Source organism: Melopsittacus undulatus, chromosome 6, assembly GCF_012275295.1.
Source record: "Melopsittacus undulatus isolate bMelUnd1 chromosome 6, bMelUnd1.mat.Z, whole genome shotgun sequence".
Classification (NCBI taxonomy): domain Eukaryota; kingdom Metazoa; phylum Chordata; class Aves; order Psittaciformes; family Psittaculidae; genus Melopsittacus; species Melopsittacus undulatus.
Genome location: NC_047532.1, coordinates 16,049,391 through 16,176,894, shown reverse-complemented (window position 1 = coordinate 16,176,894; position 127,504 = coordinate 16,049,391). Strand labels below are relative to the sequence as shown.

The following is a 127,504-nucleotide window of genomic DNA, read 5'->3' as shown; positions in this document are numbered from 1 at the left end:
AGAGTGTCTCAAAACTATTGACAAAATATGCCTGTCATAGAAAGTTTTATCTCTCTAGTATTTTCTTCACTATTTCTCAGTTTTTGAAGAATTTGGGTGGAAGGATCCTGTGTTTTGAACAGCAAAGGTGTGCAGACACGATGTAGGATTAAAGAGCAAGCTAGAAAATCATGACTAAACTTAGTAACAGTGACAGAATAATTGTGGTCACTTCCAATTAGCCTGTTTACTTCACAGTAGCAATTCAGATTTTTCTAAGAAAGTATATATGCTGGTGGGTTTTAATTAGCTCTCCTTGATTTTTCATACATATCTTAATTAAAAGTTTGGTTGTAGTTGTTAATTATGATGTACTTGTTTAGCCTTTTGTTTAGCCTTTGTTCTGTTCATGAATGCTGCCTTCAAACAGCATTGCTCTTACTCAAACATCTTGCATGATAGTTTTCCTTGGGGGTTACGGGAATGATAATCAACCTTATGCTTGCTCTGTTTCCAGGTGCCAGTAAGAGAAACTCTTTGGAAACGAGAGCTCAACAAAAAGGCATTTCATGTTCTACCGTGACCCAGTCCAGTTTGTCATTTAAAGCATTAAATTGCTTATCAGTAGCCTGAGCTGGTGGTGAGATTTTTGTGTTTCCCCTTTGGTTGGAGTTCAGAGTTCTGTTTTCAGTGTGTTTTTTGGTGTGGAAAGAGGCTTATAGTGGAGGATCTAAATGTATGTTTTACTTCTTGCAGTCTTCTGTTTTGTCAGTTTGAATTTTCTCCCCAAACTGCAGTTAGTATAGCATAGAAGCATGGAAAACTCTTAACCTCTAACAAAAAGGAATAACATGTCAAGTATAACAGTATATTACTGGATTCAAAAAGCAATTGACTTGTGAACCAGGCTTGGTGAACCATTTTATTCACAATGTCTTTTCATTACTTATTCGGATAATTGATGCAATGTTTGAAGTCCCTGAAGTGCACAGAAGCATCTGCAATTTCATTGACATAGCAAACTTTTTTTAAGGTAATGCATTTCTGTATCCTCACAATAGAGGAAATATGCAGCCTTTTTTCCATAATGACTTAATGCATGGAAGATTGGGTTTGGGATTTCCATAAATTAAGGATTTTTCCCACCTTTCAACAGTTGGGTTTTAGTGCTGGAGTAGTGTTTCTATGTGGATTTTGTATGAGTTCACTAAGTGTTCTGGTGCTTCCCCCCGATTCTAAAAAGTAGTAGTATTTGTAAAGCTGCTGATTCTTCTCCAGTTTAAGAATACATTGAACAGATGCCTCCTATTACCATCCACTTCAGTGTGTTTACTAGTGCTTCATACAGCCTAGGTTATATTCTTGTTTTCATGTTTCTAAGTGCTCCTATAGCCTCTTCCTCCTGAATGCAGTCAGCTGCTCCCTGATTTGGTTTACGTGCTCTTAGTGTCTCCCTCGGGTTCTCTCCATTCACCCAGCTTTCACAACAGTCTCTGCAAGCTTTGTTAATCAGCTCATCCATTTGCATTAGAAGGTGTTTTCTTTTCAGGGCAAGAAAAATTGTTTGCACCCCTCACTGCTTGCCATCATCCCTTAGTTTGAGGTGAATCTGTCCCTGCTTCTTAGTTTGTTACCGAATTTAACTAGAAGTACAGCAAGTGATAAAGCCACACTTTTCTGTGCCTTGTCTTTTTGCATGTGTGTCCATCTTATGTTGTCTGGCCCCTTGCCTGCCTTTATAGAAAAAAACCCTTGCTTTTTCTTCTTGATTGATTTCTTCCACTTGGCTCCTTTCATCTTCTTCACTGACTAGTAGTTTTGTCACTTCTGGGATTTCATGCACTATTTCCAGCACAGCTGACTTTATTTGAACCATTGTCCTCCATACTTCTGTGCGATGTATGGCTGAAGAATCTTTGCATCTTGCTGCTGTTCAAGCTTGCCCATGTTTTTTAGGTCTTTTTTGTATCTTAGGCACGCTGGCTTGCTATGAAATAAATATCTACGTGCTGATGTTTTCTTATGGGTAATATGTAGACAGTGGGTTTCCTGACCTTCCCAGCAAGCATGTTCACTGTATATCCATTTGTGTTTGCTTTCTTTTGTGAATACATAATTTCAGTTTTGTTTTAGTGTTTTACACACCAGTTCATGCATTTTGATATCCTTGCCTGTTTCTTTAGCTCTGGTAACCCCTGTGAAGCTACCTTTGGCTGAGCTGTTGCTCATTGATTATGCAGAACCCCACATTCTTAAAGGTGTACAGAAATGGTTATTGCTTAATAGAAGTAATTCTATTGGAGGAACTTTCTGGGTCAAAAGAGAAGGCTTGGCACCCGTGGGGCAAAGAAAACTGGATCTGGTGAGTTACCTGGTGGTTGGCCTTGTGTGCTTTCCTGGGGGTTTGCAGCAGGGTGCCTGCTACACAGCTTAGGGGTGTGGATGTGCAAAGAGAGTTGTTGCAGCTGTGCTATAGAGCTGTATTAAGCACCCATAGCTTTGCTAGAGAGGCTATTACTGTTTCTAGAGCTGAGATTAGCAAGTTTCATTTACTGAAGTTTTGATATAAAACTGATATGATACAAAGCCAGTCTGATACTCAGACTCCTGTTTCCAAGTCTGTCACTTGCCAACAGTTCTTAATTGTTGCTCCTCATTCAAGAAGTAGTGTTTTTTAAATAGCTTTTGTTTGGTGGTGTTCCTGGTTTTCTAATAACAGTCGTTATCCTATCCTGCTTGTCTATTGGTCATGTATTTATTCCCTGCTTAATAGCGTTGTAACCCACTGGCATGTCGTGAATGGATGACAGAAAGGTGGAAGTTTCAAAGATGCTAAACTACCACAAGCTTTGCAAAATCAAGCATCCAAGAAAAGCCTTAATTTATGCTCATCCCTTAGGTAGAAGGGAATTGCACAGCAGCAAAACTGAACACTGAAACTTCAGAGAAAGCATTGTTTCCACGGCACAAGGCTCCCGCTAGCAGCTTTGATATGTGGGAGATTTTCTACCATGCTGCGATGAGAAGGCATAAAGCACTTTGTATACACTTACTGACATCCTAGGTAGCATCTCATAATCCAGGCAATTTACTTTTTGGTTGAATCGAGATGCCTGTTTTCTGTTGGTGTTTGCAGTGCTAGCCTTTCTGCTAATGTACTCACTGCTGAATTTAACTGCTTTAAGGAAAACATCAACTTTAATTACGTCTTGGAAGAGTAATTCAAATCCCTCTCCTTGTGAGTTAGCTCTCGCTCACTGCTCCAGAATATGGTTTGTACTTGGCTCGCTGAAGCTTGTCTCAGGCTCTCACATAAAGCCAAGCTTGTGGCAGCACTGGGACTGCTCTTTGCATGTGTACTTTGACATGGTGGCACAAGCAGATGGAAGTGGTCATGGAATCAAAAATGAAAAGATACTGGTAGAAAGAGGGGGGAAAATGGTATTTCCTGAGGTTAGTAGCATATTGAGCAGGTTGGTTTGGGTAGCTTGTTTTGCTTTTTTTAATTCTTAGGAGGCAGTGTGGTATTTCACCAGAAAAGCAGATTCTAGAAGAAAACAGTGCCTAGAAAAAGAGGACTAAACCTGAACATCTGAACTTCCAGAGACATGTCTTGAACATGACTGCATGATTCACTCTGTGCTGGGATGTATCCTTATTGTGTTGTAGTCCCCCTGACCTGCATACATGTGATGTGTAGGTTTCTCGTGCAGCAGTCAGTGAAGAGGTAAGAGTCCTGAGTAGGACCTGTGTGTAGGTAGGTGGAAAGAACCTGCAGAATGTCTAACAGGTGGTATATAGTAGCTTGTCTTTTCAGATATGTGATACAGAGGAAGGAGCCAGAAGATCAAAACCAACAAATACAGTATATTTGCAGTGCAATTCCATGTCATGCTGGGCACTTTCCAGTCCATCAGGTAATTCATACTGGCTGTGAGTAATGTCAGGAGGTTCTATTCTTTTATGTGATTTGTGAAACCTTTCTTCTTCCCAGTAAGTCAGAGTCCTGTAATACCTTAATACTAGCAGGACAGCCAAATTTCCTTCTTTATCAGTGAGACCTTAGGAAGAAAAGAAGCTGCCATTCCATGTTTTCCACAGCTGACATTGTGACTGGAGGGGTTAGAAATTTGCTTTCCAGCCCAGATATCTTCCTCTGGCAGCAGAAAGGAGAGAAACTGATGCCAGACATCTCTCTTCTTGTCCTCTGCTGGTACATTGGGAAAGAGATACTAAGTTCAACCCCAGGCTCCATGTGCTGTGACATTTCTTCCATTTACACAGATGGTATAGCTAATTAAGAGTTCACTGTTGAGCAGAGTTTGGAGACACCCAAAACTAAGTAACCTTTATGGACCCATATAGTTAAAAGAAATCATCTGTACTACTAGGATACTGCACGTAGTATGGACACACACTATTTGAATGTGTGTACAATATCAGTGCATCTAATCAGTCTTACCCTACAAATGTTTAACTCAAAAATACCAACTTTGTACTTAAGAGGTGTATTGCTAGAGATTATACTGGAGTTATGCAGCCTACTGCCTGCTGCTTTGTCCACTTACGGGTAAAGTGCTCTTCTTCCAAAGTGAGAAGCTTGGGGTTTTGCCCTTTCTGCTTCAGCCCTGGGCTGAAATGGAGGACATGGACCAGGGATGGAAGCTGCAGGTGGGACTGAGCAGGGCACTGAAGACGCAGAAGCACATATGACAGTGGCATGGCCCCAGGTATTCCTTCTTGCTTGGCTCCCTGAATCTGATGCTGCTCTCTGCAGATGATTCTGCTGAAAACCTGTTTGAAATTGTGCCAGGTTATGTTGCTTATGTAGTGTTCAACGATGCATTTGGGATCCTCTTGTGGCATGGGACTGTCATCAGCTGATGTGCTTTTTTCTCCTGTCTGTTAACCTGTCAGCTGTGATGCTCAGCAGTCCTGCTTTAACAGAATGGTGATGATGAGCTTCTGGACAGGATAGGAAAGTGCTGATGAGCAAATTGGGTACAGCAGAGCATCTGGCCTGCCCATCTTAATCTGAACCTTACAAGCACTCTCTTGTGTAGAAATAATTTTAAAAACACTGCAGTCAAGCTTAATGAAGGCTTTACTCTTTTCAGCTATTTGAGAAACCAGAAAAAAAAACTTCACAGTTTCTGTCACAGAATCAACTAGGTTGAAAAAGACCTTTAAGATCACCAAGTTCCACTGTTGTCCCAGGACTGCCAAGACCACCACTAAACCATATCACTGAGGGTCTCATCAGTGTCAGGTGGAAGCACTTAGAGCAAGATTACTGTGTATGCCTGGATGATGTTTTTTCCTCAACAGTCACTTTTAGTATTGGTCTTGGTTTGGATAGTTGATAGGACTATCTGTGACATGGCCTTTTCCTTCCTTCATTACTTAAAAAGCTTTTGAAACTGCAATAGTGTCTAGTTTTAACAGAATTCTTCAATGAATTACTGTTAGGATCTTAGGATACAGAAGGAAAGGTTGGCCCTGCTTTCCACATGGAACAGCAAGTGATGAGATTCAGGGAGTTATTACTCAATGAAGTTTTGCATCTGTCAGCAGCATGTGCAGAGTTGCAGTCTTTATCGTGAAGGCTTTCGTAGTCTGTGTCGTGGGCACAGGCCATGTGTGTGAAGGCTGGAGTCTTGAACTTACTAAATCTTGACTGATGCCAGTGGAAAGAGCAAAAGAAAACGTTTGGTGTGTGTAAAGCAATCTGGGTTGCCGAGGAGCATTCTGTGCTAGTAGGTGTTTCTTAAGCATCAAAGTCTTCGTGCCCTAGCATATGGCAACTGAGAAGTGACAAAGGCAGGAATAGATAAAGCCATGTCATCATCCACCAGCCTGGGATAGTCTCCAAGAGGGTGGTTTCCTGAACGGATGATAGCACCTAAATAATTGGCCTCTTTCACAGTGTTGACCATCTTCCAGTTACCAGTGAGGTCACTGGGAGTAATCAGTTGATACTTTAATTGTGTCTTAAATTTGAATAGTGCCATTAACCTAAAAGGTCAGGAGCTGAAATTTACACTACCAAGCCACATCATTTTGTGATGTGCACCTGTAATATCTGATCTTTTGGCAGGAAACAAAAGATCATCCAGGAAATAGAAACTGAAGGAAGTAATACGGGGAGAGAGACTATACAGGCACGATGTAGGAATTTCTGCCAGTTGTTGCCAGCAGTTGAAATTTTCTATGTAAAATGATCTGCAGCATCACTGATCTCTGGTTTTCCACAGGAGCAGGACCTCTACCACAGCAGCACAATATCTAATCTTTCATTTGACACCATTTAAAGAAGTCGATATGTTCCTTGCTCACTAGATGTATGTTGGTTACCCATGCTCTCTTGAAACTCTTTTTTACTTGTTACAGTCTCTTGTAGGCATTGGGGGGCTATGGAAAATGTTAAAAATAGAGGCCTGTTTGGTTTATTAGGTGAGTTTAAAGTTCCGTCATTGCTCGATGTCAGAAGAACAATTAAGTTTTATCTGAGCAGAGCAGAGTGTCCCTAGATGCAGGTTACAGTGCATCCAGTGATACTATTAAAAGAAAGATTGTTTGTTGTTGCATTGGGGAGTCCTTATAAAACATCAGGAAAACTGCCTGGAAGAATATAAATGTGTTCAGACATTGGAGTGAAATATTCTGAAACGGCAGGGTGATGGCCTGTAGCTGGATAGATTTCAGAGTAGCTGTTCTGACGTGATTGTTGCTTTTCCCAACAGTTAATAAATTGGATGTATTGGAACCCTTCTTTTTTCCCCCTTGAAGCTTCTGCTGGTTGGAGTTACAGTCCTGAATCAAAGCTTTTGTAACAAAAGAGAGAACATCTAGCCTTGAGTTCATGAAATAAACCTTGTTGGGTTTTCTCTTTTGATAAGATGCATAAGTCCTGTCCATGTTACTGGGCTTTTCCTGTGTACAGACCAACACAGTCCTGCAAGATCTGCTTTATGTAGTTGTATCCCATGCGTTCAGCATTGGCATTCTCTGAGTCTGGGATCCGATTCCCTGGACTATCTGAAGCTCACCTTCCTTGAATTGCTGCTTGTACTTAAGAACAGCTGAAGGTCACATAGTGGTGGTAAGAGCCCCCAGGGTGCAGAAGTTCAGGTGAACTTGCATCTAGGTAAGCATCAGCTGGAGACCATCTGCCTTGGTCACCATGGTGGGATTGGTCTGACCAAAGATGGACTTTCTACCTGAGCTAGACTCCTTCTTGGTCACTGGAGAGCTGCTTTATGCATAGCCAGTGGAATTAAGAGCATTAGTTATCTTGCTCTAGAGGAGATTTGTAGAGCAGGACAGATGAATTATGCCTTGGAGGTGACCATTTCCCCTGACTGCCTGAACAAATAGGGTTGGAGAGACTACCTCCTCAGCCACTTAGTTGTGGCAAATTCCTCCATGCTATAGAGCTTGTCCAGTCACATACGGTTATTGTCCACAGACTGGAAAAGACGGAAGCATCCTGCTACTGCTTCACCCCTCTTTTACCTGCCTGATGAGTTAAAAATCAGTCTGTAGTTGCGAAGAAAATACATTCCCTGTGCCAGTGGAACAGGCAGTTCAGAGTAGAAGTAAACTCACTCTTGGTTGCTAACCTGCCAGCTTCTCCAGCTCAGCTGTACAGATCCCTTGAATCCCAAGCAGCAGACATTGGTTCCAGTACTGATCAAGACGTTTAGCTTTCAGACAATTTTTATAGCTACTACCATAATTTGAATGAGTTTCTTTTACGAAAAGTGCTAAAAGTACCCATTGTTCTTCATCTGCCCTACTTCAAAGGAAGCTAAAAGTCATCAGCTAAGGTGTGTCTGACACTTCTCAAAGAGGAGTTTAAAGAAAACCATAAACACATATGGAAATCTGTGAGAATCAGTTAGCAAGAGGTTAGGGCTTTCTGACCAGCATCATCCAGATCCATGACACTAGCTCCATGGAACTGTAGAGAGGAAGAAGAAGAGCCACAGATGATTTCTTTATTATTTGCCTTTCTACTTGTGTGTCAGTATGGAGGGTTCAGAGGTAGCACTGACCTTTTTCTTAAATACTGCAACTGCTCTGTGTGTTTTACCTTTTACCTTATTTGTATTTTGTTGTCTGTGTTCTCCTTACTGTTGTAAGATTGTGACCTCTGTGATTTAAGTTATACACTAAAGAGCTGCATGAGTCATGTTCATGAGGGAGCTGTTTACCCTTGAGTTTTGGGGTATCTTATTGGGGCAGCTTATTTAACCCTTATTTCTTAAGGAGTAAAATGAAACGGATATACACAGGAAGCTTCTCATAAGTACTTACACTTGCAAATACAGGTGTAAGCTTTGGAGCATGAGGCAAGCTTGATTTATCTAGATAAGCCATTTTAAACTTTCTTTCTCATTTTAAGCCCCACGGGTTTGGGGATATGTCACATGATAGGCTTTACCCAGATGTGATTGTGAGTTTTGGGTTTGTTTGTTTATGAAACTGTGATACTTAAGTTCTGTCTAGTGTTACTGAAATACTGTGTGGAAGTTCCAGCTGTTCTAACGAGAAGTAATTGGGACAATTAATAGCTCTTGACGCTTTTTATTGTCTTTATTCTCTTTTTATCATCCCTGGTTCTCCATCCTTCCTGTGTAATTGCATGTTGTAGGAGACGTAACCCTTCTGTGTGCTGCTCGTAGGTCTCCTTTTATTCCTCCTGTACCTCTTTTCTGATCCAGCCACCTCACATTCTTCCCCAGATCTTTTTCTGATCGCTGTCTCAAAGCTTGGAAACATCAGCACATTAATCACCCTTTCAGGTTTTTATCGTTGTTCTTGTTATTGATATTATTTGGCCCGAATGCAAGGTGTATGGCATGCTGTATTACAGATTGGTTTAAAACAAATCCATCAACTGTTCTAAAATTAGGCAGTGCTGGTTGAAAGACCCTGCTCACATCTTTTATGCGGGTTTTTGTGCTCATACATAGGCACATTAAAAATGGCTGAACTCATGTAAATCTCCCTCGTAAGTCTAGAATTCTTCAGTGTCTAGGTCCTTTCATTATTTACAAGTAAATACATTTTAAAAATGCGGTCATAAATCTTTGAAAACGTCTTCATTTGTGCTCAGTTGAAACTTTGCTAACTGCATTATACAAAATTGACAGTGATGTAGGAATGTTTTAACTCTCTATGTAGGTAGGGTTGAATTCTGCTTGCGGTGATAGGAAAACAAGCTGTAGGATTTAGGATGTCTGTTGAATACAGGTTATGCTATCTCTGAATTTGAAAGGAAGAAAATTAGGGGATTGAAAGCATTGAAATGTATATTCCTGAGCCAAAAGTAAAAGACTTTGGAAAGGGGGAAAAGAATTGCTGGTATATCTTACTATTGTATTACATGTGTACCCTAGAATATATGCTACCTTTTGCTTTCAGTCTCGCAGCACTGACTGTGGGTTCTTTAAAATGTACTGAAAATTGGCCAGACAAGATGTGCTCTGTGACCAAGTGGATGCTGTTTTGCAAGGCATCAGTTAGGAGCCGGGAGAGGAGCATGGAACCAAGGTCCCAAGGATATTGCTGGCCTTCAGATGTGCTGGGAAGGTGCTGAATCATCTTCTCCAAACCCTTCTTGCATTGTAGATGCTGGACCATCTCCCTTGTTGTCCTGTACCCTGACATTCAGAGAGTACACCTTTACTGTGGTTATTTACCTGAATCTGTGTGGATGCCCAGCTTTCAGGTTTGAAGATGAGGATGCAGTTCCTATCACTAAGATTTCTCTTGTCATCAGAGCTATTTACATGTACTCATTTTGTTACCTCTGTGCTCTGGTGTGCCCTGGAGAGTTTTGTTCCACTCTCCCAGTGTTCAAACATAAGTATCCACAGTGGGATTTGCAAACACACACATCTTCTGAAATGGGTGTGTGATACTTAGAGCAGCTACACAGCATCCAAATTACACATCTCACAAGGCATGAAAAAGAAAGTGGGCAAGCAACATTAAATAGCATATTTGTGCAAAAGCAGCTGAAGTGTGATTTCTGTGGGAACTGTGACTACTTGCCTAAGCTTCCTATCTAAATTCCTCATTTAGTTGTAAGTATATGGGAGGATTTTTTTTTCTGCCCGGTTTTGCATCTCAGTGTCTTTTCATTCCAGACATCTCTAAGGAGCTGGGTCTCCTAACTACTCTTGCTGGATTTTGTAATTCTTTTCTTTCTGGGCACAGATCAAAAAGGTGATAATTTTTCCAGGTATATCTATGGCATATTTAATCTCCCCAGCATCAGGAGGAATCTCAGTGCACCAGATAGTACATGGCATCAGCAGCAGAGCTTGTACAGCTTGTCAGTGGGGTCCACAGCAGGGACAGAAAATGAGGCAGGGACAGGTTACTGTGTTCCCAAGAGGATCATCAAATAAAAGAAACTAATAAAAGCTCTAAGCCATGTCAGTCATCTTTTTCACCTACCATTTCCTAAAAAATTGTATAGTATTTCAGCCCTTTTGAGGGTAGTGTAAGGCTATCATGACTGTTACGTATTTTGTAGTGAAACCTTAAAAATCTGATTCTCCCTCAAATATATGAATTCACTAACCTTAAAGAGCAGTCGCCTGAAGAACATTTTCAGTGTCATGCAATGTTACAGTTTCGATCGTCTACTCCTGCTTGATTTCCACAGGGCAGTGGGCAGGGTGGTTTATTTTGCTGGTTGTTTTTAAGCTATTCAGTAGCTAAACAAATGGGTTTTATTTCTTTCTTTCTTTCTTTATACACTTGATTGTAATCTGTTCAAATAACAGTAGGAAAAAACTTACTGTAAGGTAAATAACCTAATTAACCATTGTTTTTCTCTCTGTGCCCCCAGTCCATCCCATCTCCTGCACACACATACAGAGAATGACAGTCTGACTAACTTGACTGTTTATTGTTTTGTACCTGTTTTCTTTCTTGAAGCCTGACTTTGGGTTAGGTGCCATGAACAGTTTGGTCCTGGCTTTTCCATCCAAGTTCGTGACTTTCAGCATCACCAAATTAAATGTGAAGCTTTTCATATTCCATTGTCATTTCGTGGTTGGTTTTAAAATAGTTCGTTCCACCTCTGTGTACTTTCTTGAGGGGTTTGCAGACCTATATGTTCCCTTTTTCTCACCCTTTTGTGTTCCCTTTTTCTTCTGTTGCTCTTTTTTAGTCAGTCACGCAGTGAATTTGCCAGGGGTATAGGTGGTGGAGGGTATTTATAGTTATTAAAAGATCTGCTGATGGAAAGGCTATTCGTGAGCTCAGTGTTGTTGATGTGATATCTTGAACTGGAGACTGTTTCCGCAGAGGTTCTTGAATTACTGCGTAGGGCAAACCCTAGTGCTTGCCTTGTGTAATGTCCTTTCCCAGCCCATTGTCTTCTATTAAATCATTTTGTAGTTCAAATCCATCTTGTACTCTGGCATGTGTCTCCTTTGTTCCTCATCCACCTGCACCTTCCTATCTGTCAAACAACAAAATACTCTTTGATCAGAATTAAATATTAACTTCACGATAGGAATGCCTTGGAAAAGAATAACGCAGTTCTAGGCACGAATGTTTAGTCCTCTGGAAGAGTGGAAAATGAGGTGATGGAAAATGCCAGGTTGTAGTTTGCAGGCAGCAGTATTTAAATGGTTTGCTGTAATCATATTAGAATAGAATTAAACAGTTCTTTATTTCGTACTGCAGTGAAATAGGGCTGTTACTGACCGTTTTCTCCTCCCTCTTGCTTTGGTGATTAGCGTGAAAACTCAGGCAGCAAAAATTAGAGGAGTTCTGCAGCAGTGCACAGAGAAACTGGTGTGAGAAGGTCTGAGTTGGAGTTTTGTGTCCTTGCACATGAGAGCTCTGGTGCTTCCCTAATAGACTGAAAATGAGACCACTGCTGCTTTATAAGAGGTCTGTTCCAGCCACATTGCTCTACAGCTTGGCAGATGGTGGCATGTGAATGGTTTCATATTGATTGGATGGATTTGCCTCCGGGTAAGAGGAGTGTGGGTCCTTAAAGATGCACTTCTAGATTTATTTTTTTCTTTTTTATTTAAAGAAGAAAAAAGAGTGTATTTATCAAACACTTCTCTTTAAGTCAGAGGAGTGTGTGGTAATCAAAACACTGAGGTTACCTGGAAATAAAAAAGTCCTTAAAAAGATTATCACAAAGACTAAAAAGCTAAGAATACTTATTTACTGAATGATTACGTTTTTACATTAGAAGAAAGTGACACTTTTAATTAGTGTTCAAGGCATATGGTGAATGAGAAAATAAGCTTATTTCATGCAAACAGAAATCGATGCAAATAACCTTTCTCCTCATATAAAAAGGGATGACTTGAAACTCAATACATATTCAAGAAGGTTAAGTCATTACTGCATCACTTTACTATTAGTTTAAGGCCAACAAAGGAAATCACTACTCTGCATATACTTACTCAGTAAGGATTGCTGTAAACGAAAAAAGTAGGTGATGGTACTTTATGGGTGATAGATCTGAAGAAGCCTTTGTCCCTATGATGCATATGTTGTTTAATCTCAGTAAGGGTTCTGCCTTAGCACAGGTAGTTGCAGGAGATGCCTCAGTTTTTCAGCAATTCCTCCCAGCTGGGAAAAGACATTTTGTGGTGCTCTTTGTGTATTGTTCTTTATGGCGCCTCTGTTTTGGGCTTCAGTCTTGTAAATGTTGTTTGTAAATCCTTCGGTATGAAATGACTTTTCAAATGTGTGTGTACAGCACCTAACACAAAGATCCCAATCTCATTCAGGCCTCTGGGTGTTGCTGTACAGTGTTGAGTGAATGTGTGTATGTATATATATATATATAATTTTTTAATAGTAATGGAAGTATTCCTTGAGGTATTTGACTTTACAAAGAGAAGAAAAAATATTTAAATAGCTTGCAGACACATAGGGATGGGGACAGTTTGATAACTTCGGAGACTTGGGTGCTATAGAAAAGTGGATCCTTTCTGTGTATTTCAGTCGTGCGCTCTCATGTGTGCAGCAGTGGTTTCATAAGTGAATTTAAGCCAAAATACGTCATAGCAGTATGTTATCAAGTGGTCTTCATATTTGCTTGAAAGTGTAAGTTCGTATATTCTACAAGGCTCTACCCACATGTGAATTATTTACATGCTGGATTTGGTGTTCTCATGAAAGAACACTGTTGTGCTGAACTTAAAGGCTGATTTTGTGTCTTGTGCAGTACACACCATTTCTATGGGCGTGCTTTCCCTTTTAATTACACTTTGTTCTCAGAACTGATTGGATTTTATCGTCTAGTTCGTATTTGCTGAAGGAAACCCTCCTGTATAAATTTTAAGGTCCCTTTAAAAAGAAGAACGGTAAAAGTTAAGTGATTTTAGGGATTTAGCGTGTGGGCTTGCTTCTGAGTATGAAAAGGCATAAACCAGTGCAGAAATCCATATCTTTTATTTCCCCCCCCCTCCTGCTTGGTAAGTGTAGAGGGGGATTTATACTGTATATCACAACCAGCAGCTATTCCAAGAAAAATCTTTTAAGATGGTTACTTGAATCTGTGTACACTGCCCACCTGGTGGTTATGGAGTGAACTGTTACTTTAAAGAATAGTTTAAACAACAGCCATGTTTGGGGCAGGCTAATCTTGCAAAGAGAGCAGTACATATAACAGGAGTCTACAGTGTGATAAGGGGAAAATTCAGCTCACTGACTAGATGTTTTAATGTGCGAACTCTAGGGAAATAACATATTGACTATTCTGTTGTGCGCAAGAAAATTGAAGAACCCTTTGCAGACAGAGGGCTTGCAAAGGATTCTTCCTGTTTCTCTTAACCAAAATCTGTGGCAAGATGTTTGAAATCAGCAGGACGCTTAATGCTGCTTTGTTAAATAATGAGGTAATATTTTGTCACTTTTTTTCTGGGCAGCATCTGGTTTTATTTCTCTCCTTTTTCATATGTTTGTTTGAAGGATTCAGTTTAATCTTATGAAAGTAAGAGATTTGGGGGGGAAAAATCATTCTTCAATTTATTATTTTTTTTCCTTTTGATGCTTTTGGAGAATTGGGTTGTCTTTTATTTGCTGTTTCAATCGGCTGCTGTTGCCTAGGACATTATGCCACGTAAGGCTTCTAAACTGCACAGAGTAGGTAGTTATTAACGCTGAATTGGCTTCTGGTATAGTCCATCTGGGCTCTGTATGAGAGAGCTTGCTAGCGGCTACTGATGCTAAGATACCCGCAACCTTTGGGATGTATGCGTGGTGGAGAGGGGCTCAGTGATATGAGATCACTTCTTTTAAGGGAAACTGTCATTAATGAGTCAAGAAACTGCTCATTTATGGTAAGGAGAGGGGGGTGGGTGGGGGGGGCTGGGAAACAACCCTGTGATTTCATTTTGATATTGGATTAGCTGTTTAAGACAAGTTTCTTTTTGTGGGGATGGAAGATTGCATTAAAAATATGCTTTGCTCAGGGGCTTTGCTGGCTGATGCTGGAGAGGCTGTATAGAGAATGTGATGCTTTACAAATGTCACGACCGTGATGTGGTGGTCAGTCCCTTACCCTGAAAGATAAATGGTACTATTGGAAACACAAGAATAAGGTTGACTTTTTCAACAATAGGATTCTGCCTTTGTCTTTACGGAGGGAGGCCTCTGAGGATGTTTGAGTATTTGTTTCAGTGTTCCCCAGAAAGGCTGTGTATGTGGGGTGCTTTTGGGGAAAGTGGTCAGTGTGCAGAGTACCTGGGTTTCCAGGCGGATAAGATAGCTGGTGTTTTAGAGGAGCAGCGTGCAATTATTCTTTCAGAAAAATGGCTGAATCTTTTGATGTGCATAACGAATTTAGAGTAACAAAGTCGGCTGAAGTTGAAAAGACTTACAAATAATTTCTGGATGCCTTTTTCGGTGTTATTAACCCCCGAAGAGACCTGGAGTAAAAATTTGCATTACAAATCTAACTTTAATATTCGGTGTATTTTTGCACAAGCATGTATGGTAATACACTAGCTCTGTAGCATTTTGATGCCTGTCTGTTCAGTCTAACTGGACACTTAAATTTGAGTTAGGAAACCTTATCTTACGAGCTAGTTTAATCTTTACTATTTTTTTTACCAAGCTACAAATATACTCCAAAAGATGCATGGATAAATCCTCTCTGCAGCCTTTTACATTGTTCATATTTTAATTGAATTCAGTGCTCTTTCCACAGATAGATTGTCTGATGTCTTTTAAATGCCATTTTTCTCCTTGCTTGGTCTGTTTGTAGCTGGATTTTTATAAGCTTACTATATTTCATATATTTTATTGGGTGTGTTTAGTCTTTCTGTGTGTTTGAGTGTGTCTACAGTTTTCAAGACATTTAAAATGTGCAGAATGTCAGTTCAGAGCTGAGCAGTTTGAGGGCATATTTATGCTTTAAAAAATACATAAAACTTCTAAAACAAAGATTATCTGATCGCATATTTTTGCAAATGGTTTTGGTGGTTTGTAGCCAGGTTTTCTTTCTCCAGGAAAGAACTAAGTGAGCTGATAACATGGCCCATCCCAGCTTTCTCCATTTACAGCTCTTCTGTTTAAAAACGCTTGCAATGATACTGAGTTTTAAAAAATGTTTGACTGATGAAATGAATGCATGGATGGTGAAATTGAATGATTCTTACATACATTAACCAAGAATACTCGCTCACTTTAGTTGAGGTGAACGTGAATTCAGGGGTAGTTGCAATTACAGGGTGCCATGCCTTGTTACTTTGGCCAAAACATGCTTCAGGAAAATAACTCCCAAGTAAGAGAAGGGCATGAATGCTTCCTAACTTGTGAGAACTGGTAATAAACTGGCCATGGTCCTGAGAGGGTAAAATACTGCTGTTTGGAAGTGAAGTTTTGTTAGTTTGTCAGTGGCAGTGAGCGGAGGATTAATGAGTGTGCATTGTTAAATTAAGCATGTTCCTCTCTAAGGCTGATGATGGGGGGGGGGAGGGGGGGAGAGTGGGGGGGGGGGGATGCTTTTAAACACCCAAAGTTTGCCTATGTTTTATTTCTTGTAGAGCTGAAGACAGATGAAGCGGGGTGGGGAAATGATTCTGAAATACTACTGTTGTTCAGGGGGAGCTCTGATAAATAGGTGTCTGCTGTGCCTTAGACGGCATCAAGTGGCAGCGCTATCAAATCCACTTGTATAAATATGTATTTTTAAAACCTCGCTAGGCAGAAGGAAGGGGAGAGATGGTTTATTATTAAAATCAATAGTACCTGAAAATAAATGCAGCTTTAAACGCACGTCGGGAGTGCTTTTGTTGTGCCTTTAAGCCTAGAGGCAGGTCATTAAATATGCATTTCTCCGGAAAGCAACTGTCGAAAAAGATAAGGTGGTTAAAATACGCCGGACCTGGGAGACGGGCGGGCAGGAGGTAAGAAGATGTAGGCACTGAAGCATGGCCGAGGGACGACATTGCCGCTGCCGAGGGCTCCGGCGGGGTGGGTTGGGTGGGAAATAAATAAATAAATAAATACAAAATCATCATAAAAATAATAAAAAATATAAGGAAAAATAGAGGGATGCGTGTTGTTTCTTCAACCGGGCCTTAATTACTAGACACAAGCAGCAGTTCAGAAATCTGGTCTCTGTTGTTGCAGAGGTCACCCCATCATTAACACTGTCAATCTGGCCGCGGCTAATTTCAATAGCACCTGATGTCGCAACGCCCTCCCCGCGCGGCGGCGGCCAATCAGCGCCCGCCCGCCGCTGACAGATGGTCCCATAAATGGCTGTAACGGGGGGACGCCGGCAGCCAGTTCCAGCAGGGCCCGCGCCGCTCCGCCCGCTGCCGCCGCCGGGGGCCGCCGCTCGGGGACCGCGGTACCTGCGGGGAGGAACAGCCAACAAAAGACCACAAAACAGCAGATTTGTGCTTATTATTATTATTTATTATTCTTATTATTTATTACTATTATTATTATTCTCGCTGCACAAACGTCTAGCACTGTGCTTTGTGGATTTTTTTTAAAGAAAAAAAATATAATAATAAAAAATAATTCCCCGAAAACCTTAGCAAATCTGTAGAAGAGTTGAAGCCTTTCAAGACCCAATATTTGCCATTAAGAATGGTTATGGTAGGTATTAGTAGATTTAAAGATGGGATCGTAGCGGGTTTATATAGAGGTAGATCTAGAAGCTAACATATCCAGATTTTCCCCGAATCTGCATCATTCTCAGTCTGTGTTTTCACATGCATTTAGTTTTTCTGCTACTGATGTGTTTGTACATTATCTCTCCCTTTCTCCCCCCCTTTCTCCCTTTCTCTCTCCCTCTCCCTCACTCCCTCTCTTTCATATTTAATGTGTGCGTATCCTTTAATAAAGGATGTACTTTGTCGTTTTAAGGTAATCGCGATTTCTCTCAGAATAAAGAGAAAAGAGCTCATTTCTAATGCAAGGCTGGTATGTGGCTAACTGAAATGCAAAAGGAAGAAGAGGCTTTTTTTTAAGCAGTGGAGGGGGGGGGGAGGGAGTTAATTTCCACATTGACATTTTGGAGATACAAATGCCGAGCAAAATCCTGGGGGGGGGGGGGGGGGGAGGAATGGGGGGATGGTGGATGGAAAGGGGGGGGGGTGGGAAAAAGAAAGGCTTGAGATTGGTAATTTTCTTTTGGTGGACTGCGCAATAGGTATGGTAATTTTAAAAGAGGGTGATTTATATGAGCTTCAGTAAATGCTGCATATTGTATTTCAAAGAGTTTCCTGTCGTGACCTCATAAAAAGAGGAGGAGGCTTGTATGTGTTGCAGTGCCTAGTATATGTCGATTTTGTTGCATCGTTGGGCAGCAGCGCTGTAAGAAGGAATGTCAGCTTTTACATAACGCTCTTTTTGCTTTCGACTCTGTGAGGGGCTGTAAGGGTCCATCTTTGTGATCACAGATGGAGTGGAATGGCTTGAAAATGGTAAGTGAACGGGGAGAGCCTGCTCGTGGGGGTTTTGTCTCGCTTCTCGTGTGCCTCGCGGATTTCTTTTGTTCGGGGCGGTGGATCGTGAGTCATAAAATAAAATTAGAGAGCCTCGTTTGGGGGGTATTATTTTTTCTTATAGGGGGATATGCCTGCTTGTGTGTGTGTGTATATATCTATATATCTATTTAACGTATCTAACGACGATGGCACTCCGCTGCGTTCCCATTGAACGCTGCATTTCAGTGGAGCGAGGATGGTCTCTGCTGACAGTCGCGGTGTCATTGTACCGCATGTGCCTGGCGGATCAGGCAGCCGGTGATGCCTTTTAATCTCCGTTTGTATTACACCAGCCTTAAATACAAACCTAATAATCGCCTCTCACATCCAGGTATTGCGTTTCCCATGGAGCCGGTGCTGTGGAAGATGGATGGATGGGTGGATGGATGGATGGATGGATGGATGGAAGGATGGAAGGAAGGGTGTGTGGGGTGGGTTTTTTTGTGTCGGGGTGTGGGGGCTGGGGGGGGTGGGAGCCGTGTTGTTCTGTGCTGTTTTAAATGCCGGGAGAAGTCAAAGCCATTTATGTGAAAAATAGTATTTCTATTTTTAGCCTATATTCTCCTGGTGGAGGAGCCCGGACGCGCTCGCCTCGTCCCTTCTTTTGTGCTTTCCTTACAGATTGTGCAAAATGGCATGATCAGAACCAAGTGCCGGGGACTTGGGGATGGGGGACCCAGAGAGGAGGGGGGCTGGGGCCCGTCCCTCCTGCCAGCACTGTGGGGTGATGCTTGAGGGGCATGGGGTGTCCCCCCCGTTTTCCCCTTCAATTTTAACGTTTTTCAGACTTTTGCCACAGATATTTATTATAACGGGGAAGGGAGTGGGGGGGCGGGGGGGGGAACAAAGCGACGGTCTTTTCCTATTCTTACAGGATTGTCTTTGTCTAGCTGCTTGTTTTGATGGGTGTAAAACAAATAAGATTAGACTGAGCAGCCGAACTGAAAGCGATAGCTGGGAGGAAAAGCCAATGAAAGGTTGCCGGGGAAACGAGCATAGGGGAAGCTGAGTGGGGGAGCAGGTGGCAATCATGTGGGAATACTGCAAACAGTGTAAAAAAAAAAAAAAAAGGAAAAAAATTCCAAAAAAGAAAAGCAGGGGCTACCTCGATTATCTCTGCTGTTCTTTGTGGCAGTCACAACTTTAATTATTCTTTATAAATAGGTGTTAATTACATTTCTGGCTCAGGCTTGCAGTGATTTCTAGAAATCTGGTTTTAAGCATCTGTTCTTTCTCCTCTGCAAAAGAAGGTTATCTCCTCTTCTTTTTTTTTTCCCTCTTTTTCCCCCCCTCCCTGCTGTGAAATTGTGTGTGCAAAAAAAAAAAAAAGATTGGAAGGAATCCTTGGAGGCAGCATATATAAAAAAATAAAATAAATGTAAATTCTATTGAATGAAGTTGACAGAGGTATAATAGTGAACTCCCACAGCTGATAGCTTCTGCAAATCATTTCTTAGAATTTTCCAGCAAATGTCCCTATGAGAACAGTAGGTAGAATGAATTTACCCTAAGCAGTGATTTTGTGTTAAGTGATAGTGGTATTTTTGCAAAATCAGATGGTTATATGGCAGAATAATCAGTTCAGGGGAGTTCACCATATGGGAAGGTTTAGGTGCTGACCGGAATTTACAGAAATAATGAGATTATTCTTCTCTTCGTCTCCAGCCCCACCTTTAGCCACAGTCTATTATATAGATCTGCTGGAGAAATACCCACTTTCAATGTCAGGCTCCTTGTGGCAACTTTACTTTTTAAACCGTGGCTCAGTGTTTTGCTAACTGTGGTGTATTGTAGTGGCAAACAATAATGGGAAATAGCTGTTGGTGCTAGAAGTGTTAAAAAAGCGTAGTAGACTAGTGAGTGATAGACAGTAGCGTAAAAGATATAAAAAATGTGGTTGCCCAGAAAATGCTCATCTATCACACATCAGGAGGCACAAGAGAAGCAAAGCGAGAATATAGAACACGCCTTTCTCTCTGTCTTCAGATTTTCAAACATTTTTTACTTCCTTCCTTCCTCTGGTGCAGGGTTACGCTGAATGCAAATTCCGGCAGGAATGGCAGTGCTTGGTTGAAAGAGGAATTAAAAGAAATGAAATCGCCCCCTTTTAATTTGCTTTGTTTTAAGTATTGCTTCTGCTGCAGTCCTTTCTGTGAAGAAGTAATTGAATGGCCCTCTGAAAACTGCACTGCTTTACAATGTGGAGGGGGGAAGAAATCTTGAGGGTGTGTGTGCGTGTATAAAATTGTGCGGTTTACAGGCTGTGCATGTGCAGAGATGCATTCTGACATGCATTGTAGTTGTACGTGAGAGTAAAATAATTTTTCTTGTGTCCAAAACAGAGGTGCTGTGTTCTAAACCCGTTAACTTAGTCATGACAATAAATAAGGGTGCCTTTTATTATACACAGCTGCATTGTTTGCTTTAAGAGTCATCAGCTAGTAGTTACATTTTCATTTTCTGTGCAATTTGGTGTTTCTACGAAGATTTAAAAAGAATGTCATCCTTGTTTTATGGTGCACGTGTTCCTGCCCCGATCTTCCTCTTTTCTTTGTTTTAAGATTATATTAATGAATACAGCCTGCATGTACATAGGGACATTTTCTTTTGGCATGTAAAAGATCGCATTGTAAATCCTTGTATAGAAACCCAGCTATTAAGTTAGTAAAATTGAATTAAGATTGCGACCAATACTAAAAGCTTAAAACGTGAAACCTCTTTATTTACAGACAGAAAGGTAGAAAAAATGTAGTTATCTGTAGACATGTCATTTCTTCTTTCCTTTTAAATTGTCTTGGTGAACTACTAGTCAGAAAGGATGAAATTTTACAATTGGATATTGATGCAACGTGAATACCAGCCATCAGTTTAAAATCTCATCCCCATGTACTCCAGTGATCAAGTTCCCATGTTAGATACAGGGATGTCTCTCCACTGTTGATGGCTTGGTTGCCTCCTTTGCTTTCTTCCTCTTTATTAATTTTACCTTTTTGAGCTCTCTCAAAGTGAGCCCGAGCTGTTGTGACAAAGGATGGTTACAACGAGCTGGAAGGGCTATACTTAAAAATCCAATTTGAATGGGTTTGGAATAGTCTTCATCATCTTTATTTGGTCCTGTTAAATATTGTGACTCTATTGAAAGAAAATCCGGTTGCGTTAATCTTACATATATTTAATGTATTAATTTTTTTAGAAATAGTATCTTCTAGGTTACAGTGAATTTTTTTTCCTCAACCTTCCTACTTGGTATGCTGGGAGTGTGCTAATTAAACACAGGTTATTTTCTGTGTGTAATTGTCATGCTGTTGGTACATAACCTAGAGCCACTCCACACCCCAAGGTTTTTCCAAAGAGATAAAGAGCGATTGGGTTCCGTGTTCTGGCAGGGGAATTTAATGTTTTCTTTGGGAACTTGCACTTCCAAAACAATTTCAGCAAACACCCCAGGCAAGAAATGGGCAGTGGCAGAGAATAAGATAGCGAGAGGGAGAGAGATGCAGATAACTTGACAAATCCACTTGTCTGTTTTGGCAATCTGTGTCCACTAGACCACTCATTTACATGCCTGGACACACTAACATGTACATTTGTTTGTCTGTGGGACAGCTAACTGGATACACTCCGGTGCACTGGCAAATACTGCAATGCAGTATTTTTTCAATGTCATTGGGGTTTTGGGGGAGAAGTGGGCGCAAACAGTTTTCTTGCAAGTGAGGTGATGTTAAAAAACCATGGTACCCCTGAAAAAGATAGGCCAGATGTAGCAAAATATGCTAATCTGTGATGGAAAGTCACCCCTCCTCCATTGCACTCCTCTTCTCTTGCTCTTTCTCCTCTCCTTTTCATAGTAGGATGGATGAAGAGATGCATATGTACGTATTTTTGTGTGTGTTCATGCATGTGTATCTTCCCGTCTTGTTTGAATGGACCTTAAGGAAAATACTGGGGTTTGTACAAGAAGGGAAAGGGTGTTTGCGGAATGTAGTGCTCTCCAGTTGTTTGTGTAAATGTCCAGTTACCAGCAGTGTGGGACTCCCAAGTAACTTTAAGACCAAGACACATTTTGCATTTTCTGAAGAATTTTGCAGATAGGAGTCTAACATCTCAACTCAACAGGTACAATACATTTAACCCTAATGAAAGTAGTGTTTAATGGGGTCCTATACCTTGCCTTAGCCTTTGCGTTTGAGTGTGTTTAACCATTTGAGTTAATGTAAAGTGAAGATGTTGTAGAGACGGAGATTCAAAGACACTTTGCTTGCACGCTGTTTCCCCTCAAACGATCCATCTTTGCTTTCTAAAATGCTGGAATATTTTAGGTGCAAGGGGCTTTTGTAGGTCAGTAGCTTTACAACAAGAAGAAGAAAGGAGGAAGAAAAAGGTCTCGATGTGTCAGAGGCAGTAATTGTTTAAAATTAGCCATCTAGAAAAGGCAGGGAAGGCTTGGAGGAAAGAGAAGGAGGCACTAATATGTGAAACAGCACTGTGCTAGTCAGGGAGATAATGAGTGGTAAATTTGAACTGGTGCAGTGGTGCGATGCCCATTAATTTCTCAGAACCTTGACTTTGCAGGTTTGTTACTCTGTTGTTCACACCTTTAATTATAACCAGTTTTGGATGATAGCTTGGGGGCACTGAAGATGAGACCTTTTGTTTGTTGTTTACTTATTTAAATATTCAGACAGAGTTTGCAATAGCATTGGAACATCAGTGTTAGGAATTAAATGCTTTCAGATGAGATTATATGGAGAACGCAATTCTTGCAACTACGTAACATTGTCTTATTTGTGGCATTTATGTTGCTTGCCTAAATTCATTAAGAATTAGAGCCCTTGTTGGGTTGATCTGTATTTTCTGTCACTGTAATCTCTTTCTGTTAACCATTTTAGAGCTCCTAATTCATTATCGCTGCTCTAGGGCCCCAAAAAGTAGGGAGGAAGCTCCGAGTTCGTCTTAGCTATTGTTCTACCCTTGACTGTCTTATGTGAGGACTCTTACCTCAGTGAAGAGAATCTGTAACAGTGAGGAAGTGCTGCGAACCAGTTAGAAATTGTTAATTAAATGGGATGAAAAGACAGAATATTAAGTAAAAAAATAATTAAAAAATAGCTAAACCTCTGTGTGTCCTCTCTGGAAATGGTTTAGTTGCACCGTAAAATACAAGCCTGCCTTTGACAGTATTTAAAGTCATGATGTATATAAAATTCTGTAGTACGCCTTTGTTGCTAAGGCACACGGAATTGCGTCAGCGATGCTGTTGTGATGGGAAATTATTTGTCCTTGAGTTCTGGAACTAAAAACCCAACTAAATTTAATTTATTCTTTAAATACTTAAACTTTATATTTTTAATGGCTTCAAAACCTCTTATACATTACGGTTAGGGTGGTCAGCGTCTTTCCCAGCCTAGGGTTGTGTGCCTGTATATTTCAGAATTGGGGTGGTGGTGTGTGTGATGGCTTTGGAGAACTCTTGGAGGTAAAGGCGATATGGTAATGTGTGTTTGTTTCAAAACAGACACAAATGACTATTGGAGGTGGCTCTGTCATTCGCAGTGCTTCGAGAAGGTTCTACACGTAATGCGTCTCTGGCCATGTAAGTGATTTTCAGTGTTGGCACAGGGCAGCAATGCCACTGGAGCCTTTCCAGTAGTGCAAGTCCTCAAGATCCAGCCACTCTGCTGTGTACCCAGGTGCGTTCACTGAGCTGTGGAAGGAAAACCAAACAGCTTCCTCTGGTTTTCCCTTCCTGAGGGATGCTTGGTGGGAATGTCCCATCTGACCATCCATGTAGGGACCAGAAAGATTGCTGCTGGAGCAGGTAACGGCACTGCGCTTAGGCCCTATGTGTGGCCCTGTAAATGCGCTTATTTGGGGTAGCCAGTTGTGTTTTGAGCACTGCAACCTAGTTACTCCCAGGTTGGACGCAGTTGAAGAGCTTTTGTAAGGACATTAGGGATGAAGGAAGCTTGTCCTTAATATTTTTCCTTCCATTATGAATATCTTGTTATCGCATACTGGAAAACTAGCCAAGACAGCAGTGCTCACAGTTTATAATAGAAGATAGATCTGACTTTTCTTGTAACATTACGTCTAATTGCCCAGCAAGGACAAAATATTCCAGGAACCAGCTTAGTCCCCTTGTCTCTCCTGCTGTACGTCAGGATAGTTGTCAGAAGTCCACATTTCTCTACTGCTATTAAAAGCGAAACTGATATTCGTGACTTAGGGAATTACTATTGCTAGACTAAACTTCCTTAGAAAATTTTGCGTTCGGCATAGTTTTTGTTTAATATATGGTTTAATTTAAATCTGGATGTCTGTGATGTATTTAAGGTGTGTGGAAATCAACCTGTTTATAGTAGTTCTGGTTTGAGAGGGTTGTAGTAAATTACACAGGCAAAGTACTAACAAACCTTTCTACAGAGTTGAATGGTAATCTGGGGAGAAGGTGGCCATGCCTGTTCTCAGTTCTAAGCTAACATGTAGACTCCCATAGCAGTCAGCAGCTAATACAAAATTCATGACTAAATGGCATGAAATAACCCATGTTTAAGTCACTACACTGTGGTGAAGTGTTAATGCATTTGCATTTGGGATAAGAGATATTTGTGGGTATTTGTCTTCTTTCGCTCAACTGAAGGGTTTACAAGTGTGATTGTTAATTGCTGGGCTTGTATCCATCTTCTACTCGTCATCCTTGATCTTCAAATGGTGGTCAGTGACTTCTTGCTGTCCTATGTGCTGCAGAACTTGTGGGCTAAGACTCAATCCTGTTATTCCTGTAGAGCAGAAGGCAGTGTCACAACACCATAAGTAATAATGCATGTAAACAAATGTTTCTTACATAAAAATAGGTCTAATACCATTCCCTGTGTATCTTTGTTCCAAATGAAGTTACTGGCAGTAGATGAGTAGGGGGAAGTTGATTTTTAGCGGAAAGCATGAATGCTGGAAATTCTTCCTAATATGTGTGTGCCAGCTATACTGTGGCAGTGTTGCTGTCGATTCCCTTCCTGTGAGAGCAGCTGTTCAGGGAATTAGTCTCATTGCTTGATGCAGAGGGTCCTGAAGAAAATCACTGCGCATCTACGGGTGGTGGCTGTGGCCATTTTTAGTGTGACCATGGATGGGAGCTAACTCCATGATCTAGCACAGTAGCATATTGTTCTTCAGACTAACTGGGCCAGGACAAAATTATCATTCTGTATTTCGTGTGCTCTGTGAGAGATTCCGGAGTGCACTTCAGAATTTGACATTGTGTTTGATAATTTATAGAGCACAGTTTATATTTAACTGTAGACACACTAATCCCGGGAAAAAGAGTAGTATATTTTTAGAATCCTTCTTTTATTGTCTGTGCTTGTCATTACCCAAGTACTGAAAGAAGTGTTCACAAATGTAGATGCTCACTGGGGTAGAAATTGAGTTTAATTTCCATCGTTAATCTTTGCTATATGCAAAAGGGAATGTTACTTGTGTGGTCATCAAGAAGCCTTGTAGCCATACGTAGCCATTGTGGCCATGGCAGAAGCCATGTTCTCCTCCAGTGTTTTGACAACACCAGGCTGGACCAGGACACCTAGGCTAAATGCCTTGATGGTCACGGAAGCTTAGGTGATGTACTAGTTTGAATAATGAGACAATGTCATTTCTGTCACTGAGCTCTCCTCCTTTGAGATGAAACTCACAGAGGGGGTGAATCCAGCTCTGAGTTCGAAGCATATGTATGACTGCTGTCTTGTAGGGAAAGGTAGCCAACAGGAAGGACATTAACTTGGTTACTTGGGCTTATTAAATACCCAAGCTGTTCTTACATGTTTAGGCTGTTAAGATATTCCTTGCTTAGTAACATCTTACTACGTTGATGTTCTTCCAGTTGCCTGTTGACACCCAAGCAAAATGTAATGTATGGGTTTTGAGTTGGGACAGCTGGCATGGCCTGGATCCCCAATGCCCACAAGTGCCCATATCCGGGGACTGGGTTGCTGTTGGGTGCATTACAACAACTGGGTTTTAACCAGGAGTATGTTACCCATGAGATCTGCGCACTTTTTTTGAAGAGAGTCTTGAAAGGGTTTTAATTTCTTGATATTGAGGGTATGGTTTTTTTATTCTGAGTAAGAAATTGGTGAATTCAAATACAACTTTGGCAATTTTAGGAGGCATCTTAATTATTGGAATAAGGAGGTTGTTTGATTTGGCCTGGGGCATGTTTCCCTTCCTTAGTACAGAGATTAATAGAGTTTATGTCCAGGATAAGCCATTAAGATCTGTTATTCTGACCTGTGACAGATACATGCATATATACTTGGTATTTTGCCCTTTATTGATGAATAATATATTATTAATCTATGGTAATGGCTCTGTGAGCTTAGCATAGATGCTTTTATACATGAGATCATTTAAGTATTACTGAGATATTTATCGCATATAGTACATTAAACCTTACTCTCATTTAAAAGCCATTGTGTAGATATTTCTGTGAGACTATCAGAGTAAACAGCTGCCTCTGCATACTGGAAGGTCATTCCTGATCATTTTTCCACCAGAGATTTCTCAGGTCGTCTTCCTTCTCCTGTTACCTGTTCATGACCTTTTAAGATATTTCCATAAGCAATGTTAGTGTGGTACAGGGCTGTAGGGTTACTGGTTAATTGTAGAAGAGATGTAATTTTATGTTTATTGGTAGTTTAGTTCTAAGAGAAATATACTGTTCCTTTGCAATAAGCTAACATTTGTATTGATGGAAATAAATTACGATGTTCAGCTAAGTCCTATTTTGGGGTCTGTCTTGCTTAGTCCTGCAAGCAGCAGTATCCATAGAGATGCGGTTGCCAGCGGTCGAGATGTACACATGTTGATAGTGTTCCCTAATTGCATTTACCAGTGTGTCTTCATTAAGGTCCTGTTGAGGACAGAGCCTTAAAGCATCTTGGTTGTGGCATGTGTTTTCCTAAACCATCCATTCCTGCCTAATATAAGCCTGTCTTTGCATGAAAAATGTATTGGCAACATTTTCAGAAGAACTTGCAGCTCAGCTTAGGAGCTGAAATCCTATTGCAGTGAACATTAATGAATCTTAAATTGCTTAAGGGCTGCTGAAAATCATAGCTTTTGTTTCTAGAACTTCAGTAGAAATAACAGCAGTGGGGGGTTGGGTGTTCCTAGGCTTCACGGAGAGCTCTGCTCTGTCCTTGCTTTGCTGTGCCTTCTGGTAAGTAGACGTTTTTAGGTTTCAGTATGGCTTGTAACACAGCTTTCACTGTCTAAACTCTTGGGTTGCAAATGATTCTAGATTATTTTCTTAAAGGGAAAAACAAAGTGGAATTGTGACAGGTCTACAGCAGCTGAAGACTTGCAGCTGTCTCCTTCTTACATGAACATGTACGTACCCGTGGGAATCTGTGCGTCAGCATGCAGTGCAGTATATATATTCCCAAGTCAGTAATATAATTCAGTTACAGATTAGTAATATATAGCTCAGTAATGTACTCAGTAAACTAAACAAGTAGGTAGTGATTAGGAAACAAACTCGGAACTAAAAATAAAATTCAGAAAGTAACCAAAAATATAAAAAGACTTTCTCAATTTCCTTTGCTTTCATTTCGATGTATTTTTAGGCTGTATGTCCTTTAGACTGGGGATCTTAGCTGTTGATCTCTGCCATGTTTTTGTATTATTATTATTATTATCTAGTATCCAGGCTTTTGAGAAACCCTCTCCAGTCTTTCAGGGTTTGCCACGTACTTAATGTTTTCAGTGGCAGTTCTGGTTTTCTGTCACCCTGCTGGCACAGATTTTACTTGTTTTGTTTAGTCACTGTCCCTCTTTTTCAAGAAGGACAGGGCAGTCTCTGGAAGACCACTTGTCTCTGTGGTATCTGCCTAATAAAATGCTGCCCATAGAGGATGTTTGCATCGCATTTTGGCTTGTCACACCAATCAAAAAAAAGATCTTAACTTCTTGAGATTGGTTATTTCCAGACTCCTGTAGTCTTCATATACATCTTGAAAGAACAAGTAGTAGGTCCAGGTGAAAATCCAGGAGTGAATAAGGAGCAATCCAGAATAGTGAAATAAATGTCATAAAGCCCTTGTAAAATTGTAGGTACAGAGTTGCATGGTATGAATTTGGCAGAAGTAGAGGGGCTATTGAAGAGGAAATAGATGTTCCTTCAGAAGGCAGAGCCTGACCGTGTTGCCTTTGTTCCAGTACAGACCTTTGAGCGGAGGTGGCCGGTGACCCCTGGGGATGCGGGTAGGTGGGAGCCATTGATGGCCATGTCCCAATGCAGAAGTAGGACACCTCCCTGCCAACAGCCTTTGTTACTGTCCATGCATGTGGGACAGAACAGATTCTAAGAGGATTTAACCAGAGCTAGTTGCGTAACCTATGCAATAAAGTGGGAATGTATCCGTTTTCCTCTCCAGGTGTTTTTGAAAATTGCTTTCTCCAAACCTGTGTCCGAGTGGTGTTTGAATGCTGGGAAATCAAGGCTGTGTTCTCCCATATCTTCATATGTAAATTATGTTTAGTGGCAGAAATTATAACAGGCACATTGTGGTAAAACCAGTGTAAGTAAAGCGCAGGACAGCATGCTACCTTTCTAGAAGTCAGTTTGTCTTAGTGAAAAGGATAACACTTATACAGGGATAGCAGGATGCTTCTGCAACCATCACTTATTATACTGTTTTTTCTCACTGTGCTGTTGAGCACATTTGGTGTAGACTTCTGTAAGATGTTTGGAGAGCATTGAATAGCCAAAACAACTCTGAGGTTTCAGACGTGTAGTTTCTCCATGGTCTTCACAAGAGGTGGTGAAGCTGGAAACAGTGATTGAAAATGAAGTCCAGTAGAAGTTCATAAAGAACCTCAGATACTGTGAGTTGGGGTTATACATATGGTAGAGCTGTAACCATATTCTGCTTCTGGAAGAGTGTATTTGTCCTTGGAAATGTGCAGTGTAGCACTCCTAGTGTGCTTCCCAGAAATTGCTGTGCATGGAGTGCTTGTCCATGCATCTGCTCCCCAGCCCTGTGTGTTTCCTCTGGGCTTTGGGGAGTGCTGAGCTCTATGTTTGGTAATTGTAGTTCTCCTCCTTCCATTTCTTGTCCCCAGAGTTCGTGCAGGAAGAGTAAGAGACCATTTGAAGTGTGTGATGCGATGCCTTTGTTCCTATCTTGTGTGTGGTTATTGGACTTGTAGTTCAAAGAATGGTTTCCTCTGTTGATACCTTAGTAGTCATTGATGTTGAAAGGGTTGTGACTGATTTTGGCGTCTCCTATTTTTTTTTCACCACTCATTCCCTTTTGTCCTTGAAATCAAATGCAGAACTGCAGAGTCCATACTTCATGGAAACAGGAGACACATTTATCTGAAACTCTCTCTCAAAAGAAAATGCGGTTTGGTGCATCGTTATGCTGTTTTGCTTTTTGAAGAAGTTGTTAGAGTGGTGACCTTAATCTCTGGGCCAGGTTTGAGGATATGGTGTTGTGTTATGGAGCTGTCACAGCTTACTGTGTAGCTTCAGCAGTTTGCCTAGATGCTTTCCTCTGGTTTGATTTTTCCCTTCTGCAAAACTTGAAATAAAAATAACAGGTTTTGCCTTTCTATTTTTTGTCACTGTGTTTGGTACAGTGGCAGTCCCTGCCCTTACTACCCATTTGTACAGCATCTAGCACACTTGGTGCTGGTATCAGTTATATCCTTCAGGCACTGCTGTGATAACAAGTAATATTGCCAATAAACTTTGCATTCATTTTGCTGCAGATTGGGGACAGATATTTTGTTTCAGCATATTCACGCAAAAGCCTCTAATGGTCTAGATCTGGATAAATGTAGCTATTGAAGAAAATAATTTTCCTCCTTTATTTCAACTGGAGCTTGCCTCTTAAAATGAATGCATTTGTTGTCTTCTCCATTTGGATCACTTGTGTGCTCTGTACAGTTATTGTGGCACCCATAAATGTGAACTTGTTGACACTGAACACCCTTTCAACCTGAGTGCAGTGGTGTCTGAAACCAGGATTTTGTAAGAATCTATCCCAGGGACTTCTAGCTTTCTGAGCTGTATCTGTATTTGAAATACTAAATACGACTTCTACTCAAAGTAAGGTAAAGATGGAGCATGTACAAGGGCATATGAGTGGGGAGCATGCCAAAATATGGAAGGTTAGATAATTATTTCATTCCTGGGATATTGGATTTGCCTCCAGGCAGATTGACTCAAAAGTTTAATTTTCCTCCTTTATTTCATGTTCATGATGTATTTATTAGGTAAATAATAGCAAAGTGTAGTTATGCAGTACATAAGCTTTAATAGAAATGTAATTGACAGTGAAATCTGATGGTTTTGTTACAGAAAAGGGAATGTGTACTGGAGCTGCACACTGAGCATTATTTATTTCTCCTAAGGTCACTTTAGAAAGAAGCCCATGTAACGTCTGTGAGGTTCAGGTGCACCTACTTCTCCCTCTGGCTGGAGTTACATTTTTGAGCTGATGAATACTTAAAATCACTGTATTTTTAACACCCCTGTGGGAAGACAACATGATCTCTCCTGAAGATCTTACAATCCAGTACCTCATTCTGCAGAACTGTAGAGGTGTTGCTTAGTCCCCCCCTCCAAGTGAGAAGCAGTGACTGCACCTGAAAGTGAAGCAGGGGCATGCAGTGGCTGGCCCAGGGCTGAGGGACCTGAGCTTGGATATGTTTGTGGGTTCCACACCTATGGACCAACCTTCTGCCTTTGGCATGGCTGTGCATGTACAGATCAGCAGATGGAGTCAAACAGCGCCTGCAAATGGGGTTTTCTTCACCTGAAGAGTTCTTGTGGGACAGACTTGTGCTGTGCTGACTTCCATTCAAAAGAGCAGATAAGCTGGGAGTTAAAGGCTGTTTTCGCATTATAGAAGGAAAACCTTTGTGAATCTAGGTTCATTTTCTTTGAGAGGTTTTGTTTGTTTCTCCTTTTGTCATCATTGTTGAGGAGATGGCTGTGGGACCTCTGCCATGGCACCATTTGTTTTCACTTGTAAAAGCAAACAACTTGCAATGCTAATTAAAGAGCTTTTTTTAGATAAAGTAAGAGCTTTGCATTATTTATCTAAATTCTTTTTTATGGGAGAATGTTCTGAGTTTGTTCGTTAATGAACACTTAGAAATAATATAAAATTAGACCTCATGAATTCTTCATGAGGTGTAATTTACCATGATCATTTTTCTTGGCATTTTAGGTGCTGTGAACAGTTCATCATTCATAGATAACTTTTTTTAACTTCTAAGTCCTCAAAATGGGGATGTCTGCATGAGCCCTCCAGTTTTTATAATGTTATTCAGACTTTCAGTTTTAGGAAAAGATTGCTTGTGGTATGTTTAAAACCACTTCAGTGCTTATAAATAATACCCTTATGATTTTTAATTGTTACTGGTTTTTTCCCCATACATTTCAAATTCATTTCTGTTTGTTGTAGAATATGGGCAGTGATGTATACGTCATGAGGATAACGAGAATGGGTGTTCATTTGCTGCATACAAACTCCTTTCAGTGTATGTATGTGACAGTCTCTCAGTTCAACATGCAGACGTTCTTTTAGATTCCTGAGAACAAATTTTGCAGATACAAAGCATGAATATTTACATTTATCAAGCCATTGGCTATTGCTTATGCATGCAATAGGGAGATAACACTGTCTTTGGTCTGTGGGTAGTTTTCTAAATGATTCATTAGCTGTGCTTTGTAATGGTAGATGGATGTCACATATTTACTGTAATAACTGAAGATTAATGTCAGTTACTCCAGCTTGTTTAAGCATTGTAATAGTTGTGTTTATAGATACAGGTATTCTTTGCATTACTGTTGAAGCTAATATTTCAGCAGGAATAAATTGGAATTAATTGAATTAATTGTAAAAAAAATAGTAATGAAGATAAAACAGAACTATTTCTGAAACATTATTTGTAATGTTGGAGTTGCTATAATGGATACTTGTAGCTGATATTTTGTAGGAGGGGTTATACCAAGCCTTTTGTTAAGCAGTGTTTTGCAGAAACTGGCAAAGCTTATGCTGTCTTCCCAAGCAACAAAGCATTTCTTTGTGAAATCTGTCAAACTAAAATACCTCGTACTTTGCTGATACATTACCATAGTGAGAAAAGTAGTACACCAAGAAGTCATTTTTAAAAGCAGCAGTCTGATGAAATACATCCAGAAATTGAAATATGGGTTGCCTTTAACTTACAGAATCGCAGTCTTTAAGTTCTGTCACAGACAGTATTTTTTTTTAATGTTCTAAAGATAGAATATTCAAATTATCGGTGGCTAAATTATCAGTGTCTATCAACAGTAACTGCAGCTTATTCTTCTTCAGAGATCCTGCTATCCTCTATATAGAACATGGTGATGCAGTATTGAGAGTCTGGCAGGTTGTTGCCAAAAAATGAAAAACAAAACCCCAAACCCAAAACAAAGTCCCTCTTTATCTCAGTAGCATGTGAATGTCATCACACATGACGTTTGCACTGGTATATTTCGAGACCAGTAGTAGCTGCCTAAATTGGGTCAGAGAAGATATGCAAAAGCAGAGGGATGTTGCTAATTTTAAGTGGCATCTATAGAGGTGTAATATTAATCTTCAAGGGATAAGAGTATATTTTGTTTTTTAAAAAATTAATTTTGGGTTTAAGTCACTGTTGGATTTTCCACCTTTGTTTTGCCCGCATCCAGAGAAACCCTTGATGAGTTAGACAGACTTACAGCCTCCTTAAATATTTTTGTAGAATTGAATTACAACCCAGTACTTTCATTTGTTAGAAATGTTATTACCAGTAATAAAAGCATAATGAAAGTTAACTGCATGCCCAGGTAACTAGAGCATCTATTTCAGAGGTGCTCATATTGTGATACAGATATTGAATTAAAAAAATCTAAATCTTAGGGTTGTGGATAGAAAAAAGACAGCGAAATGTCATGTTGAAATTTAGTCTTTGAATAAATAATGCTGCTCTTATGTAATCTGCTGCCTGACGTGGGATCAACAACTACTTAATATTAAAACCAGTCATCGACAATAAATGTCCCAGTGCATGCACACTGAACTCTTAACAGTGGATACGAGCTTCAGATGTGTAGGGGAGAGAGCAGAATGTTTGGAAAGGAGAGCTAGGGCTTACCTTTTTGTTACCATCAATAATTCCAGTGTTTACTAATGATGTGGATCAGTATGTACATCTAAAATAAGTGTTATTCCTTTGTGCCCATAAGAACTTTGAATGCAAGCTCTTGTGCATATCTGCTTTGCACAAAAATCACTCTGTAAATGGATGCTTAAAAATTTGCAGTAAAAAAAGAAATTACATCTAAAATACCTTATTGGAAACATATTTAGTAATTCTTCAGTATTTGGGTCTATCCATTGTATCTTAATGGATATATAGATATGCATAGCAAATCGACTTTCAGTACCCTACAACTTTGCAATAATTTGAAGGGCATATAAATGCCTTGATTTTCCTTTCCAATATTGAAAAAATCAGGAAAACCTAATTGGAGTTGAGTGAGAATAGCTAGGAGAAGACCTGGCACCTGGTGCAGCATTAGTTTGTGCCAAGATATTTTGATGAAGTATTATAGGAGGAAATCTATTTGTTCAAGAACAGATTTTTACAGAGCAGCTTAATGTTCTGAATGTGCTAAATTATCTGAGTTGAATTCTGTTTGTTTGCTTGGTGTGGAAGGTAAGCATGCTGAAAATGTAACTGAAAAGCATTTGCAAAATGCGTAAGTAGGACACCAGCCAGTTCCAAATTTTGTTTTCTTTCACAGATTTTAAAAGATCCAGTGTTATTGTTTATTGTGAGGGACTATAGATAGCTTCTGTGTCTGTGGCTAATAATAGGCGATGTACCTTCCTCAGTGCGCTGTGCTGAAGTCCTGCTTCTGCTGTAACTGAAACCAGTGGTGTGGTATTCATGTCGGCTTGAAGAGGGGCAGGATCAACCCCTAAAATTGTGGTTTGCCTTGTGGGGTATTTATGTTGGAAAGGATATGGTCAGATGATTTTAAATGTAAATGGGAAGCTGCAGTTAACTGTATCAGCTGCTTCAGTCATCTTCTGGCTACATCTTATTATCAGAACTGGAATTTTCCCCCCAGTTTTAATCAAGTGGATGCCAATACAGCATACACAAGCACACAGTGCTCCGCTGAAGCACATTAGCCTTGGGGTGCAGAACCCCAGCCCTGCAGCGGGCTGTTGGCAAAGCTCAGAGTTGGCATCAGTGTCTGTGGTGGGGTCACGGAGGTGCTGAGATCAAAGGATGCTCTTCCAGCTGGAATCCCGAGCTAACCAGATTTAGCAGCATCTGAACCGTTTAGTAGTACGTGTGAATAAATACATGTATGAAATCAGACTGAGAAAAGAAGGGATGGCTGATACTGGGTAAAAGGGAAAGTCTTGAAGGAAGGGTGTATGGGGCTGGTACAGCATGACAGAGATGTCAGCAGTGCTGAGTGCCATGTGGCTGGTAAAATTGGCAGGGGGATTCTGGTTTTGATGTGCTGATTTCTCTCAAGAAGTTGCTATTCCTGCAGCATTTCTTTTCACAATGATTTTGCTGTGTCGATTAAGGCCTTTCTATTAAGCACGTGGAAAGGTTTCTTTTTGTTTAAAACCAAGTTGGCTATTCCTGGGTTCAGTAAGAAAAAGAAAGGTAATTCAAAACTTACTTCCATTGATGAAAAAGGGTGTTGTTTCATAAATGTGGCATTAAACTAACACTGGAGCATTACAATTAAGAAAAATAAGTAAATAAATACAGGATTGACCAGAATATGACCTATTCTGGGTGAGCCTCCCTCATGCAGTTGAATATAGACACCCCTTTTTTGGTGTGTGTCCCCCCTTATCCTCCTGAATTATAGGTCTAATTTGTCACAACATGTACCTCCCTGGATTTAAAAAAGAAAGCAAATTAAGTCTTGGGTAATTACAATAATTACAGGATCGGATGAACACAAGGTTCAGTGTGTATGGTGTCTTAGCCCTCAGTTCTCCCTGTTTGTCCCTGTCCCTGGGCAGTGTAGTCTCTTGCCCGGAGCAGCAGTTTGCATTATTGACTCTCAGAGTCTTTGATGGAGAGAGGGTGAGCCCATCCGAGGGATGCTCTTTGATACGAAACACCAGTGAAGCTGCACATCGCACACTCCACAGTAGACAGCAAAAGCCACCGTTTGCATTGCTTTAATTTACTGAGATTTGAGGCCAAGATGATGTCTGAGGCTAAGATGATGTCCTTCCCTTGTCATAGCTGGTGACAGAAGGCAGGCTGGAAGCCACAGTAGAGGCATATACCTCCTACAGAAAAGACTTGAAGTACCCATGTTGTTTCTGTTTCCTTTGTCTGTCTGTGCAGTTTTCGGATTTAAACTTGTATTCTGCAGATAAACATGCAGGCAGCTTTACTCACGTGACTAGTGGCAGTGGTGACAATGGGGCTACTGTCTTGCACGCACTTTGCTAAGCTGGGTTTCTTTTTTGTCATTTTTTTTGGAAAGGCCTATTTGAGTCTGTTCCGTGAAAATTGGGAGTTTCACATTTCCAGATAGACGTGCTTGTTTAAATCCCAGCCTGCACCTGTGCCTGATAAGCCTGTCTCTGATTAAACCTGTTTGATTCCAGTAAATATCTGAAGACCTTTGTATCTCTGAAGATTGCACATCCAGGGCTTTATTATTTAAAGAGGTGTCAGTTCGTTAGTGAAAAATATAACTGGAGAATATAGGTCATCACTGGAACTGGTAAATGGTATGTCTTGGGACACTGGGTTTATTAATTGAAAGCAGTCTGAATGACAACACGTTGCAGATTGACTGTGCCTGGTTAATGTTGTTGTCATTGCACTCTGTGATACAGTTATTAAATAGGTAAAATATTTTACCTTTTCATATGGAGCCATACACTTACTTCATCTGATTTAATGGAACTATAATTTTAATTATGATTATTACCTTAAATTATAATTAAATTTATGTGGTTTAAATTTACATTTGTGAAAATGGCTGTGTGATGAAAGCAGAAATCAGCTTCGCATTAACAGAAAAAGAAGGGTTTTTTAACTGCATCTTAGTATATGCTCACAGCCAAAGACTAGCATGACCTACTTTGCAACAATAACAGAGGAATCAAGCCGGGTTTTTTTGTTGAAGTATCTAAATTGGCCATGAATGCTACCTACTCATTCGTTTGTAAGTATCTTTAAAAATAGCTATTGTATCTATGAAACTTAAGGGGTTTTTTTCTCTTTTCCTTTTATTTTCATGTAGATAATTAGCACCATGGAGCCTCAGGTGTCGAATGGCCCTACTTCCAATACAACCAATGGACCCTCCAGCAACAGTAGAAACTGCCCTTCCCCCATGCAGACAGGGGCTGCTACAGATGACAGCAAAACCAACCTCATAGTCAACTATTTACCCCAGAACATGACCCAGGAGGAGTTCAGGAGTCTCTTTGGGAGCATTGGTGAAATTGAATCCTGCAAGCTCGTGAGAGACAAAATTACAGGTAAGCGCTTCACGATGTTATCTTCATGTGCATCAGGGTCAGTTTACATCTGGGGTCAGCAGAACCTTGGTGCTTACATTGCAAGTGCTTAGCACAGGGAACGCTGCAGATACTGGGGTAAACCTTTAGTTTTTAGTGGTACAGAACAACTGCAAGAGAAGTCCCTTGTCTTTCAGCCTCCATACAGATCTGAGGGGAGGGAGGTATGAACATCGCCGGTCTTCATGTAACACGTTGTGCAGCTTCTTGGTGCAGAGCTCAGATGGTGGCATTGCCTTCCTGATCCTTCTGGGTTTTATTTAACATTGACTTGAATTGTAAAAGGGTAGTCTAAAGGGCTTGAGCCAGCTGACCATTCCTAATTCTGACTACTGCCTTTGAACCTCACCATGCCTTCATCAGGATTTTGCTTATTAGCGCTGTGAAGTCAGGATGGTTCTGCATGCCCATCATGGCTTGTTTACCACAGTACTCTGCACAGCAGGGCTCTGTAGTTGGGTACCACTGCTCTGGTTTTCATTCTTGACATTTGTGGGTATTTTTTAATGGACTCTGTTCCCTGAAAACATTTCAGTTTGCCATGATAGTTTCCCACATGAAACAACACCCATTGATAAGGTGCCTTCAGAGTAAGAAAAACCTCTCAAAGAGGAGAGATGTCTGGACTACCACTAGAGGTGTGGACAGGTGTAGCCTGCTCTGTATCCTTGCTCTCTCAGCCAGGGATTCACTGATGCACAAGAAGATGATAGGATGAACAGTCAGCTTTTATAGATTGCTTTATAGGTTAGTTTTATAGGTTGTGTGTCTGCTCACACCGTAGGTGGGGAACAGCTGAAATTTCCCTGCTGTTCAGTGCATCACCAGTGCTGTTATGTTTAGCACAGAGAGCAGCAGCCTTGGGAGGGAAAGGGTTCCAGAAAAGGAGCTGTCTCCTCTCAGATGCACTCCTGGCCACTTGGGTGTGCACTCTGGAAAGAGGCGCCCTGTAAAGATGAGGAATTCAAATGCAAATCTTCATACCTACTTCCATAACAGCCTGGCAGCTGTTGTTATTGGCAGCATTAGGAGGATCTGCTTAATGCTTTTAAACATGCAATGCTTCTTTTTTATTTACTTCCTGACATACAGCAGTGTTCTGGTGAACACAAGGCACATAACAAATGGCAATAGCTGCAGGGCAGCTCAAGTTCTCAGAGCTGTAGTCCGGCACAGCTTTCTTCAGCACATTGACCATGATGTATCTATTTCAGTATCTCTTCTGATTTGGCCACAGCTTCAGGGGTATTAAAAGGAAGATTGAAAAATGGAATTGACTTTTATTTATTCTTTGGTTTTAAGTAGGAAAAAAACTTAAATTGCTTAAGCTCCCACTCCGAAATTTGCCATGCAAATAACTGAAGTCCTATTCTAAGTATAGCTGGCCCAATATCCCAATGTGACATAGCGACCTTGATATCTGCCACCAGACCAGTTTAGCTCCCTACCATTGTTCTTCTTTTAGACTGAAAATAATCTGAGGAATTAAGCTGCAGGTTACTTCAGTTCTTTCAGACAAAAGTGAGTATCTAACCCTAATCTGCAGGAGGCTAGTGTGCCCAGCTTGAATTTTGACCATGGCAGGTACAGTGTTTCGTGAGCTTTATTGCTTTTCACTCAAATTCATGGTGGTTCCCTTGCAATATAGTTTCAAGACTTTAAATATCATGTTGTTTTCAGGGAATTGGCTGTCTTTGGACAGAGAGCCATTACTTCATCAGCTAGGAACAGTATTCTTTTTGTTCCATTCCATCTCCAGGCTTTTGTTTCTGTATTTGAAGATGTGAGAAGTTCGCTATATGATTTTTGGACGTTTCTTGGGTGGTTTTTTGCCTGTGCTTTTTCTTTCCATAGAAAGTGCGTAAATCTTCACGATCAGTGAAATACTTTAAAAGGAATCATTCTTTATAGTAATTGGGTGCTTTGAGGACAAAAGAACCATATTCACAAAGAAAATTCGCCCTTCAAAGTCTCAGTGCCATTTCTGAAAACAGAATTTAATCTGCCAAGGTTTTCAGGCCTGTTATCAAGGCATTGTGCAACATTGCTAAATTTTAGGATGTGTGTTCATTCCTCATATTGAATTCCAAGTTAGCAAATCGAATGTGGTCCTCTGCCAGATGCAGTCCGTGTTTTTAAAGGTTCTTAGAACATTGAGAGTAACAAAATGGAAATGCACTGAGGTCATACCCAGCTCATCTTTCCGGATCATCATGTAAGTGTGTTCTTCATTAGGCTCTCTGAGATTGTATTGGTTTTATTGGGAGGGGAGGGGTGGAAGTATGCCAGTAGCCTGTTACAGGGATGACTGGCTTCTCAGGGGTGTTCTGTTTTTTCATCCTTACTAAAAATCAGTGTAGATTTTCTGACAGAGAAAGCTGTATTACAGAAGAAACGGCAAATTCTTACACTGTTCTTGCTGAACTGGTGGAAGTCTGAAACAGTTTAGGTTTCTTCTGAAACAATTTAGGTTTTGTCTGCTTTGGGGTTTTTCATTGTTTCTGTTCAAAACTTTGGTTTTTATACATCTCAGCTAAGTGTGCACTGTTGCTGTGTGCCTCTAGACGAACACTGGAACCGTTCCCATTAAAAATGCGGGTTGTCTTCATAGATAGTAAATTTGTCTCCTCCTTGCTAAGGTAAAATACCAGGTAAATCAAGGAAAGCCAGAATAAAAAGATTCCTTCCAGGAAAATAGAGAAGGTCATAAACCAAAAGAAGTCATTAAACAGTTACTCTGGCAAAAGCGTATTAGAGAATCTCAAATGTATTTCTGGGGCTAGATAGGATTGAATTGCTTCATGGAAAAGATTAGATTTCTCCTGTCCTGTTAAAGAATTGTACAGATTTTTGTGAAATAATGCTTTGGCTCCCAAAACACTGTTTTTTATCCAAGGAGTTCAAAGCTAAACAAGATCTTCTAAACATAGAGAGGATCCCTTTGAGAGATTTTGATCTGAACTTTTGTATTTATTTAAAAATCGATTAAACAATATGTGTCAGGAATAATCTGCCCTGAGTCTTTCTGCAGGCTTAGAACAGTAGTAGGGTTTTTTAAGAAAATGGATTTGTGATGTTACCCCTCGCTTTGGAAAGACACATATTTAAACAGGCATATTCCTTTACTAAAAAACTATGCTAATTTGGTAGTACACCGTACTGAGTTGAATAGGAGTGACAGCTTCTAAGACAGCCTTTAATTTGGTATTCAAAACCAAAATGGTAAACTTCGGTTTTGTTTGGTAGCTTCTGAGAACAGGCAGGATATACAGTAGCATTTTTAAAAGATGCTAATGACTTGAAAGAGGAGATGGAAGTCAGGCATACATTTTAATTATGGGGGAGGGGTTGCAATAGGAAAACGGGTTTTTTTTCACTGCAGAGATTTTAAGGGAATGAGACAAGGAAAAACAGACTGAAGATAGTTGCCTTCATTTGGCAGGGGTGTTTAATAAAAGCAGAACTTGTGGTTGTAAAGTGTGCTTATTAAATTCTTCATTTACACTACCTAATTAATTCTAGCATTTTAAATTAACAGTGAAACTGGTCCCTGCTGTACCATTTCATAGCTACAGCATATTTCGTCCAACAACCCAGTTGTTCAGGTTTAATCAGCTGCTCTCAAAAAATGAGAAGGAACTTGAATTAAAAAAACCTAAATGGCATAAACATTTTAGAGCGGTGTTAGATGGAGAGAGGTGACTTCACAGAGGAATGCTACAACTGCAGATGGATGTGAGGCTCAGCCCTTACAAGCGATGCTAAGCTCTGTAGTTTTGTCCAAAGAAAGACAGTGATAAATATCTTCCTGACTTGGGGAAGGAGAGGGGTTGAATGCTTCAGAAAACTTTGAGAGAAGAAATGCTGAACTTGTTTTGTCCTGTGTTTGAAAACAAAAGATCCAGTCATCATAGTGTCTGTCAGAGACCCTGTACTTGCTACTGGCCAAGCAAGTTGTCCTTGTTGACATAGACTGTGTGTGGGAGATGGGGATGTTTGTTACTATCTTTTTAATTGATTTGGAGGCCTTAGCTGAGATCTAAAGGATTATATTTTTGTTTCTCTGTAATCTGCTCAGGAATTCACTCCTTGGAATCTTCACATGATTGGTATCTAAAAATCTTTGGATCTCAAGTAATCTTTAGTATCTAACAGCGATCCAGGCGCACTGTAAAGCTGAATGCTTATTGATACAGGGTTTCTGTGCATCACTTAACTTATGACAGAGTTTGCATATTCCTGCTGTGTGGTACAATTTGATGTTCTCTGCATGCATAATCAGGAACTTCATTGCTCCTCTGTCCAATATGCAACTCTGTTTTTAAATCATTCCTTTTGAATTTGCAATTCTTTTAAGATTATGCACGAAGATTTACATCTTTCATTTTAATTTTAGGTATTTATAGTAAGACTGATGCAGACTTAGATTAAAACTACAGTTGAGAAATAATCATGGCATTGTAAGTGTAGTATAAATATTGGTGATCCCTGTGAAAATCCAGGACAGGAAAGCTATTGACTCAAAGCAGTAGCATTTGTGTGTTATCACATGTTAGGAGAGGAAGAAATACTGACCGTTTTACATACAGTCCTCTCCAGCAGTTATGGATTGTCCATTGCTCATCTTCAGATGTTCAAACACATTGTCCAAGATCCAAAAGCTAACAAAAGGGCAGAGTGAGAAATAATGCAATACTATGAGAGAGTACAGGAAAATACCTTCCAGGTGAGCAGGGTCCACTGCTTATTTCTCCATAAAGACCAGTAAATTCCTGCCTGGGGAGGATGCACTCTGTATGCTCTGAGCAAGCCACCAGGAACCCTTTCTGGTCCAGAAGTATGTCCACACTGTTAAGTTGGTGTCATCTGCCCACTCTGAAATTACTTTCCTCTATCTCCCAGTATAATGAACAGCTTACCAGCATGTACCAAAAAAGTGCTGCTGTAAATACAAAGATCTAGATTTTGTTCAACTAAGCATGTGTAGTGAATGATGGCACTCAACTGGTGTTTCTGTATGGAATGTGCTGTTCAGAGACTGCGTGCTTGGAGTTCCCTGAAACTGGGGGGGCCTCATTAAGCAAGCTTAGTTTCAGCAGCTGGTATCACTAGGTGTTTTGAAAGCAGTGGATGGAGATGTTCTGCATCCTCAGGAGCAGAAGCCATTAACTGCACACTAATGGTGACCCTGGAAGCAGGAGGGAAGGAAGCCAGGTATGGTTGTGTTTCCCAACAGTCTGATTGTCCAGGAGGGAAGCTCTTGAATCTGATGGCAGGTGTGCACTAACAGGAAAACAATGCTTAAGCTTTTCTTAGTCAACAGGAAACTTCTAGTATTGGCCCAGTGTTAGCAGCAGGCAGCCACTAAGTTTTGCCTATTTTAATGGGAGGTTTTGATGCCTATTAGAGGACCTAAGCCAGTGGTCATGATGTCCACCTTGGAATAGAGATGAGACTCTGAAAGCCCATCATGGAAAAAGGCACAGTGAAAACAGGGTTAATGGTTAAATTGAATTAAGGTAAAAGGCCTTTGGTAGTACGATTCATGACAATAGGTAACAATGCCATACATACGTTTTCTCTAGGAATTTTGTGAAAGGGCATACCTAAAGTATTTCTGATTAGAAGAAAAAAACATGACCCATATGGAGATAAATACAGCTTACCAAAAACCAGTGTTGCTGCCTGATCCTAAATGATTGAAAATCTAATCTGAGCATAAACTGCTTTTACATTTGATGTCCAATTCACTGATTGTGCTTTGAAAGTGCCTTCCATTTTGAGATATTACTGGTTCCAGCGGTTTTCCCCACTTCAAATACATTAAACAGATAGGATTATAGAATGTAGGGATTATGTTAGATAAGACTTATAAACTCTTTAGAAAGTATGTAAACACTCATGCCTCATGGCATAAGCCCACCTAATAACAGGGTTTAGGAGAAAAATACCTTGTAGAGGTGGTTTATTCCCTTGCTGACTTGGAAGGGGTTTTTAGTAATTCTCCATAAAGCAGTGGTAACTAGTCACTGATCTCTGATCATTTATTTGATACAGATCTTGCCAGACTAGACTGTGTTAGCAGCAGTTGCTTTGCTCTGGTAGTAGATGAGAATTAACAGAATCCTTCAGAACAGGGAAAATAAAAGCAAACTTACTGTGGTGTTCACCATTTCAAAGTGAATATAATTTGGCATTTGGTTTGATTGCATTTGAAGGCAGTATTTAGTAGTGTCCCTCGAGGTGGCTGTATAGGGAAATCCTGTAAGAAGCAGCGCAGGTTTTTTTGCATTTTACTTCCTTGCAAGCAAAAGACTTAATATTTGCTGAAATAGAAGAAGTATTTATGCAGCAGAGTACTCTGCTAGAGTTCTTTTGTCTGAAAAATAATACCAGGTTAAGTGAATTGTAGATTGACCTCCCTGTATTTTAGTAGGTAGAGGAGACTTGTATGGTAATTGTTCCTTTGTGTTGAGTGCATGGTCAAAATGCAGGGAGAAAAGAGTGGTCAGGTATAGAAGTACAACTGCAATTGAAAGTGAAGAGCCCAGAAAAGCAGAAGTCTAAAATAATGTGGTTTAGAGCTCAAAAAAGAAAATGCTTTTTGTGAATCAGATAGGTTTTGGTCATAATCTTTGTCAGATACTTCAGATCATGTGCAGAAAATATAGTATTAGAAGATACAGAAAAAACCCAGACATGCATCAGTCTTTTAAACCTAAAATTTAGATTTTTTTGAGACTAAATATATAACTCTGAAAGTCATTAATACCTTTAAATTGATCTTAATTTGGTAGCCTAGTTGCTTCGTTTTCGTAGCTCCTTATTTCCTGAAGTGTATTCTGTTCTTCAGCAGAGATAAACTTAATTTCAGTATTGCATGCCCTATTCTAAGGGCTGCACGTTCAAGACAACCCCCAAATATTGATTATCTAAATGAAGATTTGTAGTATCTGAACTAAATTTATTAGCACTGGGAGGGAAGGAGCACAGAACCAGAAGCGAGGGTCTTAGTGCTGGATTTCTGAACCGTGTTTGGCATGGTTTGATGTCTGTTCTGAATGCTGAGGAAAATGGTCAGATTTGCATCCGTCATTTTCTTTATCGCCTCTCTGCAGTTGTCTGGTGCATACTCTGTGCCGGCGAACAAAAGAATTTTGATTTCTTGATTATTGGAAAAAAGCAATTGAAATGAGTGGTGAGGCAAATAGGCAGAAAGCAGGGAGGCATGACCCTTGTGCTGTGAAAGAGCTTTCTAATTAACTCCAGCAGTTTCGATCCCGAGCTTGTTCTGAAGGATATTAAATGTCTTCAATGCGTATTTAGTTATTCTTCACCGTTTTTGACGGCTTGGTTTGTGTAAATAACATCACCTTTCCATCAAGTCTAGTGAGGCGGGATTAGCAGGATGGTTTTCCTCAACAGCACAAGCACACCTACACCTCCAAAATCGTGACTTCCAGAGAAGGTTATTTATGAGGCTTCTCAGTGTGTCTGCTGACTTTCTAGTCTGAGACTGTTTTGCATCCTGCATATCATCTGCATTGAAGATTAACTGTTTACCAGGGAACAGCCAGGTGAAATGGTGGAACTCTGATGACAGTCCATCCTTAATCTCCTGTGTTGTCTGTCCTTTTTTCCTTTTTCTGTCTATCCCTCTAGAAGCACAGATGGTGTGCTTCAGAACTCAAGCACAGGTCTTTGGTCCCTAACCCTTTCTCTTTTATTTCCTTTTAGTCCCAGGACAACAAGGAGAAGGGGGGTGAAAGGAACGAGAGAGTTCCAGGAAAGCTCAAGGAGATTGGCAGCAGTGTCCACTAATGATGCACTGTGTTCCAGCTGAGGCAGGGTCTTTCAGGGCAGCGGTAGACAGTACACCGAGAGATACCTGTCAGGGCTCTGAGACTGATTTACCCACCAGTTCATCTGTTCCCTGCTATTCAAGACGTTCTGCCCTTCAGCCATGCGAACAAGCATCACGGCTGTGCTGTGGCTGTCACCTCTGCCCATCTCCCCAAGTGCTCTTGCTAGGCAGCTTGTCCGAGAGCACAAGTGACTTGTGTAAAACCAGTCTAAATGGTTTTGTAAGTTGCTTACTTCCTGCTCTCCCTTTTCACAGGACTGCTTTTCATCAGTGCTGCATTATGAGTTTCTTCCTGGCTTTAAGATGGTGTTTAGTAATCTTATGACCAGGATAATTTGACTTGCCTTGCAGTAGCTGTTTTTCAGTGAGTCAGGAAGTTCTTGCCCCTTCTCTGCTGCAGAGCTGATCCATCGTCACTTGACTTCCTAGCGTGCAGGTGCTTTTCTTTACAGCCAGAAGAGCCGTGCAAGATGATCTTCACCTTGACTTCTGGGAGTGGCTAGCCTCATACCTTCAGATCGGTATTGGGATCTGCTACCCATGGGAGTGTATGCCCTTAACACTCCTATATTTTTTCCTCTCTGTTTTTTGCTAGCTCAGTTGGTGTGTGGTCCCTATACTGGTAAAAGAAAATAGCTCATCAGACTCCATCCACTCGTACCCCATCCTTCAGATCTTCTTTGCTACTGGGATTATTCTAACTGACTTGATCAAGGAGCCATTTGTACGATTGAGCCAGCTTGTTTTCTTTCTACTTGTCAACTGAGATGCCATCTGTAGAGGGCAAAGATCTTTTTGGAGTATCTGCTGCATGGAGGTCTTGATGGGCCTTAAATCCTTTCCTTCTCCTTTGCTTCCAGAAAACTTAATCAGTTCAATCCCATGAAACTTGGGGTATCATCTTAATTTGATTCATGGTTAAGAGGTGTTAATTTCTAGTTACGTTACCTTGTTACGCACAAGAACACGCAGAGAAAAGGACTTGGCACTGTTTTCTACCCCTGTGTATCCTTAATGCTGATCACCATCTATTGATTTCTCCTGTTTAAAGGAGTTTCTTTTGCTGCCTTAATTAGGAGTCCAGCAACCTTTGTATGCAGTTCGCTGGTAATTGTGTGCCTAGTCAGCACTGATAACCTTCTTTGTAGTCTTGTTGGCTGTTGGAAGTTGTTCTGATGCTGAGTGTTTGCCAACAGACAAGCATATATCTTTGTATTTCAGCAGCATTCTTCATGTCCTATGCTTTGTTCCTGCAGTGGTCATTGATAAAGTAGTGCAGCCACTGACTTTTTAAATCATCTGTGGTACAGCCTGAGTCTTATTCAGGCCCTTTGGCATCTCTGCATGCCTGTTAAGACAGGTTTTGCCCAGGTGTCAGGTTTTCCATTTCTGTGATGTTTTGGATATTTCTCATCCTTGTGAGATTTTGATTCCAGAAACAGTATAGAAGGAGGGGAGGAAAGTATCATGCCACTCAAGTCAAAATGCATTTCTTTGACTTTGTTCACTGTCTCTGCCTTGGTGACTCCCTGATGGGGTTTGTTGGACATAGCTGCTGTTCTCCATTCTTCTTGAGCAGAGTCCATCAGTGACTTTGCAGGTGTTACTACTTCTCCCTGCTAGGAATTTCAGTGCAAGTTACTGACTTCCAGGATATTGGATTAGGCAGACTTGTGTTCTGACCTAGCGTTGCTGTTCTTATGACTCTCACAGTGTCCCTTTAATCAGTGGAATATATCAGCTTGAGGGGAAAAAACCTGAATGCTTCTATTATTTTTATTCACAAGGGCCCAGACTGTTGTTGGTTTGTTGGTGGTGTTTTTTTTTGTTTTGTTGTGTTGGGTTTTTCTTTCACAGTTAACGGATTTAAGGGGTGTTGCAAAAGCAGATGGACAAAAAGCTGTGTCATACTCACCTGCAAGCAAACAAATGGCAGCACTGCCAGTATGATTAATTGCTACTGTACTAGAGGGGCTGCTGTTCCTGTGGTAGAAGGTCTAATGTGCCTACTGCCTACACCGATAATGGTGTTCACATACATTTTAAAGTACCTTAAACTAGATATCAATAGGTTTCCTCTTACAGCATTCTAGAACCTGCAGAATGAAGCCACCCTCCTCAGGTGCTGTTGGTTAGATGTGGGAGATGTTTTGACTTTCCCCTTTGTGATGATGGGTAGGTAGGGGCAGGAGAATATAGAACACGTAACAAGAAAGTTTTCTCCAGCAGTTCCTTTTTTAGACTGTTACATGCTATACCTGTGACATTTCTATTTACCAGTGCATCTTTCTCCCATTTCTCTGCTTTTCCTTTAAATATTTTCCTGCTCTGTAAGCCACTTTGTCTAAAACAAAAACAGCCAACCAACCACAAACCAACATTAACAGCTTGGGAACTTGACTGATAACATTTGTCCTCCTTATGCTGTCTACTACATTGGAATAGCTGCTTCGTTACCTTGGTTTTGTTCATTGGTGGTAGGATTGTTGTACTTAATTGCTCCAGGTTAGGTATGTTTAATTAGTCAAGCTGGAAACGAGAGGAAAAATGTGTATGTTTTCCTTCTTTGTTTACAATCTACGTGTTTAATACCATGAAAAGGTTTCTTACAGGAGTTGTGTGTCATAAAACCTGCACCGCTTTCAGTGGTGGTCATCCAGCAAGAAGGCTTGTAATCATTACTTCAATACATGGTATTTCCAGTGCCATACAGTAGATAGTGTCACAGGAGAAGTTGTTGGCTGATACAGATGAAATCTGCCACCTTTAAAAAGAAAAGATTTGTACACAACAAGTCATGATAATTTGTCTTTTAAGCAGTTTTCGTTTTCATTACTTCTGTTACCTGCAAGTACCTAAAAGGAATATTGTAAACGTTTGAAACATAATTCGGTTTCTGCTCTTTGTTTTACGATTTGAAAGGTCTGTCTCAAAGCCAAAGTAAATTTGTTAAATAGACTCACTGCAATCTTAAGTATTGATGGATAGCAAAATTCTTGTAGGTAGCACATTTTGGACTACGATAAAGTGGCTTTACTTCTCTCAGCATCTTTCCAGATGCTGTGTAAAGTAATCTATGTAAATCTAACTATTACAGATTAACCTTCATAGCTGTTAGGTTGCAGCTTTTATTTATGGCTTTGCTGATCACATTAAAAAGGCTGTACTCACAGGTTGTGTGGCTAATATTAAATTTGGCATTCTGGTCTGGAATAAATCACTTTCCTCTGTGCATTGGAAAAACTGGTTAGTAGAGCTCAAAGAGTTTAATTAGTAGGCTGTTTATGAGACAGAATAGGTGTTCTGAGTCACTCTTCAGAATTACTGTGAAATTTTAGTGTTGTGTTGGCTTTTGTTTTTTGTTGTTTGACAGAGGCAGAGGTAGAAAACCTTAAATGTTGCTGATTTAAATCATTTAATGACAAAATTACCAGGGCTTTTTGAATTTGCAGTCACTGGGTTTCAGATATCGCTGCTGCGATATATTGTTATGTCCTACTTAGTATTCTTGTTTTGCAAAACAGTCTTGTTTTCTTCCAGTTTTACGTGCCTCTGCCATTTCCAGTAGACTGGAAGTGTTACTGCCACTGTCTCCATATAAAATGTTTCCAAGTTTGAGGATGCGCTGGATTTTCTTGTCTTAGCTATATTTTTCCTTTCCAAATTCCTCTGTTTGCATACCTCTTTTCAGTGGGAGAGCATATTCTGTTTTATCCAGATAACAAAAATCTCTCCTATAAACCAAATTGCATGTCACTTTGTTAAGCCACAACTGACTTTTGAGTTCTTACCCATCATGGAAACCTTGGGCAGTACACAGGCTTTGTTGAGGTTTCTGTTCTGCCTTTCCTGTCCCCATCACTCCACCACTCACTGCTATAACCTTCCCATGAGCTTTCACTCTGTGTGCCTGGCATCACTTTTTTTTGTGCAAATCTTGATACATTTGTACCAAAATTGCGCACATTTTACCTTATGGGATCACTGTCATCTGAATGTAGTGTCCCTTTAGTTGAAGCCTGACCAGTGGAAAAAATCATTGTGTCTTTTGGTTTGCTTTCAGTTTGTGCTTCATTGTTCAGTGTTAATTTTTTTTAGTTGCCTTCCACTTTCATCTAAATCTCAAATACCAGCATTTGGGATGGGATGCAGGAAGGGAAGGTAAGTCTGCTGTGATGAAGCAGGTACCTCTTCCATGACCTACTGATTCACACAGCTGGAATGCATTTTCTGTTTGGTTTCAGACTATGTAAATTTTACTCTCTCTTTAATTTCATCTTCTGAGTAACAGTGTTAAATAGTGTGCTCTTAGTATTTCATCTCCAGTCACAGTCTTTACACATTTGAATTATCTATAGCATTTTGCATCTCCTTTTGTTCACAAGTTAGCCAAAGGACTGTGTATTTTAATGATATAACACTGGGCACTCTAATCTGAGTTGCTCTTAAGCCTTAAGTCATGCTTGATTTTAAAACTTGGTGGTTGCTGAAGCTTTGGTTCCCTTCAGTTTGTTGCTTTCCAAATCCCCAGTACATACACTTCTTGTTATATTTGAGTGCATCTTTACCATTCTCTATGTACCACTGGTCAAGTGATGCTGTGTCCCATCCCCGTGATGGGACATTGTCTACTTGGGATGTGAAAGGCTTCCTATCACATATTGTATGCTTTATTTAGTGCAGTAACTTCTTTAATTCCTGATGCAGTTATCTTTCCACACCACTGCTTACCATTTTTAAAGTGCTGCTATGTGTCTCTTTTTTTTTTTCTAGGTCTGTTTGCTTTCACTTTTTCTTACTGAATATTGTTTTAACTTAACGTTTTGTTTCTAATGTCTGCATTCTTGTGTTTAGTTTGTCTCTCCTTCAGCATAGAATTTACTGTTTGGGATAGACAAGTCATGGCTGTTTCTTGTCCATTCATGCCTGTCCCCAGAACACTGGATTTTTATAGTACAGTCCCTGTTCTGTTCTGGGACAAAGCGGGGAGGAGTGCAGCCTTGCTCTTCTCGGAACAGCTGCTAATTCAGAGGCTGTGTGCTCCTTGAAGGAAGGGGGAGGAGAAGATGAAAAGAAGGCGAAGCAAGAGATGTAAACCGTGGGGCTGGGGGAGATCCAAATATTTGCTCAGAAAAGGAACTTGGTTGTCTTACGTCAGGAGCAGTAGCTTCTGAAAACGTACTTAATCAGTTGCTTGCACTAGTATGAGCACATCCATGCTTAAAATCCAGTTTTACACTTAAGCCTCATAAAAGCAGGAAAGCAAAAAGGAGAATAATATATTCTACACCATGACATGTGCTTGTTGTTTACATGCTCACAGTGGTCCAATGATAAGGTTGCTGTCTTAGGGTGGGGGAGATGCAGTTTGAGATCCCTGTTTTAATGACTGTGTTTCTCTGTTCAAGCTCATCCTGGAAATCTTGATGCCTTTCAGTTTTTGTTCTCCAAAGCAGGAGTAAAACTGCTTTCCTCCTGATGTTTGTGAGGAAAGGTGCGTTACAGAGATAAAATGCTTCCGTGCTATGGTAATGGGAACTGCAGAAGACTCCAGCCAAGTCAGCAGCATCTGTCTCAAACTGCCACTTAAGCTTTGCATGCAGATTAGTCCATGTCGTCAAGTACAGTAATTACACAGCTGACTTTGTTAAAACTCTGTGTAGTATGCATTTAAGAGTGAAGTCTTGTTTCAGGTGAGATGCAGAACATCTGACGTGCTAGAAGCCTTTAAGAGATTATAAGGCACTATTTGCAAAAGTAGGCATTTTATTGCTGGTAGGGTCAAGTTTAAAACAGAGTAATTGCATGTTTTTGAAAGTCCTCTTAATTTCTGTGGAAGTAGGATTTTTTGGGAGGACCTGGTGGTGCAGAACAGCAGCAGGCTCAGTCAAAGCATGCTTCATCTTGTTCTGTTTTCCAGGTGGGTGAGGGGGGCTATTCCAGACTCAGAATTGTTCCTGTGTCTCATTTTGAGGGGTAGCAGCTCCTGTCAATTGGCATTTAATTTACATGACAGCTACTCCTGCTTCAGCATCTCTGCAAACCAGGACATTAAATTACACCATCTTGCATTAAGGGATTTGTCGAAACTATGCAGGAGGACAAAACTTGTGTAATCTTCTTTGGCACTGCCTGGTGAAGTCAAGCTTTCTGACTCACAAGGTGCTGGTTGAATGACACTGCTTTCTGTTGTGGGGAGCTTGCAATTGGGTCTTCAGGGTCTGGCGTCATTTTGGAGGTCACGGTGTTCAGCTCGTGCTGGTTCTCCTCCAAACAGATGTGGCAGTCCAGGGGTTGCAGTAACCTGCCTAGCACTAATCATTTGATAGCTTTAGCTGCGGTTATAGGATTTGTTTCACATTTTGGGCAATGCTTTTTTTATTCCCTTTTATTTTTCTGGGCTTGTTGTCATGGTATCTGGCACTTCCCATTCAGATATTAAAATTGAGTGTTGTCTGTATGTCTGGTTCATTTTCCCTATCTTATCCGCTTCCCGAGGGAGAGTTTTACGTGGGATGCAGCATGCCGTTTGCAAGGGCTTCCTTTGGGGGATGTTTTTAATCATGTAGCAATGTCTCCGTTGGAGAAGGCCTGGTGCGAAGAAGCCCCTTCCACTTGGGCTGGAGTTTATTAAATCCTATGTGCGTAGAGCTCCCATGGGAGCTCATTGTGCAATTTCTGACACCCTCAGCCCCCCGAAAAGGCTTGTCTCCTGCACAAACGAGCTTTTATCCCCATCTCTCTGGCACTGCCAGGCTTTAAGGCAGCAATAGGCATTTTTTCCGTGTACATTTCCTATGGAGAGGGACCAGCCTTTGCTAGTTGGGGATCAAGGCTCGCATGCCTTAGGGGAAGAGTTTGCTTGAACAGTCTCGTCCCATCTGAGTAGGTTTGTGTCAGCATATGTGCTTTTATAGGTGCTCTAGCTAGAGCTAAGCTTCAGCCTGTGGAACACTGATTTTCCCTGAGGTTTAGGGTTAGGTTTGCTTATTTATTCATTAGGAGACCACAGACAGGGCTTTTAAGAGCAGGTCTCTTACAATGGTATCCCAGAGTAAGTTTGGAACCTGGCTTTCCTCTCAAATAGGATCCTTAAGAAGGAGGATCTGCTGACACTCAAATTGTGCTGATGGCTGTTTTTAACCAAGGATAAGTCATGCTCCTTAATTGTAGGTGCAATGTAGCATCAAAGTGTATCTGGGACTCTAGGCTGTATTGCATTTAAATACAGATGACATTAGTAATTTAGAAGGGGAATCTTCTCAAAAGAACTAAGAAGCACATCTGAAATACAGTAATTTGATGGAAGGCTCCCAAACAAAACTTGTGCCTTCTTACAAAAGGCTAAATAAAAGCTATCCTTCTCATTTTTGCTTTGAGAAAGACTACGTGTTTTTGCCTAAATTCTTGCAAAAATGATATATTGTAATAGGAGCAGGGTGCTTTCTTGCTATTCATGGACAACATGTATTAAATACTGGTCTGTACAAATATAAGGAGTCTGTATTCTAAAAAAGCTATAGACTAAATGGATGCTCTGATAAAGAGCTTCACTAAGCACAGAACAAGTTACCCTTCACAGCTGTGAACCAACTGGATTACAGTGAATTGTGACAGTGACAGCCTTAGCTTAACTGTTTGGTCCTAAGGAGCAAAACTGCTTCCCTCCTGGTCTGCCTCTCCTGTGACTGCAGTGTGCATCACTGGGATGTCAGCAGGTGCTTCTCCTTGATAAAGGGATGGAGGGTGAATGAGATTGACATTGCTGGTATAAAAAGGCATCAAACAAGGAGCAGGATTTGAACCGGTCTCATGATCAGATCTTGTTTTTCCTTGACCTGAATCTTCTCTCTGTAGTTTATCTCCTTTTTTAGGTAAACAGCAGTTCTGTTTGTTGGCAACTGTCATAGAAACCAGAGAAAAAAAGGCAGGCAATTCATTTGACCCTTTTTGTACATTTTGAATGTATCTTCTCAAGGGTGTTTATGTAACCTTCTCCAAAAGCCCCTACTTCATACAGCTTTGCATACGAGTTCCAGTCATTCTTTGTCCTTCCAGGAATGTGTTTGAAACGTTTCTGAAATGGATTGAAGGCTTGCAGGGTTGCGCTCTGAAAATGGAACTAGCTGGAGCAGGGCTTACCTTGAGTGCTAGTGTGTCACTTCTGTTACTTAGGAGATAGAAAGCATGATGAGGCTTTCTCTTGCCAGTCTTCCTTGCTTGCTTCTTTCCTTGCAGCAAGGAGGTGGTATTTAACAGGAACATCCCCAGTTCATGAGAGTGTTTTGGGGATGGTTGAAGAGCAATGTACAAGTGTGCTTGGAAGAGTCACAGATGGACAGCAAGTTGAACTTGGATGCCTTGATAAAGAAGCTCACCCTGGCACCAGTTTCTTCCCCTAAATATCCACCAAAGTCGGAACAGACAAATGTTGGAGTCAGAAAGCTCTAGACAATTGATGGCAAGCATTATTTATCATTGGTCCCAAACCTCGAGTGACTGAAGGCTGTTACTGTCTGACAGCTTCTGCCTGGCTAATACGAGATGAGCTGTCAGACATGGCCTACTTCTGAAGGAAGGGATTATGTCAGAGAAAAGCATCAGTGCTCAGTGCCGTTCGTGTTGTGGCTGTCAGGAGGGCAGCTTTAATTAGGCTTTACATTTGGGCAGGGGACAACAAAACCATGATTTAAGGCAGTTTGCATTGCTGCTGCCCCATTCTGTGCTTGTTTTAATGAGTGACTGTTTACAGTGGGGACTATAGGCCTTTAATGGGACTCTGCAGTCCAGAGTAGTTTATTTTCAAGAGAAAAGGATATTTTTAACACTTTTTTAAAACTTCTCTGGTCACAAGTTTGCAATTCAAAGTTGTACTCTTCTGTAAGGCGATTAGAATCATTTCCAGCAATAGGAAGGTATCAAGTTTGTCTAGGAAGGTGGTTTACTTCTACTTTGCTTGTGGGAATGATTGCAATGGAACCTGTGTGAGGAACAACCAGCAAGAGCACTGCATATCTGGAGTTTTAGACTAGAAGAGATTACTGAATGCTTCACACATCTCACCAAAACCTTCCCTGGATTAATTCCTGCTTGAGCTAGAGCATAGCTTTTGGAGGGAAAAAGTAAAATCTGGAATTTCCAATGGTAGAAAAACTGACAAAACAGTTGGTAGGCAGTTAAAATCATGTGGTTACCTTCACTGTCAAAACCAGAATAAATGCCTTCCCCAGGGAGACAGCCTTTGCTTTGTTGTTCCTAGTCTGGTTTCTGTTGTTTCAAATGCCAAGTAATGCGAGTTTGGATGCCTGACTCCATGTTTTATCTGCTGGAGAGACAGTATTAAAAAAGAGGGGATATGTACTTCAAATGAGTACTAATGTAGTACTGTTGAGGTTCCACTTAACCTTTTCTGATAGGGTAGACAGATTGTGACCCCATCTTTCAGCTGAAAGAGTTTTTCAGTGCTATAGCCTCTTGTCACGGCACCATCGCCAAGGCATCAGTATCTTGAAGGACATACATCAGCACTGGGCACGGCCTTTCAGCAGCAAAGCACGCAGCCAGATCAGAAACAGCAACTTTTATTTCCCTTTTTGAGCGTGTGGGTTTTGAAGAAGTGCATTAACTCGTTCAGCAGTATTGCAAGCTTGAGAGGTGGTTGATTATGCGTCACCTTGTACGAGTCCTTCCATTTCCTGTTTGGAAAGTATGCCATAGCTAACTTAATTTGCTGGGGTGTAGTCTTGGATTTGTGCTTCCTAAATGTATTTATGTGTAGTTTACTGAAGAGCTTAACTTGCTTTGCACCTTCGCTCTGTCCTCTTTGTTCTTACCCTCTCATCCTGTTTTTCTGCAGTCGATTATCTTCAGGAGGGAAGGAGTTTGGTTTTTTCCACTTGTCGATGGAAATAGAGTTCAGAGCAGAGATCTGTTTCCTGAGAGAGACCTGTAGAAAAACACTTTCAAGTGATTTCCTATTCACAGTTCCCCTTTAGAGATGTTGGCTCATTATTTTTTTAATGCATTTAATGTGTGCCATGTTAGTTTTGGTTTAGTCAATTAATAAGCAGTAACAAATCAAGTGCTTTATGGAAGACCTGAATATATCAATGCTATTAAATCGACATTCTTCAAATTTATAAGTCAAACTTGTAATCTCATCAGGAAGGATGTCAGTTTAGTTTGACAGAATCTATTTTCCGTAGACATAATTTGATTGACATTGTTTTTATTACCTCTCTCTTATTCTTTATTATTAGAGTCCAGTATTGAATATTCTGTAATTTTGCCTTGCTCAGCATTAGGTTGATGGACCTCAAATTTCTTGGGTCATCCAATTCTCCCTTTTTGAATTTCACTGCAAAATTGTCTTTCCTCCAAGCTCCTGGAATTTGTTCAGCACTGTAAGAATTACTGAAAATGGCAAGAGAGCCATTTGTGCCCTTTTTTGGAGTCTATTCTGTGCAAGTAATCCAGAGCATCTCATTTAAACATGTAGAATCTTAGGAGCTCCTGTTTTAACATCCACCTGCGTTGCTAGTTAGTACTTTATATAGCTTTTTCAGGTGTACACAACACATCTGTTTTCTTTGCAATGTTACTATCTGCTACTGAGTCAGCATGAGTGTTAAGGGATCTTTTTTCTGTAATCTAAAAAATAAAATGAGCTTTTGTAATTCTGACCGTCACAAGCCAGAGATTTTGGGGGAGTTTTTTGTTTATATTTTTTCTCTGTTTCCACCTATTTTTCTGTCCTAACTTACATGAGTTCTGTCTGTTTTCACTTTATTTCTTAATTAAAATATGGAATTGGTTTACACAGGCGGGTACAGGTCTTCAAATGGCACCGCCTTTTCCATAGCTGCAGGTTCTTCAGTGTAGGGATAAATCTCATATATTGGGTATATTGATGTTTCCATATCCTTTTTCATGATTTATTTTAGTCTTGGTGATTTTCAGCCCTGAGATGGAGCCTGCTGAAACACAAAATACATACGTTACCAGCTTGGCTTTATATGGGTTTAAGACTGTCAAGTCCGTGATAATTTTTAGCCCTGCTATTGCTCACTTTTAGACCTGTTATTTACCAGATCATAAGAGGTCCATTATGCATTTCTGCACACCAGATAAAACATTCAGAAAGAGCAGTGGTGGTAGTGATATAACAAGGTGTTGTTTTAGGATCATCTAGAAATATCTCTTGCCTGCCCTACTGAATCGCAGCATGCGATGAACTTGCTGGATTCCAAATCACAGAAAATATTTACTATTTACGGTGCTGTTCCTGGGAAGTGTAGCATGGGAATGAACTTCAGTGTCTGTGTGGGATCCCACTGAGAGGTCCAGCTGCTTGCTTCATGCTGCCAGATTGCGTCCAAAGAAATGTTACCCTTTTTGAATACATGCAATAAGAGTACATGATGGAAAAACAAGCTCCAAAAGTTCCTACTGCTTCACCATATTCTGAAACAAATCCTTCTCTTCTTTCTCTACCAATTTTTAGTTCTTTTCTATCTAGAGCCTGTTTTGTCTGACATAAGGTGTATTGCTCTTGAGAATAATTTGGAAGTTATATTTTTAGCTAGATATATACTTCCTTGGTTCTTTAGCTGTAAATGTTTAGCACACTAAGACTTTACGATGTCTGCCAGCAGTCATAATGCTTTTCACCAATTATTGTTTTTCTGGGTTTATTTTCTTTTCATTTTCTTGGCAATTGATGGGGAATGATCTCTGTCTCCATTAAATGATGGTGTTGAGGGGAGATGCTTGAAAATACAACATAAAACAAAATGTACCCCTGGAGTGGCAAGAGCTTGAAAGATTTTCTTCCTTCGCCTTCAGTGGTACATAGTAATGCATAATGGCAGAAAGCAGCAACAGGAATTTGCTGGTTGAATCAACTGCACCAAGATTTCAGTTGCTTGCAAAGGATGTAGGGAATCTTTTTTAAGATAAAAGGGTTTTTTTTCTTGGACGTACAGAAATCCAGTGCTCAGGATGCTGAGTAGACCCATCCGTTTTGTGAGAATATAATACAGCCAACATAGCAATTAATGTATTTGATATGAAGTTGTGACCAATAGCTTATTAGTAACAGGCCTTACATTCGATTACAAGTTTTATGTATTTCATGATGTTCAGGAGTATATACTAACAAAAAACATGTTTCTATGTACCTATTATTCTAACCAAAATTGTCTGACAATGTAATAGTTTTGTTTTAGCCAGGTTCTGCAGGCATACTTACACACAGCTTTGTTCATGTTGGTGTTGGTATTCTTTGACCTTCACCTTGGAGAAAACAGTTATTTGGTTTCATTTGGCAATGAGAATCAGAGATGATGGTATCTAAATAACTTGAATAATCTTATAGGAGAACTCCAAGGAGAGAAGTGAATGATCTATGGAATTTTCATACCATTCTTTTCTTGTCTTGCCATTACTTTTCTTCCCTACAGCTTGTGTTGTGGGTGAGTTTGTTGTTCATGGTCTCATCCATACAGAAGTATTTACAGAAGAGAGAATGATCCTTAAAGAGATGATTAAGAATCATTGTATATAATTGTAAGGTCCTTTCCAACCCTAACTATTCTATGATTCTATGTATATACTGTAGAGATTAGTTAGTCCATGTGCCTTGAGAATAATAGTAGTTGGACATGGAAGCCTGCGTTCGGACAGACTGACATAAACCCCGGGGCCTTGTCAACTACTCCTGTTAATCTGCGTACCTCTGAAGGTCAATAGATGGTTATGGGGAAAAGTAGGAACATCATCTCAGGTTATCCAAGCCCTGATCCTTGTGTCTTTCTTCCTCCATAAAAAAGAGGTTAGTTTCCTGGAGAATGGCTTCCTTCTGTCTAGGCCTGTTCAGGATTCGACATACTAAGGATTTGGTGTGTTCAGAGGCACAGGGATTGGGGCTGTAAAAATATTTGGGTAGACAAGAAGAGGAAGGCATGGCATCGGAAGTATCTTTACGGTATTTCTGCTCCAGGCTTCGTGCTCAGTCAGACTTCAGCTCCTTCTTGGTTAATGTCATGTAACTGGGGTGAGAATATTTTTGTGGAGATTAATTCAGCTCTCCAGGAAAACTAGATATGTTTTAGTACTTATTTCTGAAGTTAAATTGATTGGATAGAATTGGTCCCTCGATATATTGTAGGTTAAAACTGCCATTTCTTATCCTTACGCCTGCATGTGGGCATTTTAAGCATGAATTGCAGTGTTTCCATGGAATTTTAAGGTCTTCCATTGCATAGTTAGCAGCTTTTAGCGCTTTGATCTGATTTCGTACGACAGAAGTGCTCCCTGTGTTTGTGTTGCAGCAAATGCTGTATTACTGGTGGTGTCTGACTTTGAGAAACACACAGATGCTTTTTTGTAGTCCAGGAGACAAAGAAACAAAGCTTTGTGCTCAGGAGGCAAGATCTGTGCCTCCAGGGTACATCAAGGCACTTGGTGTGCAGCTGCTTTCCCAACCTCCACTTTCTCCTGGTGAGCAGGAGCTGGGTCGCCTTTTGCTGCTCCTGCAGATAGAAGTCTTCCACAAGTGCTGTCTTTCTCTTTGGGAGGGATGAGAAGGAGCATGGTTGAAATACAGGACTGTTTGCTTGTTGCCTGGGCCTGCTTGTTCTTGAAATCTGATTATCTGTGCATGTGTATAAGTTTATGTGCCTTTAAAAGGAACCATAGGAATTGCTGCATTTTCCAAATGTGCAAAATAACTTCAGTAGGAGGCTCAAGAAGGGATCTGGAAGCGGCTGTCTCTCACATTGCATTAATAGAATTGATGCTACTTGAGAATCAGGGAAAGGTACCTCTCTGATGCAGGTTTTCACAGCCCATTGCAGACCCACAGGTCGGTCCTTGGGCTTGGGAGCACGAGTGTCTGTTGTGCTAACAGCATGGCCTCTCCAGCTCCCTGTTACTTATCCCAGCTATTAACCAGGTCTTCTCTTTCTCCTGCAAACACAAACACAGATCTCACTAGTCAAACAGAAGCTGTTGAAATGATTTTGGCTGCTAAAGTGGGCTCCTGCCATCCCATGCGCAGCAGCAGTTGTACTGTTTTGGTTTTGCTGTCATCCCTAGTACATGGATGAAAGCCTTAATGCGGTCTCTTATCCTACTGCAATTAGATCTGTCCTTTCTCTTCCTATTTACTGGGTGCTCACTGAGCAATAAAAGAAGATGTAAAGGTGGTTGTCTTTCTCAGTCACCTGCTTCAAGGTTAGTGTTAAAGTGCTGTTTCCTAATGTTTGCATTTTAAATACAAACTTATTTATGAACAGGAGCAGAATTGTGTGTATTATCATTTTTAAGAGGTGGCCTCATTACTGCTCTGGCAGGGCAGCTGGTTACTTTTATTAGGAGCTATTACACAAAGCTGTTCCACAATCCTGCTGCTGTTAAGCCTTGTCCACGCTTCTCAATAAAATCCAGGGGAAGTCAGGGTGGGAGCTTGTTCCTTCTTGTTTTTAATGTAGGATCTTCAGAGAAGCAGTGTAAAATTCTTATACTGGATTCTTCTGTATTAAGGAGCTAATGAAATGGTAAAGAATGGCATAGAAACCATAGGGGAAATTAAGGATGAAACAGACACTGTAAGAACACTGTGTTCCCACTCTTGGAAGCGGTTCCTGGGCTTGAAAGTACTGAGTTGTTCTTTCCTTTTCTCTTGTGTTTCAACAGGGCAGAGTTTAGGATATGGATTCGTTAACTATATTGATCCAAAGGATGCAGAGAAAGCCATTAACACTTTAAATGGACTCAGACTCCAGACCAAAACCATAAAGGTAAGATATCATAAAACACCTTTTGCTCAGTTCAGGAAGTGGGGAACGTAGTTGAAATGAAATTTCTGCCGATTTCATCACCACTTCAATCTCCAGTGTAAGGAGAACTAACGAGCTCCTCCTTGGAACTATGGGAGGATGTGCGGAAGATAAAATCTCTCTTCTCGGAAATTGCTGCTGTTGTTCAAGGAGGAAAAGTGACAGGAAGATCCTTAAAGCATTGTGGTCAGGCTTAAATGTGGAATGAAATAGTTGTAGTGGTACAGTTATCCATAAACAGAGGTGAAGTAGGTGACAATGTACTCATAAGTTACACATATTCTTACATTTTAATGGAAAATACCCTAACATGGAGCTCTCTTAGTGACACCCATATCATTTAGGTGTTGAAAGTATGTTTCTCTCAAGTTAGACTATGTCATTCTCAAAAAAAAAACTAAAAGCCAACAAATTCTCAATTTCCACAGCCTTAGTTTGATTTATTCTTTTAAAAGCTGGAGGCTTTGGAGATCCCACTGAAGTCTCTCATCTCATTGTTGTAATAGACCATTAGTTATTCAATGACCTTCTTTAGTGGTCTCCCAAGAACAGCAAGTTTCTGCACTGTCACGTTTTGTGCTGCATGGCTGATAAAGCCTTTTTGAAACAGCTTATGGAAGATTTCCACATCCCGAATTCTGACAGCTAATACAGCTTAAGGAATATGAATCAAAATATTGAAGAGGAACACACAGCAGATCTGATTCAAATTATCTGAAACTGCTTTGATCATATTTGAATGCTTTTTTCGATTTGTACTGTTTTCTTAATTTTATTCTGTATTTAAGCTGTATTTCAAAGCAAAAAATGTTAAAGAATATAAAAATAGAATTTTTACTTCTGAAAAAGCTGGTACAAATAATGTCAGTGATTTCTTATCTTGCAAAAAAGAAGGGTATTGTGTAGTCAATACTTCAGTTGTACTTACCCGTTCTCATTCAAGGTTTTGGTTTGGATGAAATGGCATTCTCTAAAGCAAAAAGATCCTGTGCATCTCTAAAGGTTGTTTCAAGCAAGTTTTCCCTTGATGTGTATGATCGGTAGGGAGCAAAAGTCATGAGTTTGAGGGTTATGCAAGTGGTGGAGTAGCTGCATGGATTATATAGAGAAGGCTTTTTCCAAACCTCCCTTAGACAAACCAGGTTGCATCCTGTAGATATGTGCATGGGCCATATATAAAAATGCTCACAGTGTGGTTTTGTAGAGTTAAAGAGAAAACCTTACAGGAATATGTAAGGCAAAGCAGCAAAATCTACCGTCTTATCTACTGCTGCAGGTGGCAATACATGCTTGGACTCAGCAGTTCCTGCTTACAGTGAAAAGTTGAGCAGTAAGTTGCTTTCCAAATTGCTTTTAAAGGCACATTATCAGGAAAAACCATAGTATTTTGAAGGTACTAATCTGTCTTCTAGTTTATTAAAAACAGAGTAGAACTTGAAAAAAATTAGATTTTAATGCAGTACTTTCATACTTGCACCATTATTGAGCATTGGCAAAGGCGCTACATTTTTTGTCCTCAGTACCCGTGTTGCTTTGCCTCTGTTTTTCTTGTGAGCTGGAGAAATGTTATTGTATACACAGGATTCCAAGGTTACAGGAAACACATAACCTACAAAAAGGCCTCCAAAAACCCACCCTATTTACTCTCTTACATTTCTCCCAACATGTAAAATTAATCCATTATGCCTTCCTTTCATCATGTGTAGTAAGATTTTTGTTACCCAGGACCTTCCCATGCTGAAATATCTTTGCAGAAAGTACTTTCTTTAATTTTTTTTAAATTCAGTATCTATTTTACAAATACAAGTGCTTTATTAGGTTTGGGGTTTTCATGCTTCTTATTAGCCAGCAGACTTTTATAGAATAGATGACATTCTGCTGGGCTCTTGAAAGCTGTTAAAATTTAGTAACAAACAAAAAGAGATTGACCTAACTGACATACACAGGAGTAGTGTCATTTCTTCAGTGATTGGGAAGATGTGTGTAGGGTTTTCTTAAAACAAGATTGTTTTCAGGTAAGTGTTTATGCAGCTGCCTAAAACCAACGCAGGGGTGCTTCTATTCAAATAGCAAAGCTCTGGACACAGGGGCATCTAACTAGCAGTTTCCAACCCAATTTTTAATTGCAGAACTGCATGTGATAACCTCTCCTTAGCCCTTTGGGTTTTGAGTTTTGGGGTTTTTTTGTATTTTTAATTATATTTTGCTTGTAGAAATCTTCATAAATTAGGTCTGGTACTGCGTGATGGGGATGGAGGTTTCCCAATGTTCATGCCAAGTTGTGAATGATGTAAGTTTGCTGCTCCCATGTCACTGGAGATGTCCGTGGTTTCTGAAAGGTTCCAAAGCAAGAAGTCATGCTCTGCACTGCTGAAGTCTCTTAGCTCGCCTGTTGCCCCACACACACAGTTTTCCAGCATCTTGCTGTAATTCATTATAAGGTTGAAGTATTTTAATTTGTGGAGTTACTATATGTAATTACCAGAACAGATTACCTTAGCTAGATGCCCTTTACAGTTATTAAAATGCACTTCTGGTGCATTAAAAAGCCTGTCTCAAAAGAACATATAGAAAGGGATTTGGTTCCCTTTAGTGTTCCATAGGCTGAAAAGTATTGAATACTAGATAACATTGGGCTGGAAAAGTACTGAGCATTGCTTTACTCTGTTTTCTTCCTGAGTGTGGCTGGGTTTTATGCCCTAGAATGAATCAGTGATGTCCTGTTGATGGATAGGCTGAACCTTGGCCTCTGGCCGCATAGGCTGGGTAGCTGCAGCCGTGCAGGTAGTGTTTCTCTGCCTACCTTTTGTTTGCAAGGTATTCTTTATAGAAAGTTGAAATGAATAATCTGTGAAAGCCCTTTTACAGGGCAAATTACTTCTGTTTCCCAAGGTCACCTTGGCCCTGCTGGCTGTGTCCATCTCCCTGCTCAAACAGTCGTGAGCTCTGCTGTCGCACCTAGACTGAACACGAGCTGGCCCTGGGGCATCAGATTTGCACTCATTTTTGACCCCACTGGGCTTAATTCATGTTTAAATATATATATTTTCTGCATGTGTCCTCAAATCCTGTCCTTTTCACTTCTGTAACATTTTTGTGGCAGCTTAATGTTCTCTCTCTCCTGATGCCTTGCAAAACAGCCATGCAGTCACAGGAGGAACTGGTTTTACAGCAGGATCAGCAAAACAGCTAGGCACAGCCTGCTTTCAGATGGGCAGACTAAAATAACTCCAGAAATGTTCTTTTTATTATTTCGTTGTTACAATAAATAATCCCTTTTCACTCTAGCAGCTAAAATATTTATATGCATTTTATTTAAGTCAATGACACCCTTTTGAGCCAAAGTTGATAGGTGACTATTTACAGAATATCTGTTTGGGGAAAGCATTGAAGGAAGTGTTATGCATTTGGTGGTAGTAGGTGATACATGTTAATGTTCCTCCTCAGCTGATCATATTGCATATCTTATTTACGCCATTTCATAGCAGCAGCAGCATCTTGTGAGGAAGAAAGGTTTCACTTCATTTTTACAGCTAAAGCTTGGCATAATTCAACAAAACAGCTTAGAATGAGGGAAGATACAGCTTGTGTTGAAATAAATATATATTCCAGAAATTGAATCTATTTTTAGAAATTAAATTTGCCCATCCATAAAAGCATATGAAAGGTCACTGCTGCTGTTGAAGATTGCCTGGCAATTTGGTTGCAAATATCAGAAGCAAAAGAAGATGTGTGATGCATGGAGTACAGATTGTTTCAACTGCTCTGCTTTGCCCTGGAAAAAAGATGACTGAAAGGATGCGAAGGAAGCGGGACATGGGGATTCAGGTGACCTGGCTTCACATTGAGGGACTCTGGAACAAGGATGGAACAGAGTTTTGAAAGGAAATTTGAAATCTAAAAATTGCCATTGACCCCCTGAAGTGCAGTCTTGTGTCCCCATCTCCTTCCTTTTCTCTGTCGCCTGAGAAATAGGTATTTTTACTTTGTTTCACTGGCAAGAGCACACTGACACTGCCGGAGCAAAGGGTGAGGGGAGAAAGGAATCTGGGTTCTCTGAGCCCTTGATGCCTTCCAGTTTTTAAATCCATCAAAGCTATCAGATGATGTGTTCAAGGCCAGTTTGGATGGGGTTTTCAGCAACGTTGTCTAGTGGAAGGTGTCCCTGCCCATGGCAGGGGGTTGGAACTGGATGAGCTTTAATATCTCTTCCAACCCAAACCAGTCTGTGGTTTATGGTAAAATACCAAACAGATAGGATCATTTCTCTGCGGTCTGAGGCGTTCCTTGATTTTAGCTTTTAGTTAATAAGTGGCATGGACTATAACTGCTGCTATTTAAATGCTTTTGATTGTTAAAAATATTTATTTCTGCTTTATTCTCCCATTTTGATCAATAGGATTGGATGGTCCTCGTTTAAAATACAAGTGAGTAGGGCTGTGGGAGAAAGTACACAAGAGTTTTCTGGAAATGAAATAGTAATGTTAACTGCTCAAAGATCTTGCTATTTATCTTGGTCTCTCAGGCGTTTTTCGAAATGCCAGATATTTCTACACGATTCAGGCTCTAAATCTGTCCATGTTAATTCTTGTAATTGTCTGCAAAAAGACAAACTATCTTGTCACTGTAGGGTAACCAAATAACAGCAACCTCAGAGTTCTCCGTTGTACAAAGTCATTTGTCAAAAAGATTGCCTTCCAGTCACACTCAGCGGGGAAGGAGGCACAGGAAGCACCAGGCAGGGAAGGAGGAAAGCTGCAGCAGCGAGCACTGGGGAAGAGAGCAGAGCATCTTCTGTACCCCATTCCAAACTGCTGGGGATGTCACAGAGAGGGATATGAGGTGGGGGGTTTGGGGAGTGGAAGATGCCAGGAGGAGCTGAACATATTGGATGTGGCAATGAGGGATTTGCATTTTCAAGTTTCCCCCTGTATGCAGTTACTTGGTGTCCCCCATGTGTACAGGACACCGGGTGTTGTGCACATTTTGTGCTTGGTCTTCAGAGATCAGGTCAGGCCTTCAAGTGCCCTTGCTCCAGCAAACCTTTGCAGAAGGAAGAGATGTAAAAGAGCATGCACTGCTCTTCTTCCCCAGAAATTCAAATTACAGCCATTTGCAAGCTGCATGTTTGGGATGTAGTTGCTCTATAGTTCCTCTTAAAATTAAGGTAATTGCTTATTGTGTTTCATGGTAGCTCAGAGTTAGTCAAGGAGGGGTCATTAGCTGTGATTGCTGTACCTGGTACAGAGCCTTAGACAAGAATCTTTAAAGATGCCACAGACCTGGAAAACCTCAACTAAGTTTACTTTGGTTTTGCCTTTCAGGAGCCTCTGTCTGTGTAAACTTTTAGATCTTTGTAGTGCTTGTTAACAAATCCTCTTCCATCCTTAGTGCCTGTAGTGATGCTACAATTCAAGGGACTTCTCAGAGCTGCGTTTGAAGGTTCAGATTTGGCTCTGCTGCTTTCAGCAGGCACCAGAGTCTTAATCTGCTAGTTTTGTGCATCTTCTCTTAATCAAGATTTAACTGCTTCAGTTTTGCCAATAAGTCCTTTTCATTCCACAGAGCAGAGCAATTATTTCTCTTAGCCCTGCTCTTGATACAGCAAGAGTGCTGCTAGGTTATCTGTGGATTCTTTCATGAAATGATGGGATAGACTATTGTATCTTACCTGCAATCATAATTAATCCCAGTAAAATGGGATTGAATTGCTCAACAGTAAAGTGCATCATCACTCCCCTCTATCCCCCAACCAAGGGCTTGGAGAAAGAAAGGACAAAGCACTGAAGATATTCCAGACTCTGGTCCTCAGCCTCTGGACCAGAGAACCTTTGTGTGTGCTTGTTCTGACAAAGCACTGGAGGTTTTCTTGCACAAAAGTAGGGCATGGATGAGGGCCTAGAAGTGGCTGTGTGGAAACATCTCTTCCAGCCATAGCCCGTCCTTCGGTGTTAAGCAGATTTTACTTCTAGTTCTGTATGCTAAGATTGTGCTTATTTACACGTGTGAAGCGCTTGGAGCAGTCGTGTTAAAGCACTTCCAGTGCATACCAGTGGAATAAGAGGCAGCAAGTGAAGGAAGGGTTGTCCCCATTTTACACTTTTGGACCTTAGGCAGGAAAAAAGCAAAGTGACTCACCCCAAAAGCCGTCCTACATCTGTGAGTGTGTCATGCAGAGAGATGAAGCAAAGTCTTCCGGAAAATTGAGGTCACCTAGAAGTTCAGAGGTTTTGAATGTTAGACAAACTCTTTTGAAAGCTGCCCAGGTAGTCACACAGCAACGACTGCACCGTATCTGCTCGTGGCTGGAGAGATGTCCCAGGGGTTGCAGGTACCATCAGTAGGTGGTTTGGTGGCCTGTGGATGCCTGTGCTGCTGTGGAGAACTAGAACTAGGCTTATGGCTAGTCTCAGGTTCACCAGATGAGTAATGGTAGATGCAGAGCAAGAAGTACGTGTCCTTAGGAGAAGACATGAGCTGCTAGGTTGTTTGTCAGCAGACATTTAGACCAGGACAGGGTGGCTCTGCTGGCAAAGCACATCCTTCAGGGAGGGATGATGCTGTTCCTCTCCGGAGCAGACTTGGAGTTGAATTTTGTGATAAGGCTTCTAGAAATGGACTTAATATTTGAAAAGTAGGGTGGTGAGGTACTGGAATGGGTTGCCCAGGGAGGTAGTGAATGCTCCCTCCCTGGCAGTGTTCAAGACCAGGTTGGATGAAACCTTGAGTGATATGGTTTAGTGTGAGGTGTCCCTGCCCATGGCAGGGGGGTTGGAACTTGATGATCTTGAGGTCCTTTCCAATCCTAACTATTCTGTGATTCTATGATTAAGTCCAGGATTAGCATACGATCTGAAAGCATCTCTTCGGATGAGCAGGGGGGCTGGAACTAGATGATCTTAAGGTCCTTTCCAACTCTAACTATTCTATGGTTCTATGAGTAGCAGTGAAGTGGTTAAGTGTCAGTGTTTAAATGGTTGCTGTTACACGTCCAGCGCCTTGCGTCTGTAAGACAAATGGGATGCGTTCATGCCTCTGGGTGCCTTTGCTGTGAGCTCTGAGTTGGAAAGACCAGGCTGCTCCAATTTACTCTTCAGTCTCGAGGTTAGAAATTTTTCAGAGAGTGTTCTATGTGGCAAAATGGGTAGGAAATCAATAAGGAAGATAATTACTTTAACTTGGAGATATTTTCTGTGCTCCTGAACAGATTTGTGCATTACCATGGAAGATATGAAATGCTGGACCTTATGACTCTGCATTAGTGTTTGAAGACAGCTGTGCAGACTCTTGAGATGGCTGTTTACACTGAACAGAAGCCCTTACGCAGTTCATTGTCAGATGAGAAATATCCTAGCAAAAGATTTTCACAGTTAATATATAAATGCATAGAAACTAACATCAGAGGCCAGCAAGCCATAAAATAAATTGTACAATGCTTTATTATCTTCCTTGCAAATTGGACTGAAGAACTCCTAAGTGATCTTACACAGCAAAATAACTCCATTCGACCTCCAACTGTCATACTGGCGGACAAACATTTTAATGCTGAGAAATGCCTGGGTGAGACAGTGGTTTGGTGTTCTCCAGCTCGTTTATTTGAATTTCTTTGTGGTGGCTGGGATTTCCACATGCTTCCCTTTTTCAGCACACAGTTTCATTATAGGGCACTAACACTGCCATGAGCAAAAAGAATCGTTCTTAAGTGTGACTATAAAGAATTAATGCAGCATCCTCACCCAGCGCTTTGTAGTTTTCAGGGCTATAATGGGAGCTGGTTTTGTCTCCCATTTTAACTTTCACAGCACAAGTTGCTTCTGGTCTAGTGGAGGGCCAGGGTGGGCGATTTCTTCCTTTGATAGCTATGTGGGAAGACATCCCGTCCTCAGAACTAACTGAATAATGGCTTGGAAGCAGGATGGCACAGCCTAACAGATCAATTTGTCATTGGCTGACCTGAGAGGGAACATGAAAAAGATTCAAAACGAGATAAATAATTGACATCACCAGCCTTGAGTCCATTCAGCTCACAACCTTTTCTCCTTGCTTTTAAAGACGTTGCATTTGGCCCAGGCTCCCCTGCAACCTGAATGTTTGATTGCAGGAGGAAATAAAAAACAGACCTGAGTGGCAGGAGGTTTTTACATGTGATTTGAGTGTGTGGAGCCTCCTTTTTCTCTATGTGTCTGCAGGGCCTAGAAGAGCAGAGCATTTTCTGTATGTGGAAGTATATATGTAAAATGTCAGGCACTCAGTGCTCTGGGAAAGAGTGGTTTTTGCATATCCCAATACTTTTCATCTTTCCTGTAATGTGGCGTTTGGTTAATGAATGTGCCAGAGTGAGAAAACCCAAAGGAAACCCCTGGCTGTTTTCCCAGGAACTTTATTAATTTTGCAGCTCTCCGTTTTGAGGAATAGGTAAGGTCTCTATAACTCTCAATAACTCCAGAGAGGCTCTTAAGTGTTTTTTAAACTGTTATTCCTGAAGTAGGTTAAACTGTAGATGTCTGAACCCTTTGAGTACCCTCTCAAGGTAAGACATTTGCAGAGTGGGAGAGAGTCTACTTTTCCGAGTGCCCCGGCACGGGGCATAAGTGAGAAGCCACTGACATGAGACCACCCAACCAAGCATAGTCAAAACCAGTGATTTTAAGGAAAAGCACGGTGCAGTTATCCCTGGTTTCCCCAAGCACCTGGTTTGATCTTAGTTACATAAAAGCCGGGCAGTGCCATGTGTATTCTGGTCCTGCAGTACCAGGGGTGTTTGGGACCAGCAGTTACGTGACTTAAATGCTGCACCCCATCAGGAGCTCATGGCCTGTGAGGTCCTGCATCACTGAGGCACTAGTTTCCACTCCAGTATTCATCCCGTTCAGCACTGACCTCAGCACCTGAAGGTTTCTCTGGTCAGAAAGGCTGTTTTTCTGAGTGCCTGAGCTTACCTCAATTGATGTAAATTTTCTTATTCAACTCCGTTTTCACATATCTTTCCCTAATTTTTTTCCACCTTCTCTCTAAATGTAAATGTTAGATTTAAAAGGTTATGTACCACTGTCTAAGTTACAAAGAAGTTGCCCAAAACCTTCAAATCTAAAATCTTTGGAGTTTGTCTGCTGTTATTCAGAGAAGATTGTGGAAGCAAATATTAGTCATTAACATCACTTTCTGTGTTGAGTCAGCATCTATTTTTAGGTATGGAGCACATAAAGACAACTCTTTGACACATAAAACACACAAAGACATCCATTTGACATCATTTGTGTTTGGGCTAAGGCTCAGGAAAAGGGGAAGACAATTGCTGAATGGATTGTATTCATTTTGGGGACCCCTCCATTTCTTTCCAAGGCACATTTTAAGACATAACGCAGGAATGTACTGATCTGTTGATATTTAAATAAGTCAAGATGAAGTGCAAAATATTCAGGTTTGGATCCAATGCTATTTCAGATGTGCTGCAAAGCAATTCTTCATGATCCACGCTGAATACTTGCCATTAAAGCTTTATCCAGGAAGTATTTTTATTATGTTAAATGTGTGTATTCTAAATGTATATATTTTAAAAGCGCAGAAGGCTTTTTATGCACAAATTATAATTATAAATCTGATTCATAGATAGAAGAACAGTTGAGAGAGTCTTGATTTAATAATTTTCCAACAGCATACATGCAGTTGGAACTTAACTTCCTTTTCTTGTTTGCTTGCTCATAATATTTTGTGGTCTGGTTGTGGGTTTACAGTGCAAGGGAGCTTCTTGTGATGAATTGCAGATAGGACAATGAGTGTCAGTATACAGTTCCCTGAGCAGATGTTTATTTAGTCTAATTTCACCAGTACTTTACTGTTCATCCAGAACAGATCTTGCCAGCTCAGGATGAAAACACAAAGAGAAATAGCACAAAAGATCACTCCACAAATAACCTGATCTGTTTCAGACTCTTGGGGGGAGGGGGGCTGGGTACAAAAACATGCTAGAACTTTGGAGTGCTATATTGGATACAGTAAATCATCCATACACCCACAATCTATAGGGGTAAATTTACAAAGCCATGCGTAGGAAGCTGCATGTTAATCTACCTCTGAACAGTAGTTACTTTATGACTGCACTTGAAGAGCCCTTTCGTCTGTTCCTAGTCTCTTTAGTTCTTCTTTGTTCTTCCAGCCTTTCCTGGCTTTGTTGATTTTGCACAACAGGTAACATCTGAACTCGAAGGTTCTTCCATGTGAAAGAAAAGAATCTGTCTATTTAAAATGCAAGGGGTGGCTCTAGCTTACTAACATGTCTTTCCTTTCCTTCATAGGTGTCATATGCCCGTCCGAGTTCAGCATCAATCAGAGATGCGAACTTGTATGTCAGCGGCCTTCCGAAAACAATGACCCAGAAAGAATTAGAGCAGTTATTCTCACAATATGGGCGCATCATCACCTCACGGATTCTGGTTGATCAAGTCACAGGTTAAAAGAAAACTTTCCTTGATAGATGCATGTTTTTCTGGATATGGCAAACTCGTTGGCAGTTGGGTTTCAAGACAATCTGATGTTTAGTGTAAAATGCAGTGCCTGGTTCTTTGAGTGTTGTAACTGTTTGGAGGCATGACTACTACCTCTTTAATGAGGGATCTCAAAATGCAAAAGAGTTACTTCAAAGCATTATATTAAATATGGTAGGGGCTGATTTTGGAGAATACAGATGGGGAAGAGTGTTTGTCTTTATAGGACTTTCCTTAATTTGCAAGCCATGCATTCTGTGCAGTGACAACAAATATTCAGTTCATGTTTATTTCATAGATAAGGCTGTTCCTACAAATATTCATCTCTTCACATGTCTTTACTTCCCAGGGGTTTCTCGAGGTGTGGGATTTATCCGTTTTGATAAGAGAATAGAGGCAGAAGAAGCCATAAAGGGACTAAATGGCCAGAAGCCTAGTGGTGCTACAGAACCAATTACTGTGAAGTTTGCCAATAACCCCAGCCAGAAAACAAGCCAGGCACTCCTTTCACAGCTGTATCAGTCTCCCAACAGACGCTACCCTGGACCACTTCACCACCAGGCTCAGAGATTCAGGTAATTACCTGGAAAAGAACTGAAGTTCCACCAGTGATGACAATGTGGGGCAGGTGCTACGCAGGAAAATATGCTTTAGTTGCGTAGGCTGACCTGATTTTCTTTGTAAAATTAAATATTCTTTCCTGGAGAATGAGGAGGAAAATCTGCTGACAGCAGTAGTCATGTTGTATTTACTAAAACAGCTGAAGTACTGTACAATCAGATCTCATGAAGGCTCATAGAAAAAGGGAGGACAGAATAAGAGTTACACTGATAATCAAATGAGCAGCGGCTACCCTGTTCTCTCTCCTTTTTTTTTGGTAATGCTTTTATTTTCTGCTGTATTATTACAGTTTTGATGCAGCTTAGACTTTGATGTTAATGACAGTGGATTGGTAGCAGGAAAAAAGCTGAGTCTGTTCCAGTCAGCAGCAGTATCATTAAATTTATTAGCCTGAGATATCTGCTCTTAGTATAGAGACCTTGCATTAGTCTTTGGTGTGAGTCTTCAGATGCTTTCGGGGATGTTTTATGCTTTGCATTCTGAATATACTGTTTCCATCTGATACATAAGCCAGAGTTAGCGATACATGATGTCCTCATTACTTTTATATTTAGTAATTTTCAGGCAACCTAGCTTTCAAATAAAAGGTCTGCCTTCAAAAAAGGAACTTGGACGTGCTCACATAACTGAGTTGCATCCTGGCTTTAGAGGATTTTTCGAAAGTAAATTTAGGTTTTCAGTGATGAAAAGTGCTAATGAATTCAAGATCATTAAAAAAGTCTTCGGATGCATTAAATTTACACTCGTTTTTGTCTTTGGCACGCAGCTGTGTCCATTGAGATTGTCACTGAATCCTTCCATGGACAGAAGGTCTTTATTGTACTCTCACGGAAAGCAGATGATTATATTCTGTATAAAATTTGGTGGTCGTTTAGATTGTCATATCATGGAGGATTAATACTAAATACATGTAATATAGTATGGAGAGTATTACGTTAAAGCAGTTAGAATCAAGAATTTTCCCAATTCCAGCAATTTTGGACTGTAACATTTTATTCCCAAGTTAACTATAAGGTGAACAGTTGAACTGTTTGCACAGATTTCATGCTAACACTGTCCGAAAAGGATAAATGAGAAATGGATTTTTTTAAAACCAAACCCTGGAAATTAAGATTTTTCACAAAAAAAGCGTAGACAAGTTAAAAATAAATGCTGTGGTGGAGATTTAAGCACAACCTCAGACTTAACAAAGCAGGCTGGGAGTTGTTAGGCTCCTTAGATGTGTGGGAAACTTGTTGAACGTTTCTTCTTTGAAAATGGAACGCTATTAATAATAGTTCCATTGAGCGATCTTGCCATCTGTGAGACATTAACCCAAAGACCCTCCTTCTCTTTTCAGGCTGGACAATTTGCTTAATATGGCCTATGGCGTAAAGAGGTAATTAGAATTCCACAGATTGCCAGATGTCCGTGTTGGCACAGATTGGTGCTACAATTTATTTTTTTTAATTCACTAACTTTATTTTTTTTTTGTTTAATTCCTTCTTTTCTTCCACCAGCATGTCAAATTCTTTTTAAGTTTGGACTTCAGTTGGTTTTGTTACTTTAAAGGCCACACATGCAGATTCTGTGGGGTTTTTTGTTTCACCTTTTATTTTTATTTACAGGTGGGCTTCTCAAATGGTTTAGGTGCAGCAGCTTCCAACATTCAAACTGCAGTCTCCCTGCTAAATGGTGCTTTTTCCAGCACCATTTAACACCAGAACTATTAAGTTTTTAAGTAATCTCTGATTTGATAATAGAAATCTTAATAGTCTCAACCAGAATTATGCTGCTGTTGTCTAAATCTCACAGTTAAGACTGTCTTTGTCCTACATCTGGTTTAAGATTGACTTGAAAATACAGCTGTCTGCACCTTAATCAGCCCTGAATTTCTTTTGTTACAGGTTTAATATTGGTGCCTGAGATTTTGTTTTTATTTAAAATAGCTCTGTGTGTCCGTATGTATGTGCACGCATGTGTGATAGACTTTTATGCTGTTTCATGAGTATGTTCAGTGTTTGATAGCTAAAATGAGTTGACGTGTTGTTAGTGTTTCTTCTGATGGCATGCATCAACGCAAGCGAACCTTACAGCAAAATAACGGAATAGTCTTATTCCTGGTGTTACCATAAGATGTCCAGCCATGTCCCACAATTAAGATGAGAAAATACTTCTTAACCTTCTGAAATTGTTTGCTCACAACATGTGACAGTTATTTGGGCTTTGTTTTCTTAAAGCTCGTCCTGTAAAAGTGGTATGGTAAGTATATCTTTACACTAGCGAGTAGTGTGCAGTAACATGGGTTTTAATTACTGCCACAGTAGCTATTATGCAAATCTTAAGACTACTCACAAAAAGAATAGCCAGAACAGAGGCAGCATATCTTCCCAGAAGCACTACTTCTGGTGTTCATTAGTACATTTGTTACATCTGCAATATCCTTAGTGGTGATGTGATGAGTCAGAACTCACCACCTAATCTTATCACACACTGCTTTTCCTGTGTTCTCCCATCTCATTTGTTTCTTGATACATTGCCAAAAACATGGCAAAGCTCTCAGTGTCAAGTACCTGTCAGGCACAAATCAGTGTCAGAAGGATGGGTTTGTTCCAGGAATTTTCCCTCGGTTTTTGCTGCTTCTGCTTCCCTGGAATTGCACTGGTATGTGGTGCTGGACAAACGGGACTTAGTCTGAACTAGTGAGGGTTTGAATTTAGATGTCATAAGACTTACAGAGGGAAGGAGAGTGAGTTACCTGCCTTTATAAGTTATGCATCTGCTTTCGTAATATTCAGGGGCTATTGTATTAGTCTTAAATCACAACAGTGTTTTGTAGGCATCTTAAATTAGTTCATATCTTGAAAACATGTGCTAGCAAACCCTGTAACTTATAGGGTCACAAAAAAACCCCAATGTATTGATAAAAACTTCTGAAACTGCCCCTGTATTGTGGCATTCCTGGGTTTGGGGGTCAGTGCTTCCTTTCCCTTTATCAAGTATCTGCTACTGATGAAAAAGGAGATGTGTTGACGTGGAACAAAGGTTTTACTGACGCTAATTCCAGGTCACTTGCTAGTAGCAGAACTACTTACGCAATAGGTTATCTTGTATTTGTGTCAGTACAGTTGCACTAGTTTTGTGCATGCTTTCTTGGATTTAAGACAGCTCCTGTGCTCATGGTACATAAACAGCTGAAAGCAGCTGAAAACTGCTTCCCTAAAAGTTTCCAGGGAAAAGCCGCTCTCCAGTAAATTGCATGAAACCTTAACCCTTTACACATCAGTGCAGCATTCCTGCAAAACTCCATGACGTACTCTGTGATACGCATAGCTTTGGGATGTCCAGATTTTACAAGAAACATCACTTTCAGGGCTGCATATACATTAGTATTGTACTTCATGTTAAATTAAACATGGCACAAGAGAAGCATTTTCTGGTTTATGTATGTTACTAGCACAGCTGGCACTTGTCAGCAATGGGCTTAAAAATCCTATCTTCCAAATTTCAGAAGTTGAAGCTGTTGACTTATGCAAGCTCTTGGTCTTGGCTGCCTTATTTATGATTCCACATAAGGTGGAAGGAACAGTATAAATTGGCCTTGTCCACCTTCTGCCTTGCTTTTCAGCAGCTGGGGAAATACCGTGGGTTAGAGCCATGCTGAACCATTAGGATAATGTTACTAGTTTCAGCATGTGGGAGAGAAACTAAAAGATGATGAGAGGAGGATTTGCAAAAGTGAAGTTCAGTTGGAAAATTGCCACATACCTTTAATAAACTGTCTGCAAACCTATACGTAGGTCTGAGGATCCAGTACTGTGAGCGTTTGTGAGCTGCTCATTTATACTGTAGCTGCACCCCAGTGACTTTCCTCAGCGTAAGATACATATTCCAAGTGCCTTTTTTTCCTTGAATATGCATATAAAGTGCCATCAGGAATCGACAGAATGGTGGGCAGCCATCAGGTGTGTAGTTTCTTTTATGGCTATTTAATACACACAGCATAATACTGTGCAGACTGCTAAATGTGTACAGAAATATTATAAGTGTAAAAGGATAAGTTTTGGAGAGTGCAAGAGCTTACTCAGCAGCACTGAGTTCGCCCCCCCCCCCCCCCCCCCCCCCCTTCCACTCCCTCAGTCATCAATCAAACTCCTGAGGAATTATTCTTCAGTTCTGGTATTAAAACTCATCATATTGAAGGTACATGGGAAACTGGATTTTTTTATTAAGACGTTTCCTCTGTGCAGTTGTTATTTTAAAACCTATCCCAAAGTGTAGCTTCAGAAAGCATGTCACTTCTTTTTTTCTAAAAAACTGATGAAAGGAAAATTATGTTGATCCTGAGGGCTGATACTGCTTAACATCTTCATTAATAACCTGAGTCACGGGCTGCAATGCGCCCTCCTTGCATTAGCTGGTGACACTAAATTGGTTGAGGGAACAGGGGCAGTCACTGTGGTCTTGGCCACGAGTGCCACCGGGGAGACCTTGACAAGCTGGAGGAACATGGTGAAATTCAGGAAAGGCAAATGGAGAGTTGAGCCCTTGGCTGCTGTCCTTAGCTACAAGGGGCACCAGAAAGATGAAGCTGATCTCTTCTTGGAGCTCAACTGCAAAAGGACAAGAGGTAGCAGGAACAGGAAATTCAGCTGAGTATAAGGGAAAATCATTTACAGTGAGGATGGTGGAGCCCTGGAGCAGGGGCTGCGGGAGTGGAGTTCCCGTCCTTGAAGACTTTCAAAACACCAAAAGGCCATGAGCATCTGATGTAAATTGAGAAGTCATCCTCACTTTGTGCCGGAGGTTGATCGGATGAGCTCCACAGATCCTGCCCAGCCTGTGTTGTTGTGTGATGGTTCCATGTTCATAAACATGCTGCCTGGCTTTAGCTTCCCAGTTCACATGTTCAAGCTAGAGGAAACTGGTTCCAAAAGACAATGAGGAAAGTTAGGGTTCTGTATTAGATTTCTAGGAGCTTGTCTCTGCATTGACCACACGAAGAACGTAAGAGCCTGTCACAGATACGAAGTCTCACAGTATGAAGGTATTAGTTGACATGCTCATTAATTATATTTATGCACTGTTTTACTTACCCTACAATTGCTGTGTAAATCTCCTTGAATATGTGGCCAGCTTCAGGACTTCTTTATTACCTGGATTTCTTTTTCCAGTGTATGTCAGTTAAGGACTATGTTAGGAGGGGAATTAAAATCTACCAGTTAGACATCTCTCTAAATCTGGTATTTAGTATTTTTAGCTAGAGAGGTCACTGTCACAGCTGAATCCTTGCAACAGCATTTCATATTAATCTTTTAAAGTCCTAAATTTGTTAGGGTTTTTTTTCACTACCAACTAGTAAGAGGTAAAGTTAAGGATCTCCATTTCCCTGAAACTACATTATTTTTCTTTAAATGAACTTGTGTTTATAGCAGTATTTGCAGGCCCTTTTGGGCTTAAATTGTCCTTAAGCATTTCTTTTATTAGATCTTAGTATACATCGAAGTAGGGCTTATCCTTGAAGGGAGATTCATGGATGCCCAGATTTGGTCTGGTACAGTCCCCCTCCACTTAGGTGGACACCAGAGGTGCCAGTGTAGTCATCTTCCAGGGATAGGATCTAGAACCTTCATTACCATTGGCTTACTTTAGAGTCTTGGTTCCATGTAGCTTGTGCCAAGAGATATATTTAGAATAGACCCGTCTTTTTACTTGGTAGGTTTTCTCCGATCACAATTGATGGTATGACGAGCCTGGTCGGAATGAATATCCCTGGTCACACTGGGACTGGATGGTGTATCTTTGTCTACAACTTGTCTCCCGACTCCGACGAGAGCGTGCTGTGGCAGTTGTTTGGTCCCTTTGGAGCAGTCAATAACGTGAAGGTGATCCGTGATTTCAACACCAACAAGTGCAAGGGATTTGGCTTTGTCACCATGACCAACTACGACGAAGCTGCCATGGCGATTGCCAGCCTTAATGGATACCGTTTAGGAGACAGAGTATTGCAAGTTTCCTTTAAAACCAATAAAACCCACAAATCCTGAATTTCATATCCTTACTTACTAAAATATATATATATAAATATATATACGAACAAAACAAAACAAAAAAAATAAAAAACTCTTCAAGGCTTATATTCAACCATGGACTTTATAAGCCAGTGTTGCCTAAGTATTAAAACATTGGATATCCTGTGAGGAACAGGAAAGGATTTTATAATGCTTAGAAAAAAAAACAAAAAAAACCTTTGATGCATTGAATGTTCTTTCATAGCTGTCGTTGTTGAATATAATATACATAGATAACAATGTGCAGGGATTTTTACCCGGCCAGCTAGTTTTACTACCTTCCTTGAAGGTGGGTCTTTTTAAGATGACCATTCACTCATTTGAAAAAAATAAGAAAACAAAAACAGTTTTTACGAACTAATGGGATTAAAAAGCGAGAACAAAAGATTTTTCTTTTCTTTTCTTCTTTTCAAAAAAAAAAAGGAAACAACATCGATTGAATCTGATTGGTAAACCCCCCACACAAATTAAAGAGGAACAATAAAAATTGCAAAAAAAACATAATTTTGCAACTTTTTTTATTTTTCCTTTTTTCTTTTGTATCATGTGAACTAAACAGTCTTCTGTTAGGGAATGGGGTTAAAGGGGGATACCTGATGACATAACAATTTAAATAACATTAACAATGTTGCCAAAGAGGTGGTCTCTTTGCTGAAAATGGGTTTCAAGAAAAATCTATTTTTATAAAATATAAAGAATTTTTACAAGAGAATCTGGATTTGAGAAAAAAATATTTTGACTGGCTAATTTAGGGGAAATTGACAACTTTGTCATGTTCATACTGCACTGGTAACTTTTTAGAGATCAAGATGTGTGTTTTAAACTGGATTAGTAGATTGTTTTTTGAAGGATGGGCTACAAACAGATGATCTTCGTATCTTTTCATAGCATGTAATAAAAATATTAAATACAGTACGGGAGAGTGTTCTTCCCAGGCACGCAGTTACCCACAGTCAAAACCCAAAAGCAAGGAGATGAGTTGCAAGACGGTTTTTCTTTAAGTCATCAGTATGGGATATCAGCAGAACAAAAGTTAAAAAAATTAATTTTTTGATCAAAAACTTCCTTGGTTTGAGCAGTAGGTGCTACAAAATTATTTACATATCTTAGTATCATAGTTAAATGTAATGTGTTTAGAAAAAAATACATTTGCTTTAAATTTGTTAAGAATTTTCAAATTCACTTTATAGCCCAAGCTAATATAATTGGGCTGTGTTGGCACATTTGGAACACTGTTTATGTTGCTTGAAACACTTATTTATTTAATTGCCGATGTGATGCATATGGCCAAAATCAAATATAGCTAGTTTGGCTAGTCTACTTATTTGTTTACTTAAACTATGGGAAGAAGCATATTATTGTGTCATTTTGTTGTGTGTGTATGTGTATATATAATATAAATATATATATATATAAAGTTATTTTTTCTTTTGGTTAATTTATTATAAGTTGTAACACTTTGCTAGTTTTGTTTGTATATGTCTTAAAATGTTTTCTTATGATACTTAAGTGACAGAGGTATCAAGGTAACTTGTGTAGAAATATTGTTTGATATATTGTCATGTTTGTTGTGAATATTTTTTCTTACTGCACAGTAGAAAAGAAAACAACTGGGTCTTTATTTTAATGTAATTCAGATTGGGGAAAACAGAGCTAAGGGAACAAAATGACTGAGGGGGTGCTCTCCCATGTCCAGTGCACTGATCATTTTAGTATGTTTGTGCTTTGTACGGTTATATATTTAAAACAAAAAAGGGTCATGCTCTTCCCTGAGTACTAGAAACAGTTACTCGCTATGCATAATCTAGTTGATAGTTAAATTTGCTATTGCTTTTCTTGTCTTGTTATATAAAATCTTTTCAATACAAGTTTAGTCTTAATGGTAATAAAACGTTATGGTTATTTATAACTTGTGCTTATTTTGTGCATTTTTTCCATGCTATACCCACTAACTGCATGTAGACTAAGTATTGTTTTTTCACACTGAAGAGGCAAACTTTTGTAGTAGACAAATAACTAAAGCAAAGGCTGCATCATAATTTTATCAGTTTTTTACTTTAACAATGTTAGATTTTAGTTTAAAGGAACACTCATTCAATGTTCAGGGAAACCTTTATACATCATCTGCTATGAATGAGCGCAGTTTGCTGGGAAAGTTTTGATGCATTTGCTAAGCATTAGTGGGGAAGGCATGTCAGAATCTTTTCTCTACGATGTGTTTTACTATCTGAATAATAATAATAATTTAAAAAATCTTTCTTAGGACCAGGCAGTTGTATACTTTAGTTATAATGAATGACTTCATGTTAACCTTGCTAGTTTAGATCATTTCTGAGGGAAAGTATTGTAAATGTTTTTTTCATAACCTTGTTGTGTTTGAATTATTTGTACTTTAATTGTCCAGACAATAAATGAAAGTGTGTAGAATGGCTATGGACTTTCCACCTTTTTAACCGTGTTCAGATGTTTTAGTAATCCCAGCGCACCTCAGTTGAGGTAGATGTTAGAGTCTTGATTTCAGAAGCAAGGTCTTCAAGAAACGTGCTCGTCCACCCAGACAGAGCATATTCGTTGTTTGTTTTTCCTTCTCAAGGTTAGAAAGAATCGGTCATTTAATTTAAGATGTTGAACTCCAAATACCAAACTGTAACTTCATTTATTTGAATGTGGAAGATATTGAAGGGTTTCTACTATATACAGTATTTTTACACAATGAAAATATTAACTCAGTCAATATTCAACACTTAACAAAAGCAGCGAGCAAATTTCAGCGTTAATAGTTTTTAAGCCATCATTCAGTTTGACTTTTCTATGAATATGCAACAAATGTCATGCAGTATGAAACAGTGTGCATATCTACTGTACAACAATATATGATCACATTCCACATTTGAATTCTTTTTGCCATGTGTTATAAACAAGAGTTGATGCTTCTTTCAGTTGACTTGTTTGAATCCCATTAATACAAATATTCACTTCATGTTTCTGTTCTGTAACATCCACTAATTGAGAATGTGTAACTTGTAAAACTGCAGCGTTGAATTTCGTAACTGAGATTAGGAAAACTATATCAGAGGGCTGGATGGACCATGTGGTTCCTCAGCTCCATCACCTATTAATAAACTCGTGTTTTTGTGAGATTAAGCTACCATGTTGGTTATAATAATTAATTTCAGGCCACAGCATGAGTTTGTTCTTAAATGTACAGCTTGCTTAATTCATCCTTAAATCAACCAGACTGTGCCCCACTAAAATGCAGAAGTTATCAATTTGCACTATTTATAAAGACTTGGCTCTGAAAAACGTCACCCTTCCATCTATCTATATATATGTATATACACCACATTTGATGATATACATATATACATAATGTAACATGCACCAGCCCATTTTAGAAAGGCAGCACTTTCCATTTAAGACAGACCCATAGTAACTAACTAGTGTTTGCTATAATACTATCTATGTTATAGCATTTGTCAGACTCATCGCCTACTATTTTCCTGTCCTTTCTTCTGTGTACCTTACACTGTCAGAAAAGCAATGATACAAAAATCACCATATACTCTAGGTTCTCTTAAGATGGAAATGTGACACTGCATGCTGGCATTTTGCTGTTGACTTCAGGCCAGTTTGGATAGATTATTTCCCCACCAGTTGGCTACTGCTCTCCTCCATCTCATTCATGTAAGGTACTCATGTGAGCTGTATCAAAACTCGCATACACATGTAACACAAGAGAAAGGACTCTGCCAGTTTTAAGGACCTGGTATGTCAGTTCAGTTCCCCCTATCCAAGAGTATCACAAATGTGCGCTGGATAAAATCAGTCACATGTGGGTTTGCTACGCTGATGCTATGTGAGTGTTTTTAGAAAGCCTTATTGGAACACAATTTCTGCCCAGCTGGGATCAGAACCAAATTTCACTAACACTCATTCAGAGTAATCAAGTTTTATATTTCTTTCCTGAAAGGGTAATCACTCTTTCTGCAATTAGCAAGCCTGCTGCATAAATGGAAAATCACCTGGGGGAGGGTGTTTCAAGTGCATTCACTTCACATTCCACTTCAGCCTACCTTGGGCACAGTACTGGGCTTTGAATGAACAGAGAGGGGAGGGTGCGTTGAAAACGAGGGCAGGCAATAGTCAAGATCACAGTGAGCTGCTCTTAAATTTTTACTGTGGGAAGTCAGTTTGTCTAATGACACTGAATTTGTCACAACTAAATGAACATAAATACACCAGCACCATTGGTGGTTGCCATTGAGAGGGTTGGGTAGGGGGGCTTGGATGCTTTGCACTTAGCAGAGGCTGCTGCCTCTACTTGAATTGGCCTAAGGATAGTTAATGGGGAGAAGCACACGTGGAACCCCTTTCTCCATCAAGAGGAACCAGAGGTGGCTGTTAACTTACACATCTCACTTACATGATCACAGATAGGTGAGGTAAAGCCAGGTCAGCGCGTGAAGAAACAAAAGATTTTCTCCCTGCCCTGGAGATGTTGCAGACCGAGCTCACTGCACAGAAGTAATTCGTTGTACATACAGAGCAAACTGAAAGGAGATCAAATCCAGCATAACTGTATGAAAGCTCTGACATCTCCAGCTAATCCATACCTCTTCTAAAAATAACTGACTTCTTAAACCCAGAAGATGTGACAGAGCCAATCCAAATGAGCATCAGTAACTCGTAAGGGGGCAAATCACTTGGGGGCCAACAGGAACCTCTGCAGGAAGGAAACAAAAAGCAAAATCACATGCAAAGATGCACCCATACATGTACCCCATTGGCTGCCACTCCAGGGCATTGCTGCAGTGCAGCCACACAGCCCCATGCTAAGGAAATCAGCTTCATCGGAGTGGTACCTTCAATACCCAGGAGAACCACATATGCTTGTGCAACGGCACATCTGCATGCCATGCTGGTGTGCTGGAGAAATTCAAATGGGATCAAGTGCATTGCAATGCCAGGGGGATCAGGAAAACAGAAATTTACTTTACAAAAGAGTCACTGAGTTTAAATGGTTTCTATTCCCATAAACCTGAAACCTGGGTTTCAAAAAGCATGTTCCCAGTAAACCTACCAGAGAGGAGCATTAGAACAGGCCATAGGAAGGAAAGCAACCAAAAGGATGGGTCATACAAAGGAAAACTGATTTGACTCACACACTATTGGAGACAGGAAATCAGTCTGTGTCTTTCTGTCGGATTTCTGGTACTCGGTAGAAATAACAGGGAAGATGGGAACACAGATATATATACACACAAAACAGCTGCTTTTCAGACAAGGTTTGACGTTCTGTCTGCCCCACCACTAAGGTATCACTGCTGTTTGTAAACAACAATTCAGCATATTTTAAGGGACTTAAAACATGGTGAATTTCATTCAGATTTCAAATATTATGAGGTTGAAAATGGTTTCTTGTGCAGTAGCAGAAAACAAAATCCTAAAATTTCTATTCCACAATAAATACCTGGTCTTAAATCAGTGGGGCTTGGAGCTGCCAGTGATTGCAACTATTACTACTTACAATCCAAGGCTGGTTCATATTTCCCCCACCCCAGATAGATACAAAGCAACCAATGTGATAATGGAACATTGGTGTGCCACCATCATAGAATGATGGAGTGTTTTGGGTTGGAAAGGACCTTAAGATTCCAACACCCTGCCATGGCCAGGGACACCTCACACTAGCACCCAACAATAGCACATTGCTTTGGGATAGATGGGAGGGCTTTGACACCAAGATAGGTGGCTTGTCCCCAAACACTTCAGCCACCATCTTCAGCATTCCTTATGGTAACCATGCACACCCACTTCAGGTGGCAGCCTCCAGCCCCATTTGTCCAGTGTGACATCCTTACCAGAGTAGCTAGAACAGCTCGTAGCCAGCCCTGGGGACTCTGGGGTTATCCTGCCTTGCCCAGCTTTGCTCCAGCATCTGAAGGGCAAGAGGGATGGGGTTTATTTAGTTCTTTGTTAATACCTCAGTGGCACAGGGAAGCACACTGGGGACCCTCTATCCAAGCCATTGTCTTACCTGGCCCAGGTGATTCATCAATCATTTCTCAAAACACAGAAAATTTCATTTCTGATAAACACTGGCCCAGTGGCCATCACTAAGGAAGGTGGAACAGGTGAATAACCATCTCTGCCCTATTTTACCCATCCTGACCACCTGCTTACCATTAAGGCCTTGGGTTCTCCCCCTTTCCAAGGACACCAGTGTGGACCCTGTCCTAGACAAAGCCCTAGCTTCTGTGCCAGAGGAGGCTGATGAAGCTCAGTTACACGGGCCTGGAAGTGCCTGATCTCCGTTGAAATCCTCTGCTTAGCCTCATGTTTCCTCTTTCTCCTCCAAGACCCAGATGGGATGACAGCACGGACGAGGCATGGGGGCAAGCCACCAGTGACAGCTTAATAGACAGATACCAGATCTTTATCAAACTGGGAGGAAACAAAAATATAAATCCCCTAAACTTCCCGAATGAGCATAAGCAATGCCATTGAAAGAGCAATAATTGGAAAGGAAATCCTCAATGAGGGAAGAAACCCATCAAAGGAAAAGGGGCCTAATTCAGAGGCTTTGTCTATCACAGAACACAGCAGCACCCTTTTTGATAGGAACATCTGGGGAACCTGACACTGAGGCCCAAAATAGTTAATTTTACTTAAGTGACTTTTAAACACACAAGATCATTAGTTCTTCAGTCTGCATGTCAGGACTGACTAGAGCTGCCACGATCCATTTGCTTTAAAGCAGCACTTAAGGCTTTTCTTCCCTTACACTTTGTCAGAATTGCATGGGTCCTGGCAAAATGATAGACAGGAATTAGCTTCTTGCAAACAATACAATTCTGATTTTAAATCGGCACATGAAACAATTAATTTTGTAGGATAAGGAATCTGTTGCAAATATACAGGAGTACACCCACACACCACCATCTGCTGCGGAGAATTAAATGTACAACTCACAAATGAAATCCTGCAAAGTTGGTGCAAAAAGGTCCTTGCTTGAATTTAAACAAGGCTGTGGAAACCTGCAAACACATTGCGAAAGATCATGAAAACAATAACAAATTTTTCCATCTGTGAGTCAGTTCTAGCGGGGTTGAGCGGTTGTTTTGCTTTTCTTGTATTGGTGTATTTGCAATCATCATTGTAGCTCACAATGCAAGTTGTGTCTAAGGTGTGTTTGAGCTCTTCACCTGGCCAGGACAAAGTCGCCCATAGAGGGGCTCCTAACAGGACTCATCACATTACAGCAGCTCTTCTATGTTTAGGGGGCAAAAAAAAATCCCAAAAACCAAAACCCACAAGAAATGTCTGGTTTTGAATATTCAGTTTAGCCACAATTTTTTTTTAAAGTTGGCAAATCTGGCAATTGTTGTGGATGTTTTATTATTAGAATTATTAACAAACACTGTTCTGCTGAAGTGAGGAAAAATAAATATCAACAACTACTGCTGCCATGCAGAAACTAACAACAAACAGATATCTGCATCCCTTTGACTCCCCTGAAGCCAAGTGTTCATTTTCTCACTTTGTCTCCTTGTTTTCTTCTAACATACCCATTCGAAATATGCTCTTCGTTTTACACCTAGTAGAAGCAGAGGATACTAAGCCATGTTTGCTGATATTCTCTGCTGAGGAGACAGCAATGAATCTTCATAGCCAACAAAGGCAATGAAGTCCCTTGGCTTAAGACGTGCCAGTAAAACACATGTCTGTGTCTGAGCATGCTGGAGCAGACTGAAAGCGAGCTCTTTGTAGAGCTGCAGCCCCTTCCTTTTCCATACTCAGCACTAACCCTCCGGACAGCTAAGACTATTGAGCACCCATTGGCAACCATGGGCTGTAAATGAGCCCAGGATCTGCTTCTCACACTCTCACCACTGTATACCTCAAAAAAAGTAGTCTTCTGCAGCATTAGGATGACTGAAGCCCAGCCAATGATCCCTCAAATACAGATGCCCCTCTTTCACATTTTTAAATAAGGTGCCAAGAAAAAGTGCTGATGTTTTCTCTGGTTACTACTTCATTTTACCAGGAAAAGAGCTATAAACACAAAGCACACACTTATGATGCTACCAAGCCCATCAGCATCTGGAATTTTACCTGCATATTCCCAAAACCATGAGGGTATGTATGAAACACAAGGTACAGCATTCCTCTGCCACAGCCCAAAATCGCTCTGGTTTGGTGTTCTTATGGATTTTAGCAGGGTTCTTTTAGAAAATGAGGTTTCCTAAACCTTTTCCAAATGCACAGGCTTTTTTAACATGCACTTATCCTCCCGCACACCTGGGAAGTACTCTCAGTACACACACACTGAGTATAATTTATGCTAAGGGCCTGTTACATGTTTAACTCTGATAAAGTGTATCTGTAATTAAGAAACACAGCATCAGAGGTACAGCGTGCATGTAAATTTGCAGAAAGGGTTCTATCAACTGAACGAATGCTGCTAAAGACTATTTAAAACCACAACCTAATCAGAAAGCTACGCATATATATATATTTATATCAATATCACGAAACCCTTTGACATCCTCAGCACTGCTAACACTCTGACTAGAAGCCGACTTAACACAGCTGCCTTGGGCACGCTTGCATGCATAAAGAATCAAGTGACTTGATTAATCAGTTAAAGTTGCTGAATCATGGGCTTGCAGCCGTGCCTGTGAAGCCTTGGCTATCGATCAGCATGGGATTTAGATGAATTTCTATCACCTAAGATGGTCCACAGACCTGTACAGCCCTTACCTTTGTCAGTGTTTTTATGAGGAATAGAACCTCTGTCCTGAAATATGAGCCTTGTCAATAGGGTCTAAATGTGTGTGTGAGAAGGGAGTCCAAAGGTAAGTGTCAAAAGGGAAGCAGATCTTGGAATAAGAGGTAGGAAAGCTGTGAGCAAGAAAAGCCTGAATCCACTTGGAAAACACTTCCAACAAGCACAGGCTAAGGCTCCAGGCTGCCTGGCCACACTGAGCAGCTGAAGGTGTATCCCAGCTTGAGCAAACCACATCTGAGATTCAGCAGCATCACCAAGGAAAGAACAGGAAGAAATTAGGAACATGAACTGATAGGAGTGGAAAGCATAAGCAGGCAGGCAGTCTATCTAACACAAAACTGCAAAAAACAGAGGAGCATTTCTGGGCATCTGGGGCAAGAACTGCTTTGCCATGAGCTTTCAAAAGGCAGGGAGGCTAGGGGGGAAAATGCATTTCCTTAATACATAAAAATCATTTTTTCCAGAGAAAAAATGAATTTCTAGGGAACGCTTCATTTGACACTCACTATAGAGGCTCTCTGCATGGCTCATCCTTCCCAGTACCCCTGCAAGCTTCACCTCTTCTCAGGAGGGCTGGAAACTCTGGGAGAAGAAACTTACTTCCTGTGTCAGCCTGTGCTTGAAGAGAAGACACAGGAAACCTCAGAAACAAATCACTACACCCTACAACAACCACATAGGAATGGTGCTTTTTGCCATTGAGTTCAACCCCTCCTATCCAATGCTATTGGATGAATCCTTTGGTTGGGTCTTCAGCTGGAATTAACAACCACTGTTCCTCTGCAGGACACTGACTCAGCTGCTTTCTGTTAGGAAATCAAGGAAAGTTTGATTAAATAAATTTATTTCTCCCACCTGCCCACACTTCCCAACAGAACAAGGATGTGATGGGGAGGAAAGGCCTTAGGGGAGCAGACCAAGCAAGAGAGGTGTCCCTGGAAGAGACTGTTGCTCAGTTGCTGGTGCCTTCTTGCCCAGCAGATCATACCAGAGGGGACTGTGGTTACACATTTGGCCAGTCTCTCCTGCCAGGCAGCTTTTGCTTTGCTTTCTCAGAGTGTGAGCAGTGTCCTTGGATGAGTGTCTAGCATAAAAGGAAAAGGAGGGCAGATTTGGTGCCAAACCTTTTACGTTTCCTCCACAGTGTGACTCTGCTGCACTTGTAAATGATCATATTAACATATATTAGAGGAGTTCATGTGCTAGTAATGGAAGAGATTGTCAAAGCACAGTATCTTATCTATTAAAATATCCAAGGTAATAGTATCATGTCAGCTAAATTAAATAGAAGAAAAGATGCTGAACAGGTCATTCACTACCTAAAACCAGTGTATCTTTGGCTACACACATATATATTTCAGTATGAACTGACTATGTGAGTGTGTATTTGCAATATTAAAAGATAAAATACTGTTCTTTGCCATGTTATAAACTAAGTTTGTGCCATAGAACAGATTTTTAAAGCTAAGTTAAAACCTCTTGAGAATAAGAGGTTTATAATGGAAATGCTGACAGATTCCTAACTATAGCACTGGGATCTCTCTTGCTGTTATGACCAGATAAACCAACAAGGTAATTCAATGTAGTGTTCCAGCTCCGAGACACTAACACACTCCTTCTGGTCCCAGCTGCTGAGGAAAAGTTAAATATAAAACTTAATGAAACTGCAGTGATGGACTACAGGGCTGGATGGTTGCCCTGCACCAGGGAAAGGTGAATTTCTCTCCTGGGAAGGTGTCTGAAGGGCAGATAGTGACTGGCTGGATCATGTGCAAGTGGTGGCTGGACCCTTCTGAAGTTTTCCTTAGCTGAAGTCAGACAGCTAAGGACAAGAAGCTGTAAGAATCAACCCCAGTCACTGCACACGTATCAGACCAAGAAACAAATAGAAATGCAGAGCACTTTGAATACACCCACCACACCTCCACATGATGGATGCTGAGGGCAAGAGCAGTGCTCACAGGGGCTGGGGAACATACACCTACCATCCCTCCTCACAAAATTGCCCCAGAAATCTTCAGTTTAGCCACTCAGGTGCTGGGGAATCCACCTCCACTCAGTGATAGCTAGAGGAAAGCTCAGGTATGGATAGACAATCAGTCATTGCCCTGTTTCCAGAGCCTTTCCCTGGCCTCAGAGGTGGGAGGTAGAGGCAGGGTTGTGCTAAACCAGCATAGTTGTCCAAATAGATGACAAAGCTGCCAGCAGCAGCAGTGAGATTTATGCCACGCTTTAACACCCAGAAAACTTTGCTACTCCTTTGTGTGCCATGTATAAAATTACTGAGGCTGCTAGGAGGTGCATGTGCTGCCTCTACCTACACATGAAATCCTGAGCAAACTTCCTGAGGTTGGTGGGTTGGTAGCACTGCCTACTGTCAAGACCGTCTGACATTTCCAATTACAAGACTCTACTTTCAGCTGCTTATAACTGTCATATTTTGAGCAGTAACTTGTCATTTTCCATCCTGGGCATCTGCCTCAGGCTGAATTTTTTTTGGAAAGCTTCAGCCCAAACAATATAGCTATTCCCAAGGGCAAGGCCAGGGAACAATGCACTGTTTTGCAATGGTAAAAGAGAAAAAGAACTGACATGCTCTTCTTTAAGATGCACCATGGCTCCTCACAGTTTGGATAGGGGAGTAGAAATTTAGTTGACTTGCGACCCTTGGATTAAGGATGTGCCTCTTAAATACTGCTGTGAAAATCTGTGCAAGCGTGGCTGAATGAAAGCATTTGGAAACAATTCAATCCAAGTTCCTCTACAAAGACTTTATTCAGTGGGAATCCTAAAACCATTGAGAATCCTGTCTTTCTGGGCTTGTATTACCCTTCAGTTTGTCCAGAATGGAGTAGCCCCATCCCACCCAACCCACAGCATGGAGCAGCTAAATCACTTTGCAGCACTCACCACAGCACAGGCTCACAGACTCACTGCCCTTTGCCACACCGCATACATGTTAATGCCTGGTTAAAGGATCAAAGCAAGATACCATCTGTAGTCACAGCTCCTCATTGCTATGATGTGGGTCCAGAGATCCGTGCTAACACAGGAGAATTCAGACTTGGGCCAGGATCCTGGAGTAGCTGCAGCAACAAGGAGAGGTAGGGACATTTCAGCAATTCCCATGGGCTGGGTGAAGGTGGTGGGACTGAGCAGCAGTGTGGGTGTGGGAAGCCTGATGCTGAGCAGAGAAGGCTATTGAGCCTCAGGAAATTATCCCAGACTGGGAGGATTTGGATTATCTAGGCAAAGAGGTAGGCTGAGAAAAGGCAGAACTGGAACAAGGATGAGATAGTGGGGAATGGACAGTGATTTGCACCCACCAGAGCTGCCAGCCTCCCAGGACTGGGAATGGGATCCAGGATCCTGAGTCTCACCGTCAAGAGGCTGCCAAAAAGGAGCGCTGAGATCCCTTCACTCCCAGCTGGAAATGGCAGGCTTTACAGCTCCGAGCACGGCGTGGCTCTTCCTGGGTTCACAGCCCACCAGCAGGAGTTGCAGCTGGAAGTGCTCCCCACTCTGGAAATCGGATGCCAGAATGAACAGCACACATTTAGCAACCCCATGCAAGATGTCTGGGTTAAACAGCCCTCCTAGGCTCGCAGAGCAGACTTTTGGCAGCACCCAGGTCTGCAAGGCATCATTCAGATGAACCAGGACGGCACCCCATGCCCAGCAGCATTCATCACAGCCCTCTCAACTTCTACAGCGAGCGAAGCAGGCACCAGAAAGCAGCATCCCTTACTAACCTGTCCTCCTAAATCATCCTGAGCACCAGCCCCTCCTTGTACCAAGCGTGGCAGAAAGAACGTGTGACACTAAAACTGCAACGTGATTTGCACGCACAAGTGATGCAGGCAGCTTCTGTTCAGGGATTCCCTAAATTGAAGTATAGGAATTTACAATCCTTCCTCATTTCCTTTGAATACAGAAATCGAGGAGAGAGAGAAAATGGAGGGTGTTTTCATTCTTGGAAGTTGTCTTTGAATAGTGCACCCTGACTGTACAGAAAGCTGATGTTTACTACTGCAATACATTTAGTTTGAAACTCAGTTCATCTGCTGTAAGAAATTACTCAGACCATTAATTTTGGAAGCCAATGCTGAGAGATCATGAATGTTAAGAATTCTACTTATGTTGGGTCTGGGAAATTTAATGAATAAAAGAGACTTTTCATCAGCATCTCAAGCCATAATATTTTAATGCTATTGGCATTAATTAAAATATCAGGGATTTTTAAAGGAGCCTTCTCCTTCTTCCTTTACGTTTTTTACTTCTAGCATTAAAACAGAAGCATAATTTTGCTAAAGCCACAGAAAAATGTTCTTTGTGGCTGATCATCTCATTTATAATTATGTCATGGCAGGAACAACCTTTCACTGATATTTTGTTTATGCTTCAAAAGTTTCCCCCTAATAACTTCTTCCTCACCCCCCTTCCCAAGCACCAGCAGGTCTGGATTTGTCTGCTGTGCAGGCCTGGGAAGATAAAAGTCCAGATGATTTGGCATCGTACAAGGGACTGAACTCTCAGTGTCTGATTAATGATACTATGCACCTCAGAAGGTAGTGATTTCCTCCTTTAGAGCTTAGGGGGGAAATCAGACTAACCTTTGAATTCATACTCCATCATCTTCCCCTGACATTTGTGCCTTTCTGTAGGATACCAGGGCTGCAGCTCTCGGGCAGTCCCAGGGGCTCAGCAGCAGCAGCACCAGCGCTGCCTTTCCCTCCTACACCAACCAACACAGCAAATGCTCCACCAAAGAAGGGGCACCTGCTCTTCTGCAGGCTGCTTTATGGCCAAGGTGGGAGCACACAGATCCAGTGCCATGTCCTGTCTGCCTGACAAAAACACTGACTTCTCAAAGGGGACATCGTTGCACTGTGGGATGGGCGGATCGTGACTGTCTAGGTCTCTGCTGCTTACGCTGTGAGCGGTGGCAGCAATGCTGAATGCAAAGGCTAGAGGTAGCTTTGGCATGACTCTGAGGTCTTGTGAAGTGGACTCCTTCCCTGACTTGAGAGTTCAGATGTGTTCAGAAAGATAAAAGGCTCTTTTTGTCTCTGATCTTAAGCTCACAGGTTTTTATTTGGATTTCTTTTTTTTTTTAAGTATCTAAATATACAGTCACTTGCTAGTTATTAATAGTGGGACCTCACCCTATTTGATGCTGTTCTCACTTCTTGGAGTGTCTAATTAAAGAAGGGACACAGGAACTGCCATGTGCTGCTCAGCCACTTGGCTCAATTGAGAAAATAGAGCCAGTGGGTTTTCCAGCTGCTGAAAGTAAGTGCCACAGACTGCCTCAGATGAAACCAGTGCTGTCTTGTTGTCTGGTCAAGGCAGGGTCAGGGGCAATGAAACATCAGGCACAGTGAAGAAACTGCTGTGCCTTCAGAGGCACTTAAACAGGCTTTTTCTCTTGAAAAGGACAAAATCATAGCTGCCTGAAAAGCAAAAATAGCATTTTGCAGTGGATGAGGGGAAGCAGAGCTTCCACAAGAGCAGCAATAACAAGAAGAAGAGGTGCTTTTTATTTCCACCAAATTGGGCACAGTCTCTTCTGTCTCAGAGGTGCCTGGCACAAAACAAAGCCACTGCTGTTGGGATGCTGCACACCAGTGTGTTGCAGAAAAGAGGCAGGTCACTGCTTCCTGGCAGTGTTTCCTCCTCCACAGCTAAAATGCCGATTCAGCAGGCTGCCAAGCTTGCCTGTGCTTATTTCTGTGCTGGGCACAGCCAGGTGTCACACAGGTGAGGTTGCACACAGACATACAGGAGGCCCAGAGGGCTTTTATCTATTTTCTCCATGTGGCTGAAAGAGCACTCAAAGGCACCTGCTGATTTTGTATGTTCGGTGCCGCAGAGAAGAAAATCAATGTGGGAACTACAGATGGCTTCAGCATTACAGGGTAATCCAGGCTGCTTTCCGATAGAAAAAGAACTGATTTGCTCTTAATGGCTTAACTTCACTGACCATTGTAATCTGATTCATTATTCAAAGGCAAACACTGAAAAAGCATTTTGTGAACATGCCTGATTGTTTCAGGTGAAAGGAGGCGAGAACCATTTGTGTAGCATTTCAGACACTTGTTTTAGTGGCTTCACATGGCTTCAGGAAGCTTTTCGTCTCTCTGATATTGAGCTGTCTTTAGCAGGTCTCTATTTTTTTCCCTATGCCTTGGGATCCAGGCTCATTTCCTTGTTTATTCTGCACTCCAGTGCTATCAGCCATCCTCAAGTGTTTGTCTCATCACCTTCAAGACTGCACCCCTACCCAGGCAAACAGTGAGGGACAAACTTTCTGCTCTCTGCAGGTTTTTCTCCCAATAAGCTGTAAAATGATGTTTGTTTGGCTCATATTCTTAGCTAGCTACAGACTCCCCACTGAGACCCCCTACCCTGTCAATTGCTGACTAATCGTGCCTGCAGCAAAAGTAATCCAAACTAGGGAGCTATTCAGCAGCAGCAGAAGGATCCATTAAAACAGATTATGCTCTTTGCTCTGTTTCTGTATTTATCCTGCCGGATCAGCCTGCCCAGGCACAGCCCCAGGGCACGCGCACCCAGCACTCTGCAGAGTCACCCTGGAGTGTCCCCTTGGCAGGTCTGCAAGGCTTATATAGCAAAGGGACAGGCACAGTTGGGGCCAGCGAGGTCTGTGCAGCGAGGCTGTGAGGTGATGCTTACAGGCAGGCTAGCCCAGGAAGCTGCTGTGATGTATTTCAGCTTTCTTATCCTTGGCACACAGGCAGCAAAGCAGCTCTGTATTTGATTTGACTGAGCCTTCCGCTGACACTTCAAGGGGAGCAAACACCTAGAGTATTCAGGCCCTAGGGAAAGAAAAAGTGCATAGTAGTGATACCTTAGAGTTAATTCAGACTCAAATCTCAGTGGCCAGCCAGCATCAAGAAAGACCCCAGCCTGAGGCAGGGAGCAGGACTTCTTCAGGGCATTAGAACAAGCCTTTGGTATTTACATTCTTTCATTGTAGAGCAGCTTGGTTAAAGGACCTCCATTTATCTTCACAATATGAGACCAGTCCCTGAGGGTTTCATTGCACCTTTGAAGACCCCATCTCCAGCTCAGCACCTTGCTTCCAGCACTGACTTTCCGGATGTACGGTGCCTCTGCCTCCCCACCAGCTGCACCAGATGTGGACTCTGTGGCAAGGTCTGCTGCTCCAGCTGCTCTTGCTCCAACCTTGTGACTACCATTTCACCCTGAAGATGCTCACCTCTTTCCAAGGAAAGCTACCTGTGCTCTTTGGTTCAGTGATCTTTTGTTCAGTGCCTCAGTGTGCCCAAGTGTGTCTCTGTGAGTCATTTTTCTTGGTCACAGGAATCCAGTCTGACTGCAAGGATCATAACCCCCCTTACAACCTGCTGTACAAAATGGAACATATAAAGTCCTTGTTACATCCGTGAGCTTAATGCAGCCACTTCCAGCTGAGTTATGGCCACTGCTAATAATGCAGGAGCTGCTCTGTGCTGTGTCAGAAAGGGACTGTGGCTGACACAAGCTGGAGAATGAGGGACACTGATAAAATGGAGTTACCTTGATTGGACAGTGAATCAGCAACCCCCTCTGCTTTGGAAAGCGCTGTGTGGTTAATGCCACATGGCCAGACCTTGCTAGGCTTCCTCTTACCACTTTGTTTAATTGTGTGACATTAAAGCCAGTAGGACAGGTGTATGCAGAGCGTACCTATTTACTTTGCAGGTTTTTAAACCTCCCCAATTCAAGTAGGTTATGTAAAGCAGCAAAATCTACACAATTTAAATTGGCCTGACTGAAAGCTGCAGGTTCCAGGACGTGAAAGGAAGCCCGCAGCTAGACTTGAGTATCCAAGGGAGGTCCTTTTGGCATACAAAGATCAAGCACTAACGGGAATTCAAACATACCTTTACGCCTAGTTTTTATCTAATTCCAGTTTCACGCAAAAGAATGTTGCCCTAGAAATAAAATTTCCCCATATGTCTGCTGCAGCTCTACAATGGCCATTTAGTGGAGCAGTAAAGCAAAGCACCAGGTACTTGACAGCTCTCTTTGTGTCACTCGCAACACGCCTTCTAATTCTGGAGAGCTACTGCCATGTACTCCAACAGGGTTGCTTTGCTTTCCTGAAGCGGTTACATGGCTTAAGAATTTGGTCATTTTTTCTGCTAATAGGAATCATATATAGGAGCAGGACATAAGTCGAAGGCACTGCACATTAAAATCTAGCTAGCTCAGGACACCATAATATGATCTATGCAGCTCTGCAAAAAGAATTTTTATTATTTTCCCAGCTTAACATGGTTGCATTAATATTTCATTACATAGATTTCACTATGATTTTGGTCCTGTTACTGTCTCAACCAATTTATTGCTTGAGAAGGTTATTTTTAATCTTCAGCAGTAAGTGAGAATATACCCTCAGAAAACCTTTCCCAATGTGGAATTTCTTTGCTGTTTCATTATAATTGAGGTGATGCTGTATCCAACAGCTCTTTATCAGAACAAAATATATATGCTAGTTTTAAGTGGGGAGGGAGGCTTATCAGTTTCTAGCTCAAATGTCTGTGTTCTCCACTTGTCTTGATTTTTAATTATAGAATTTCAGACATTAAGAATTGAGAGAATGAGTTAAAAAGACATGATCTCATACAGAAAAGCTGGTTTAGCGCTGAGCACTCAGTCCAGCTGGCCCCTGGGGTACTACAGCACTGGTGCTCCGGTGATTTGCCTTTGAAAAATGAAGGTGTTTATTTGGGCTTTGCTTCAAACAGGGTTGAGGGTGTAAAGGCACAGGAAGCTTTAGGCCAGATTTGTTCCTTTTTAGGCTTGTGATTTAGAGCCCTGTGTCTCAGAGCCAGTCCTGGCAGCCAGAGAATGAGAAAGGGCCAAAGAAAGGGAGAGTCTGATCTTAACCCCATCTCCCACCAGCCTCACTCAGTCATCAGAAGAGGGTTTAGCACACAGAATGTTCACTAAATAGAAGGGGGGAAAACTCTTTCATAAAAAAAGTCTCTCAAAATCTGCTTCACCGGTACAAAACATTTCTCAATGTCAAACATAAGAATTTCGTGTTAATTACTCATCCCCTTACCAATGGGAAAAACATCCTCACTCCCCAGTTCCAGTTCCCTCCAGGTATAGGCATTGATATTGCATTTCCCCTTAATTTGAGCCTCAGGGATGAAGGACGGTTTTGGTCCTTTATTCTGCCTTGTGGAGTCTGCTCTCATTGCTTTGCAGACAAATTCCTTGTTGTCTCTAAGTTAAGGGTTATTTTCCCTACTGCTATGGGGATATACAAGATGGGAGAGGGGTGCAGACACAATTCTCTACCTACCACTGATATAAAGCATAACAGTCCCTTCATCTTACAGGAAACCCAGGCTATTCCCAAAGGTACAGAAAGACACACAGGGCTGCCAGTCCAAACCTATGACAAGCAGATGATTTGCTGGTTTGTCCCCTTGGATATAAAGTCAAAATGTTTCCCTGTTTGTTGGCAGGTCTCTTCCTTCCTGAGCTGCTCAGACTCTTCCGCGACTTTTCCCTGGAGCAGTACTGTTGTGCACCATTCTTCATATGTGCCAAAATGCCCATGCAGAGGTTCCCCTGGGCTGCCTCGTACCTTCCAAAATGTATCCTCTGCAAGCTCAGTCAAAGGAAAAACATGGAGTTGATAGACCACTGTAGGTGTGCAGCCTGACATGGCATTAACATTTGTAGACACTTTTCCTGGTGCGAACTCAACGTTACTTGTTGCAAAGATGTCACAGTGGTCTTTATGCGCAGAGGAGTCCTCCTCCTGCTCCAGCTGTGTGTGAGCCCAAAGAACAGTCTTGTTTCTCCCTATTGATCTGTTTATTTGGAAAATATCTGCTCTTCCCCTCTGTCATATCATCACAGCTGCAGTCATAAGAGCACCCTAACCCAAAGACAGCTTGTAGGATCACAGTGGTACATATCACCCAACAGACCTGTGCAGTGTATTTAATGACAGTCACACACATCAACAGCACTCTTAAGTACACTTAAGGTACCTGCATTTTGAGGGTTTTTACTTTTCAAGTGTTTCTTCTAAAACCCCTTCTGTGGTAATCATAGCTCTTCCAGTTACAGGACAATACAAAGCAGAACTAAAGAACACAATATTTTCACTCTGCCCTTTCATGTTTCTCAGACTTCTCCCAGCCTGCTGGTAAGTGGCTCCAAACAGAATAGGTACAAACGAGCACATCAGTGGTTGTAAAAGTATGTTTTGGGGAGAAACCAGGAGGTGGGCCCATAGTTATCCCTTTAACAGGCTCCAGAAATGATGCCAATCCAAACTGATGGTCTTAACTTTGACACTTACAGCACCAAACAACTCATAAAAGCCTTCCTGGATTCTAAATATTGGGTATATTCTTCACAGGGAAGATGAGCAGCAGAGAAGATTTTCCATTGAAAACATTTCCTCCTGCAATCTTTCCTGATCTGAGAATTGTAAAGAGTGCATGGAAATTACAAGCTGCTATCAAAATTACTGAGACTAAAACTACCATTTTATCCTGCATTAGAACAATTTTAACATTGTTAGAGGAACACATCTCTGCAATTTTAAAATTATTTGAGTCATGACAGAAAGACTCACAACTGCAATATTTATCTTTCAGATTCATCTTAGGATGTTCCTGAAGCCTTGCAAGATGTCACATTACATAGCGCTTTGCAGGGACCAGAGGAAGTCACTTTGACAAGTAACGCATGTAAATTGGAGCCATTGATTATGGAGGATTTAATTCTATGCTTTCTGTATTCATGGTATGATAAATAAAAAAGACTTCAGTGGTCACTGTAGGACTGCAGCAACTGTACAAAAATGCAATTTATAGTTGCATATTCTTAACAGCGAGCTTTGGCATACATTTGATTAAATTCTGCTTTCTAGTGCACTTAATGAGAATTCTAGTTCTCTAGAGATTTCTATAGGCATGCCAGGTAAAGAGGAGTCTATCAGGTTATAGCTGTGGTTGTTAGTACAAGGAGCTGGCTTCTTTGAGGAGAAATAAAATTCATAATCATGAACGCATATATTAGAATATTGCCAAGATACATATTGGCAGAGCAATAAATAGCAAGAAGATTTACTATCCACTCTGTTTCGCAGTGTATACAAATGCAGTGATACTTGTGAGGTATAACATCTTTCAGGAATGTGTTTGAACTGACTGGCTCAAGCAGACCTTATTTATTTTGGGTTCTCAGCAAATCTGAAGTTGATTCAGTCTCTAAACTTCAACAGGTTATCCCACTGCTTTCCCTGCTTGCCTGATGGGGAAGGTGAGGGATTTCCTCTAAGGGAGACAAAGTCATCTCCTGAACTGGAGGCTACCCACCTCTCTAAATAAAAAGGGTAAAAATACCCAAAATAGCTTTTTCTTACCTGTTCCTTTTTTGGTATCTTTCTGCTCCAGCTCTCAGATTAGGATAATTCTTATTAAGACTATCACACTACCACAGTCACTTCCTTTGAAAATGAGTTTCATCCCTCCTGGTTAGGAATTTTTGGGGTGTCCAGCAACGACAGTTCCTTCCTATATAAATCTGTAACCACAGCCTTACCTCAGGTAAAAAGAGACTCATTAAATTCTACAGAAGATGATAGTTTAGTTTCGGCAAGTGTTTTAGCCTTGGCTGCAGAACTGGGAGATCGACAAGACCTGTCACCACATAGCCTGTTAGGGGAAACTCCTTGGAGCTGATAAAATCCACCTCTAATATTGTCAAAGGTGAAACACTTGATGAATGAGGGTATCTCCACGCTGTGACTGAATGCACAAATCAGTTCATATAAGCAGCCCTGAGCTGTCTCTGGCTGAACACAATGGCAACTTCACCTCCGTCCAGTCAGCCTTATTGTAGTCTAGCTGTTGAAAAGTATGGGTTAAATCCTGGACACATTCATCTTAGTGGCAAAATCCCAGTGATATGAATGGAAGCAGTATTTCTTCCATGCAGCTATCAGTGTATCTACCAGCTTTGTAAAACATACTCCAATTTGACATAAAATTAAACTGGGTCTGGTTTCTGGGAGCTACAGAGTTAATTGGTTACTGGGGTTTTAATTCAATCTTTGGTGTAAAAGTATTTACAAGACTATTTAGTCACATAACACTTTTAATGTGCAGATTTCAAATTAACTAAGGAGTTCAGTGAGTTGCCTCCTACCTTTCTGATGGAGACCCAGAGGCAAGAAATATTCTATTCAAGGTAGCAGAAAGGAACACCAGTAAGACTAGGGGTAGAGCTCAGAGTTTTGAAGCTGTACTCCGAACTCCATTCACCAGGTCACAGTATTAGTCTTCAGGTAAGTATAGTTTTCTTGCTGTTATCACCATCAGTCCTGGCATTAAACAAGAATCAGTCTCCCCTAAAGAATATAAATTAACATAATAACCCCTTAGTTGTTATCATTTCAGTTGTCACTATCTGAACCAGTGGGGTTTTTAACACTGACCAACGCTCAATTTCTAATTCTTACACTGGAACTAAAAACAAAACACATTAACAAGAAAAATAGAACAAAGCACATGAAAGGAAAAGATTAAATATAGCTTGTGCTTATGCTGATTTTCAGAAATAGGCTAATAAACATTGCTTAGATGAAAGGAGCCTCAAGCGTTAAAGAAAGAAATCAGAAGGTCTCACTTAAGTGATTTTTTTGGCAGGAATCAAATTAACAAATATAATATGGATTGCTGACAAGGTGCTTGATCATTCTCTGCAGTAAGGATTTTTTTATGTATATATCATATATATATATATGCATGAGTTTGTGCGTGAGTTGATTCCATTAACACTTCGATAATGATAAATGGCATTTTTATTTAAAAGGAAAATATAAAAAAGTCCTGATTTACAAGCACAAGTTAGGATATATGGCATTATTATTATGTCCTACTGCATTCACCTCTCCTTTAAAAAACACAAGCCTTCAATGAAGGACTTTGCTAGCACAAAAGAATGCAAACCTTTTATTTAGTCCTTAGACAATTTTCCTCTGATTCGATCTGCAAAGGACACAACGTATTTCTTTGTAAGAGGGTGGAGTATAAAATAAAAAGGGAGACATAAAAGAGACTTAATGAGATCATGGAACTCTTTCTTAAGCAGTACAGCATCTTAATTTCCTGTAAATTCAAGTAACCTCCATCCGGGGGTTTATACTGTCAGTCTGTATCTATGTCTGTCTGCCTTTACCCATCTCTCTAGGCATTCCTTGCTGTGGCTTCAGATCACCATTGAAGAAAACCACGGGAGCACTGCATGCAGCGTAGCTGCAGAATCCAGCCCCTATTTGACAGTGATTGGGTCTGACATTGACAAGCACACCCCATTCTCCGGCTCTTTTTGCTTGCCCTTAGATACACGTGTTGTCTGGCAAAAGTTAAAAATAAGACATTTAGGGCTAGGCTGTGGTCAGTTTTCATGTGCCTCCGCAGTGCAAGGGGGGGAAAGGGAGGCTGGAGGCAGCCTCGTCTCAGCGTTCTGCATCACTTGCGTCAAGGTCAGCCAGAATTGCTGCGAGAGCAAACTCAGTGCCACCAAGAGCACGTGGCTTGCTATAAAACATGTTTTCCTTTCAGAAGTAGTCACCTGAATGTCCAGAGGGTCTGAGATGCTCAGGCATTGCCCCTACTGATCCAGGCAGCAAACTTAGCCTGGACACACCTGGATGCAGGCAGCTCCTCAGCCTCAGGGCTTCCATCAAAATTTTCATGGGAAGTATCTGATTTCCTTGAAAATGCCATCATGTTTTTATTTTATGCTGCTACACAAATTAAATATGGGAAATGGAAAAAATACTAGCAGGAACACAGAAACCGTAATGGCTGGGGGATGGAACAGTATTCATTTTGCCAATGAGAAGTCAACAGTTTCAGCTAAACATTTTGGATTAAAATAATGATGGTCTGTCTAGGAAAGAATAACTGGTGAAAACCACCTCTTATTTATGAGCAGTTCCATTTCAGATCTTTATGCAGTAAAACTGACTGCTTCCCCCTCATTTCTCAGTTCTGAAGGGGAGGTATAGGCAGAACATTTCTCCCTCCCCCAGTTTCCTAAGGCTGGAGAATCTCCATGCCACCACTGTCTGCCAAAGCAGCACAAGTGTCATAACCCTGTTCTGGATCACTGAGTGCTGAGGGCTCACCTCAGGGGACTTTAGGGTCAAAGCTGAAACTGATTTACATGAAAAGGATACCAGAATGAATGAAAACAGGATGATGGGAAGGAATGAGAAAGGGATGATGGTCGTAGAGCCTGCTCTGCTGCTGTAGTATGCAGACATGCTGCTGAATCCCTCAGACATGTACCCATCTCCACCACAGAATCAGTTACAGGATTTCTCCCCAGTGCTGCTGTGGAAGGCTTGTCCAGAAATTCATATCATGTATTAGAAATCCTCTTCTAAAACACAGGGTAACTTATTGATTACTAGTTTACAATTATTTGTTTATGTAACAATACTGTCAAAACTTAAAACCACCCTCTTCACTCCTATTGTGTTTACGGATGGTTCTTTACAGCCTTCTGTATGCTAAGGCATGATCCCTATTCCCCCACTGAACTATTTCTGCTTCCTATTCCCCCTTTTTCTGCTCCTGCTCTAGGTTGAATTTTTATCTTTCTAACCCAGGTGACTACAATTGGTTAGCACATTGCTGAAAAAGTCTTACTAAAGCCTTCTAAAGGGCATTAATTTTTTCCTACCTCGACTGGAAATGCTTCTTTTGATACAGTGCCAAATATATGCCCAATTCTTCTGTATCAGCCCAGCTGACAAGCCTTACCTTATATTAGAAATTGTCATTAGTTCCCAGCTACACGACCTTGCTACTTGAACTGTTGAATGTAATCCCATTTATATCTCTCCAATCCCTGAGGATATCGTGGTTTTCTGTATGCTGTAAGGCTCCTTGCTATTGACAATCCCTCCCACCTTCAGCCATCAGCACATTTTTCTAGCAGGTTCTTATACTTTTTGTGCCTAGTTGATGAATGGAAATATTAAGTGATATTGGTCCCCAGACTGTGCCTTCAGAAACTCCACTTTTAGCTCCCTCTAACCTGTATTTCCTCTTTCAGCATCATCTGCTATTATCTCCTTTAGCCAGTCTCTGCTTCTTTTACAATTTCGGGTCTAATCTTCATCTTTTCCAGTCAAACAATTCTGTGTAGCTCTGTGTCAGATGCTTCTCTCACAGTGTATATACATCACATCTATTGCCATGTTCTTTGTCTAAAAGGATCAGGATAATCTGAAGATTATCAAGTTAATCTAGTAAATCTGCTTTTGGTAAACCTATTCAGTATGTTATCCTACTTCTGCCATTTGCTATGCTCTCGATTACTCTTCTTTCCAAAAGCACTCTGATGCCTTGCATACTACTGATGTCACACTAATATGCCTACATTTAACTAGATTACAGTTTTTTTCCTGTCTTAAATATAGGAATCATGTCTGAAATTTCTCATACCACTCCTACTTTAACATAGTCCTAAATATCCTTCAAGTAGAAATACAGTTTCAAATGCCAATTCCTTTAGACTACTGTGACGCACATCCCCTGAAAGAGCACTGCTTGAATTTTACCTCTACCTCAAAAGACTTCATTTCCATTCTTCCAAATTCACTCCCATCAAGCCAGTTTTCTCCCATCCAATTTCAGAGCCATTGTTCAAATTGAACACTGAGGCACAAAATCATCTCATTTTTGGAAACCATCTATGACAACCTTAAACTCATCCTCCCTCAAGCCAACCTCACTGTTATTTTGCTTGCTGTCATCTGCTTTTGATGGCTAAAAACCTCACTGTTTGTTTTAACTTCTTTTGCGAGTTCTAAGTTGGCTTCAGTTCTCATTTTACCTCTGTGATTTTGGATATTAGGCTTCCTGTTGATAACTCTTTTTCCTTTCCTGGAAGAGTTTACCATTTTGAAGTTTCAGAGTTTCCTCTCAGTAGAAATGTCTGCAATGGAATAATATCAGAAGAACATTTATTCTAAAGCATTGCCAAAATTTGTTATTATCCTTTATATAGTATAACACAATTTCTTTATATTTATTGACTTCAATAGCATCTGATATTTGAAAAGCATTGATTCACAGATTCGGTACAGCATATTTTCTGAAGCTTAACATGCATGTTTGATCAGAAAGCAAACTTCAAACCCTGTAAGCAGTTGATATGATGGGTTCTGTATGGCCCACCCGCTATGCATATTGATTGGGCTAAAACATAACCCTGCAAAGTGTAACTGCAGCTGGAAATGTCCCTCAATCAAAACAAAGCTCCCGGATCTGGATTTAATCTTTCTTTGACTCTATATCAAGTTTGCAATTCAAAAGACGGTTTCTCTGATCGTCACCTTTGAAAGCTCACTTTGAGATCCGCAGTCAAACTCTGCCTTTATTTCCTCCTCCCTAATCACCAGCACCAGACAGCACAATTAGCAAGTGAATGACAATTCAGAGCCCACTGCAGAGCCCAAAGTGTGAGTTTATTTGGTGATCAGGCCTTGCAATTGAAACTGCAGAAGGGATATGGCAATCCATTCACTCCTCCGTAGAAATTTTGACTTTGCAGGGCTCTGAGCTTAAAAGTATATTATGGGGTTTTTCTTGACAGAGGGAAAAACAACCCTCTAGAATATACACTTCTCAAACATTCATGTTAAACCTCAAGGCTCACATTCACATAGCCCTTTCTCTGAATACAGTCATCCCTAACAAGGTGCAGAGGTCTGGAGTTTTACAGGTTTTTGGTGTGGAAATGCATATGCAAAGCAGAAAGTACCACCCTATTCCTGTTGAACTGTTTTAGCCTCCCAGGCAACCTCATGAATTCCCAGCTTATTTATATCAAAACAAAAAATAAACCAAAGTTTTTTGAGGGGTCTCAACCACGGTAGAGATTTTGTTTCACAGAAAACCATACATATTTCTAATATGTTTGTTTGTAATATCAATCCAGTCTATTTCTAGTATTGGAGATATTAGGTATGCTCTAGGAAGATGTACCATTTGCCACTCATTCTTCTGGACTGTATATGAAAAAACCCACTGTATTCCATCTGTACTAGAAGGTAGAACAATTGTCTTAAGCCTATTCTTAAATACAAATATACCACTAAACTTTTGCATATGTTACATTACATGCTATGTAGAAGGTAAGATCATGCCTACACAGCAAAACTGGAACGGTATTTGTGGTCAGTGTATATAGACTATGTTGACAGCTGTCAAGATTATCTCCCCCAGTAGATTCCACAGGAGTACTGGTGTCAGAATAAAGTTACATTTGGGCATAACTAAATTATTTTGGTGTACCATTTCAATATTCCAGTTCATAGAGTATAATAGAATATCTGTGCAATTCTATTCCTTACAAATAGATGAGGCTTGCTTGTAAATGTTAGTACCTTACAGAAGGTGTCATACCCAGGTTTCATGCATAGGAATTGAAACATCCAGGATCAAGGATTTACTCAAGGATCAAGATATAGCTGCCAAGTCACTGGTCCCATGCACACAGTTAGCTCACTTCAATATGATGTATTTCTGTAACTCATTTTAAAACTAACCAAAGTCCTACCCTCCTTGATAATTAAGATTATATTCTCTCATGAAATAGAAATTAACTTACTAAACACAGCTCCAATCTTAATTTTAAGCATCTTTCTATTAGTACACAGCTATATCCCTGGTTTGGTACCACTGAAAAGGCTATTCTTCTCTTAACTTCTAGAAAAGATTATTAATGTCCTGTATCCCTGGCCCTGTGGTATTGATTTGCTGCCCCAGCTAACAGGACTATGTTACTAAGGTAAGTGACTTATTTCTATCCCTTTCCTTATTGAATTTTCCTCTAAGTGAAGAAATGTGGCTCTCCTATACTGAGAATTACCTTGTTTCCATTAACAAGATGGCAAAAAAATAATATGGTATCTCATGCTTCAACATTTCAAGTAAACCTTTCTGTTTTGTTTACTAGCATAGAAGGAAGAATCTTTATTCAGATAATTACAAGGCCTTATATAATAAAATAATAATATATTTAGATAAAAAAATAATGCTTAGATAATGTGACTTTAAGCAGTAATGTTCTCCTATCATGAATTTTGCTTTGATTCTTGTTTTCTGCTTCACTTAGAATTCCCAGCTCTTCATTATTAAGTTATAGCCTACAAACTATTAAAATTTACCAATTAGAGCTGACTGATATTTTTTCAAAGTGAAGAGTTAAGTGTTGATTTACTACAAACAATATTTAAATCCCCATCCTTCGCACACAGCCAGCATCTGCCCGGCTTACTCAGCGTAGCTGCTGAATTTACCAGCCTGTGCCTGCTGATGACTGCAGATACAGGGAGGTGTCACTACAATGCACTTGTCAAAAGACAAATGCAACTTTAGGATGTATCCAGGAAGATATTTCCAAATGCAAAGAACTTACACTACCGCATAAGGAACTCATATCACCTCTGAAACAGTCTGAATGCTTCTGGTCCTCAGAGTCAAGAACAAAAAACACCAGCAGATGCAAAGGACAGTGGAGACAGGAGGGATGAAGGGTGAAAGCAAGAGAAAGAGGGAAAATTACTGCAGTCAATGAACAGTTCAATATGGGAAACATATGAGAGAAAAAAATACCTGCTACAGGTGATTGCTGGCAATAAAGCAACAAGTATAAATAGGATCAATTTAGGCTAGAAATGAGAACATTTCTAATCATAAAAGCAATGATGTTCTAGAACAGGTTTCCATTAAGAGTAGAGCCTAAGAAAAATACAACTGCCTGTAAGATGGAGTTTAATGTAAATGTACAGGATTATATGATTTGAGCACCAGTAACAACAGGGGATAGGACTTCCTGCTTGTTTCCATTGTGAATTAACAATGCAACAATCAGACTTTCACTTGAACTGTATTATCAATAACAATGTGTGATTTTATGTGGTTTGTGTAGTGCCAGAGCTGAGGTCCTCTTCCAAACTCCCCAAAGTAAATGCAGTAAGTACAAAAGCCACTAACAAGCTGTTGAGTTTTAAAATGTGATTGAAATGGAATGTGTTAAAGAGGAATGAGGTGGAAAGTGACTGAGCTACAGTGCAGTCCAGCCCAAAGCTACAGAAGGTCCAAGCTAATCTGGGAAAGCAAAGGATGTCAACCATAGCAAAGCAAAATTAAAAGGCGGCTTCTAATTTAAAGAGAGCAAAGAAAACTATCTTCACACATGGTGAAGAAGAAACAGAGCCTTCCAATGTAAGTAACACAGACCTGGCCTGAGAAAGAGGGAGGTCCCTGTCATAAAACGTGGAGCCAGCTGGTGAAGTCAGATACCTGAGAGAGAGAAAGAAGCAAAAGAATTGTAAAATAACGTTTGTGCTACAAATGAGTATAGGTTTGCAGTTTAAGGGAGGATGGAAGCAAGAGGTTTAACATCTAGATAGTTACTCATAGCTCTGTGTGGTGGCCATGTATCTTGGGTAACAATGCTGTCACCTGAACACAGGCGTGGCTTTTTGCAATAAGCACGTGATAACTCTGAAAAGGAATCAGCACCTGCATTTATCTTCTAAACTTACAGGTGAATGTTCTGAAATCATGAGAGTGACCCATAAAGGCCCTTCTATTTCCAGCCTTATTTCTATGACAAGATTCTTTTAAAGTGTTCTCAAACCTAGCACCAAGTAATTAAAGATATTTCAATACAATTTAACACCTGGTTGCGTTCAACTACATTCCCACCTATAGCATGCTTATTATATTAAATAATAATTTATTAATACCTTTTAAAATGCAATTTCTAAGCAAAAAGTGACCCAATATTATTTTCAATGTGACACAGAAGGCTACAACTACCACAGTCCTATGCTCAAAACAAAGATGGAAAAAGCATTACTGCTCTCATTGCATTGATATAGAAAATGAGGAAGTTTGTTACTGAGATAATGTCATATTTCGGTCACTGCAATTGTAATAGCAGGATGATTAGGACGGTTGTATTGGTGCAACAACCTCATGGTAGTAATCAGCATCTGTCACCTCTGTCAATCGTGCCAAAAAATCAAAACTGCATTAGAAAGCAGATGCTTCTGGCTCCTTATTCATGTGATCAAATTAAGAGGCAGTTTTTAGGTCTTTCATATATCAATAGCATTTTGTTTTCCTTAGAAAATTATTTCTGTTGTCAACCACTCAGTGTAAACGGAAAAGCCATTTTCTAGAGGAAGGTCACTTCTGCAGACATTTCTGTGCAGGAGATAAAAGCTTCCTCTTGTTTCAGACTGGTATTACAGCCCACGATGATGCCCAAAACTAGAGTCAGAGCAACCTTCTAGGTCAGCCAAACCTTGGCAAAAATGTCAGCTCTAAGCTTGCTGTTAACGAATGATTTTGATAAAAGCCATTAGGATGAAAGAAAACCCATATATAAAAACTACTTCTTATGCCAGGCATGAATTTTGTAACTAAAGGTGACAATCTGCATACTCCACAAAATGTGCACAGAAGTAATAAATCCAGTATTAAATAATAAGTTCACTACGCCTTTGGCTATACAGTGGTTTCAGCTGGCTTTCTTTTCCACATTATAACCAGTCACTGATAAGTATTCTTCAGATCCACACTGATGGCAGGGAGTTAAATTTAGGAACTTCAGTTCTTCACGATACTTTTTTTGGCCAGAAGAACACCGTAAGGGAACTTCTCTTTTATTTCATTGTAACAATGTTTCCCTATCATTTCACTCAAATTATCATTTATGTACAGTATTTATTTTTAATTTAAAATTAAAATGCTGAATAATTAAGTACCATAGAGAATACTAATGTGTGGAACAAAGTGGGACAAATAGACTCTGTCTATAAGATTTCTATGATCCTCTCCCCATTAACATAAGCAGGAGTTCTACTGGGTATTTACATATTAGATTTGGCAAGCAATAATACAATGAGAAGTAATTTCTGCATTAATTTTTTTTCCTTTCAAAGAAGACAAGTTCCTGAACTTGTCAAACATAAATGTAAAATTATGAGAAACAATCTTAACCAAAAACTCTTGTTATTAAAATGCATGGCAACTAATTATTGATCTGATGCTATTCTGCATAAAGAAGACATGCTCGACTGAACAGAAATATTTTAAAATCATTAATATACATGTGTTTATTTTACTGAGTCTAAATTGGAAGTGGTAGATTATTCTTAATTGTCTAACGAATTAGGAAGTGTGACACTACTGCTGTAGAGTGCTGATGTATGATATCTTTCTCCTTATACTTATTAATTTCTGTCAAATTAAAAGTAAAAACACTACTGGAAACCTTGAGCAGCCATAATATGAAAATCAAATGTGAATTGCTATTCAAAAAGCCATAGTACCTCCGATTGCTCCAGGCAAACACACAGAGATACAATACTAAACACTGTCTTTGTATAAGAAAGGAAAGGAAAAAATCTCTTATGGGACGTGCTGCCAGTTGAAGCTGAAGCCCTGTCAAAACTGCAGTTCTTCTGTGGGAACATGGTGAAATCGAAAATCTTTGTGCAGCTGGGGTTTCTCTTCCCTTCAGTTTTCCACTTAAAACAAAAACCTAAGTGAAATTCAGTTCACTGCAGATTTGCCAATGCATCATTTCATTCTAAGGACAGATTAATAATTTCTGAACTTATTTCAACTGAATTTCATGGCCAAGATATCCTGTAATTTTACACCTCCCCACAATGACCTTTATACTGTACTTATTATACAAAATATCACTGGTAACATTTTTTCCATTCCAACAAGCTTCGGGATACATATATCTTGATATTACTTTGGAATTACTCTGGTGTGGAGTGCTCCGTAAATAACCAATGACATGTAGCTCATTCACTGTGAAATTCTGAAGAGCACAGTACTGAGGACTGTTCGTCTTTAATGCATTTTGTCTAAAAGTTAACCTTCTTGGAAAGTACAAGCTCATTTTGATGAATCCCTAAATCAGTCATCCTAATCTAAGTCTGGATAATCCCAAATATGTATTGCAACAATAGCGACGTACCTGCTGCGCAATGTGACTTTACCCACAGAAAGAGCTGTGACAGAGTAACTGCTCTCTATAGCATGAACAGCCCAAAAATTCCTCGATCATTTATCTAAAAGCAGGCTCTGACACCCTCATAGCATCTTTCACATGTTTCCTTTCAGTTATTCACGGAGGCAAAGTAGCAAATGCTGTTCTCACAGCTGAAAGTTTCTGTAAGTTTATATCCCACTGCCAGAACACACAATGCACCCAAATGACATGTGATGCACCCAGAGGCATCAAGTGGTTAAACAAATCCCCCAGTCATCTCTTCCAGAGAATAACACATTGATACATTGCCTGCATATAGATATACTATCTGAAAGTGCGTTGCTACATTACTGAAAAAAGATTTCAGCATTCAGACTCCTGTACACCACTGATTTAGAATCATAGAATCACAGAATGCTTTGGGTTGGAGAGGACCTTAAATCTCATCTAATTCTAACACCCTGTCATAGGCAGGGACACCTCACACTAGACCAGGTTGCTCAAGGCCCTGTCCAGCCTAGCCTTGAACACTGCCAGGGATGGAGCATGCACAACTTCCTTAGGCAACCCGTTCCAGTGCCTCACCACTCTAAGTAAAGATTTTCTTCCTTACATCTAACCTAAATCTCCCCTGTTTACTACCTGAAGGTTTTCAGTGTATAGCATGGCTGGGGACAATTAGGAAGGTTAGGATTGTTAGTTCTTCCACAGGGTAAAATGTATTATTTATTCTAGTGATCCAGAGGCCAACTAGGTAAAGTAACATCTACTCTCTCCATGGGCACTTGGCTTGCAAGCCTTTCCTTTGCTAGCATACAATGCTGTTCTGGAGGGCATGAGCAGTGAGTACCCTACAGAAAACAGAGTTTATGTGACTCTGACTCTCATTTTAACACCTCTTTTTGGCAAGTTATTTATAGCTCTAGACCTGGCTCCTCTTTGCAAATCAGGCCTTTTATCATGCACCATATCCTACTCTCTGGTCCTTTGTGCCCTGTCAGTGTTAGGTGTGTGACATTATGCCACTGTGATCCACAGCCCCTCACCAAGTTTTCTGTTGCTGTAAGCTCTCCTAGCAGGGGAAAAAAAAATCACTCTTGAATTGCACTTGTTGTTTTGCTGAGGTGTTTTATTGCTTTTGTAGATATTGATCTGCTTTTGGAGTTGTTGGAACCAAACATCTTTTTCCATGAAAATGTCCAGAAGAGGAATTTCTGCAGGAATTAAAAACTCCAAAACTCTCCTCTGACAAACTTGCCTTAAGCTATGCTTTTCAGAAGCAAAGGAATGATTCATATGGAACCTGCTACCAATAAAGACTGAAACAAACAACAGTTCCTCACTATAAAACCCTATGAAAAGGGATATTCAGAGGTCTAAACCAATATCTTTGCAGCTTGGAGCCTCTAGGCTATCTTTGGGACTGGTATCTCCCATCTGCTCTTGGATAGTAAAGCTCTATTAGAGTATAGGTGAGACAAGGCAGCACAGTGATTTTGTTATTTTGGTGAAGTCACTTTGCCATGTCAAACATAAAATCAGATTTCCCTGAAAACTGCTCACTAGACCAGAGCACAGTTTTCTAGCTTTCAGTTTATTTTAACAAGAAGCTCAATGCAGTAGAAAACACTAACAATCTTGAAGGGAAATGCTTCATTTACCTAACAAGACATATAAAGATTTTCATAGAATCACAGAATGATTGGGATTCGAAAGGACCTATGGAGATCCCTGCTACTAAAGCAGGTTCACCTAGAGCAAGTTGCACAGGATCATGTCCAGGCAGGTTTTGAATATCTGCTATCATAGGCCATGGATCTGTGGGTGCCACAAGGTCTTCCTTTCTCCAGATTTTCTCTCTGGCCTACAGTATCTGGGAGTCCTGGGTACATAGCAGTAAAGACTGAAGGAGACATTCAGCAGCAGGCCCACATTTTCCCTAGTAATCCTTTTGCTCCTGGTGTATTTGAAGAAGCCCTTCTTCTTGTCCTTGATGTCCCTTGTCAGATTTAATTCCAAATGGGGCTTAGCCTTCCTCATCACATCCCTGCATACTGTGACAATATTCCTATATTCCTACCAACTGGTCTGTCCCTTTCCCATATTCCATAAACTTCCTTCTTATGTTTGAGCTTTGCCATAAGATCCCTGTTCATCCATGCAAGTCTCCTGTCCCCTTTGCTTGATTTCTTACTTACAGAGATGCACCAACATTGAGCTTGGAGGAAGTGATGACTCTTTTGGATCCCACTACCTTCTAGAGCCCTAATGAATAGAATTACTCCAAGTAGATCCTTGAAGAGGCCAAAGTTAGCTCTCTTGAAGTCCAGGGTTATAATCCTACCTATAGCCCTATGTCCTTCATGCAAGATCCTGAGCTCCACCATCTCATGGTCACTACAGCCAAGACAACCCCCAACCTTTACATCTCCAACCAGACCTTCTCTGTTTGTTACTAAAAGGTCCAGCATCACAACTCTCCTTGTTGGCTCCTTCACCACCTGTGCCAAAAAGTTACCATCAATGCTCTGCAGCAACCTCCTGGACTATGTGTGCCTAGCTGCATTGTCTTCCCAGCAGATATCAGGGTGAATGAATTCTCCCATGAGAACCAGGGTTCTGGTGTGATCCCTGTGATCATGAGGCCATACTTACAGCTGCCTGTAGAAAGCCTCACTGACTTCCTCTTCCTGTAATAAACCCCCACAACAGTGTCACCCATGCTAACCTGCCCTTAATCCTTACCCATAATTTGTTCTTCATTCACACCTAGGCAGAGCTCAATACATTACAGTTATTCTCTCACATAAAAAGCAACTCCACCACCTTGTCCTGCTGGCCTGTCTTTCCTAAAGAGTACATAACCATTCATGACAGCATTCCAGCCATGCAAGCTACCCCACCATGTCTCTGTGATTGCAATGAGATCATGGCCCTGTGACCCTCTAATTCTTCCTGTTTATTCCCCATGCTGCATGCGCTGGTGATCAGGCATTTCAGAGAGGTAACCGCAGGTTTCCCAGGAGGGTTCCACCATAGCCATACACACCTTTATGGTGGTTGGACTTCAGGTTCTCATTTATCCCCTATTTACTCAGTAGAATATTCTTTTGGTTTTGCCAAACACAGTTCATTCCAACTACAATAAAACTCCTTTACAAATAATAATACAAAATAATCAACAAAAGAGGGTTGAGGCAAATATATCAGCCTAACCCTCAGGATTTGGGTAAACAATTGTCCAGACTCTTTATTTCCCTTCTTCTCTCCACAGTTAGTCTTTCACCTTTATTCCCTGCCACTGCTAGCTGAGAAAAGCAAGTATTTATGTTATGGTAGTACATAAGAGCTCGTCTCATAAGTGGACCCCACTGTGTTATGTGTAATATAAACCTTGCAGTAGCACAACATCACTTCTACCAATGAACACAGTTAAAGTTTTAACAATTGGTTTCACATTGATCTACTCCTTCATCTCAACCTTTCCCATCACCGAAGACCAACTAGGATATAAACATGGAAAAACAGAAATAAAGATTTTTAATAGGTCAGAGCTCTGTGAATTAGTGTAGCTTGGAGGAGGTCAATAGAGCTGTACTGATTTACAGCAGCTGGATATGCATCTCCCATGGTATACTGGCCCCATATGTATATATGGGAAGAAAAATTCCTACTAAAAGAATCAGCAATACTTTTACAATGTTTTACATGAATCCCAATAGCAGCAGCTCAATAAATATTTTGAACCTTTACTGTAAGAACATAATGAATTGTGAAAATTGTGGTGTTCTTTTGATGTAGTAAGTTGAGAGCTCTCAGTGAATCAACTTTATAATGAATTCTTTCACATACTGATGAAAATGGTTCACTTACTAAGGAACTTAGCTTGATTTTGAAATTAATGTGGTAATTTAAAACTACTTTGGTAAAGAAAAGGTTTAATGACAGCTGAAACCTGAAAAGGATAAAAGATGGAGGCTCAATGAATAAAGCATTTGCTGCTTCTGCTCTCCAGGTTTAGCTGATGGCTAACATGCGTGCTGTTTTCCAGGACTATGACTTATTACTCCATAAAAAATTTGTTCAAGTCCAGTTCCTCATATGGTGGACAGATATGACATGGAAACTCCCAGATAAACTCTGACTGTATTGAAACTGGTGGAAGAACTACAGTATTTTCTGTATGTCTCATCTTGCTTCTAACCTTCATGAAATAACTTTAATTGCACAAACTGAGCAACAGAAATTGTAGTAAACTGTGGACCACTGGTTCTCTGTCATCCTGGAGTCACACAAAACCACAGCATTCACACTTGATGTCTCAAATTATCATCATTAAGGACACATTCCTGACACAATGGAGGGGATGAGGACAAGCAAAGGATTATTTTCAGAGGCTTGGATTCGGTCATCAGTGAAAAACTGATGTTCACATGACCAACAGCAGTCTAATCTTATTTTCTCAGTGCATTAGGAAATGATTCATTATCTAATCTTATTTACATCACAGGCATCCAAGTCATTTTCTTACTCCTTTTTTTAATCCTTAAATCCCAGCTAAATGGATTACGCCAGTACAATTTCTGTTTGGAAATCCTACCTCTGATTACCTTGTAGGCAAAATTAAATGCCATCATATGTATCCAGTCTAAACACTGCAGTCAAGTCCTCATCTGGGGTAAATGAACCCTGCTTGATCAGATGTATTGTGAGTTGCATCATTTTTTGAGTTTACGTCTATTGAAATATTGGCTAATATTGTAGGCAGAGAGAATTTCAGGACTCTTTGGGTATTTTCTACCACCTGAAAGTGGTTAAACATCATATTGTACCAATTTGTCTTGAACTATTGAATACCTATGGCTATCAAATATGCATTAAAAGTCATAGAATGGTTTGGGTTGGAAAGGACCTTAAGAGCATCCAGTTCCAATACCCCTGCCATGAGCAAGGACACTTCACACTAAACCATGTCACCCAAGGCTCTGTCCAACCTGGCCTTGAACACTGCCAGGGATGGAGCTATTACCACTTCTTTGGGCAACCTGTTCTAGTGCCTCACTACCCTCACAGTAAAGAACTTCTTCCTTGTATCTAACCTGAATTTCCCCTGTTTAAGTTTGAATCCATTACCCCATGTCATATCATCCTCTCATGTTCAGTTCCTCATCGACCAACACCCCCATAGCTCTCAGTGACACTGTGTTGGTACCCAGGTTGAAATAAAGGCAATATGTGCAGTCTGAACAGCATAAAGGAGTAGAGGAAGACCTTAGATGGACAATACAAAACCTTATATGTACATCTTTCCTACATTTTTAAGTGACTAAAATTATCCAAATGGAACATTTCAAGGCAAAAGGCATTAAAGTATTTTGGGTTTCTTTCCCTGAAAATCTGAGTAGCTGTTTTATTCTCAGAGGACACGGGATATTTTTTTCAGAGTACAATGTCTGGTTATAATATAAATCTTCTGAGAATTCTGGACCATGGTTTTAGAGCTTGTAAATCCTCTTTGTACTATTCTGGCTGCACTTTTATCCCAAGGATTCTGAGAAATCTGGATGTCACAATTTTCTTACCAGTAAGCGCAGGAGGCAAACTAGTTTAATAATGTGTGGCTACTCCAGAAACTACCTCTGTCCTTTCCTTCAGCATATTTAAAACCAGTCAGGGCTCATGTCCAAATCTCAGTATTTGGTCATTAGCACCTTAAGTCTTGCTGCTGCATAAAAGCATTGGCCTTGCTTCCAGTAAAATGAGATTAAGACGGGCTTGTCATTTAAGACCTTTAGTTTCTTATATGGTCTCTATGTCCATGGTATCCTGTACACTCAGCATTTACACAGAACCTGTCATCAGTAAGAAACTGAGGCAAAGTCAAATTACATTACTTGCCCTGAAACTGAACTCAATTGAACTCCAATTGAACTCAAATTTCCTAAGTCCCAACCTGACAACTTAACTACTGGAATCATATGTCACTAAATAATAAGAAATTCAGAAGAAAACGGTATTCTATACCCACCCTCCCCTGTATTTATCTAGTATGATATTTGATTCTGTTGCTTTACTCTGTTAGTAAAAATGTACAAAACACTGATCCAAAGTGTCTTGATTTATGATTAGGTTCATAATTCTAAATCTGTCTAAATATAAGGTTACATGAAATCCTAGGAAGTTTCCATGACAAAATATTTGAGGGGGGGGAAAAAAAACAACTTGGTTTTTGCCCAGAAAACAGTATTATCCATATTTTTCTGAGCAAAAATTTCTTTCCAGTTAGTCAGGATTGATGGTTTGGGGGTGTTGTTTGTTTGCTTCTTTGTTATGGGAGTATTTGCTTTTGGGTGTTTAGGAAAAAGATGAGCTCTTGAGAAAATCAGACCAATGATTTAATCAGGATTTGTAGTATTCCCTATACCCCTACCGTGTTTTCCTTAAGCAGTTCCTTTTAAGATTTTTCTCTACATTTATTAACCAATACAAATGACACTAAAATAGGTCTGATCATTAAAACTTTGAGGTACATAGCTGTTTATAGAATAGTTCTGGTAGCACTAGTGCAAATATGAAGGACATAAAGAAAACATGAAATATAAAGCAAAAGAAAAAAAAAGACAAATTACAATTAAATTATCCAGGTTTTCAAGGAAAAAAAAAATCATTGATTTAGTGCCAGCATCCTCATTTCATATTTTCTTTTTACAGAAATCTAGTATATGCATAGTAAATAATGCTGGTATAAACAAAGAGATGCATTAAAAGTAAAAGATAGGTGAGCTGGAAATGAAGTAGTTAACATGGGAGAGGAAAAAGCCCTGGGTGTTTTTGGCTGATCCAGCTTATGCACTCCCAGTGCAACAGGCAGCAGCAGTGAGGAAGGTTAGTAAGGTGCTAGTATACATTAAGAGAGAGGTATATCTATAACAAAGCCTGTAAAATTACATTTTTGCTTTATCAGACCCTGTGGTGGTAGACCAAATTTGGAATAGAATGTCTCATTTTGGTCATGTGAGTGGAAGACAGATGTAAATAAAATGGAGAAAGTACAGCAGAGGGCAACCAGAATGACAAATGTACTGGAGAAGGCTAACACAGTAGAAGAGAAAATGATGAAATGGGAATTATTTAGCCTCAAGGAAAGGTGATTAGGAGGTGAACTGGCTGAAATATTTAAACTACCTGTGGTTATTATAAAATTAAGCTTGAAGATCAATTTGAAGTTTCTTGGGAGACCAGAAATAAGGGATGCAGGATTAAATACACTGTTCTCACAGGTCATTGTGGTACATAATTGAACTGCATGAGATGCCTGCATTTGGAAACTGCAGTATAGTCTGTGCTACAACATACAGCTACACAGGCTTTGAATAACCCAACATAACTGGTGGGAGCTGAACACCTGATCATCTACAGCATCAGCAGTAAACTCCATCACTAAAAGAAGTCTTCTGGGTGGGTAGAGATGGCTCAATCCAGATCATAGCCACTTGGAGGTGGGGCTGCCTGCTTCTTTTCAGACCTACATAGTGGTTAAATGCCTGGTTTTCAACTGGACCTGTTATTTCCCTCCCAACAAGTCTGATTTATAACTTGTTCAGCATCACATTTGGATGTCATACTCTGAACCTGAGAATGGGATTCATTCTGCCTAGTTTTAGCCATCTAAGGCAAGGCAGTAACTTTAAGCTAGTTACTTCAGCTCCCACTGCAGTCACTGGAGAGAGGAAGAGATACCACCAGTGCAGTGGTTCATGCCCATTCTAAGGCACGTGCTTAAGACAGGTAAAATTAATTGCTCTCTGGAGGTGCCTTTCTCTTTCCATTGTCTCTACTGGCAGCCTCATATCTAACTAGACTAGAATCCCAGTGCCAGTGCAAGAGCTTTTTGGCAACCATTACCATGATGCTTTTGAGTTACGAGTTGTACTGAAGTCCATGAGCATGCAGAATAAAACCAGAAACTACAGAGAGGTGCGGGCCAGGTTTTAGATCTCATAGATGGCATTGAAGACAAGATTTAAGTCCCCAGGGTAAAGTGAGAGAGATGATGAAGAAAGGTAAAGAGTTCAATCTCACTTACAGCCATTCAGGAGCCTGGGAGTTAAGTACAAATTTTTGATGAACACACAGTTCAGTTTGTCACTGATGGATGAAGGTTCTGAATCTGCATTGAGACAGTCCTGACATGGTACTTCAACAATGCAGACTAAGAAAAATAAACCGTACCTGAACAAAGGAAGGAAGAAGATACAGTGGCTTTTAACAGTGAAATATGATGGCTTTAATTAGCAAATGCTAATTGTAGGACTGGGTATACAGTGGAATGGAAACATTGAATCTCAGGTGAAAGTAGGTGATAGCAAAATACCATTAATCTGAAAAGGTGTAATGAGGAAAACAAAGTAAGAGAAAATGGAAAGGCTGATTGCTCCTTCCAGCAAGAAAAGGTTATTATCAATAAAAAAATTAAATGCAGCCTATTTTTTCTGTAGCTAAACAAATTTTATACAGTACCTATAATGCTTGAATTATATTTTTGTATTAAGAAGCCTAAAAATGAAAAATATTCATTTTCAAAAATAATATAGGCTTGGGCAAGTCATAGAAATCCAGTGAAGCAGCAAAAAACCTGTAGAAAAGTGATGGATTCCACAGCAGTGACATAAGCAGGATCAAAAAGGAGAAGGTGAACATGGGAGGAAAAAACAGAAAGAGTTATATGAATACCTAGATGTTTAGAACAGAAGATAAATATAGAAATAGATCTGCAGATAACAATATATATATATATATCTCAAACAGAATGAACATCCTACAGGGATGCTGGGGAGGGACTATTCATTAGGGACTGCAGTGATAGGACAAGGGGTAATGGGTTCAAACTTAAACAGCAGAGGTTTAGATTGGATATAAGGAAGAAATTCTTTACTGTTAGGGTGGTGAGATACTGGAATGGGTTGCCCAAGGAGGTTGTGAATGCTCCATCCCTGGCAGTGTTCAAGGCCAGGTTGGATGAAGCCTTGGGTGACATAGTTTAGTGTGAGGTGTCCCTGCCCATGGCAGGGGGTTGGAACTGGATGATCTTAAGGTCCTTTCCAACCCTAACTATTCTATGATTCTATGAATTTTTAAATTTTTAAAACTACTTTGTCATTAACTGGAAAAAAAATATAGTAAAAGCATACTTTCTGATGGACTCGCTCTCTTTCAGAACCTGTTGGTTTCATATACAAACTCTGTGAAGTGCAAGAGGAGCATAATTCTTCTGGACTTTGTTTCCAAAGAATTGACCAGGTTCATCAATAAAATACAAGTTACTGAACAGCTAAAATTCCATGATCACACCATTAGATGTGAAATATTTGTGTGGTGGGTTGACCCTGGCCAGACACCAGGTGCCCACCAAAGCTGCTCTATCACTCTCCTTCCTTGCCTGTCCTTGGCCAGCCACAGGTCCATCTTGGACCATCTTGCATTGGCTCTGTTGGACATAGGGGAAGCTTCCAGCAGCTTCTCATAGAAGCCACCCCTGTAGCCTGCACACTACCAAAACTTTGCCATGCAAACCCACCACAGTAAGGTATAGGTAATAGCATCATGGAGCATTCTTATTAGTCAGATATTTAAAGTACATAGAACAAATTAAAAAAAACATGCCCTGAATAAAGTATTTGACAGAAAAGAGATAATGTTGTACTGGTAAATATTTAAGAACAGATAAAGATGATAAAATCAAAATTAATTCTATCAGAGCCCACACTGCAGTTGAAGAGTTTGGAAGCTGAATATAGTCTTGCTGAAGCATAAAATCACAGATAAACAGAAGTAGCCCCAAATACTTGAGAAAACATTAATATTAGTGTCTGCACCATACCCAATCTATTGATTTTTTTTTTCAAGGTAACATAAAGTGGTTTGATTTTGATTTTATTGGGCTGAAACACAAATTGAATGTGCAGAGAAATTGCAGATATTGGGACTATTCTAATTTTAAAAAGATAAGGAGAGGTTATGATAAAAGTCAAAAAAGCAGCTTAACAGCCCTAGTCAGTTCTTTGTGATTATATTTGTCCTGCCAGAAGTACAAAGAAGACACAATGAGACTGAACAGTTGCAAATTCAAGGGCATTAACTCAATAATTCTGCTTCCTCTGGTCCTGCTGTCTAACCAAGACTCTGAAGATGCACTACAGTAAATAGTATATAAAATTTTATCAATTATATATAATTTTATTCTCTTCTTTTTTTTTTTCTTTTAAATGGTTTTGCACCACCTTGCTTTAGATCCCGCACCAGCCTTCTTCTGGCAGGACTGGTAGGAAAGGGTGACTGGCAACAGTTATCCCATAGCTCCAGGATAAACACCTTCGCCTGTAAGAACCAGCACTGATTGTTGCTACAGGCAGGACTGGACAACATAAATCCATATGTGAATCAGCCTGAGCTGTTCCTATTTGTCCTGGGTTTAGCAGTACCAATCATTTTTTCTCCTTCTTAGTAGCTGGTGCAGCGCTGTGTTTTTGACTTTCGGCCTGGGAACAGAGCTGATAACATTGATGTTTAGTCTGACCAAGGACTTGGTGAGTCTCATGCTCTGCCAGGGTCTGCTTTGTGTGTGTCTTTTAGAAGAGAATAAAAGATGGTTTAAGAGGATTGTAAGTACTAGAATTGCACATGTGTGTTGTACAATGTACATTTAAGAAACATTTGGGTTTTGTTGTGAAAACAGAATTATTATTAACTTAAATACATCTGGACAGAAAGATGTAGCTCCTATCCTACTTTCATCTTCTGATCAGAGAAGAAAGATGATAATCTGTCTCCTATTAATAGCTCCAAAAAAATGGCAGTGTGTTTCTGCTCACACTCTGACAGGGAAGGACTTGACTGTTTGAAAAATAATGGTTGCCAAATGTGCTCCAAGTAAAGCTAAGGTTGGTCTTATAAAAATGGCAGTCCAAGTGCAGGATAGAAAATGAGCTCTTGGTGATATCTTGTAAGAAAAGGCTGAAAATTATGCTATGTATTTTATCAAAAATGCAATCTGAATGTGTTAAATATCTGCAAATAGTGGAGGCTAAAGATGGGGCTCTTCAAACACAAAAAGACTCTGGTTGGGTGGCCCTGGGGAGAGCCTCTCATCCTTCACAGGACCAAACCTGAATAAAGAGTTGATTTAGGAAGTTTTCTATTCGACAGCCTAATTGTTCCATACCTTCTGGAGAAACATCCAAGGGGAGGAGCAAGGACCAGAGGCATCACATAAAATACTGTTGTGACAAGATTGTGCATGCTCATTTACAAAGACAGTGAAGCAAAGAGGAAGGGAGCACCCATGTGTCCTTGGGCTGAATGTGCTTTACATTGTGTGTCAGTCTACATATGCAGGCTCACCCGTAATTATTCATATCTGTGACATTGCTTTGCTTATGATGACATACCAGCTACTGGATTTAGAGGTCTTTAGTGGGTCCAAGAGAACATGATGTGGCTGGTCAAAGTATAAAATGGGATGTGAGGTCTTGAGATTCCCCTCTCTCCTATGCCATTAACCTATAGCACAATGAGAAACATGCCAGCTAAACACTTTGTGCCTCAGTTTCCCACTTACAAACAAGGGTAGTAAAACATTCCTATTGTCCTATTGTTATAACAGCCTAAAGCATTCCTGTTGTGTAGGGCAGGGTAACTGTCATCATTACAGCCTAGAACATGCTTTAATATCTCAAATAGGTAAACACAGCTGAACTACCAAAGAAGAATTTTGATTGTTACAAGGCCCTAACCTTTTCCTCCTGCCTTCCCTTCTGCTCAGAATGCCCCAAACACATACCAAGGAAATAACACTGTGGTGGCAGCTGAGGAAGGGCCAGTGGGTACTGAAGTGTGGCTTTGTCACTTTAATAAGTTGTTCCTCTTGCAAAAATGGCTGCAGTCTCTAAACTTAACCCCTGAGAACTTCAATTATTTTATCTACCAATCTTCTGTATTACTGACACCCTCCAAGGAAAAAGCTGTTTTCTTAGATTAGCCAGAACAGCTACAATGCTGTCTTCCTTAGAGACGGAGGATGACTTAACTGTCTTATCCTTGGAAAATCTATATAATCCGAAGATTAATCCAGAAGACCCTGCTCTCTTTGCAGCAAAAGACCATTCCTAACAAACTGCTTTGTCTCTAGCAAACCTAGCTCTTCACTCCCTCTTTCAGCCCAGAGTAAAAAGAGCTGTAATTGTCCTAATAAAAGCATTATAGTGTCATGGATAGCAACTATCATAATACAAGTTCTTGCCTATCTAAAATTTAACCAGAAAGTAAAATGGTTCCTACATTCCTTGTTATGAAAACAGAGTTAACTGCTATCAGTTAAAAGAAAGCACAGAGGAAACTAGATGAACAGCTTTCACTTGGATCTCCTACAGATATCTGAGGCTACAAAATACTTGGTACTGTGTGTGTGTTGACTTTAAAATCACTGTGAGATAGAAAATAATGCATATTGCCTCTCTGAGCTGCTTCATTAGCCTGATTTACCTTCAAGGTTCCTGTTTCAGGCAAGTCTGCTAGTCTTGCATACAAAAGGATTGGCCACAGTATTCTGCAGCAGGAGCTGAGTCTTTTGTCCTCCTGTAAGAGGGAATAAAGAAGAGTACAAAACAAAAACAAACCTTCCCTGCAAAAGTAGTCTGTCCAATTAGCAGGGCACTTCAAATAATACAGAGATCTTCAAATCCTCACTTTTGCTCTGTTTTATTTTAGAGACAGAGGAGAAAACCCTTGTTTAGCAACAAAACACAGTCCTTGACATACCACTTTTAAAATAACTAATCGATCAATCTCTCTCTCCCTCTGTCCACCTTTTAAGAGAAAAGATTGAATGCAGTTCGAAAAGAAATGTCCAAGAAAGCTCAGCTGTGTGACAAATCAACAGCCAGATCTAAAGCAAACAGTGAAAGGTGAAAACGTCCCTGCTCCTCTGAGCAAGGTATACAAGGAGGACAGAGTCCCAGAGCAGGGTGTGAGAGCTTTACAGGTTGCTCAGAGGTCCCCTGTAAATGAAGTCCCGTAAGCCATCTCACCTGCTCGTACTAGTGGTTGTGGGACATTCTGGAGTGTGACCTTTTGAAACGTACATAAAATACTGTAGATCATCTCCTCTCCTGAGGGCACCCGTAGCATGAAACTGAAGGTGGCCTCACAGTTGGCAGAGTCTGTGTAGGGCTTTCTGTTTACATTTATTTGTATACAGACACTGGCTTGTTTGCTGCTTTTTTCTCTAGATTCCTGCCCTTCGCATTTTCTTCGTTTTATATGCACTGCAGTTAAATCACTTTTTCTGATAAATATGGAAACTTGATGACTTGAAAAAAATCCTTCCATGTCAATTCTGCAGTTCATATTCATGCTGAGATTGTATCTAATTTTGAAAATCTTCACACTTGTGCCCTGCCATCATGTGTAATCTTTTATGCATGGCTACCTCCACTGCTGCTGAAGCAGTTGCTATGCGACAGATGAACCTGCTCCATGGGGCCCTGACATTAGTAAAAGCAAATTGACCACAGGAGCACTAATCTAGCATGAAAAGCAGTTGGTGCCGTGCATTTCCTAGAGAAGGATTACCTAATCAACAAGCAAAACCTCCTTTTAAACGTGAGCTGAATTACCTGGGTCTGGATTTCCCTGTTTCACACCTTTTTTGCTGCACCAAATCATCCTGAAGAGTGGAGTCTGGGAAGGTGCATTACTCAAGAGGAACAGGGACTCACCTCAGATCAGATTCTCCAGCTCTCACCCTGGCCTGCTCGCAAATTTGTCATCTGGGCTGATAGCTGCTGCAACTTGTTTCTCCAAGGTTACCAAAAACTGGTAATGAAGACAAATAAAGACAAAAGATGGTCAGACAACAGCGAATGTCACCCTCTTACCACCTCACTGATAAGCCATATGAACTTTAAGTGTCAGAAAAGGGTTAGATGTGAAGGTGGTCACCTAATCCACATGGAAACTGGGGTATAATGCCTTCTGCTTAAAAAACACCACAGCATGCTGCTGTGTTTCTTGGAGAAAGTGATCTCAGGGGAATTAATACTGTGCCAGCCGGATCACTGCTAACATCATTATTAGTGATTTAACCCTGAAAGTACTGGGCAATTTTGTTTGAATCCATCACCAAATATATGATTATATTAGAGAAAATGAGCCCTGACTCACAGGAAGTTTCAGCTGGCCTCTATCCTGGATGTTTCTGAGGAGGATAAGGCTGATAATTTACTGTTTTCTCCTAGAGGTAGAAAGACTTTTTAACCCTTATCTTGTCACAGGTGAACAGAGTTGCCAGAAAAAAAGTTACTTCAAAAGCTAGGGATTTATGTGGAGTATCTCCATTAGAATTACAGGTGCACTGATGTCAGGAGATTCAAATTTGCCCCGTCAAGGGTGTCTGCAACTTCGCTCCACCCCAGTGCGATTTGATTTATTGCATAAAACACCAGTTTCCCCTGACCCCCTGTTTTCTATTGTGATGCACCAGAGAGAAATCTGACAACCCAGTATGCAATGCTAAACATGGCACAAATTTTTGCACGCAGGTATTACAAAAGCAGGACCTCAGATCTGAGACCTTGGAGTTCTACATTCAAGGTTAAAACCATATCTTGGCTGCGCTTTGACTACAGCCCAATTTGTGCCAAGGGCTCAACACACTTAGCTCTCAATGTAGATAAGGTGGCTTAAACTTCTCAGGAGATATTTGGAACAGTACAGGATGAGAATTTGATGACATCATCATGGGGGTAATACTGAAAGCCAATGCATCATAAGGCTGATAAAAGGATCTCAGATAGGAAAACAGAATTTACTTCTCACAAAATCTTAATCCTTTCCTTGGGTCTTCATTTGTCTCAGCTTCTGAACATAATAGCAATTACAACAGAACTTGCTGTCCTTAAAATAATAGTTTCATTTAGCTCCTAAAATTAATTTTATTTCTAGCATTGCTGCTGCTCATGACTAAACTCTTGTTAAGGCATACAGTACAAGGCCTACTGACTTTGCTGAGTGATGCGAAGGGACTTGGTGGTACAACTTCCATTAACTTTAATAGATGCCACACAGCTAAATTCCCACCCTGAATATTTAACCTCCACTGTCTCTGTCTCTTCTGGTCTATATAAATTGCCTTGAAGAGTGAAATAAACAAATGTATATATACTGCCTTTGGTGTAGTGCTTAAGCATACACAGCATATATTCCACATACCTTTACACTGATCTCAGATGGGTCCTGCCCTGCATTGTCCCATGCACATCAGCACAACAACATCTCACCTTGTAAGCCTTGCCCTACGCATGCATACAAAAACTTTCACATCAGCTGAGCTTCAGCTCTTTGCCATGTTCCACCAACAGCCTTTTGTGAAGGATTATCTACTGCCACAGATAAGGAACTATCATGTTCCATACTTGTAGAACTTTTATTCAGACCCATCACAAATGAACTGAGATCAGATGCAGGACCAGTGAGAACCTGGGAGGTAGGAGTTCAATTCATTCTCATATGAGAAATCTTTAGTTTATACTGAAACAGTGCTCTAGCACAGTTCTCATGGCATCTGTAGACATCATCCAGTGGCAACATTATCCATCCACTAAGTGCAACAGAGCTTTTAGAATTTCACACTGTAATATTTTACCATATACACTGACTGTGAAGCAACTTCTGTACCACAGTCTGATGATTGGATCCTGGTCTGAAGGACACCCTGTAGTTCTAGGCAAATCTTTACTTCCATGTCCAGGCTTCACAGAGGTCACCGTGTGCTGTAAATCAGTTTCCACCTCAGAGTTCTCACACAGAAGCTGGCTTCACAACTGTAGTTGGTAATACTACAGTTGTCTCCTACACGTGCAGATGCATGTTTAAAAGATCTGCAGGGCCCTTATTTACCCTCTCAAGCACCAGCCAGTGTAATTCAACCACTGGGTTCAACTGGCCTCTCATAACTGGGACATGAGAAACGGATTCTCTTTCCAGCTTTGTCCCCTGCCTGCTCTGCAACCACAGCTGTGTCATTTCACTTCTCCATCCCTGCTGGCTAATATATTTCTCTTATCTATCAGATGCTGCTATTCTTTCTAGGCTGCATTGAGATATACTTATAAAAGATGTTAAAAGAGAGTTAGGTATTATTTGTGTTTAGTTGAAAAAGACTAATAGATATGTTAGACCTCACTATCCAACACAGGAGACCCTGTGAATTCTTGGCCCAAGGAATTTCCTGACCATTCTGACACTCACTGGGGACATGGATTTACTTGCAAAATGTGACATCTTTTGCACAACTCTTACCTACAAGTGGACTATTTCACCCAGCATAGGTCCAAACTGTACAGAACTGGAAGGTCAGCGAATCCATGCAGTTTCAATTGTTGGCCACCAAATCCTTTAACTTCTCAATGAAAGCAGCAAACACCTGCTAAGAACCAGATTCAATATACTTAATGTAAAGCCACTCTAAAATGGCTCGTCTGCCAGTTAGAGCCCTCACTTTTTTCATGACCAGTTTAAGTACATTTATTCTTTCCCCAGGTTTAAGTAGTTCCCTCTCTCCCTTCTTCACTCACCCTTCCTATAGCATGTGTACACAAAATTCAGTGTATATCCTTATGAAGAGAGAATTTATATCTGTTCAATCTTGACTTGAGTAGGTTCAGCAAGCTTTTAGGACGTGCTGCAACCCAAGGAGAAGTTATGCAAGGTGGCTTCCACAGGAAGCTAGAAAGCCCTGAAGGTGTTTCATCACAGCTTTCCGTCTGAGAAAAGAAGAACTGCTGCATTGCAGGGTACTTCAGTTGAGGTTCAGGGCTACACTGATGCTACTATTTCCACATTTGAGTGCACCATCTGGATTACTAGCTTGGGCAGGTGCTAGCTCAAGGCTTTCTTTGCCGTAGTTAAATACACAGAATAGAACGTCCCCACATGTCAGGCAGGCTCTCCAGCTCCTCTTTGTCACCTCACTGTTCTTTCCAGCACCTGTTTCTGCTTGACTTTAAGGTAAGTAATGGGAATTATACAGATGAGATTGTTCAAAACTCATCAGTGTTTTGTACAATGGTCTTAATACTTCCCTCTTTCTCCTAGAAATACCTCTCTTAATGGATCCTGCGAACACATATGGGGCTTCTGCCCATTCATGTTAATTTAATCTCTCCTATTGTTCATGAGAGCTTTTTCTCTGCCCTAACAGCTACTTCTTTTTTTGGAGCAGTGACACAAATTATCATTAAACAGGGCAATGCTCAAACCCTCAAGGGCTACAATTAGGTTTCGGGGTTCCGTGTGGGAGGACTGCACCAGAATACTATAATCCTTTCTTTATTCTTTAATGATCATTACACTCTCAATGTATTAATAAAACTCATTTCCTGTCCTTCTGGATATGCAAGACAAAAGTAATTAAACCAAAAATTAAGCTCTTGTTGTATGCAATAACAATGAGGTCCAAATTCAGCTTTCAGCAAAGCTCTGACAGCTTGATTCTGTGCCCAAAAAAAGCCACTGGAAAATATCATAGAATCATGGTTTGGTTTGGGTTTGAAGGGACCTCAAATGGACACCTGCCACTAGACAAGGTTGCTCAAATCAAAGTTTCTGTCCTTTACTACATGACCCAGCAAGGGCTGGAGTCAAGTTGGGAACAGAAATATATGAACTTCAAATTCAGAGCTGGGAGGAGAGGAGGATATGAAAAACTCTGAAGCCCAAACTTTTATGTTTCATGTGCTGAAAACTAATTATAAAATCAGAATGCATTACCATAATTGTTTATATCTGTGTTTTAAGGAATTTGCTGTCTTCTGAATCTAATAAACGAAGGAACTGAAGCTTGACTGCTACAACAGTTTTTAATCTGTTTGGAAATTAGTCCAAACAATGAAGAAACGCTTTTCAGTATTACAAGAAGATGTTACAGTAAGGAAAGAAAATGGAAGGGAAAGAGAAACCTTCTAAAAAAAAACCAAAGAAACAAACAAAACTGCTTAATTATTAACTGGGGATAATTAGGGGCAGGATGTGCCTGGCTCACCTGGAGTGCAGGATGAGATACAAGGATGCATGAAGCATTGCTTTTGGCTCTCTGACCCTATACATCCCCAGCAGATGTCATATGTTATTCCTCAAGGAAGCTGGGAGACAGGGGCCTTGTACATTGGCTGGGAGGGGTTGGCAGGTTAGAGACAGGATATTACAATCCCTCCCATCCCAAATACTTGTGAACTCCAGGTTCTCCCTGAGGTTCAGCTGCAAATTAAAATGGTACCTCTTGGTGAGCTAAGTGTGAAATACCTGTCAAATATCACCATCTCTGTGTTTTTATCCCTCTCAGCAAGGTAGTTTTCAAGCATCTGCTCATACCTCTGGAGCTGAGGCAGATTAGTTTAAAGGATAAAGCATCAGATAGAGAATACTTGCTTGAGAGCAGCCAAATCTAAGAGAGGTTTAGTATAACTATGTTTAGTATCAGCACAGATCCTTCATCCTATTCTTGGCCATAAAAGAGAAATTATTCTTTTTCCCCATACATCTTACTTCTACAGCTGTTCATCTCATCACATTGTGCATATAGCTGTTAGAGATGCCTCAGTTTTTGGCAAAGATTACAAGGTACACAGTTTTCTGTCAGATGGGAAGGACTGTGTAGGAGGCTAGTATTGTCAGGCACACTCATTGGGAGCAGCAACGACACAAAGGCCAAGAAAAGATCTAAAATCAACAGTACTTTCGAAATTCATATTTTCCCAATTCTTCACAGACATGGTCAGGAGACCTTTGTCTGCTTCCTGGTGAGAAGGTGTTTGCAGCACCTTAGCTCAGCTCATTTCTGTAGCTCAGGTTCAGCAAAGAGTCCAAGATCTGAATGAGCAAAGAGAGTAAATAAATGGTGCTTTTGCCCTATTCATGACCTTCCAGGTGCACAGAGGAATGCAGCAGTGGGGAGGAGTAGACCAATTGTTAGTATTGCTACCTGTATTACACCTGTACTGTGCATCAAAACACTGCTCTAGTTTCAATTTTTCGATAACCAAAGCATGCACAACTTTCAGCATGAGCAAGCCTGCTAATTTCATGGTACATCTCATCTGCCTAAAGCTGAGTGTCACTGATCCCGTGCATGGATGCTGTGCCTCTCAGTCCAATATTTGACACCCACTTCATTTTGTACATAACAATAAATTCAGTAACACTGCATTTAATATTGCAGGGACTCAGAAGTGCTCCAGAAACACTCTGAGCAGAAGCTGTATCTCTGACTCAAAAGCAAATCCTCTGACATTTTGTCTGTAGAAGCTAGCTAAAAATATCCTTTTAATCATAATTTGGCCAAAATAATCTGTTGGAAGGGTGAAACAGTAAGTGTCCAAACCTTGCTGTAGAATTGAATATGCAGAAAAGCCCACTCATTTTGCCCAGCTGAGGAAGCAGAGTGTGCTCAAAGCAGAGGTCAGCTATTTTTCCACAAGGCAAGGTACAGCAGTGTGAATTTCTCACATTTCTCAGCCAATGTAAACTTCTCTCCCCATTTCCTTTTTCAGGATGAAAGTAGCATTTATGGCTTGCTGCAGAAAAGGGGGGAAAAAAAAGAAGCTTGCTAGAGGACATTCTGTTTCTAATCCAGCTTGTGTGCATCTCCCACATGTTCCTGAAATTTCTGCGGCAATAGGTGTTTGTTGTACTGCTGTGTGGAATCGCAAATAGTTCTGTAATAGCAACTCCTCTCATGTCTCATTAGTCTTAAAAATGAAGCTGTATTAGAAGCATCTGCTTTCTTTCCTTTTTTATTTCAAGATCTGAAAAAGCAGTTGGTAGAGGTTTTGATTTTGGTTTTTTTTACAATACTCCACTCTTAAATACTACAGCATCCCTATCAGATGGAGATCACGCTTTGGCTATATGCTTAAACATGCTGCTTTCCTTGGGAAAATGTCACAGCTGGGATGTAACCTGCTTCTAGACTTTGATTTCATTTCCAAAAGAGAGCAGTCCACCATATCTTGTTAGCCCTTTAGGCAGGAATTACTTTTTACTGACTCCAGCCAAGCACAGTGTTAGACCTCAATAATAATAATGAGTTGTGAAAGGAGTT

The 127,504-nt window shown here is 40.5% G+C and overlaps 1 protein-coding gene across 6 annotated transcripts; it reads left to right on the top strand.

Annotated features, from left to right (window-relative positions):
* The first annotated feature begins 14,201 nt into the window (after window positions 1-14,201).
* Window positions 14,202-78,878, top strand: ELAVL4 (ELAV like RNA binding protein 4). 6 transcript variants are annotated; one of them, XM_013129568.3, is made up of 7 exons: window positions 14,202-14,318; window positions 36,307-36,547; window positions 59,148-59,251; window positions 69,586-69,739; window positions 70,124-70,349; window positions 71,735-71,773; window positions 76,094-76,867. In XM_013129568.3, the coding sequence occupies exons 1-7, from the start codon at window positions 14,202-14,204 to the stop codon at window positions 76,419-76,421; spliced, it is 1,209 nt and encodes a 402-aa protein (XP_012985022.1). In that variant the 3' UTR covers window positions 76,422-76,867. The 6 variants fall into 6 exon arrangements, with proteins under 6 accessions (XP_012985022.1, XP_030906588.1, XP_012985023.1 ...); XM_031050728.2 differs by having other exon boundaries at window positions 76,073-76,867; XM_013129569.3 differs by lacking the exon at window positions 14,202-14,318 and adding an exon at window positions 16,960-17,091.
* Window positions 78,879-127,504: the final 48,626 nt, after the last annotated feature.

Bases quoted from the DNA above. Each gene is read 5' to 3' on its own strand.
- ELAVL4 (XM_031050728.2), top strand. From the start codon at position 14,202: ATGCTAAGATACCCGCAACCTTTGGGATGTATGCGTGGTGGAGAGGGG. The intron at 70,350-71,734 runs GTAATTACCTGG...TTCTCTTTTCAG, and splicing joins CACCAGGCTCAGAGATTCAG to GCTGGACAATTTGCTTAATA. The intron at 71,774-76,072 runs GTAATTAGAATT...TATTTAGAATAG, and splicing joins ATGGCCTATGGCGTAAAGAG to ACCCGTCTTTTTACTTGGTA.